This window comes from Adiantum capillus-veneris, chromosome 26 (assembly GCF_014529385.1).
Source record: "Adiantum capillus-veneris isolate H3 chromosome 26, ASM1452938v2, whole genome shotgun sequence".
NCBI lineage: Eukaryota > Viridiplantae > Streptophyta > Polypodiopsida > Polypodiales > Pteridaceae > Adiantum > Adiantum capillus-veneris.
In genome coordinates this window covers 138,141,145-138,285,323 of record NC_140956.1, presented here as the reverse complement: position 1 = coordinate 138,285,323, position 144,179 = coordinate 138,141,145, and the positions used below count along the sequence as shown (strand labels likewise).

The window sequence follows — 144,179 nt, the reverse complement described above, 5'->3', positions numbered from 1 at the left end:
AAGGCCAAAGAGGCTAAGAAGAAAGAGGGTGGTTCCACTGCAAATGCTGGTTCCACTACAAATGCAGCCATTGTTGAGTCTTCTGTGAATGGAGACTGTAATGCTGATGTTGATGCAGAATGGGCTTTTAGCGTAGAGTGCACTTACAATCCTGCTGTCCATGATGCATGCTTGCCAATCGGTGCTGCAGATTCACATGTGTGGTATTTCGACAGTGGTGCTACAAAGCACATTACCTCACATCGTGAATTGTTTACCTCTCTTGAGTCTGTCCCTCATGGGAATTCAGTCACTTGTGCCAACAACGCCTCTTATCTAGTTCAAGGAGTTGGAAAGATTGTGCTCACTGCTGCTAATTGCAGTTCCTTCACACTTGTTGATGCACTTTATGTACCTGGGATCAAGAACAATCTCTTGTCTGTATCCGCACTTGCTAGACTTGGACTTGTAGTCAAATTTATTGATGACAGATGTACAGTTCATGATCTCAGTGTTGGTGATGAATTTGTTGCTTCTGGCCTTTTGTGTCGTGGGCTGTATAAGCTCACTTTGTATGAAAAGTGTGGAAATTTTTTTGCAAATGCTATTGTAGATTCAAGGGCTATTTCAAATGCAAAACTTTGGCATGCACGTTTTGGTCATCTGAATTTTGCCAGTTTGCTGCGTTTGCAGAAATCTGATATGGTTGCTTCTTTACCGCCTCTTGAACCACCTGTCAAACATGTTTATGAAGGCTGTATTTTGGGTAAGATACAACGTTCTTAATTTCCAAAGGATGGTTCAGTTCGGGCCACATGCAGGTTGCAGCTTGTGCATAGTGATGTTTGTGGGCCCATGGAAACTCCGTCCTTCGGCAATTACCTGTACTTCGTGACTTTCATTGATGATTACTCCAGGCATGCATGGGTATTTCTGATTAAAGCGAAGTCTGAAGTTTTTATGTGCTTCAAAATTTTTTTGGCTATGGCTGAAAATGTCTCGAAATGTACTATGGGCACCCTCCGTTCCGATCGAGGGGGGCTGTATATGTCTCATGAATTTAATGCATTTCTGGCTAGGCGTTGGATAAAACACCAATGTACAGTGCCTTATACACCTCAGTAAAATGCTGTTGCTGAGAGGAAAACAGGTCATTGACGGAAATGGCACGATGTATGGTCAAGAGTCAAGCTTTGCCGCATTCTTTTTGGCTTGAGGCCATTATGTGTGCCACTTATGTACTTCACAGGTGTCCTACGAAAGCTTTGCAGTCTATTACTCCATATGAAGCATGGCATGATAGAAAACCTTCTATTGAGCACATGCGTGTTTTTGGCTGTTTGGCATATGCTTTGGTGCCACAAGTGCAGCGCAGAAAATTGGATGATAAGGCTGTCAAATGTATTTTTGTTGGTTATAGTGCTGAAAGCAAAGGTTACAGGTTGTATCATCTGCAAACAAAACGTATTCTGGTTTTTCGGGATGTAGTGTTTGTGGAAGATTCTGTTCAGCCCTTGCTGTCATGTACTAGAGACAGTAATGTAAGCTCACAGGACATTTATGACACTTTGTTGCCTCTTTTCCGTGGTGGAAATACGAATGTAAGTTCCAATTAAGCAAATGTACAGCCTATGGGGGTTTCTGAAAATGTTCTAGATCAGCCTATTACTGATGCAAATGTACATAATGTACTTGATGAAGAAAGGGCTGAAAATGAGCAGGCTAGAGGTATGCAAAATGGCTGGTGCACACTTTGCGTGACAGTAAATTGGATGCACCTTTGTCTAGTCGTACTCGTTCAGGCTCTCGCCATGCATCTTATGCATCAGATTGTTATGCTTTGGCTGTGTCTAGCTTACATGATGTTGAGGAGCCTCTGACTTTTGAGAAGCACAAAATTCAGAAAATTGGATGGCTGCCATGCAATTAGAATATGATGCACTTATAGAAAATGACACATGGACTTTATGTGATTTGCCTCCTGGCAAAAAGGCCATTGGTACGAAGTGGGTCTACAAGTTGAAACGGAGGCCGAATGGTGAGATCGATCGCCATAAGGCTCGACTTGTTGCAAAGGGTTATGCACAGCAAAAAGGCATAGATTATGAAGAGACTTTTTCTCCCACTTGTCGTATGACTACTGTGTGTTTTCTATGTGCATTGGCAGCTCATTTTGGTTGGGATGTACATCAATCAGACATTGTTACTGCTTTCTTGAATGGTGACATATTTGAGGAAGTTTATGTAACGCAGCCTCGCAGTTTTGTCATAAAAGGACAAGAGGACAAAGTGTACAAATGTAACAAGGCTTTGTATGGGTTGAAGCAATCTCCCCGTGCTTGGTATGAGAAAGCTGACACTCATTTGTTCAAACAAGGCTTTCGTAACTGTCCAACAGAAAGCACATTGTATGTAAAGCGTGAGGGTGATGTACTTCTCATTGTGGTTTTTTATGTTGATGATTTGCTGATCAATGGACCAAATGAGAGACATATTGCTGAATTTAAGGCTAATTTGAATGCTACTTTCAAGATGAAAGATTTGGGGCTGTTGCATCATTATTTGGGTATACAGTTTAAGCAGTGTGATGGTGGTATTGCCTTGTGTCAGAAAAGTTACATAGAGACATTGCTATGTAAGTTTGGACTTGAGGATTGAAAACCTATTGCCACTCCCATGGAAACAGGTTTGAAGTTGAGTCTACATGATGCTGGTGATCCTCCTGATGTCACTCTTTACCAAACTGCTGTTGGCTGCCTCATTTATGTATGCAACACTAGGCCGGAAATTCAGTTTGCAGTCTCACAGGTTAGCAGATTTATGCATAGCCCAGGGTCTAAGCATTGGCAGGCTGTCAAGAGGATTTTTCGCTACCTTAGTGGCACTTTACATCTTGGCTTGTTTTATCCCAAGGGGGGATCATTGCCGCCATACTTACATGCTTTTTCAGACTCAGATTGGGCTGGTTGTTTTGACACGCGAGTGTCCACAAGTGGTTTTTGTTTCATGCTTGGCAGTTCATGTGTATCATGGTTGAGCAAGAAGCAACCTACTGTGGCCACTTCGAGTTGTGAGGCTGAGTACAGGGCAGTCTTCACATCTACGGTTGAGTGTGTATGGCTCAGACGCCTTATGGATGATTTGGGCGTTTGATAGGACACTGCCAACACTATCTACACTGACAGTCAGAGCGCATTGGCAGTTGCGAGGAACCCAGTTTTTCATGCTCGCACAAAGCACATTGAGGTGCATTACCACTATGTCAGGGAGAGGCTCTCAGCAGGAGAGATCAGTTTGGCTTATATGCCAACACAGGACAACCTTGCAGATCTTTTCACAAAGGCATTGTCTCGTGAGAAGCTTGAAGCTTTCTGCAAAGCTTTGGGCTTACTCCCCTTTGTGGACTGATTTTGTCCTCAGGGCATGGAACTTCCCTTTACTCATGTGCCAGCTCTCGTTCACCGCATCACTCCAGGGGGGATTTGTTACCATATATATGTGGTATTGATGTGTGTGAACACACTAGGACCGCCGGGGCATTTTTTCCCTCTTTAGGAGGTTTTTTCCCCCGTGCATTGTATATACGCCCATCACTCTAGGGCTATCTATCTTTCCATTGCACACTAAGTAACACACTCTCTATTGAGTGCCTTGAGCTTCCTTCGTCTTCTCCAAGCTGTGTGTGTGTTTCTCTGCAACCCTAATTCCAACAAGAAATTCTTGTTGTAGCACATAGCACTTAGTTAAATACAACAAGCTATTGTTGTGTCATAGAACACTTAGATATCTAAGTGCTCTTTGCCACAACAAGAAGTGCACAATATAAGTGCTCTATGCCACAACAACAACTTGTTGTATTTATTTAAGTTCTTTGTGCCACAACAATAACTTGTTGTATTTATTAAGTGCTCGGTGACACAACAAGAAGTGCCTTATGCTTAAATAAGATCTCTATGCCACAACAATTACTTGATGTATTTATCTAAGTGCTTTCTGCCACAACAAGAAGTGACTCATGCAAGAACCGACGCCTAAATGTTTGTTAGACTATTAGCCTCATAGGCGTGCTTACTTGGTGAACCGATGCATAATTGACGTTTACCAAGTCAATACGCCTATGAGGCTGACAGTCTAATGGATAGTTACAAACCAATACTTTACTTTGATGCACTTCTTGTTGTGGCACGAGACACTTAGATAAATGCGGCACGTCTCAGTTGATGAGGCATATTTGTTACCATATACATGTGGTAGTGATGTGTGTGAACACACTAGGACCCCCGGGGCATTTTTTCCCTCTTTAGGAGGTTTTTTCCCCCGAGCATTGTATATACGCCCATCACTCTAGGGCTATCTATCTTTCCATTGCACACTAAGTAACACACTCTCTATTGTGTGCCTTGAGCTTCCTTCGTCTTCTCCAAGTTGTGTGTGTTTCTCTGCAACCCTAATTCCAACAATTGGTATCAGAGCAGGTCACGTCCTCTCTGGCTTAGTCGTCAGTTGCTCCAGCACACGCCTGCTCACTTTCTCCAATTTCAGTGAGCTTTGGCGAGCGATCGCAGGTCGACAAATATTTTGGGATACCTCGAAGAGCTAGGTCTGCTCAGAATTTTGATTTGGGCTCATTTCGGCATCCGTTTCCACTACAAGCAGTACTGCACATCCTATTTTGTCATTTTGTGCAGAATTTCTGTCAGTGCCGTTTTTTTCATAACAGGTGCCTTATAGTCTTCTACGGTTTGTGCTATATAGCACAGGTTGTTCCCGCTCCGTTTCTCCTATTTTCGGGCAGTTTTCACATCAGGTGCAGCATTTACCATGGCTGACAACAACAACACAGATGTGTTCAAGATGTTTGCTGTTGAGGATAGGTTGGATGGGGACAACTACCCTATGTGGGCTTATATGATGCAACATGTTCTTGTGTCAAAGGGTGTCTGGAACATTGTGCAGGGCATTGATGTACGTCCTGGTTCTGAGGATGTAGGCGATGTTGAGGATGTTGCAGGTCTTGCTGCAAGGATTGCAACTGTTAGAGTTGGTTTGCCTACGGCAGAACAAGCTCGTTGGGATGTTAAGGATGCGCAGGCTCATGCATTGATTGCGTTGTCTGTGAAGCGCACCATTGTTCCTCACATCTGTTCAGCAAAATCTGCAAAACAGGCTTGGGATATTTTAGCAGGTCTTTATGCAAGCCACAATGAGGCTAAAATTGCTTTGCTTCGTAAAGAGCTGGAGTCGAAGATTATGCATGAGGAAGATGATATGGACACTTTCCTTGCTAGTGTCAAGGATATCAATGAGCAGCTTATTTCTGCAGGTGAAGTCATTTCAGACAGTTCCCTTGTGCAGACTGTTCTTGATGCCTTACCAGATTCCTACCATACTTTTGCTAGTACTTGGAGACTGATGACCCAAGGAAATCCTGAAGTTGTCAAGTTTGATGCATTATGCACATTGCTGTTGCAAGAGTCACTTTCCAGAAAAAACAGGACTAGGCAGCGTGCAGTTGAACAGGCTTTTATTGCTTCTCAAAGAAATTTTGGTAACAGCAATGCAGCCACTTCTTATGGTTCTGCTGCGAGTGGCAAAAATTATGTTCCTAATGCTTCAGTTTGCAGTACTTCGTCTGGCAATTCTGGTGATAAGGGCAAAAAGAAGATGCATTGCCATTATTGTAAAGCCAATGATCACTTGATCAAGTCGTGTCCTAAATTGAAGGCCAAAGAGGCTAAGAAGAAAGAGGGTGGTTCCACTGCAAATGCTGGTTCCACTACAAATTCAGCCATTGTTGAGTCTTCTGTGAAAGGAGACTGTGTTGCTGATGTTGATGCAGAATGGGCTTTTAGCACAGAGTGCACTTACAATCCTGCTGTCCATGATGCATGCTTGTCAGTCGTTGCTGCAGATTCACATGTGTGGTATTTCGACAGTGGTGCTACAAAGCACATTACCTCACATCGTGAATTGTTTACCTCTCTTGAGTCTGTCCCTCATGGGAATTCAGTCACTTGTGCCAACAACGCCTCTTATCTAGTTCAGGGAGTTGGAAAGATTGTGCTCACTGCTGCTAATGGCAGTTCCTTCACACTTGTTGATGCACTTTATGTACCTGGGATCAAGAACAATCTATATCTGTGTCCGCACTTGCTAGACTTGGACTTGTAGTCAAATTTGTGGATGACAGATGTACAGTTCATGATCTCAGTTTTGGTGATGAAATTGTTGCATCTGGGCTTTTGTGCCGTGGGCTGTATAAGCTCACTTTGTATGACAAGTGTGGACAAAACTTTGCAAATGCTGTTGCAGATTCAAGGGCTATTTCAAATGCAAAACTTTGGCATGCACGTTTTGGTCATCTGAATTTTGCCAGTTTGTTGCGTTTGCAAAAATCTAATATGGTTGCTTCTTTGCCACCTCTTGAAGCACCTGTCAAACATGTTTGTGAAGGCTGTATTTTGGGTAAGATGCAGCGTTCTAAATTTCCAAAGGATGGTTCAGTTCGGGCCACATGCAGGTTGCACAGGTGTCTTGCATTGGCCAATACCCATCAGGAGGCTACCAGAAAGGTTTTTGTTTAAGACGTCAAGCCATGAGAAGGGGTCACAATGGAGGAAGATATTGGAGGAGAGAGTGCCAAAGAAGCTATTGTGCAAAAGGCACGGTAAAGAAGCCAGAGACATCGAGCGGTAGTGGTCTATCTTTGGAATTACGATAAAGGTTAAGGTGGGTAAGGGCCTTGCAATAAAGAAAGGAACTAAACCTGGGTAAGTTTCCAGAAAGGTTGTTGAGGGAGAGGTGAAGGGTAGAGAGCGGGGTGCTACAGGCAAAAGCAATGACCTAATTCTTAACAACACTAAAGAAGGCATGCCAGCAAGGTGCAACTCGTGTAGCTAGTCCAAAGCAACGAGCTCTGTGAGCGGGAAGAGGCACTACTCCACCAAGATGGAACAAAGAGTTATTCTCAAAGATGTGGAAAGGCAACGATTTAAGTTAGAAGCCAAATAAAAACAATGTTTGAGTGACCGATTATTGTCTAAGTTATTGACATTTATTTACGCCTACTCGTTGATGTGCCAAATTCCCATTAACATTTCATTTTTTAGAAATTGAAGGCACATAATACAATCAAAGAAAAAAATCAAAATATTTTGGTGGCTGCTTATTTGGGATGGTAAACTAAACTTGAAAGTACCTTTTAGTGAATCAAATTCAATCCTTAATATTGTGCAAACAATCTCTTGCTTTTTCATTGGTTAGCCTCTCCTTCTGCTTTGTAATACTAAGCAAAATGCTTGCACTAAAAAGATTATGAGATTTGGGGGACCTTGTCTCCTGAACCTTGTTAATATCTAAATTAAATTGCGTGACCACTAATCTTATTAATCTCGTGTCGGACTTGGCTCTTAGTGTTGCCTGGAGATTTTGGCTTATCCAATCTCTCTATTTTTGGCTTGCCCAAAGGGCTAGGCTGAGTGTTGCCTTGCGTTTTTGGCTTAGAGAGTTCTAAGGTTTATTTTCTTGTCCTAGCTAATATTTAGTTATTTGCTATTGGTAAAAAATGAGATGTTCTTGACATTATTGCAGAAACTCATCAAATACCCAATGGTGTGAGATTGATAGAGATGAGTGTGTAACCCGTCGTCCAGATGGAGAGAGAGAGAGAGAAAGAGGGACAGAGAGCCAGACATGTGGTGAATGGTGAGCTCTCAACCATTTTTTGGTAGCTCATTGTCGTTTAGTATATAAAGAGAAGTGTCCTTAACATCATTGCACACACTTATCAAATACTCAATGGTATGATGACCCCTTGTGAGTGCTCCAAGAGCAACTCGTTAATTTGTTTTAGTTGATTTGCAAGATCGTGAGCAATCAACTCCTCTTGCCACTTTCTACACGCTTCTCTAGATCTATTTTGGACTTCTCCTATTTGGATCCACTCCACTCCTCTCACCACTTTCTACACGTTTCTCTAGATCTATTTTGGACTTCTCTCCTATTTGGATACACTCCGCTCCTCTCACCACTTTCTACATGATTCTCTATATCTATTTTGGACTTCTCTCCTATTTGGATCCACTCCGCTGATACGACATACACACACCCACAATCTTTACCAAGGCTAATACCTAAGTGCAGCATACACCACTATTAGGGCATCCTGTTTAATTTTAATGTTGTCTTCTCCACTCTCTCTAAGCGATTGGAGTAAAAGAGTCAATAAGGGCCATAATAGGGGTTTTATTCTACTCACATATGTCAACTTGCATGTATCCATCTCAATTGGGCTTGTTTTATCGTAATCGTCGCACTCCAACTTTTGATTACACAAGAAGGGTGTGAAACTTGACAGCAATATTGGCAGCGAGGATTTCCCTTACATTTCATACTTGGGTGGCTCAGTGGTATCATAGAGCTAGATGACTCAGTGTCCTGGAAAAATCCCACTCTCTGTATTCTTGAAGCCACTCTATGTTAGCCTCTCTGAGCATGCTTTATAGGTTTCCTCACTTTTAGAGAAGCCACTCAGTCATAGATCTATCCTATCACTCTAGAATATCGTTATGCTCCTTTATCATGAAAGGGTCTAACTCTAGTGGAACTCCGCTCCCTGATGCTAGGTATTTCCTAAAGACACTAAATGCTAGTGGTGTTTATGCTCCTTTATCATGAAAGGGTCTAACTCTAGTGGAACTCTACTCCCTAATGCTAGGTATTTCCTAAAGGTACTAAATGCTAGCAGTCTTTCTATCGGGGTAGCGAATCTCTGGCAATGATACCCCTAGAGGAGTCAAATTTGATCGTCTTATTGTATATTACATCTACTAACTTCCATTGGGAAATCAATTGAATTGTTGTGTATGTATCAAGGTGGGTCAAAGGTTTAGGCTTTGGGTCACTGGGTGTGTGTTACAATCTCAAACGTTTCTATTTTGTAGGCATCTATGCAAAGAACCCTCTCATCTTTAGTGTACTCATCTATATAAGTCCCCTCCTCTGTTGAGGTGCTACACAACCACCCTATACACAATCCTCAATGATTATAATCGATGGAAGTTGTGGTGTGGAGGAGTTTTCCCAATATCTTCCACTTAACAAGGTCAGGCAGTTTGTTGACCCATTCGAGCGACATAAATTCTAGACCTCAATCATCTTAAACATCCAAATAATAGGCACTATGCTAGAGAGACTTATCTATTCCTGATTTCTAGCAACTAACAAACCCTAGGTACCATCATGCAAATTATATGCATCGGGGTGCCCCATAGCCAAACTAGCTGGCTCCTGATGGACGCATAAGAAATGATTGCCTTCCAAGCTTCGTAGTCCAACAAGCACATGTGGCCCCCCTAACAGGTATTGTCATGTCCTTATAGGAGCAAGACTTTCAAGGAAAACACTTTAATGATGCTCTTTTGAGGCATGTGATATTAAGAAAGGATTGGAAAATTTTGCATCAATTGTGAAAGATGACAAGCATAAATGCTTCCTAAACGCAACATATGGCTGAAAATTATGGCACCAAAGAGAGCACCCATTTTGGTAGTTGGTTGCTACATTGCTCATCATGATCCCCTCTTTTATGCTTGCATGGATAGAGATCATCCATTTTTTGATTTAGAGGAGGACATTGCTTATTTTAAAGGCAAAGGTGATGTTATTGTCTTTGGAGATATAAATGCTCACACAAAAACATTGCAACATGATACTCAACAATTTGATATGCCATACATTTGAAGGGAGTTGGCAAAAGCTCATTGGTATGATCATACTTCAATGGATGAGAAAGAGCCGGATCATTGTGAAAAGTTACTTTTACACTTGTGCAATAGCACGAGTATGCTCATTGCCAATGGTGTATCTTTGTGGAGTGGAGCCAATGGATTTACATGTAGAAAACATAATGGGGATAGTGTGATTGACTATATGATACTCTCTGAAGCCATCGTGTATTGCATAAAGAGTTTTATGCTTTGCCAATGGACCGCGAAATCAGACCATCCAACCTTATGTATTGAACTTGCATGGGGAGAAGCAACTAACCATGATAATCTCAGCCAAAGGGAAGAGAAGTTATCACTATGTATGAATTTCAAACGGACACCAATGTAGATTGAAATGGTTGAGAAAAAGTGATGGATGACAAAGCTTCAACATGATGCACCGTTAGAAACTAAATGGGAAGCATTCAAGAAAGTTATTTGTCGTGTGCCAAAGAATCCTTTAACATAAAGCATGTCCATGGTATCAACAAAGAGATCACGCAAAAGGTGGTGCAATAAAGAATGTCAAGATGCTCAAAAGTCCTTGATAAAGCTTGATGCAACTATGGACAAAGACAACTATCAAAGTCATTTGAAACCATACAAGGCATTGATTTAAAAGAAGAGAAGAAGATCGGAAGTAAAGCATCATTTTTTTCAAGTCCAAGAAAAGCCACATGCATGTGGAAGATTTTGCAAAAACATAAGGAGCAAGTGGGTTGAGAGTTTTGGTAACTTGAATCTTATGGATATGTACACACTTTGTAGGCAATTATATAAGCAACCAAATGATGGAGAGATGCCATTTTATGGTTCACTCCCATGTATGCCCTCTTTCTTTACTATTGAGAATGTGTGCACTGGGATTGAAAAATTGGCCACTCGCAGAGCAGGAGACCTTCAAGGTATCAAGTCAAAAATGATTAAATGGACGGAACATTTTACACACGAGTGGATGTGTGATATGTTCAACCTTGCACTTCAACATGGTATGCCTTGTGATTGGAGTACTAATTGGGTCAAGCCTTTGTATAAAGGGGGGATGTAATGAATGTAAATAACTACCGAACTTTGATGATTGGGTCTCTTATGGCAAAGTTGTTTGGGTGCATAATGGAGATAAAATTGAGTGATTGGATTGAAGAGAATGGAAAGCGTGCGAAAGGATAGCGGGTTTTGTCGGCGCCCCAGCGCCATTGATCATCTTGTTACTCTTAGTGTTCTCATGAAAGGAAAGTAGGTTGAAAGACAAGCGATTTTATTGTTGCTTTGTGGACTTTAAGAAAGCCTTTGATAAGATTCCACTTAATAATTTGTGGAGAAAGGATGAAAGAACTCCAAGTGCCAGTGAGAGCAAGAAAGAAAGAGAGAGATAGATCATTTGTAGGCATATGCTAAGTATGGGTGTGTGCTTGCGACAATTTATGTGTGTGTGTTGTGCTTGTGTGTGTATGAGCAATAGAGAGAGAAAGAGTATTCCCATGTAATGCAGCATAGAGAGAGAAAGAGAATGCTACCAGTTTGCTTACGAGCAGGAGAGATGGTTGATTGCATGGAGTTCTCATACTTGTGATATTGCATGTGTGTGGAATTGAATCTCTGTGTAACAAGGGGGGGGGAGAGAGAGAGAGAGAGAGAGTGAGTGAGAGAGAACCTGCATTATTGTCTTGAAGATACAAGAGAGAGCAAGAAGGAAATCGCTAAGGCTCGAACTCAAGAAATAGTGAGAGAGAACCAAATGTAGGAGGTTAGAACATGTATTTGAAAGTATGTGTATGTGTCTTTGCTTTTGATGTACATGTTCTTGGAAATGAGAGTGTGTGTGTTTCATTAGAAATAGAGAAAAATAAGTGACTTGTTTTACCTTAACGTTATGCATTTGAGAGTAAAAGATCAAGGGAAAATTGAAATCGATTCAATAATGTTTGTATATTTATTTTATGCAATCCACTGAGTATGTGTGTGATGGGCAATATGCTTAAGTGTGTGTATGAGAGTAATAATCAGAGAAAGAGACAGCCGAATTTCCTGCTAAAGTGCAAGATTTGAGAGCATGAATGAGATAGAGAGAGAAATACTGAAATAGCAAAGTGTTCTTTATCAATGATGATGCTTTAAACATGGCATATGCATATATAGAGTGAGCATTGCTCGGTACTGAGAATTAAAGTGATTTTCAATACAAAATTCCATTTTTGATATCTTTGTGGTATTGTCAAACAAGTTACAAACATGTTGGACTTATAAAAATTATTTGAACTCCTTTTAAATCAAACTAATTACTTTGCAAATCAAAGCATAAATAGAGAAAATAAAGATTGTCTTCTTAAATATGTCAAATGAACTTGGAAATAGTATTTGCAACGACATTTAGAGCAGGCACGATAATGGGGAAAGAAGTAGAGTAGCAGGACATGCCGAATACGCGGCATGCCTTGCTATTAGTCTTTTAAATTGCGCCATTTATTATCGCAGATATTACTGCGTATGTCACCACAGGTATTATCATGAGCATTACCGGGGTAATTACTACGTACCATAAAAGGGATGTTTCTAGGTATCTGATGTTGCAGATTCCTCTTTTTTCCAATCTCCAATCCCTTCAACGTCCCTTTTGTCACAAATTCATTTCACTATTGAAAATTTAGGGGTTAGAGTCTCTACAAACTTTTTATTTGTACGACTCATAAATAATTAATTTTTTTAAATATTTATTTAGTGTTGTCACTATTGCAAATTTAGGTGTTAGAGAACCTGGTAACTATTGATTTGGAGGTCCTATAATTTTTTTATGAAGATTCTACAAATCTAACACCATTTCACGCATGTGCAGGACGATTGGGATGATGGTGTCCCTCCGCACGGTCCAGACCGTGATCGTTGGCTCAAGGACAAACTATCATGCCCTTGCATTAACTGCAAAAGGACAATCCCTTGCTTGGGACACATTAACCTAGAGCATGTGGAGAAGGAGGGGCTTTGAATCCCTTGGCAAAGTGCTCGAGCCGTTGATGGGAGCATCACCCCCCCTCGCATGATGATGCTCCCCATCGTCGGTGTTCGGCGATGATGCAATGGCACGAAATCCCAAAAGATAATGAAAAGAGATCCTCACCGACCACATGACGCACGACGGGGGCTCTACCTTGACAAATCATCAAAACACACTTGAGGGGCACTCTGAGTTTGAGAATGAGCACATGTTCAATATGGTTGAGGAGTTGTTGGCACACGAGGCGAACGTGTGCAAACAGAACTGTAGACCATGCTCTACTTGGGCACAAAAAACGTAGGACAGGTTTCTATTGAGCGCTCGAACACCCCTCTACGATGTTGCAAAATACTTGGTGCTTTGTAGACCATGCTCTACTTGGGCACAAAAAATGGAGGACAAGTTGCTATCGAGTGCCTGAACACCCCTCTATGATGTTGCACAGTACTTGGTGCTTTGAACATCATTGGAAGTCCTTAACTTGCAAGGAAAATTCGGTTGGAGCAATGCACGTGTTGATGCACTCCTCGGGTAAATGAATTTTGTATTAATTCATTCTTTAGCCCCCCCTAACATTTGTATTAATTAATTAATCATTTTTTTTGTAGTTTGATGGGCAAGATGCTTCCCAAAAATCACCACATGCCTTTGGACCATCGAGGAGCGAGGTCATATATCATTACACTTGCTATGTAGTACGAGCGTATCCATGTTTGCATCAATGATTGCATACTCTACCGCAACGAGCATGCAATCTCTACTTCCTGTCTTGTTTGTGGAGAAGCACACTACAAGAGCGGTGTGAGCGGGGCTCCCTTACCCCGCAAGGTATTGAGACATTTTTCACTTATCCCTTGGATTTAGCATATGTTCAAAAGCAGGTTTACGGTGGAGCTTTTCATATGGCACGCCAACCATTGCTCAATAATGGAACTATGGGTGTCCGAGCGGATTCACGTGCATGGAGGTATATCAAACCTTAGTGGCCAGAGTTTGGGTTCGAGCCTTGACACTTGAGGCTTGGGTTAGCAAGTGATGGTGTCAACCCCTTTGGCACTAAGTCTACGTCATGGAGCACTTTGCCTGTGGTGATCGTCAACTACAATATTCCACCATGGGAAACAACGAAGAAAGGCAATATACTTCTCTCTTTGCTTGTGCTAGGGAAGTATAAAGTGTCAAATATTGATCTCTACCTTGAGCCCCTCATCGAGTTGTAGAAGGGTATCCTCGTTGTCGATGTTTCACTCCCAAGGGAGAGGAGAGAGGCTATTGTGAAAGGTATCGTTATGTGGACTATGCACAACTACCCTAGCCTTGGAGAGATTTCTCGTATGTTTTGCTCATTCTCTCTCTCTCTCTCTCTCTCTCTCTCTCTCTCTCTCTCTCTCTCTCTCTCTCTCTCTCTCTCTCTCTCTCTCTCTCTCTACCATTAGAAGTTTGTACCCTCCCTCTAACAATTTTATATGAGCGTATACCACTTGTGGCCCATCGTTGGTGACGGAGCAACCGGATCCCTTGCACAAGGTGACCTATCCAAACAACCACATTTCCTGCTCCAAATTCATAGCAAATACAAGGCTCCAACCAATGGAAAGACACCTCTAAAGCTTACAATGGCAGATTGGGCAACCATTTGGAAAGAGCATTACAACAAAGATCCACTCCCATCTACTCCGCCAAGAGGTATGTCAAGGTACTCCATATTTTTTAGGCTTCCGAATTGGAAGGACTTAAAGATACAAAACCTCTTGGATCCCATGCACATATTCAAAAATGTTTCTCACACACTATGGGACTACGTTACGAGCAAAAGAGACTCTTTGGAGGCTAGGGAGGATTTGAGGACCTTGAGGCATCTCCCCGCCTCCACCACTCCACGTACATCCCCCAATGGGAAGATTGTGCTCTCTAAAGCACCATGGGTTCTAGCCAAAGATGATCTAGATCGAGTGAAGAGCTCCATTGCATCTATTTGCACACCAACGGGGTACATGAGGTCACTAAAGGGAGCTTTCACGAACGCAAAGAAATGTGAAAGTGTTCCATTGTATGTGTTGAAGTATCATGACTGGCACAAGATGCTACATGTAATTCTTTCGTTCAATTTTAGTACTCTCATTCATTTTTTAGATATTGAATTTTGTGCATGCCTACTATCATGTGGTATTCTAATCTTTTGACACTGTAGTTCGCTTTACCGGTGAGTATGTGCATATGCCCTGAAAATAAAGCGAGAAAGTTAATTTCAAATCGGGGAGTTAGCAAGGTATCTCATATTTCTATTCAACTAAACTTCTCTATATAAATTGTATCTTCTTGTGTGCTCTCTTAGTGTACTCTTGTCTGTTAACTTGTAGATTTGTAAGCTCCAAAGAAATTGAAATATATGCCATCCCTGCTGCTCAAACGCTTATCGTGGAAACAGTGTGTGCCATTGAGGATGCATTTCCTCGATCCGTTCTTCTAGTCCACCTCTTGGTTCATTTGGTTGAGGAGATCGCTATATGTGGAGTAGTGCATGCACGATGGATGTTCTTTCTAGAGAGGTTTTTTAAGACTCTCAAAGATTTTGTGCGACTATGGGCCCAACCAGAGACATGCATGACCGAAGGATGGATTGTGCAAGAGGAATTTGTTTACATTTCAGAGTATTTGGCACAAGTTGATCCTTCAATGCCTCACATGTGGTCAGATGAGGAGGATGCAAGGATGAATTCACACTTGCCAAGTGGGAGGGCAAAATTGATTAACATGGATATGGATCTAGTGGAGTTGTTGAAAAGTTTTGCATCCTCAATGCAAAGGTTATGACCAAGTGGGTGGACTTGTGGACAATGGCAAAGGCATTGCATATGCAGGACAGGGAAGCATGGAAGCAAGCCCATGGAGGTTGGGGGGCACCCCCAGTTCCTTGACACCTTGCATGTTTGCTAGATCTCATTAGTGCCGAGTGGATCCTTGAAAGAATGACCAAAGAAAAGGCACGCAGAGAGGACATCACCGACAAAGAAGAAGAAGAAGATTGTTTTAACATTGTAGGAAACTATCCCAAGATACCTTAAAGATCTATCCGATGAGGAGAGTTGAACTCAAGACCTACTATCCAAGAGGGAAATGGCATAACCAATCTACCACACTTGGGTGATATAAAGGTTATACCATTTTCCTCTTTTTATTAGCACACACACACACACACACCCACACACCCACACCCGAGAAGAAGATTGTTTTAAAGTCATAGGAAACTATCATAAGAGACCTTGAAAATCTATCCGACAAGGAGAGTTGAACTCAAGACCTGTTATCCAAGAGGGAAATGGCATAACCAATATACCACACTTGGGTGATAGAAAGGTTATACCATTTTCCTCTTTATATTAGCACGCGTGCACACACACACACACACACACACACACACCCTCGAGAAGAAGATTGTTTTAACTCATAGGAAACTATCCCAAGATATCTTAAAGATCTATCTAGCGAGGACAATTGAACTCAAGGCCTGTTGTCCAAGAAGGAAATGGCATAGCCAATCTACCACACTTGGGTGATAGAAAGGGAATAGCATTTTCCTCTTCTTATTAGTACACACACAACACAACTGAGAAGAAGACTGTTTTAACATCGTAGGAAACTATCCGAAGAGACCTTAAAGATCTATCCAATGAGGAGAGTTGAACTCAAGACCTATTATCCAAGAGGGAAATGGCATAACCAATCTACCACACTTGGGTGATAGAAAGGTTATACCATTTTCCTCTTTTTATTAGCGCCTGTGCACACACACACACACACACACACACACACTCAAGAAGAAGATTGTTTTAATGTCGTAGGAAACTATCTCAAGAGACCTTAAAGATCTATCCGATGAGGAGAGTTGAACTCAAGACCTGTTATCTGGCATAACCAATCTACCATTTTCCTCTTTTTATTAGCACACACACACAACCAAGAAGAAGATTGTTTTAACATCATAGGAAACTATCTTTAGAGACCTCAAAGATCTATCTGACAAGGAGAGTTGAACTTAAGACCTGTTATCTAAGAGGGAAATGGCATAACCAATCTACCACACTTGGGTGATAGCGGGGGTGATAGAAAGGTTATACCATTTTCCTCTTTTTATTAGCACACACACATGCACACCTGAGAAGAAGCTTGTTTTAAAGTCGTATGAAACTATCCCAAGTTTCGGAAAAGAATGTTGTCCATGTTTGGCTTCTCATCTCTGGCGGTGCTTCTGGCATGGATCTTTTTCTTCGTAGTTTCATATTTAATCACATAGCCGTCCTTTCATAATTTGATTTTTTTCATTAAAATAAATTAAATCATGTTTTTAAAAATTAGATCATTAACAAAACTATTTAGATAGAGGGACACTCAAATTTGAATGTCATAGAGTCAAAGTTCTACCGATGGTAATATCCCCATTAATATTAGCAACAATAAACACGATAATAACCGTGGTAATATTAGCAGTTCATAAAATACTCCCTCGACCCTCCTCTCTCTACTTTGATGAACCATTTTGGACTCTCTCTCTCTCTCTCTCTCTCTCTCTCTCTCTCTCTCTCTCTCTCTCTCTCTCTCTCTCTCTCTCTCTCTCTACAAACTGCGGTAAAGATCCGGGTTATACATTTACAAATTTTCATAGTGCAAGTTGAAGCAACTAATAGCATCTACATGCATAAGAAAACAAAGTACTTAGCTGATGCTTGCAAAAACCTTTAGTTTTTGAAGTGTAGTCTTGGCTTTGATACCACTACTACAGGTGGAGCGTGGAAGGCACTGTAAACTGATGAGAATAACATAACACACGCCATAAAATGACAGATCTTCATACTTGGCAAATCCCACAAGCGGGTAGTCAAAGCTACACACAAACACACACACACACACACACACACACACACACACACACACACACACACACACACAGAGAGCAGGTGCAAATGCACCTCTTAGAGTGGAGTGCTACACCGTCATGATGAGAGAGAAGAGAGGAGGTGAGAGAAGAAGAACACAGACATTGGGTGCAATCTCCCCACGTGCAAGAGTGAGCATTTTCCTCTTGCACGTATTTATTTACAATTTTTTTGAATGCTTAAAATGAATACATACTGGTCGGCTTGACATGATAATTTCATAGTCATAAAGAGCACTTGAATAATTAAATATACATAAATGTGATGTCCTTTCACATAGCCCATAGCTCATTCATGCTTTTCTACCTGTCAGTTGTAGTAAGCCGAATGGCTATGATAGTGCATATCTTTAACAAGGGGATAGGTTCAAGTGAAGAACATGCTTTTGTAGTTGGGGGCAATATGGCTGGTGTAATGTATGAAGCGTGATGCAGATGGTTTTGTGAAAAGTTGTTGGAAGTGGGATGCTTATTGCATACGTCTTTTGTTCAATGCGTGGCTGATTTGTTCAAGGATTATCAACATACATAAACATAAATTTACATGTGGCTTGTGAAGGAAAAAAATGCGTTATATGTTTATTTTGAGCAGATCTATGGTTGATAATGCATCTTGTGGTTTTGCACTTGCATATGGGCATTGTTGATTACTTTGATGCACGGTCTTGTGGATATTGCTTATGTGCATATTTGTGGAGCCATCTTGGCTAGTTTGGTAATCCTAGCCATTTCTGAGACTTGGTTTGGAAGATAGTCATTTTGGAGACTTAACTATAGTTGCACCATTGCTTAGCCTTTTGTGAGGGTCGTGCGTGAGGATTTTTGAAGCCAAAAAATGGGGACTAGGTTACTCAATGCAAGGTGGATAAGGTTGCTAGAGTTTTCCTTATTGTAGCCTCACCATAGAACATGTATGATAGTGGACATAGGTACTCAACATATGTGTTCATGTTATGTATGCATTGAGAGTTGTGGTGACTCTTGACTCTTGTTGTTGAGATACTAGCAGACACTGCCATATTCTGGTGATTTATGACTTTTCAGATTTGAGATTCAATTCCTTGTACAAGAAAAATTATGCCAAAAACTTTTGCATAAATTTAATGGTGTGATTGCTTGAACATCTCTTTATCTTGCCATTCATTCTCTTGGATTTTATTGGGTTTGTTAATTGAGATTTTGATCAATTTATAGTTGATAGGATTATTCTTGTCATTTAGTGTCATTATGGAGCTAGATGAGCTAGCTAAGTCTACATGCTAACATTATCTATTGCTATGTACTACAATGTGGAAGATGTCGAAGGAGGTCTTATGCATTATGGAAGCATTTTCTATCCATGGAACCCTTTGGGCATACCGTACTTCCTTCAAAGCGACGACCACTCACACCTCTTTTCAACTTGCCTTTGGCTTGGAAGCCATAGCTCCTTTTGAATTCAATTCAGGCTCCCCTCGAGTAGGCAGTCTTCGTGTTGATTGGGGTATCAACTCTGCCTACATTTCTTGTCTCTCCCAACTAGAAGAGAGTAGATTGTTAGCTTCCAATACACTCCAAGAGAAATAGCTCCGTTGGATTGTCATCTTTGCCAACCAAAATTCAATCCTAGATTATTAGTGCTACTCTATCAGGCTCGCTATCAAAGGAAATCCAAAAAGCTCATCCCTGCTTGACAAGGACCTTACAGAGTGCAGGAGATTCTACCCCAAGGAGCCGTACAATTATCCATGCTAGAAGAAGTGCCATTACCCCTTACCCCTCGTTAATGTGTCTCACATCAAGTGTTATCATTCTGCAAGCTGACTGTCAATACTTCTCGAATCAAGTACTATCATTGTGTACATTGATCATCTTACTAGCCCGACTCTTCTTCAGCTTTGATAGCCCTTAACTATTCATGCTATCAATCCACTCTCTGATATATCCTCTCCTGCTCTAATAGACCTACTTTGTGTGTTGGGTCTAGTTGTTCTAGTAGTCTCTTTGGTCCCTTGTGTGGTTTCTACAAAAGTTGTATTCTGTTGCTTCAAAACTTATCTCTTCTCGTGGAGTTTTGTGCTACCCTTATGCTTGAGTACTCATCCATCTCACTTTTCTCTGAGCTATTCTATAACCAATCCCAAAGCTAACCGTCCTCACATGGTACTACGTTTCTTGTTTCTCTTGGCTCTCACTAAGTTTGTGTAACTGATGGTTTTGCTTTTCAAAATGTCCTTGAAGGTCGAGAATACCAAAGTTATCATCACATACAAAAAAATGTATTAAGTGCCTCAAGATTACTTGTGAGCAACGTTTGCCGGGTAGTCTGGATTATCCTCCCGGTGTGTTGTTTCCTCCTCCTTGATTATCTTGTGTGTTGGGTAATTGTCCTTGGTCCTCTCCTTCTTCTCACCTTGTCGCTTGTTGGTCCTTCGTCTCTCATACTATTTTGCCCCTAGAATTGTGTCTTGTTTCTCTTGCTCGCCAAATGCTTGCCATTTGGAGTCCCTCACCATTAGCCTCGCCCTTCACCTTTGCTCTTGCCCTCACCATTAGCCTCGCCCTTGTCTTTGCCAATATGCTTGCCCTCCCCTCTAGCCTCGCCCTTCACCTTCACTCTCGCCCTCGACCTGGCCTCGCCATTCGCCCTCGCTCTCACCCTCGTCTTGACCTGCCTTGCCATTATCCCTTTGTCCTCTCCTCGCCATTCTTTGGCGTTCGCCCTTTGTCCTTGCCCTCGTACACTTTTACTCGCCATTCGGCATTCGCCTCTTTTGTGAGGCTACCTTAGCATAATTTATCTTATGTGGCTTTTGAAATTTTTTTAAAAACCATCTGGCAAAACGAAAACCCAACTTCCCTGCTAACTTCACGGCATCATTTTACAGTGCCCTTGTAGGTGGAAACCTTCTCCCATATCTACCCTCTTTTCCCAACTCCTATCTCAACTCCATCGCTGGTGACTCCTTGGCGAGGCAAATTGGCCGTTCCACCCTTAGATAGTGACTCCCTGGCGAATTGGTGAATCGACACTCAAACAAAGAAACACTCTGGAACTGGCATCAACGCAACATTCAAATCCTCTTGTGCAGGTCTACTATGCTCTATGCTCATTGTGTTATTGCGTTCCATGTATCTCAATGTATCTGGTGTGGATTGAGGAAGTGCAAAATCGAGGAAGTATCTGGTCTCTTAGCTTGAATTTCTCTAAACCAGTCATTCCCTCGCAATTGGATCACCAACAAAATGGTTTGCACTCAAAATCGAGAACAAAGCCTCCACTCTAAGCAAGAGTCAGCCTCCTCATCTAGGGACAATAGTGAAAGCAAGCTAGACTATGCACCAAATTTAGAGCAATTGTCTGTGGAATCCTCCGATGAAGATTCATCCCAATCTATAGGTATTACAGCAGGCAAGGTGACCAATCTCTAGGTGCCCCGCCCCTTTTATTCCCTTTCCATAATACCACTGCTTATGATCTATCACGTTCACGTACCAAGCTCACCGGCAATTTTCCATCTTGGTCTACACAATTTGGCATAGGTTGATCTTTCTTGCACGATTCCCAATGCTAAATTGAGAGCTCTTTTAGTCACTTTTTTGAAGCTCGATGGTGTTAGTCTTACGATGGAAAATGTCGGGCGGGCTATGGGGATAATGATTGCGCCTGTACCTTTATCTCCCACAAAAAAAATCTCCATCTCTCCCTTGAAGACAGTGCTAGTGCGTGCCAAGGGTTATTGACACACTCTCATACAGAGTATACAAAGAATCAACAACTCTACTCCATTTTACAGTATTACTTTTTATTGTGTGCATCTGACAAATCAGCAGTTCCTTCATCTCTAGTAGTGTTTGATGCATTCATTTGTCTTTGCCATTGTTTGCCCTATCCCTTTCACCATCTTCTCTTTAAGGCACTACATGATAGGGAAAAGCAATTTCGAACACTGAGAAAGGGGAAGGCAGAGAAAATTAATTACTATGTTGTCCCCATCATGTATTGGGTAGTGCAAAATATGCAGCAAAACAACAGATGCTACTACTATATCTACTTTGCAGGATTATGCCACGGAGTAGCAAGGTCCATCTAGACATCCCAAAGGGAAAGGCAATCTATGCAAAAGGGCTAAGGTACATAAAGACTCAATCGAAGACTTGGCAACATTACCTTTGTTGATATATAAAGCCCAATGTGGTCGCCCAGGTAAGTGGGCGGGCCGCCAGGTATGTACATATATTCTTTTGTAAAAACCTAATAAGAACTCACTATGCTCTACACATTACAGTAGAGCGAGTTCACCATATCGTCGTGCTCTTCTTCTCGCACTCTCTCTTGCGTCGCACTTTCGCTCGTACTCCTTCAACTGGTATCAGAGCTCAGATCGAGGCTCAGGGAAGCACTGCAGGAGGCTAGAATCACCAGCTCAGATTGGAGTGAAATTCAATAGGCAAAGACACGGCCCCAAATCTTGTGGGTAAGCCCGTAGGGCTTGGTGTGCTCAGAATTTCATTCTGAGGTCATCTCGGTCACCGTTCAGCTTCGACAAAGTTCTGCGCATGCCATTTTCGACTACGTGGTCTCAGCGGGTGCAGATCCGACTCTGCAAATTTGGGCTTTTCGGCCTACGACTGCAAGTGCTGAGGATATCGACACTCCCAGAGTGTTGATTTGTGGTTGTCTACACATCGAAGGACGGCTCACAGTTCTTGGAGGCGTGTCACATACGACACGAGCGCATCTACACACAGACTGTAGGCGACATCCACTAGTTCATCAGGTAGATTGTGTTTGCTGCTTGATATTCCAGATTTCATCCTGACATTGCAGGTACTTCCACATGGGATGTATTGTCAGAGATGATGTATGTCTGTTGAGGGTTTACTGGCTGTGAGTCACGCAGCAAACAACTGTCGCAGCGGTTACAGCATACAGTGGAAAATTTGTGGATGTATGACTTTGTGGGAAGTCTATGTACTATCAGATTTACTGCAGCCTTTGTTGAGGGTCGAGTGAGGTTTTATTGAGCTGGGGGATTCTCGAATGTTGAGATCCTTTCGGTGATACAGGTCTTGGAGCGATCCCTCGAGCACCCTTAGATAGGCAGCTAGGATGTATTGACTGTGAGTTAGACAGTTGGGATTGCATCTTTGCTTTACTGCCGTTGAGGCATTGTCGCAGCCTATGCTTACAGGACAGTGACAGGACAGTCAGAGACAGTACAGGTGCAGGACAGGTTTACCCATAGCTTACAGTGTTAGAGAGACAATGGTTTTTTGAGCTGTTTTTTGGTCTGTTTTTAGTACACCAGAGCCATTTTACAAAGGAGACTCTGCCGAAATTTCTGCAGAATGTGAAGCTTTCTTGGTTCATTTGACAGGTTGATATTGGTTCAGAGGTCAGTTTACAGGGGAAACTCTGCCGAATTTTTCCCAAGAAAGTAAACTATTGTGAAGCGTAGCTATGGCTGGATCACAGGACACTGCTCTTTACAATATCAAGAAGCTGGATGGAACCAATTTCCCATTGTGGAAGAAGCAGATTTGGCACGTGTTGGTACAAAAGAAGCAGATAAAACCTATAAAGCTCAAGGGGATAAAACCAGAAGATATGGACGAAGATGAATGGAGCGAAATGGATGAATTGGCACATTCTACCATTATGCTGACTTTGGCAGAAAGCGTTTACTTCAATGTACCAGACGAGATGTCGGCTTATCAAGCATGGTTAAAGTTGAGTGATCTTTATGAGAAGCAGAGTGCAGCTTCACAGGTATACTGGCTTAAGAAGCTTGTTGACTTGAAGATGCAAGAAGGGACACCTATGTCCAATCATCTAAATGAATTCAACACAATATATAGTCAGTTGTCAGCTCAAGGTGTCAAGTTTGATGAACCTGTTAGAGCTATGTTCCTGTTGATCACATTGCCGGAAAGTTGGGACACTTTTCGCACAGCTTTGAGTAATTCTGCACCTCCAGATGGTTTGAACATAGCAGGTGTAGAAGGAAGTCTGCTTACTGAAGAAACCAATAGAAAGACAATGGACAAAGGCAAAGGAACAGCCTTAGTTGTCAGGGGAAGGACCAAAGAAAAGTACAAAGGTGGAAAGAGGAATCAATCTCGTAGCAAGTCCCGCAGTGCTAAAGGCAAGAGTGACATAGAATGCTACCATTGTGGCAAGAAGGGTCACATGAAAAGAGACTGCAGAGAATGGAAAGCAGAAAAAGGCAAAGAGAAAGCTGAAGACCATGGTGAGAAGAACAAGTCCTCAGTGAAGATTCAAGAAATAAATGTGACAAACACTGTTGCAGAGGATGACAGTCTAGTGTCAGGAGACATCTACTTCTTGAAGAATACAATGGACTCAGCTCTTCTTACAGCATCTGATGGAAATGCAATGAGTGACTGGATTATAGACTCAGGGGCATCACTTCATGTGTCTCCAAACAAGGAGTGGTTTACCTCTTATGTGACCACTAAAGATCATGTTCGGCTAGGCAATGGGTAGACATGTGAGATCTTAGGTGTTGGAGATGTTCAGTTGAAGTTTCAGAATGGCTCTTCTTTCACGCTGAAGAATGTGAGACATGTTCCCGCAATTACAAAGAGCTTGATCAGCACAAGTTTACTTGATGATGCTGGCTACGTCACCACTTTTGGACAGAACATGTGGAAGATATCCAAGGGTTCTATGATAGTAGCACATGGAGTAAAGTGTGGAGGACTTTACATGATTTATGTATCAAATGTCTCTAAAAATGTAATCAATGTAACCGAGCAGCCGAACGTTTCTTTGTGGCATAGACGGTTAGGACATATGTCCAAGAAGGGAATGGAAATCTTGTCTCGTTCTGGTTATTTTCCTGGCTTTTCATTTAATGATTTTGAATTCTGTGAACATTGTTTGTATGGTAAGCAAACACAGCAGCCACATAAGCATAGAAGCAGTAGAAGAGATACACAGTTGGCACTTGTTCATAGTGATTTGTGTGGACCTATGCGTAACCTATCTCTAGGGGGAGCTTCTTACTTTATGACATTTATAGATGATTACTCGAGGAAAGTATGGGTTTACTTTCTCAAGCACAAGGATGAAGCATTTAGTGTTTTCAAAACGTTTGTGACACTTGTGGAGAATCAGAGTGGCAAGAAGCTTAAATGCTTACACACTGACAATGGTGGAGAGTATGTTTCAAAGGCCTTTCAAGACTTTTGTGAGTCAAAAGGTATAAAACGTGAACTTACTGCTCCTTACAATCCTCCTCAAAATGGTGTTGCTGAGAGGATGAATAGGACCATACAAGAGAAGGTCAGAAGTATGTTGTCTAATGCACAGCTGCCAAATGGGTTTTGGGCTGAAGATGTATCAACAACTGTTCATCTTGTAAATAGATCTCCTAGCAAGGTTTTGCAGAAGGATTCAGTGCCAGAGATGGTATGGTCAGGCAAAATGCCCTCATACAAGCATCTCAGAGTCTTTGGCTGTGAGGCATATACTCACGTTCCAAAGGAATTTAGGAACAAACTTGAGTCAAACAGTAGAAAGTGCATCTTTCTAGGCTATGGTAATTCTGGTGAGATGGGGTACAGACTTTGGGATCCCGAATCCAGAAAGGTTGTCCGCAACAATGATGTTCACTTTAATGAATCCATATATCATTCTAAACCAGAGAGGGTTGAGGAGATTAGAAGAGTTGTCTTCCAAGAAGATGGACCTGCATGTGCAAGACAAAACGTCAGGGCTCAAGAGGAGCAAGGACAGGATAGAGTGGAACCACAGGTTGTGGCTGAGCCTGAGCCACCTATTGTGCGTAGATCTGGACGTGTCACGCGACCTCCTGATAGGTTTGTTCCATCTATGAACTATGTCATGTTGACTGATTGCAATGAGCCTTCATGTTACAAGGAAGCAGTGCAAATGAAGGACTCCGGGAATTGGCAATTGGCCATGCAGTCAGAGATGACAGCTCTGTATAAAACAAGACATGGAAGCTAGTTAAATTACCACAGGGCAAAAAGGCTCTACCTTGTAAATGGGTTTACAGGTATAAGATCACCGCTCATGATAGTCAGCCAAAGTACAAAGCAAGGCTTGTTGCCAAGGGCTTTAAGCAAGAACAAGGCATTGACTTTGATGAAGTCTTCTCTCCGGTGGTCAAGATGACTACATTGAGATGCTTTCTTGCATTGGTTGCCATATTAGATTTGGTGTTGCACCAAATGGATGTCAAAACAGCGTTCTTGCATGGTGATTTAGATGTGGAAATTTACATGCAGCAGCCAGAAGGGTTTGTTGAGAAAGGCAAGGAAGATTGGGTATGCCAGTTGTTAAAGAGTCTTTATGGCTTAAAACAATCACCGAGGGCATGGTACCATAAATTCCACAAGTTTATGCTTTCTCAAGGCTACAAATGTAGTGAGTTCGATCACTATCTATATACAAAGAAGGCTAAGGATGGTAGTTGGCTGATCCTTATTTTGTATGTGGATGACATGTTGATTGTTGGCAAGCACTTGGAAGAAATTTCAGCTTTGAAGTCAAAGATGGCAAAATCGTTTGACATGAAAGACATGGGTGAGGCAAGTCATATACTTGGTATGCGCATTGAGAGAGACAGATCAAAGAAGTTGATTTGGTTATCTCAAACAGAGTATATTGACAAGGTTTTGCAACATTTCAATATGGAGAAGGGAAAGGCACTGAGTGTTCCATTGCCACCATATGTGAAACTTAGCAAACAAGATTGTCCTGTGTCTGAGGAAGAACAGGCTGAAATGGATAAGATTCCATATGCGTTTGCAGTGGGTAGTTTGATGTATGCAATGATTGCTACTCGCCCAGACATTGCATTTGCAGTGGGAGTAGTAAGTCGATACATGTCATACCCAGGCAAGAAACATTGGGAGGCAGTGAAAGGAATATTGAGATACCTGAAAGCTACAAAGAGTATGCGTATATGCTATGGGAGTCAAGAGCTAAGTGTAAAGGGTTTTACAGACTCAGATTATGCAGGCGACTTAGACAATCGAAGGTCTACGACAGGGTATGTCTTTACATTGGCTGGTGGAGCAGTATCATGGCGTTCTAGATTACAAGATTGTGTTACTCAGTCTACTACAGAGGCTGAATATGTTGCAGCATCAGAGGCATGCAAAGAATCAATTTGGCTTAATCGACTAGTAACAGATTTGGGAATCAAAGAAGAGATGCCTGTGTTATATTGTGATAGTCAAAGTGCTATACAATTGGCTCGCAATCCAGTTTATCACTGAAAGACAAAGCATGTGGATGTGAAGTATCATTTCATCAGGGAAATGCTCGAGGATAAGCAACTTCAGCTTGTCAAAGTTCACACCACAGAAAATCCTGCTGATCTACTTACAAAAGGACTTCCCTCAGAGAGCTTTGTGCATTTTCGCAAGCAGTTAGGTGTAGGGTAGTACATCACTTCTCTACATCTCTTGTAGATTAGCTTGTATAGTAGCTTCTCTCACACTTAAAGTACCACATTGGACTTTAAGTGGGAGGTTGTTGGGATATAAAGCCCAATGTGGTCGCCCAGGTAAGTGGGCGGGCCGCCAGGTATGTACACATATTCTTTTGTAAAAACCTAATAAGAACTCACTATGCTCTACACATTACAGTAGAGTGAGTTCACCATATCGTCGTGCTCTTCTTCTCGCACTCTCTCTCGTGTCGCACTTCCGCTCGTACTCCTTCAACCTTTCTCAGAGTCCCAAGTTAAAGTCTCTGAAGTCTGGGCCGTAACTTCAATGAATGTGATCAAAGCCACTTCCGTGGCCACCTCTACCTTTACTCCACCCATTGTTAGTGTTGCAAGCGCCAAGTTACACGCTCCAGTTGTGTCGGCAGTGCCACCTACTCCTAGTGCAGGGACACCTAGCTTTGAGCAAGGTGACCCATTTGTCAACTTTTTGCCACAAGCCGACAAACTTCTAGATGCAGACAAAAAGGAAATTCACACTATTATTGGTGCAGCAATCTCTTTGCAAGGCACTCACAGCCTGCATCAAGCCGTATATGGCAGTATGCAAAGAGAAGTTGCAACCACCTTTAGATATTGATGGACAGGGATGTGTTAGTTGCTCAAGGCCAAGATCACATGAGAATTCTCACTAGAGGTGTAGGATCTCAAACACACAGTCCGCACTTTACACATGCGGCCAAAAGAAGCAAATGATATGGCTGTAGCACAGTAAATTCCCTTCGTGGTTAGTCAAGTGTGTATCTCTTGCGCCCAAGCTCATTTTATAGACGTTTCATAACCAGCTCCATCCCTGACAACTACCACTCCAAGTTCTACTAACGTTGCTCTTGTGGCACTCCAAGAGCATGCTTCAAAGGATCATTCGATGGATTCTCAAAGACCTGAACAGCCACCACCGACTATGGAGTCTCGGCACCCAGGGTCAAATTCATCACAGTTTGGAGGACCCTTAGTGGCCTCACTCTCTCACCCTCCCTCATCCCATCATGCTCCTTTTTACAACGGCTTTCCCGACTTTCTAACATTAGCTGCTCCCCTACCTAGTGTACTGCTCATGGGGCTGGTGCTCCATATCCAGTGTGTCCACTACCCTCCACCATATGCTTGGCCTCCATCTCCTTACCCGCCATTCTATCCGCCCCCACCTCCATCATCCCGACCACCGGTAGCTCTTGGGAATTTCACCATCCAGTGTACATATCATAGTAGAGCTTCTTGTAGCTTTTCCAGTACATCACTCTCTGAAACGGTGAGTGTTCTTGTGGTGGGCAACCTGTAGCTCGGCTACAATTTCACTCTACACGGAAGACATGACCGTTACAATTGGTCATGGGTTAACACTCGATGCATTTGATAGGTGGCAGAAGTGGTGGTTTAGAGGACACTGTGACTAGTTCTTCTACGGTTTGGGATAGGTTTAATTGGGTAGTTAGAGATATTTGAGTTGTCTGTTGGTTGCCCCTTTTGGGTTGTATATATACTCACATTTGCTTTAGTCTGGTTACACAATTTTAGATGGTTTTATGAGTCTTGAGTCTAGCCTCATGTCGAGTCTACGTCATAGACCTACACCCTCCCTGCACATCTGAAGCCTCGATACCCCCATTGTACCCGTGAGTTCTGGGCTTGGAGCAATGTGTGTTGACATGCCAGATTCTTTAATGGTTATCTGAGTTAGTCGAGTCCCATGATGTTCAGGTTCTATTGTTGAGTTGCTTGTTTGCTTTGTTGTTCATTGTCTATAGTGTTTTCATTCTGTTGGAGTGAGTTTTTACGCACATTGCACTGAGGAGTACCCACAATAGAGAGCACGACACTTTATTCCCGCTCCAATAATTTTTCCTCATTACGACCTACATACAAGCCAAGTAGAATGTCCCAAGCGAGTTTTGTTGTTTTCGCTAAAGAAATGTGAAGAGTAATAGTGACAATAGCAGTAGGAGCAGAACTGCTAGAACCTAAAACATCCTCCATAGAACCAAAATAGAGAAAACCTAGGCGTACATCATAACCTATAACAATGTTCCAGACACCCTTGGAACAATCACATGCTACATCATGTAAGTTCGCAATGGATAGTTGTCTCCATCCAATTTGTCATCAATAAATAATAAAAACATCATTGCTCTCAGCCATAATGAAAGATTGACCCAATGTAGAAAATGCCCAAACTCAGTAGAAACTAAAGGAAAATTGTACGTTCTATATAGCACAAACCATAGTAGACTCTCAAAGGACTATTGTGCAAAAAATTTGCGGTGGAATAAATTTTGCACAAACGGGCAAATTTGCCTGTGTAGTACTTGTAGTAGTGGAAACGGAGACCAAAATGACCCGAATCAAACTTTTGAGCACACTTTTGCAACCTTCTTATCCCCTTCTTGGTAAAATAAGATTTTAGCCTTCTACCTTTATGCTCAGAACGTACTCCAATGATTCCTTAACTAAACATTCCAAATCATTTCACTTCTCCTTTGCTACATGAAACTTCTCCCTTAATTTCTCTTTAGGACAATGCTTCATAAGTTTGCAAACTTAGTGCACAAATCAACCATAGAATACTTGCAAACATCTCCCATATTGCAATCTTTACACAAATCAAGACAATCACCCATGACATGGTCATACTTCACACAAATTTCACACTTCTTCTTCTTCTTCTAACTCATTTTAGAAACTAGACATCAAATAACAATGATAGACCACACTAAATGGAAACTACATGCAAGCCGAAAGTGGAAAGCATAGAATGTTGTACCTAGATCTAGTCCAATCTTGACATATAGAATCTCAATTATGATATAAGGCTTCTAAAATAAAAAAAATTAAATAAACTTTATGAAAAAACTGCAACAAGGCTTACTCGAAACACTATGAACTCCTGAAATCTTCAAAAAATAATTCTAGCTGATCAGTTTTGAAATCGTCCAAGATTTCATATCATCACAATTCCCCTTATCTAATTTGGATGTCTGTCTTTGAAGACACTTTTCTCATTTATGACCAATCTCCTCACAAAAATACAAGGTTGCTTGTGCTTCTTATTACCCATGCCTTAAAACCAAAATGATTGTGCCTCATCATGTACCATATGCATTCTCCATGTGTTCCTCTCCATGCATATGCATACAATTCCTTCATCATATATCATGAAAATGGGAAACATGCCTTATGAGCTCAATTTTTCAAAATGGCTTTAACGTTGTAGTTTGGGATATGTGTGATCACAAATATGGAATTCAAGAGGAAAGTCAATCCCTCTCAAATTTTATAAGTGTCGTACACAATTGCATGTGAATCACCCTTTATGTAATGGAACCTATGAACATTGAGGATAGCGAATTTAAGAGAACTATAGTGAGCATTTTTATGAGACTACTTTGAGAACATAGAGGGTGAACTTAACTAGCAGTAGCAACATAACCATTATACTTAATTAGCTTGGCATGAACAATACTTTTGTAAGAGAGAGAATAAGAGAACTTGACAACACTTGAGGATCGGATTTATGTGGAGTTGGTCCCCCTCCAAAAGGCTTTTGTATTATAATTTCTCCCATAAGAGAGACTTGATACAATACAAGCTTTGTGTTCCTTAAGACCTTGATGGTGCAACAAAGAGCTTCATGCACCACAATTATAATCTAGTTAATTGAAAGCATTAACTTGTCCCCGGCCTCAGCCCCAAGACCTCAAACACCTTCAAAGGTTGAGAGAGCTAGCAGGGAATGAGGGTAGGGAAGAGGAAGAAGAAATGTCATATGAGAAAGATATAGTTCCTCACTTATCATCACTCTTCTTGCTTAGCATAATAGCATAGTAATGAAGATGTAGAAGATGACAAGCTTAAGCATTGAAACATGGCTCTTGGTTGGATTTGCATTCCATAGCCAAGAGTGTTGGTGTAGGCTCTCAACTTCTCAACAAGCTTGGAGAAGGAGATGGAGTTCTTGCATTTTCACCAAGTGAGAATGAGCATGTGAGTGTGTGTGTGAGAGAGTATACCCCCCAAGCACACCCCCAACTTGCTTTGGTCTACCCCTCCTTGTAGCTCATGCTTGCACCCCTACAAGCCTAGCCAATCACATGCATAGTGCATATCAAGCAACCATGCTAGCATTAGGACAAGTTAATTTAATTAGCTAAATTATCATTGGACCCCTCTAGGGATCAACCAATAGGCTTTAGGCACACTATGAGGGAAACCTAGCTAGGGGCTTGACATGTGTCCCATTTTCCTCTTTGAGCAAGGGGTGTCCTTTGGGTGGAAGAAGGAGCCATTCAACCCCCCCCCCCCCCCCCCCCCCCCCCCCCCCCAACTCTTGCCAGCTCGCCCCCCCCCCCTTTGTAGGCATATGCTTGAATTTTTGGAACACCTTAATCCCCTGTAGCACCTTAGTCATGAAGCACCTTAAGCATCTTAGTCAGCAAGCACGAGAAGCACCTCAAGCACCTTAGTCAACAAGCACGACAAGCACCTCAAGCTTGGGTTGGGTTCCCACCTCAAGCATAGCCCTAGCTTGCCTACGGTCTTGCCTACGGTCCTAGGTCAAGGACTTTTAACACTAACCTTTGGAGGTCTTTAATGAAGCTAACCCTAAGGTCTTTCAAGCTCCATTAGCTAGCATTGCTCTTTGACAGACCATCTCTCATTTGGACCCATTGACTTTGGTCCCATGTCAAGATAGATCCATAAGCACATGTCTATATTCTAACTCTTGTTCTCGTTTATTCTCCCATATTACATGATCAGTTTAATATGAGAAAATCATTTGCGTTAGTTAGATATTATATTTTATGACACTTTAACAAGCTAGAAAGTTGCATTTAAACGATTGTTTTCAAAATGAATAGACAAATGCTTGTAGCCTATTGGGTAGAGTACATCTTCTTCCACATCCCATGTGGGTTCAAATCGTACTTATGTAAGTGCTTCTATTTTAGAGGAAATGATAGATAACTTATAAATTTGTAGCCCACATGAATATGCAGCAATGGCTCTTACTATAGTGGCTAGAATCCATCTCTCCAAGAAGGTGTGAGCGAGTTCAAATATTGAAGAATATGTCTCAATGACTTATTTTGTGAGTGTTCTTTGCCTATAGTGGCTACTCTCCTTTCCAAAAAGCAAGTGTCATGTGTGCTTAAAGATTTGAGGTTTAAATAGTTGATGGAACGCCTTTATCACAATCTCCTATAACCACCACACCATCATCTCCATACAAGATTTAACTTTTTTTTGCTATGAATGTTTTCGATGATCAAGCAATGACAAATAAATGGATATTAGCATCTTTTGCATTTGAGCAAGTTGTTTATGCAAATCTTGAGCACACCTTCTAGCATTTGCACCCACATTGCTTGAATTGTGAACTATTATTACTTTTAGTTTTAATTCATGTGGTGGGGATCTCTCAAATGAGAGGTTAAGTATGAGGTGATTGGATGCAATTAAGCGTCCTATGAGTGGGCAACCTTATTATAGAATGAAGCATCTCTACACCTTTCCACAGAAGCATGGCCATCATTACACGACTTTTTTTTTTCATGTGGTGTATTCATATCTTGTTTTATCCTAGCAAACACCTATTATTTAGCAAGGGCATGTGCAAGCCATTGCTTATCCATATCGATTGCCACAGTAAAATAAAATAAAGAAAATTGTTTTAGATTTTATTGAAAGAAAAATCATTGTTTGACTTGACTAATGATGAAGGTTGGAGGAATCTGTTACTTTGGATATGTGGGAAGGGAACTACCCTTGTGAAACCGTAGCAATTATGTTGAATTTTTGTACATGACCATGGTGAGAAAAAGTTCATCATGATCTTAGCTACATATGACTAAGATAGTGACATTCTTTAAACTAAAGTTTTTCCAACCACTCCTTGAAACAACTAGTATACATTTTTCTAATCCTTGTTTCTTTAGGGAAAAGTAATTTAACAACCGAGTATACAAAAATTTAAAGCATTCACTAAGATTTTGTTAGGTTTTGTGCTTAGCTCACACCATGGAGCACCACCCCTAGCACAACTTGACCAGATACATTGCACTTGGACTAGAGATACCTTGCATTTTTGGTTGATTCTTGCACATTGGAAACATCATCAATGATGTCAACAGAAGATCACTTGCTAAGCCTATATGAAGACCCTTGTACTTGTTTCAGTTTAAACTCTTAACCAAATCAAGCCTACTTTGTGTGCAATTATCTTTCCATTGTCTCTCTCTAATTAACATTGGCTTATTCTGATTAACTACATGATTAATCATGAATGCTAGCCTAGTCTACCCACCATAATTCCGCAATCCTATCATGCGGTGGCAAAGCTTAAAACTAGATTGCTCTTATTTTAGCACTAGATCCTAGCAGGTTCGCATTTGCATCAATCCATTTCTATGCTAGACCATTCAAGCTTACTTTCCCTTGCTTGAAATGTTTGCTAATCATACATTTCATGCATTGCATTTAATTTAGGCAATAAAATTTGCACACCGGCCTCTACCATTGATCACCTCTCTCTACGAACCCCTTGCCAGGTGCTATCCATAGACTATTTACAAGCTCAAAGTGACTTCTATAGGAGTATTTAATTGCTCAATTTATATCACAAGATTGGTGCATTTTCTAGTCTCTAGAATCCGTGCAAGTTTGAGCCTCAAAAGGTGTGTGTGTGTGGCTTTGAGCCTTTAATGCCCACCTAATATTCTTGAAGTCACACCATCTCTTTGTGGGAGCTTGCTAGTGGATATTATGGTGGAAATCTCCTATTATTATTTAGGAGGCACTCACATTGCCCAACACGACGACCGCTCGGACTTGGTGCTCCATCTGTTGCGCTTTATAGATTGTCACATCCAGATCCAACCATCGATCAATCGATCGATGGCCATCTGTTGCCTTTTAATGACCATTTTGTGGCCTTCTTTGCGCCTATGTCGATCAGTGGACAACAGCCCTGTGGCAAGCTACATTGAATACATTTTTCGGCTCCACCCTTAAAGGGCCTCCTTACACGTGCATTGCAAGGAAGTTCTTCCTTTGGAAATTCGGACTTGAGCAATCGACTTCCATATGAGTATTCAATTTCTCAGTTAATATTGCAAGATTGTGCATTTTCTAGTCTGTAGAATCCCTACAGGTTTGAGCCTTGAAAGGTGTGTGTGTGGCTTTGAGCCTTTAATGCCCACCTAATATTCTTGAAGTCACACTGTCCCTTTGTGGGAGCTTGCTAGTGGATCTTGTGGTGGGAATCTCCTATTATTAGGAGGCAAGGAAATCAAAGCCTAAAAGGAGAGGGCGCTCACATTGCCCAACATGGTGGCCGCTCGGATTTGGGCCTCCATCCATGGCACCGTATAGTTGGTCATGTTAGGATCCAATCGCCGATTGATTAGCCGATGGCCATTTGCTACCCGTCGACGACGATTCAGTGGCCTTCCCCACACCTGTGCACATCGATCGGCTAGTTCCCTTCAACATCTCCAATGCGCGGACTTGGCCAAATAATTGCACTTGGACTAGAGATACCTTTGCCACTTTTGGTTGATTTTTGCACATTGGAAATATCAGCGGTGATGTCAGTAAATCCCAAGGCCACAAATCTTCAAGAGGAAATCTTGAGCTTCAAATTTCCTAAGCCTCTTGTGAAGAGGTGCTTCACATTAATGAAGAGTTACTTCACACTTGGCAAGTATATGTTTCCTCTTTGTTGACAATTTGGTGTATAAAGTTCACAAGGAGACTACACACTACCCTACACTAAGGGTAAGACCTTCTCCTCACAAAACATAGAGGATCTTCAGAGGAGCTTTTGTTGCTGCACACAATTTGTCCACATGTGCACAATGAAGATAAACAAATGCCTTTTGTAAAAGGATCAAACCGTGCCCTACCACTAGTAAGACCAACAACTTTGATATGCATGCTATGGCACCATCGACATCCACTTTGACGACAAACTTTGAAGCGAGGAAAGACATCAACTACAAGCATCGACAACAAAACAACGATGACAAAAATGAAGACAAAGATGACAATAGCAAAGGATTTGTAGATTTGAAAAAATGTATCACTCATATTTGACTCTGCAACACGGGAGACACACCTTTGACCTTTGGAGACACCGATTTTTGACTTTGTTCCTATACCCTCTTTGCCTACTACTGTCAAGGGGAGGAATTTGGTCCTACACCCTTGTTGCCTACTACTTTCAATAATGGGAGGAGTTTTGGCCTACACCTACTGTCACAATCCTTTAGGGGAGGCAGACATTTTGTATACCTATCTAGATTGGAGACTAGGACCCCACTTGAAGGATTTTGACCTTTGGTGATAAAAAGGGGAGGATTGTTGGGTTTTGTACTTAGCTCACACCATGGAGCACCACCCCTAACACAACTTGACCATATACATTGCACTTGAATTAGAGATACCTTTGCCACTTTTGGTTGATTCTTGCACATTGGAGTGATGTGATGTCTCTAGAAGCTCACCTCTTAGGGCTATATAAAGGCCCTTGTACTTGTTTTATTTTCAACTCTTATTCAAACCAAGCCTACTTTGTGTGCATTTATCTTTCCGTTGTCTCTCTCTAATCATCATTATCTTATTCTAATTAACTCCATGGTTAATCATGAATGCCAGCTTAGTCTACCCACCACAATTTCATAATTTTATTGGATTTACATTAAAACACCCAAAATTTGATCTTGAATAATGAGACCACAACTGAGAGATTTACACTACAAACTGGGGATGTGCATATTGTTGCTAACCTCCCACTGTGAGATTAGGTACCACATGAGATTAGGTACCATGTGGTAATTGAATTGCATGGTTTAAAGAGAAGCGGTCTATTAAAAAAGGTACCATTGTGCACCACTCCAAAAAAAACACTTTTTCCATTGTAGGTTTTGTAGGGAAAACTAATTAAACAAGGTCTCTGCTTGTACAAACTATGGCATGGGCTTTCAATGTGGATGTGTGTGTGTGTGTGTGTGTGTGTGTGAGAGAGAGAGAGAGAGAGAGAGAGAGAGAGCTCTTTTCCACCCAAACGGCATGGTTTGAGAAAAGCATGATCTTTTTATATGGGCTCCAAAAACCTCCACATCAACACTTCCTTCCCCTCGCAAGGCAGTGCCAACAACTGGGGTTTAGACAAAAGTATTTATTAGTATACACTATGGCATATTAACTAAAATGCCCAGCATTTGATATTGAGATTTTTTTCATTTCCGACCACCATGATATGTGAGCAATGAGCATGGCGGCTCCTCGATAAAGAAGCCGCTTTTGAAACATGCAAGCATTTGTATACGTGAACGCCAAAGCTTTGATGATGGAAGCTTGCAAGCTTCTTACCCTTCCCTCTCTTACCTTCTGTAGGTCACGTAGGAACCTCTCTTGCTGGTGCAGCACTCCAGGTTCATCTCTTTTTCCCACTTCAATGCAGCTTAGTAAAGAAATTTGACGTCTTCCCTCTGTGTGTGTGTGTGTGTGTGTGAGAGAGAGAGAGAGAGAGAGAGAGAGAGAGAGAGAGAGATCCCCAAAAAGAGAGAGATGTAATGACAAAGCAAGAACTAAAGCTAAGACTGGAAGAGATGGTCGACTGAAGTATACAAGCTAGGAGAGGTGAAATGTGGATGATGATGGAGCTCTACGATCAGGGGCTCATAATCCAAATTTATATGTGTCGGGTGTACAAGCATAATATGGCTAGCTTCTTCAAGTCTCACAATGGGGTTGAAGAACCGTGCCATAACTAAAAGAGGGAGGGAGTAAAGGGCTCCTTAAAGAGTGTGTTTGTATCCAAGGGGAGCCGAGCCGATCCCTCCTTTGTCTCTTCAAGGTGTTTGGGCTTTCATCTCCTTCATCTCTCTATTATAGAGCTTGGGTAGCCAGAAGCGTGGTTGTCACGAGATTGTGACAACCACTATATGTATTTGTTGGTTTCTTTCTATTGATTTTTATTTAATTTTTGGGACCCTCTTGTTACAATCACAAATGCCCGGACATTGCATGGTCAGTGTGAAACGGCTATTGGCTGAGAGTTTCACCCGTAGGAGTGAAGGTCATGGTTGCCATGAGATGGTTGGGCCTGGATTCCGACTAGTAAAGAAGTGGCTAGGCTCAGTTAAAGTCATTTAGGCCCCTTGGCAAGACTTCATAAGTTGGTGGATACTAGGAATTAAACCAAAAGGAGCAAATTGGACACATGGCAGTAGGAGGGTATCATCCCAAGAGGGGGTGTCCATTTTTGAGGTTGAGGGTTGAGTTTTATGTGTGCGCTTCTCAGTGTGTGTGTGTGAGAGTAGTGGGTGCAGGTGATTACAACTTTAATGGAAAGCTTGCTTTCTCCCTTGTCTCATGTAGCGCGATGATTTGCTCTCGCGCATCTCTCTCTCCCTTTTGCACATATGGTAATGCCCCACTAGTTGGGCTTCCCAGATGACCATGTACAATTCTTGGGGTTTTATGCGCGTTTGCAAGGCAAGAGCCTTGTGTACAGGAACCAGATTAGCTAATTGTTAATCCCCTTCAGGTACGCATAGTTTCATCGCGAAGGTGCGAAAACGGAGAGTTTTCTTGCGTGAAAACTCGTCCGATTCGAAGGGGAGTTGTCCCATTGCGTGCGAGAGCTTATAAGATACGCGTAGACATGTTTGCTCCGCTCAAAATGATGCGAAACAGAAAATTACAACCTACTATGTTTTTTTGCAGGTTCAGGGTTTTGCACCTAAACTGCAAGATATTGCTAGAGGAGCCTCGTGAAAGCCTTAGGTGCTTGTACATGACAATTTAGAGAGGTTTCCCGCAAGGAATCTCGTCTAATTCAAAGGGCAAGTGACCATATAGGTGCGGGAGCTCAAGGGCTACCCATATAACATAAATGATCGACACGCAAAATAGGGAATTACAACTTGCTGTAATTTCGCGCCAGGTTTAGGGTTTTGGCCAGTTTTGATGCCTACAAGTTCCAAGAGCTTCCGGGAAGCTAGGAAACCACCGAATAGTTGTTTTGGTGCAAATTGGAGGCCAAACACAGAGATTTTAGCGTGCTGTAATTTCTCGTCAGGTTTTGTAAAGTGCTCTAAAGTGCGTGGAGACTTCTACTATGGTTATGTTGCCGAAATCGGGCTAGAGTAGGGGAATTTAAGTCCTATAAAAGTGAAACAACTTGTAGAAGTTTACAGGTTTTTCTCAAGCGTAATAAGGATAAAGAAATATCGGAAGGGGCGTCAGTCTTTAGGACCAACAGGGTATTCTATCTGCTTGGTAGCACTCTAGCTGCCAAGTCGTGGTTTGTGTGAAGAGTTAATTTCAGTCACATGTTTACTCGTGAAGTTTTCCTTAGTGTCGTAAAGTCAAGTAAAGTTTATTTAGTAAAGATTCGGGTGAAAGCTAAAGTCTACTGCCCTACGGGCCGGTTTCATGGTTCAGTTGCCGGGACAGAATCGCTTTTTCCTTAACGAGTGAGCCTTGGTTGGTTTGTAGCGAAGACACATAGCAGAGGAACTTGGAATTACACTATGGCGGCTGACAGGACAAATGACGCCAAGGAAGAGTGTGTCACAACTCGGTGACGTGGCTGCCCAGTACTTACTCACACCCTTTGACCCCTTGCAAAAATGCTGACGTGGCAAATTGTACGGCAGTCCCCAGAGATTGACACGTGACAGGTTGTACGGACGCCCAGGTTTTGCGGCGGATTTCAGCCAGCTTTTGGCTACGCAATTTGGGGGGGGGGGGAGAGAGAGAGAGAGAGAGAGAGAGAGAGAGAGAGAGAGAGAGAGAGAGAGAGAAGCTTTTGCTTTATTCTCTCAAAGAGGCTTGTGAGAGAATATGCTTTATTAAGAGATTTTGATTTTCAGCTTTTGGGCTCTACTTTTAGCATCCCTCGTAAACATTTAAGTAGGTGGGCAGGGCCTCACAACTCAGAGCATTTGGACACAGAGTCTGAGAGTGAGTGCTTGCCTACTCTCTTGTACTTTGAACACAGATTAATATAAAAAGAAATACCGAAAGGGGCGCTAGTCTTTGGGGCCAATATCTCTAGGCACGGAACTCTACTGGGCCAGTTCGAATCAATTGTGAACTGTGAACTGTTTTGAAGTGAACTTTTGTGGTGTCGCGGTAGAATCTCGACTTGGAATGTCCAAGTCTGTTAGAGTGGTATCAGAGCACGGGCGATTTGTCTTCTACGGGAAATCTGATCCTTTTTACGCAACACCTATGGGTTCAAGAAGAGATCAATCGACTTCCTCTGCATCCGGAGATGCGGGAAGAGAGCACAACAAAGATTCACGCGAGGAGTACGGCCCGCCTCGGCCTACTCAGGTGGAGATCGAAGAGATGGAGCGTCGGCGATTGATCGGCGATACAACAAAGATGATGCTAAATTTTGCGAGGGACCCGAAATTTACAAAATTTATGAGCCAGACCTCCTTCGACGAGGTGCACTCACAGTGGCGACAGACCACAAAGCCACCCCTCAAACCGGCTCTCAAGAAACCTCCTACTCCGAGGATGTACACAGAGCAAGAATTAGAAGAGGTGGTTGATGTACGAATTGCTCAACTTTTTGACGCGCAGAACAAAGCAGAAAAGCACGATAAAAAGCAAAAGAAAGGCGCTGACTTCCTGGGTTATTTGGGTCGTCAGTCTACATTTGAATCGGCAAGAAAGCAGAAGAAGCATGTTCGATTTGAAGGAGTACCCAATTCTTCTTCTTCTTCTTCTTTTGAGAGTTCTTCTAGCTCCTATAACTCGAGCGAAGAAGACAGAAAAGGCAAAAAGAGAAGCAAAAAGCAAAGCTTCGGAAAGGGCAAGAAAAAGGCAAAGAAGCCTAAATCTTGCCCCGTGGTTGACAATTCTACAGAGGACTCGTCTTCAGATAGTTCGGACTCTGATGACAGTAGCTTTTACGCAAAGAAGAAGAATTTTTATAAAGCCAACCATTATGACTTTTTGGAAGATAAAAGCAAGAAAGTCTGAGAGTTTAAGAAAGGTGGACAGTCAATAAAATTTGACACATTTTCAGGTTATAGAGATGCTTCGAAGGCTGTCTTTTATACAGCAGTTTGACATAGCTATCTCTGGAGGGCGTTACTGAGAGCACTCCAAGATTCAGAGAGCTGCCTCTTACTTCAAGGGAAACGCTCGAACTTGGTTCCACGCTTCTATTAAACAAGACAACGCCAGTTAAATGGCTTAAATTCAAGTCTTTTTATTTCTTCTTGGCTGACTCGAGAGTATGAACGGGACATACGAACTGCTTGGAACCATCTTCAGATGACCAAGAAGGATATAGTGGATGCTTATTGCGAGAGATTTTTGAGCTCTTTTTTACCCGCCTCTTCATTTAAGAAGATCTCGTTCAAAGAGCAGATTGAGCGGTGTACCTCGGGTCTTCCTACAGAGTTCTGAGATCACTGCTTACAACAAAATTCGGGTTTTGGCATTCACTCAAGCAGTTTGACCTACCCCACAAATGAGATCATGATGCAAAGGGCCGAACAGACTTCGACAAATGAAAGTAGAAAGAGGAAGAGCAATCCAAAAAAGAAAGAAAAGAATGCACGCCCCAAACTCACTCCTCAAGAGAGAGCTCTCTACATCAAGGAGGGGAAGTGCTTTGGATGCGGGGAAACTGGGCATATCTCCGCGAAGTGCCCTAAAAAGGCACCGAAAGAACAGAACGACAAGGACATTGAAAGGCATGAGAGTTCGAGAGCAGCTGAAGAACGTGGAAGAAAAGGCAAGATGAAAACAGAACTGGTTCCAGATTGCATGGGTACCGACCCCAACACGATGGACGAGAGTACGGAACTTTGCCGAGCTTGGGGCAAAGTGAAAGACCAAGAAGCCCTGATCTTCTTTAATGGAGGAGCCAAGGCCAACTTCATTTCACCAGAATTGGCGGTGTGGCTCGAGATCACTCCCAATCGGTTGGGACGACTTGCATAGGCAGTTCTAGTGGCACCCGACAGGGACGTAGCCATTACACCTGTCATTGGCAAACTTCGGTTGCATTGTCAGGGGTATTTGGGGCATGAGAACTTTTACAGAATGCCTTTGGAAGGTTGTGAAGTGCTCTTGGGAATTCTCTGGTACCACAAGAACAACGTCGTGGTCAATTATCGAGCGAGGAAGGCGACTTTGACCACAGAGAAGGGCAGAACCATTGTACTCGATGTAAAACTTAAGGGCGAGTCTGTCCCTATTGTATTGGCTTCGGCCATTTCAAAATTAATGAAATCCAGTCTGTTTGTTTACTCGATCTTTTTGAAAGAGTCGAGTGATGAGAATAGGACAAATATGTCTGAACTTGATAAAGAACGCCAAGATTTTCTCCACACTCATGTTGATTGAACCGGGCACCTTACCGTGTGAGCCGAGCCCAGAACGAAGAGATTATGAACCAAGTGAAGGACCGCTTGGAAAAGGGTCTTATCGGCCTAGTACTTCACCGTACTGCTCTCCCGTGTTGTTGGTTTTGAAGAAAGACGGATCTTGGAGAATGTGCATCGATTATAGAGCTCTCAACAAAATCACCATCAAGAACAAATTTTCGATTCCTAGAATCGATGATATACATGACCGATTTCAAGTATCCTCGTGCTTTAGCAGGATCGACTTGAAAAGTGGATATCATCAGATCCGAATCGCACCGGGAGATGTCTACAAGATAGCCTTTCGGATGACTTTTGGGTTATTTGAGTTTTTGGTGATGCCTTTTGGCTTAACCAATGCTCCTGCGACATTTAACCGGATGATGGACATGATTTTTCAAGAGTACAGACTATTTGTTGGCACTTTCTTTGACGACATCATTGTTTTCTCCAAGGATGAGGCAGAACATAGAGAACATCAGCTTCAGGTCTTTCAGGCATTACGAGATCACAAGTTGGTGATTAATGCAAAGAAAAGTGAATTTTTTCCTACCAGAGGTACACTTTTTGGGACACATTGTCTCAACAGTAGGAGTGCAGATGGATCTGGCCAAGATAGATACTATCTCTGATTGGCCGATTTGAAGAATGTCCATGAAGTTAGAAGCTTCTTGTCACGTGACACATCCAGCCCTATGTGTCCGTGGACAAGCTACAACATGATCAGGGTTCAGTCAGTCTAGATTTAGAAGTGATCTGGCACTTTTGTGAGTCTATTCGTAGACCGTGCATGCCCAGTCACTTAGCATAGATGCATATCCTCTGGTTGCACACAGCATGATCATCAATATTCCCTTCAGAATCCATTAGAATCAGTTAGGGGAATTTTCCAGTGCATTTAGCCTATTTTTCCTATTTTTGGTATTTTTCACTTATTATTTTTAAGTGACTTCCCAACAAAAGTAGGTAGGGCAATTTTGCTAAGTTTGTATATAAGCAAACCCAAGTTAGCACTAAATGGCAGAAGAGGCAGCAGGAGCACCGCTCAACAGGCACCTTCTCAACAGTGTTGGGGTTAAGGCCTATGTGCCTTGACCGACCGCCCAGGTCATGGGCGTCCGCCCACTGTTACCCTATACTTATAGTGAGTATACTGTATAGGGGGAGCTGCCACTTCACAGTCTCCCCACCCACATTGTGTGTGTGTCTCCTTCTCTCTCTCTCACTCTCCGTCTGTGGTGCTCCCCGATCCCCTTCAATTGGTATCAGAGCTGGTTTGGCGGCGGAGCAGGTGCCCGGAGCTCGGAGCTCGGCTATGGCAGAGGGAGCTCGTTAGAGAAGTGCTCGGTGAGAGAGAGCTTACACAGGCATGAAGCAAGGAGCTTGGATTGGAGAGCTCAAAGAGCTTGGAGCTTTGGAGATCTTGAAGTGCAAGAGTCGGTGTAGATCTGAGCATTCTAGAGAGGTCGTGGGCTATTTTGCCTCAAGCTTGCAGAGCTAGCTTCATTGCCTACTACAGGTGCCACATCTGCTGTAGATTTATTGCAAAACAGCAGGCTTTTGTGACAGTGTCAAAATTAGGTGATCAAAGACTTGATTTTACCCAAATCGGCCGCCCAAAATAAAGAAGGTACTTTGTATCCGGGTCTGCGCTCATTTTGGCTGTCAAATTTACATTTCAAAGTAGGAGGCAGCAGCACAGCTAGTGAGCAACAATAGCAAAACTTGAGCTTTGAGGGCCTTTCAGAGCGGATTCAATTTGCTTGTGTGGGTTGGCATGTGCTCAAGACCATGTATGGGCATTGAGGTCTGATACATTGAGAGCCAGGCGGTGAGCTCTTGCAGGTGGGTAGTAAGCCCTTGTGTCAGGAGGTGCTTAGCTTGATGGTGTATGCCTTGCACATTGCTGTTTTGCAATCACATGGATGCCATGAGCTCATAGGTGTTTGAACTTTGATCTAGTTTGCTGGAGAGGGAGCCATGTATGTGCATTGAGGATTCTGCACATGTTTGCTCTCAGAAGTGAGAGTGGTTGCTCATAGTGCCGTGCTTTGGCCTAGAGTGTTATATGCATACAAGTACACTGATCAGAGGGATGATGCACATGTCTTGTGCGGATTGATTGCTAAGTATGGCAATTCTAGATACATGTTGAGCCTGTCAAGCTCGTAGGTGACAGATTCACGTGCGTACAGGTGGACAGTTTGTCCAGCAAGCCACTTAGTTAGGAGTGAGCTCAGGTACCATATGTTTGGCAAGTGATGTATGCAGGATGTGGATTGCCAGTTATGGCTAAGTTTTGTGTGTGATTTTTGATCACTCTGCGGGGAAACTTTGGCAGCTTTTTTCAGGCTGTAGCTATCAGGACAGCAGGTCTGTAGACAGGAACAGGTGTCTACAACAGCAACAGGGGAAGATTTGGGGTGGTGTCAGATTTTTTTAACGATCTGATACTCTATCTAACCAAAATCAGCAAGTGGATCTATGGAGGAAGCTGTCCTCGCTGCAAGAGAGCCAGTCATCCCTCTGAAGGGAGGGGAGTGTGCAGGCGATTGACGACGCTCCTCCAGATTCAAGCCAAGAGACGAAGTATAGGTACAGGGTTTGCACTACAGATTGCTCTAGGTGCCGGGTTGGCATAGAGCGTGTTTTGTGCTTTGCTAGGCTATGTATGACATTGTGGAGAGCTGCTACGCTCTAGTCTCCTGGATTTCAGTTCCAGAGGTGTTGCAGTGTCCTGTTTACTGGCTTTGGTACCTTGCTTTGCCAGAGGTGTACAGGTGACTTCTCTTCAGATGGCAGATGTACTACAGTGACTCGATTTCATGCATGGCAGTGTCTTGTTAGCCGGTTTGTGCTCATGTATGTACACTGCGGGAGCTCTTTGTATGCTCAGTGATCTGGCTGAGCTACTCCCAGATTGTTTGCCATAGGATTTGGCATCTTATTTCCTTTGTTGTTTCGGGTGTGACTTAGTCCCCATACAAATAAGACTGTCCGATTTGTGCCAAGAGTTTTATGCATGTTGTGACAGTGTTCGTAAGGTATTAGTCATGCATTGACTTGTTGCTTGCGGATAGGTTTTCCGCTTATGCGCTCACAGGTGGTCACTCTGATTGCATTGCTGGCTGGTTTTATGACAGAGGTTTGTAGCACAGGTTTTGTGCAGGCAATTTAATGCACAGATTTGCAGGGATTTGATCATGCATGTTGAGTGATGATTGATTGCGCATTGGCTCTCGTTGAGCGGTTGATCGACTTATGGTTATTTTGGGTTAGATAGCCATTTTACGTCGAAATTTTGGCAAAATTTTCCCAGTATTTTGTGACATAATGTGCATGTTTCTTGCTTAGCTTGGCTTGATTTTGGCACTCAGTTTTTTGGCTTTGAGAGTGTTGGTTACACTCAGAGTTTGCGTGCGGTATTCTTTGCAGGTGGGAGATTTGTGCATGTGTATGCATTGATACCGCACAATGTGGGCTTGGTGATTAGCTCACAGATTGCAGTGTGATACTAGAGCAAGCGAGGCTTGTACTGACATTGCGGGAGCTCTATTTTGGAGTGTGTCTCGTGCATGTGTATGCATCGATACCGCACAATGTGGGCTTGGTGATTAGCTCACAGATTGCAGTGTGATACTAGAGCAAGCGAGGCTTGTACTGACATTGCGGGAGCTCTATTTTGGAGTGTGTCTCACAGGTTTTACATTGTGTTTCTGGCCATATTTGTAGACAGTTTTTAGGTGTTGTTGGTGAGGTGGTTTTGCTTTCTAGTTTGCTACATTCTGCTCATGGTAGAGACAGATGATCGCTCAGATTATGATCTCTCCGAAATGTGTATGTTTGATGGGTCAGACTTTGCAGCATGGAGAGAGTGTATGCTTGATGCATTGACACAGCGAGGGTTGCATCGACCATTGAGTGGTGATGCAGGTAGACCTTCAAACATGTTTGACGATCAGTGGCAGGAGCTAGAGGAGATGGCACTATCTACGCTCTCTTTGCACCTTGCGGAATCTGTATATGCTCTTGTTATGTATGAGACTACTTCGAGAGCACTTTGGCGCAGATTACATGATATGTATGATAGATCTGAGTCATCAAGGACTCGTGTGAGACATGTACATTCACGAGTACGCCGACAGGTGATATGTTGGTATTGTGGTCATTCTGGACACGTTAGACGGCGCTGTTTTCGTCGTATGCGACATCATAGGAGACATGGCAGTCTCAGAGATGTATGTAGTGATGCCATGGACTCAGTTGCTTTGACAGTTGAGGCAGATGTAGTGTCGGAGTATACTAGTGACGGGGATGTCACTTTTACCTCGAGCTATGCACGAGATGCTATACATGTGGATAGTGCACTCCCTTCGCAGTGGTTGATAGACGCAGATGCTATGTTTCATGTCACGCCGCATCGTGAATGGTTTTGTAGCTATTCTAGCGGGATGCTTGGTAGTGTCCGTTTGACCGATGGATCGGTGCATGCGATAGCAGGTGCAGGAGATGTGAGACTGTCATTACCGAGTGGTACATCTTACTTGTTACGACATGTACGCTATGTACCAGATTTGACAGTGAGTTTGATCTCGAGTGGTCAGCTTAGAGATTGTGGATGTCAGATTTCGCTACGAGAGCGAGATTTTGTGATGCATTTGGGTTCGTTAGTGATTGCGAGAGGTGCCAGGAGTGGTACAGGTTACCCATTGCATGTGGATCACGTGAGAGACGGTGTTGTCTTTGTGATCATGCAGCCAGGTAGACAGCGAGAGAGCAGGCGAGTCTCTTTTGCTTGTGGGTTGCAGGATGCTTTGCATGGAGTGCAGAGCAGTGACCTTGTTGTGCAGGTTGCGTCTACGGATGCACAGGTAGAGCGGGACAGCTCTAGTGAGTCACAACAAGATGAGTCATCAGAGGTGATGACAGAGATGACTCACATGGATGCTGAGATGTCGGCTATTGTGGAGTCCTTTCTTGATATGCTTATGCCAGAGCTTGATGCAGATTCAGGACAGATGGATACTCTTGGTACACATGTGATATGTGGTGGGCACGAGGAGTCACTCCAGAGCTCGGAGTCAGAGTGCCATGGTCTCTATGATAGGGGACAGGATTGCCATGAGTTGAGTTCTGAGTTGGAGGTGACAGAGGTTGCCAGGGTTGCATCAACGTTCGGTGTCCTCATGTACGAGATGCTGATCTCGAGGCCCGACATAGCAGCTACAGTGGGAGCATTTGCAGCAGGGTTGATTAGTTGTTCGACGACTAATCTCGGCATAGAGCATAGGGGAGGTTTGCAGGTATTGGACCGATACTTGTAGGAGTGTATGAGCTCTTGTAGACTACTTGCAGAGCTTGGAGCTAGCTCTGTGTGGCTTTCGCAACGGGATGTTTGTCTATCAGTAGAGCCGGATGCACTAGCTCATCGAGAGTCAGTGGGCATAGGTTGAGAGAATCTCTCACCTTCTATTAGTTGTACACTAGTAGATCTTGCTTAAAGGCACATTGGCCTTTAAGTGGGAGGTTGTTGGGGTTAAGGCCTATGTGCCTTGACCGGTCGCCCAGGTCATGGGCGCCCGCCCACTGTTACCCTATACTTATAGTGAGTATACTGTATAGGGGGAGCTGCCACTTCACAGTCTCCCCACCCACATCGTGTGTGTGTCTCCTCTCTCTCTCACTCTCCGTCTGTGGTGCTCCCCGATCCCCTTCAAACAGGACCCCAAGAACTTCTAGCGTTTTTGCTCCACAGCAACTTGGCTAGCGTTTTTGGACAAGACATCACAGATCAGTCAGCGTTTTGCCCTTGCAGATCCCTGGCGACAAGACCACAGCAGATCAGCCTAGCGTTTTTGCATCTGCAGAACCTTGGCGACAGAAACACCATTTTCAGCCCTAGCGTTTTTGCATCTGCCAGCAACCTCAGTGTTTTGCAGATCTATCGCGACAGAATCAGCCCTAGGACCAGCGTTTTCAGTTTTCAGCAGTTAGACTTCGCAGATCAAGTCCCAAACCTCGCAGATCTCACCTTTCCGCAGTAGTTCCTCGCCGCACGGTCAGTTTCCGCAAGGTTTACAGTTTCAGCCCGGAAAATGCAGATTTCAGCATCTGCGTTTTCAGTGCGTCATCGTCGCATCGTCGTCATCGACATAGAGTCAGAATTCAGCAGATACAAGATTAGCTGATTTCAGCCCATAGCGTTTTTGGGCAGCAGTAGAAAGATTGCAGATTTCAGCCCTTTGGTCGGCTTCGTCATCACCGTCGTCATCGTCGTCATAGCCTAGACTTGCATCAGTCACTTGCATTCATTTGTACCAGATTGTGCAATCATAAGTAGACTACTCTCGCCGACGAGAGTGGGGCCTTTGGAGGAGGGTTTTACAACGTCTCTGGTGTCGTATCTCTCTTCTCTCTCTATCTCTCAGTCTCATACACTTGCACGCACAGTGTCCATTCACTTTGTTTGTGATCAAAGCATTCTCTCATATTGAACGGAAGGCTCTACCTGCCATAAGAAACAAAGGAACCTTGAGCACAGTTCGGAGTACTCATCTTGAGCAAAGCGCAAACAATCATTCCGCTGCACCTAACATTGGTATTAGAGCTTTGGCAGTGTTCTTTATCACTCAAGGAAAGAACCACAAGAATCACAAGATTTTTTTTTTTTTGCTTGTTGAGGTCGCACGAACCCAAGTTCGCTTGGGCGTGTCGATTCCTAATCGTGTTTTGTTGAAGAGTGACAGGAATCCCAAGAAAGAAGGGCTTGTCCAGCCTCCCCTTGTGTCTCTTTTCACTCATTGAGAGCGGACCGTGCACTTAGCGGCCGGCCAATCGACGTAAGGTGGGAAAAAGCAACCTTGGTGTGAGCGCAAGGCCGCCAAGGGGTGCGCCCGCGGAAAGGAGTAGAACTCGGGTGAAGAGAAGATCCTTCTCAAACACAGTTTGCAAGCGAAAGAAAACCTCAAGAACCTCAAGAACCAAGACCCCCAAGAACCCAAGTTCCTCGTGAACTTTGGAACCCAAGACCCCCAAGAACCCAAGTTCCTCGTGAACTTAAGAACCCACAAGAACCCACGACTTCAGAATGATCATCACTCAAAGCGGAATGGATACTTCGCTTGGAGGTGATGAGCATGAGAGAGGCGAAGAAGAATTCTCCCCACCAAGAGGTTTTTCCGACCCTCCCCCTTTTCCATCTACGACAAGGATTGCACTAACTCCTATGGAGGCTTTCGACAAGAGGATGATGGACAGGAAGTTAGAAAGCAAAGAAAGAATCGCAGCCATCGAGTGTAAGTACCAAGAAAGAATGGCAGCCATAGCGCGTGAGAGCGAGCAAGCACGCTTGGAAGCCAAAGCAAGAGAAGCGGAATTTGATCGAGAGAACAAAGCAAGAGAAGCAAAATTTGATCGCGCGACCAAAGAAAGAGAAGCAAGATTTTATCGCGAGAACAAAGCACGAATGCAAGAGATGTTGCGACTCTTTTCTCAAGTTCAGGCACCGATGCAAGAGATTCGGGAAAAGAAACTCTCTCAGTCTCTTCTTCTGCAAAGCATGATACACAGGATTTGCATGATTGTGTGAAGCCTGATGATTTGAATAATGATGATAAGCATGATGATTTGAATGACAATGATTTGCATGATGATTTGAATGATATTGCTTAGTATGATGATTTGCATGATCAAGTTGTGATTTCTCACAAGCATGATGAGGTGCATGAAGAAGATGTGATTGTTCACTAGGATGATGTGTTAGTGGATGCTAACCTCGTTGCAGATTTGATCAATCACGAAGGATCGATCTTGGCTCTCGAGCCTAGGTTCAAAGAACCCTTACAGAGAGTATTATGTGTTCGCATGATTGATACGCACTCATGGTTCGAATGTTTCATTCGTGATTGTTTCCTGTATTTTAGTTAGCATCGTTATGTGATCCCTTTTCCTAGGCATGACATATTGTATGTTGAGCACGTTTCTCTCGTGGATGAGCACGAATGTATGCGGATTTTTCATGAAAAGCTGAAAAGTATGTATGTAAGGAAGTCACATTCCATGTCTCTTCCTTGGCATGACACAGTTTCCGAACGAGCACATGAAAGTATGAGCACCAAGTATGGGCATTTCCGTGGTGGATTGCCACAGTTGATTGCTCTAGATCCTAAGTGAACGATTCGATCTCATTGTTTGCATGTGTTTGATGAACGGTTTGTCACTCCGTCTCTATGTTCATCTACATTGCATACATAGTCTTTAGCGAAGACAAGATTTTTTCCACTCACTTTACATGGAATGGGTATGTTCATGTTTTTGTGTTGGAGATGGTTTCAGGAATTTTCAGCCTCGGAGATTCTTGAAGAAGAAAGAAGCATGACTCTATACGAAGTTGAAGCAAGGAAGGAGCCACAGAAGACTTTGTGTCGCTTTCGGCGCAGCCCAAAGAAGCAAGCGTTGCAGACTTTATGAAGTTCAAGTACCGCACGACCCACACATCAGAGTGGGCCGGCGAAGAGTCCCTTCCAGGATTCCGGATGCTATTGGCGATCTCCCTCGACGCCGTACAATTCGGTACCAGTACCTCACTTTGAAAAGGAGGGGATGTCACGTGACACATCCAGCCCTATGTGTCCGTGGACAAGCTACAGCATGATTAGGGTTCAGTCAGTCTAGATTAGCAGTGATCTGGCACTTTTGTGAGTCTATTCGTAGACCGTGCATGCCCAGTCACTTAGCATAAATGCATATCCTCTGTTTGCACACAACATGATCATAAGTATTCCCTTCAGAATCCATTAGAATCAGTCAAGGGAATTTTCCAGTGCATTTAGCCTATTTTCCCTATTTTGGTATTTTTCACTTATTATTTTTAAGTGACTTCCCAACAAAAGTAGGTAGGGCAATTTTGCTAAGTTTGTATATAAGCAAACCCAAGTTAGCACTAAATGGCAGAAGAGGCAGCAGGAGCACCGCTCAACAGGCACCTTCTCAGTAGGACCACAAGAACTTCTAGCGTTTTTGCTCCACAGCAACTTGGCTAGCGTTTTTGGACAAGACATCACAGATCAGCCAGCGTTTTGCCCTTGCAGATCCCTGGCGACAAGACCACAGCAGATCAGCCTAGCGTTTTTGCATCTGTAGAACCTCGGCGACGACAGAAACACCATTTTCAGCCCTAGCGTTTTTGCATCTGCCAGCAACCTCAGTGTTTTGCAGATCTATCGCGACAGAATCATCCCTAGGACCAACGTTTTCAGTTTTCAGCAGTTAGACTTCGCAGATCAAGTCCCGAACCTCGCAGATCTCACCTTTCCGCAACAATTCCTCGCCGCACGGTCAGTTTCCGCAAGGTTTACAGTTTCAGCCCGGAAAATGCAGATTTCAGCATCTGCGTTTTCAGCACGTTGTCGTCGCATCGTCGTCATCGACATCGTCATCGACATAGAGTCAGAATTCAGCAGATACAAGATTAGCAGATTTCAGCCCATAGCGTTTTTGGACAGCAGTAGAAAGATTGCAGATTTCAGCCCTTTGGTCGGCTTCGTCATCACCGTCGTCATCGTCGACATAGCCTAGACTTGCATCAATCACTTGCATTCATTTGTACCAGATTGTGCAATCATAAGTAGACCACTCTCGCCGATGAGAGTGGGGCCTTCGGAGGAGGGTTTTACAACGTCTCTGGTGTCGTATCTCTCTTCTCTCTCGATCTCTCAGTCTCATACACTTGCACGCACAGTGTCCATTCACTTTGTTTGTGATCAAAGCATTCTCTCATATTGAACGGAAGGCTCTACCTGCCATAAGAAACAAAGGAACCTTGAGCACAGTTCGGAGCACTCATCTTGAGCAAAGCGCAAACAATCATTCCGTTGCACCTAACACTTCTTGGGATTGTGTTCGTAAGAACCTCAAGACCCTCAAGAACCTCAAGAACCTCAAGACTCAAGACCCCCAAGACCCGCAAGAACCCAAGCTCCTCGTGAACTTAAGAATCCAAGACCACAAGAACCCACGACTTTAGTGGATGGTCATCAATCGAAGCGGAATGGATACTTCGCGTGGAGGTGATGAGCATCAAAGAGGTGAAGAAGAATTTTCCCAACGAGGAGGTTTTTTTGTCACGTGACACATCCAACCCTATGTGTCCGTGGACAAGCTACAGCATGATCAGGGTTCAGTCAGTCCGGTCAGTCTAGATTAGAAGTGGTCTAGCACTTTTGTGAGTCTATTCGTAGACCGTGCATGCCCAGTCACGTAGCATAGATGCATATCCTCCGGTTGCACACAGCATGATTATCAATATTCCCATCAGAATCCATTAGAATCAGTTAGGGGATTTTTTCAGTGCATTTAGCCTATTTTCCCTATTTTTGATATTTTTCACTTATTATTTTTAAGTGACTTCCCAACAAAAGTAGGTAGGGAAATTTTGCTAAGTTTGTATATAAGCAAACTAGAGTTAGCACTAAATGGCAGAAGAGGCAGCAGGAGCACCTTGCTCAACAGGCAACTTCTCAGCAGAACCTTGGTGGATTCCCTCCAAGCAAGATTCCAAGCCTTGGCGTTTTCTCCAAGCAGCAGATTCATATCCCTAGCGTTTTCAATAGCCTTCATCGCCGGCAAGCCAAGCCCTTGGCGTTTTTGCATCAGATCGTCGCCGGAAAGACCATCACATGCCTGGCGTTTTTGGTCAACCTCAGCTTGCTAGCGTTTTTGGTTCTCTGCACACCTAGCGTTTTTAGAATTCAGCCCTAGCCTTCCAGAGTTTCCATTACCACCAGAAGGCTGCAATTTCAGCAGCGTTTTCAGCAATAGAAGACTTGCAGATTCAGCCCACAAGAAATAGCAAATTCAGCGGGTAAAGACATTAGTTTTCAGCATTTAGGAACCTCAGTTTTCCGCCCTAAACCTGCAGATTTTCAGCATTAAGGAACCACCGACAACAGCCCCAAAATCAGCGTTTTTGGCTCAGTCGCAGATTTCAGCCCATAGCGTTTTTGGACAGCAGTAGAACGATTGCAGATTTCAGCCCTTAGGTCGACTTCGTCATCACCGTCATCATCGTCGACATAGCCTAGACTTGCATCAGTCTCATGCATACCACTTGTACCAGATTGTGCAATCATAAGTAGACCACTCTCGCCGACGAGAGTGGGTGTTAGGTGTAGCGGAATGATTGTTTGCGCTTTGCTCAAGATGAGTGCTCCGAACTGTGCTCAAGGTTCCTTTTAGTTCTTATGGAAGGGAGAGCCTTTCGTTCTTAATGGAAAGTGCTATGATCACGAATAAAGTGAATGGACACTGTGCGTGTAAGTGTATGAGACTGAGAGATAGAGAGAGAAGAGAGATACGACAACAGAGACGTAAAACCCTCCTCCGAAGGCCCCACTCTCGTCGGCGAGAGTGGTCTACTTATTATTGCACAAAGTGGTACAATGCGTATGCAATGGACTAATGCAACTTGAACTATGCCGATGACGACGACGACTTTAGGGCTGAAATCTGTGGTCTTCTAATTGCTGAAAATGTGCAAATCTTGAGCTGTTTTGGGTGGCTGAAAATGACTGTTTTGGCTGCGTTCTTATGGCTGAAAATGGGGGATCTTCTGCCAACCAATGGGGCTGAATTTGCTACCTCCTATGCATGCTGAAAACGCTGAGTCTTCTGCTGCAAAACAGGCTGAAAATGAAAACACTGCAGCTTCTCTAGCGTTAGTAGAAAACGCTGCCTTGTTCTGCTATACTGATGGCGATCATGGGAAAAAACGCCAGGCTGAGTATGGCGATGATGCAAGGGATGCAAAACGCTGGGGATCTGGAGTTGATGATGATGCAAGGGATGCAAAACGCTGGGGATCTGGAGTTGATGATGATGCAGGAACTGCTAGAAACAGAAAACGCTAGGGTGCTTGAGGGTGTCGCGAGAATGGGGGAATCTGCAAACGCCAAGGGTTCTTGCTGGGTTCTGCTGAGAAGGTGCCTGTTGAGCATGTGCTCCTGCTGCCTCTTCTGCCATTAAGAGCTAACTTGGGTTTGCTTATATGTTAACTTAGCAAAATTGCCCTACCTACTTTTGTTGGAAAGTCACTTAAAAATAATTAGTGAAAAATACAAAAAATAGGCTAAATGCACTGGAAAATTCCCCTAACTGAATCTGATGGATTTTGAAGGAAATACTGATGATCATGCTGTGTGCAACCAGAGGATATACATCTATGCTGGGTGACTGGGCATGCACGGTCTACGAATAGACTCACAAAAGTGCCAGATCACTGCTAATCTAGACTGACTGGACTGATTGAACCCTGGTCATGCTGTAGCTTGTCCACGGACACATAGGGTTGGATGTGTCACGTGACATCCCCTCCTTTTCAAAGTGAGGTACTGGTACCGAACTGTATGGCGTTGAGGGAGATCGCCAATACCATCCGGAATCCTTGAAGGGACTCTTCGCCGGCCCACTCTGATGTGTGGGTCGTGCGGTACTTGAACTTCATAAAGGTCTGCAACGCTTGCTTCTTTGGGCCGCGCCGAAAGCGACGCAAAGTCTTCTGTAGCTCCTTCGATGCTTCAATTTCATTGATAGCCATGGTTCCTTCTTCTTCAAGAATCTCGATGGCTGAAAAATTCGTGAAACCATTTCCAACCCAAAACCATGAACATACCCATTCCATGTAAAGTGAGTGGAAAAAATCTCGTCTTCCTCAATGACTGTGCATGCAATGTAGATGAATGAAGAGACGGAGTGCTAAACCGTTCACCACACACATGCAAACAATGAGATTGAATCTTTCTCTTATGATCTAGAGCAATCAACTGTGGCAAAACACAATGGAAATGCGCATGCTTGGTGCTCATACTTTCATGTGCTCTTTCATGTACTGTGTCATGCCAAGGAAGAGACATGGAATGCGACTTCCTTACATACATACTTTTTAGCTTTTCACGACAAATCCGCATACATTCGTGCTCATCCATGAGAGAAACTTGCTCAACATACAATATGTCATGCCTAGGAAAAGAGATCACATAACGATGCTGACTAAAATACAGGAAACGATCACAAATGAAACACTCGAACAATGCGTTTTATCAATCATGCGAACACATAATACTTCCTGTAATGGTTCTTGGGACCTAGGCTCGAGAGCCAAGATTGCTACTTCTTCGTGATTGATCGAATTTACAACGAGGTTAGCTGTAAGGTGCAGCCGAATGAATGTTGTATTTTCTCAAGATTAGTGATCTTTATTGCTCAAGGTTCCTTTTAGTTCTTAGGGAAGGAGAGAGCCTTCCGTCTTATGGAGAGTGCTATGATCACGAACAAAGTGAGTGGATATTGTGCGTGCAAGTGAATGAGACTGAGAGAAGGAGAGAGAAGAGATACGACACCCGAGAGGTTGTAAAACCCTCCTCCGAAGGCCCCACTCTCGTCGGCGAGAGTGGTCTAACTTTGATTGCACAAAGGTGTACAAAGACGATGCATGGACTGATGCAAATGGGGACTATGTCGGTGACGACGATGATGACTTTAGGGCTGAAATTGGTCTTCTTCTATCTGCTGTCCAAAAAGGGGAAACTGTTGAGGTTCTGGGTGATCTTGGGGGTGCTTCACATGGCTGAAAATCCCTGGTTTGGCGAGGGAATTTAGGGCTGACAGAAAACGCTGATCAAGCAAAGCTTTGGCCGCGTTTTTCTACTGTGATCGTCTGCTGCAAACGTTGAAGGACTGCAAGTTAAGGCTGCGTTTTATGGGCTGAAAACCTGCTGTAAAAACGCTACCATAGTCTGCGTTTTTCAAGGCCTGAAGGCTGATGTAAATGCTGGGTTCTGCTGCTGGTTGCGATCCCAAAAACGCTGGGCTTTGGGGCTGTCTGTAGGGGAAACAAACGCCAGGCAATAGGCTTTATGGCGATGGCTTGCTGTGGGGGAAAAACGCCAAAGGGAAGGAGTGGATGGCGAGGCTAAGTGCTTGAAAACGCTAGGGGTGCTGAGGGGGGGTACTGCTTAGAAGTTGCTTGTTGAGCGGGAAGCTCCTGTTGCCTCTTGTGCCAGAAAGTGCTAACTTGGGTTTGCTTATATATTAACTTAGCAAAATTACCTTACCTACTTTTGTTGGAAAGTCACTTAAAAATAATAAGTGAAAATAACCAAAAATAGGAAAATAGGCTAAATGCACTGGAAAATTACCCCGACTGAATCTGATGGATTCTGAAGGGAATACTGATGATCATGCTGTGTGCAACCAGAGGATATGCATCTACACTCAGTGACTGGGCATGCACGGTCTACGAATAGACTCACAAAAGTGCCAGATCACTACTAATCTAGAATGACTGGACTGACTGAACCCTGCTGTGGTGTAGCTTGTCCACGGACACATAGGGTTGGGATGTGTCATGTGACATCCCCCCCTTTTCAAAGTGAGGTACTGGTACCGAACTGTATGGCGTCGAGGGAGATGGCCAATAGCATCCGGAATCCTGGAAGGGACTCTTCGCCGGCCCACTCTGAGGTGTGGGTCGTGCGGTACTTGAACTTCATAAAGGTCTGCAACGCTTGCTTCTTTGGGCCGCGCCAAAAGCGACACAAAGTCTGCTGTGGCTTCTTCGATGCTTCAACTTGGTATAGAATCCTGCTTCTTTCGTCTTCAAGAATCTCCATGTCTGAAAATTCCTGAAACCATCTCCAACACAAAACCATGAACATACCCATTCCATATAAAGTGAAGGAAAAAAATCTTGTCTTCTCTAAAGACTATATATGCAATGTAGATGAACATAGAGACGGAGTGACAACTCGTTCATCAAACATATGCAAACAATGAGGTCGAATCTTTTCTGTCTGATCAAAATCAATCAACCTGTGGCAAATCACAATGGAAATGCCCATTCTTGGTGCTCATACTATCATGTGCTCTTTCGGAAACTGTGTCATGCCAAGGAAGAGACATGGAATGTGACTTCCTGACATACAAACTTTTCAGCTTTTCATGAACAATCTGCATACATTCGTGCTCATCCATGAGAGAAACGTGCTCAACATACAATATGTCATGCCTAGGAAAAGGGATCACATAACGATGTTGACTAAAATACAGAAAACCGTCACGAATGAAACACTCGAACAATGCGTGCGTATCGATCATGCGAACACATAATACTTCTTGTGAGGGTTCTTTGGACCAAGGTGCGAGAGCCAAGATCGCTTCTTCAGGATCTATCGAATCTTCTTGTGGGGGATCTGTGGACCTCGACTCGAAAGCCAAGATCGATTCTTGGTGATTGATCGAATCTACAACGAGGTTAGCTTCGCTAGAAAAAGCATCAACTAACACATCATCCTTGTGAACAATCACATCTTCTTCATGCAACTCATCATGTTTGTGAGAAATCACATCTTGATCATGCTAATCATCATGCTTGTCATTGTCATCCAAACCATCATGCAAATCATTATCATTCAAACCATCATGCTTCTCATAATCATGCAAGTTTTGTGTGTCATGCTGTGGAGAAAAAGAGACTGAGAGAGTCTCCTTCTCCTGAATCCTTTCAATCTTGTCCTGCATATTAGTAATGAGAGATGGAGAATGAGAAATGTCCTCTCTATGAAAGACAGTAGGAGAATCACTTTGGGCATTGAGAGTTAAAGTGTTAGCCTCAAAATCAATGAGAGCGTTAGTCTCACGAAACCATCGAATACCCAAAATCATCACATCCTGAGAGAGGAGAAACAACAAATCTTCTAGTGAAGGCAGTTTGTTGAATTGCAAACAACACATCAAGGCACTCCTCCTCGATGAGAGCGTCCATACCGGGACGAAAGCCAGAGACTCGATAGGAGATCTTGGACTAACTTCGAGGCGGGCTCTCTCAACAAAAGAGGAACTGATCACATCATGCATACTAGCTGGGTCAAACAATATGATAAAACGGTGCCCCGACGTACGACCAGGACATTTAATGAGAGATTCATCAATGGGAGGAAGTGGGTGCTGCGGGTTCTTTAGATTCATTCGATTCAAGCTTAGGACATGTTCTTTTTATGTGACCCTTAATGTGACAATGAAAACAACGACCTTCCTTAGAATAAGTGCTTTGTTCTTCCGACGTGATGTAACCTTCTACAATTCCTTGTGCTACCTTTTCATCTGGAGTAAGCTTAGGTTTAGCAATTGTGTTAGCCTTACCCTTAGATTCATTGGAAGAATTCTTTAATGAGAGACTGTTGGAAGATTGGTTAGAAGAGTTATCATTCTTACCATTCTTACCGTTTTGAGGGTTCTCAGAAGTCTGCGAGATACTTGTGGAAGTCTTGTTCTCCTTAGGCTTTCCCTTGTTGTGCTTCATCTCCTGTGCGTGAGCAATCGCTACCGCCTTGTTGAGATCGATTGGATCGAGTATCTCGACATCGTACTTGATATACTCGTCCAATCCAAATAGAAAAGCCTCTTTGCGCTCATCATCCGATTTCCGTAATTGAGTGCATAGCTGCAAAACACGATTAGAAAAAGACATAACTGGCATACCATTTTGCTTGAGAGAGCGCCAATCGTCTTTCAATCATGCGAGGTACTGAGGTGGCATAAACCGCGCCTTGAGCTTGTCTTGGAAATCAGCCCAATCGAAGGAAAGGGGCGTGAATCCGTCGGCTTTCTCTAGGTGCGCGGCTAGCTATGCCTCTTGCCATGCGTGGTACCAATTGATGGCATCACCGGCAAGATACATAGCTGCCGTCAAAACATTGCTATTTCCTGTCTTCTTAGTTGTTGCAAAATAAGCATTAAATTGATGCAACCAAGAATGAATAACTGTAGCATCCATCTTATCGTTATACTTACTGAAAGTCAACTTCTCTGTGACTGGATGGTTGGAATCTGCATCGTGGCTTGCGCCACTTGATGAACTCCCACGATCTTTGGGTTGGTTGGTCTTCAAGGCTAGGACTTGGGCAAGCAATTCTTGAGTGCGTAGCTCTCAACGAGCTTCACGCTCGGCCTCCAAGGCCGCGGCTCGTGTTGCCGCTTCCTCCTTCCTTAGTTCTTTTCTTTCTTTTCTTGCGTCGCGCTCGCGTTCTAAAGCAAGGCGCTTGTCTTCCTGTTGTGCAGCATGTCTGGCGTTTCTTTCGTCGCGCTCGTGGTCCTTGGCTTCTTGGTCTGCGGCAATTCTTGCAATTCTGTCGTCGCTCTCACGGTCCCTAGCTTCTTGTTGTTCTGCTTTGCTGGCGAGTGTGCCAATGCAACTCAATTCGTTTCTTGTTGTTGTGCGATCATGTCCAACATTGACTTGACCATCATCTCCATAGGAGTGAGTGCAACTCGTGGCGTAGATGGCGAAGGGGGAGGGTCGAAAAACTCTCCTGGTGGGGAAAAATCTTCGCCGCCTCTCTCATGCTCATCACCTGTATGCGAAGTATCCATTCCGCTTCGGGTGACGACCATGCACTATGATCTTTGGTTCTTAAGTTCATGAGGAACTTGGGTTCTTGAGGGTCTTGGGTTCTTGGGTTCTTGAGGTTCTTGAGGTGTTGTTTCACTTGCAAATCACGTTGGAGAAGGATCTTCTCTTCACCCGAGTTCTACTCTTTTCCACGGGCGCACCCCTTCGCGGCCTTGCGCTCACACCAAGGTTGCTTTTTCCCACCTCACGTCGATTGGCCGGCCGCTAAGTGCACGGTCCGCTCTCAGTGAGTGAAAAGAGATACAAGGGGAGGCTGGACAAGCCCTTCTTTCTTGGGATTCCTGTCACTCTTCAACAAAACACGATTAGGAATCGCCACGTCCAAGTAAACTTGGGTTCGTGTGACCGCAACAAGCAAAAAAATTCTTGTGGTTCTCTCCTTGAGTAATGCAGAACACTTCCAAAGCTCTGATACCAATGTAAGGTGCAGCGGAATGAATGTTGTATTTTCTCAAGATTAGTGATCTTTATTGCTCAAGGTTCCTTTTAGTTCTTAGGGAAGGAGAGAGCATTCCATATTATGGAGAGTGCTATGATCACGAACAAAGTGAGTGGATATTGTGCGTGCAAGTGAATGAGACTGAGAGAAGGAGAGAGAAGAGATACGACACCCGAGAGGTTGTAAAACCCTCCTCCGAAGGCCCCACTCTTGTCGGCGAGAGTGGTCTAGCGCTGATTGCACAAAGGTGTACAAAGACGATGCATGGACTGATGCAAATGGGGACTATGTGGGTGACGACGACGATGACTTTAGGGCTGAAATTGGTCTTCTTCTATCTGCTGTCCAAAAAGGGGAAACTGCTGAGGTTCTGGGTGATCTTGGGGGTGCTTCACATGGCTGAAAATCCCTGGTTTGGCGAGGGAATTTAGGGCTGACAGAAAACGCTGATCAAGCAAAGCTTTGGCTGCGTTTTTCTACTGTGATCTTCTGCTGAAAACGCTGAAGGACTGCAAGTTAAGGCTGCGTTTTATGGGCTGAAAACCTGCTGTAAAAACGCTACCATAGGCTGCGTTTTTCAAGGCCTGAAGGCTGATGTAAACGCTGGGTTCTGCTGCTGGTTGCGATCCCAAAAACGCTGGGCTTTGGGGCTGCCTGTAGGGGAAACAAACGCCAGGCAAGAGGCATTATGGCGATGGCTTGCTGTGGGGGAAAAACGCCAATGGGAAGGAGTGGATGGCGAGGCTAAGTGCTTGAAAACACTAGGGGTGCTGAGGGGGGGGTACTGCTTAGAAGTTGCCTGTTGAGCGGGAAGCTCCTGTTGCCTCTTCTGCCAGAAAGTGCTAACTTGGGTTTGCTTATATATTAACTTAGCAAACTTGCCCTACCTACTTTTGTTGGAAAGTCACTTAAAAATAATAAGTGAAAATAACCAAAAATAGGAAAATAGGCTAAATGCACTGGAAAATTCCCCTGACTGAATCTGATGGATTCCGAAGGGAATACTGAGGATCATGCTGAGTGCAACCAGAGGATATGCATCTACTCTCAGTGACTGGGCATGCACGGTCTACGAATAGACTCACAAAAGTGCCAGATCACTGCTAATCTAGACTGATTGGACTGACTGAACCCTGCTGTGGTGTAGCTTGTCCATGGACACATAGGGTTGGGATGTGTCACGTGACCTTAGCTTTGCTAGAAAAAGCATCCACTAACACATCATCCTTGTGTACAATCACATTATCTTCTTGCAACTCATCATGCTTGTGAAAAATCACATCTTGATCATGCAAATCATCATGCTTGTCTTCATCATCCAAACCATCATTCAAATCATCATGCTTCTCATAATCATGCAAATCATGTGTATCATGTTGTGGAGAAAAAGAGATTGAGAGAGTCTCCTTTTCCTGAATGCTTTCAATCTTGTCGTGGATATTAGCAATGAGAGATGGAGAAGGAGCAATGTCCTCTCCATGAATGACAATAAGAGAACCACTTGTGGCATTGAGAGTTATAGTGTTAGTCATAAAATCCATAAGAGCGTCATTATCACGAAACCATCGAATGCCCAAAATCATCACATCCTGAGAGAGGAGAAACAACAAATCTTCTAGTGAAGGCAGTCTGTTGAATTGCAAACAACACATCAAGCACTCCTCCGTGATGAGAGCATCCATACCGGGACGAAAGCCAGAGACCTCGATAGGAGATCTCGGACTAACTTCGAGGCGGGGTCTCTCAACAAGAGAGGAACTGATCACATCATGCATACTACCTAGGTCAAACAATATGACAAAACGGTGCCCCGACGTACGACCATAACGTTTAATCAGAGGGGACATACTCGTGTTATCATTCATTGCATTGATAGAGGAAGTGGGTTCTGTGGATTCTTTAGATTCATTCGATTCAAGCTTAGGACATGTTCTTTTTATGTGACCCTTAATGTGACAATGAAAACAACGACCTTCCTTAGAATAAGTGCTTTGCTCTTCCGACGTGATGTGTCCTCCTACAATTCCTTGTGCTACCTTTTCATCTTGAGTAAGCTTAGGTTTAGCAATTGTGTTAGCCTTACCCTTAGATTCATTGGAAGAATTCTTTGCTGAGAGACTGTTGGAAGATTGGTTAGAAAAGTTATCATTCTTACCATTCTTATCGTTCTTACCGTTCTGAGGGTTTTGAGAAGTCTGCGAGGTACTTGTGGAAGTTTTGTTCTCCTTAGGCTTTTCCTTGTTGTGCTTCATCTCCTGTGCGAGAGCAATCGCTACCGCCTTGTTGAGATCGTCTGGGTGGAAGACTTCTACATCAAACTTGATATAGTCGTCTAACCCAAAAAGGAATGCCTCTTTCCGTTCATTATTCGACCTGCGTAATTGGGTACCTAGCTGCAAAACACGATTAGAAAAAGACATAACGGGTATACCATTTTGCTTGAGAGAGCGCCAATCGTCCTTCAATCGTGCGAGGTACTGAGGTGGCATAAACCACGCCTTGAGCTTGTCTTGGAAATCCGCCCAATTGAAGGAAAGGGGCATGAATCCATCGGCTTCCTCTAGGTGCGCGGCTAGCTGTGCCTCTTGCCATGCGTGGTACCAATTGATGGCATCACCGGCAAGGTACATAGCTGCCGTCAAGACTTTGCTATTTCCTGTCTTCTTAGTTCTCGCAAAATAAGCATTAAATTGACGCAACCAAGAATGAATAACTGTAGCATCCATCTTACCGTCATACTTACTGAAGTCAACTTCTCTGTGACTGGATGGTTGGAATCCGCGTCGTGGCTTGTGCCACTTGATGAACTCCCACGATCTTTGGGTGGTTCGGTTTTCGAGGCAAGTACCTGTCGAACCAATTCTTGAGTTCGTAGTTCTCTTTGAGCCTCTCGCTCGATCTCCAAGGCTGCGCTTCGTGCTGCCGCTTCCTCCTTTCTTTGTTCTTTTTGTTCTTTGCGTTCGTTGAGCTCGCGTTCTAAAGCAAGGCGATTGTCTTCTTGTTGTGCGGAAAATCTTGCGTTTCTTTCGTCGCGACCCGGTCCTTAGGTCCTTGCTCACGGTCCTTAGCTTCTTGTTGTTCTGCTTTGCTTGCGAATTGTGCCAACGCAACTCGATTCGTTTCTTGTTGTTGTGCCATCATGTCCAACATCGACTTGACCATCATCTCCATAGGAGTGAGTACAACTCGTGGCGTAGATGGCGAAGGGGGAGGGTCGAAAAAGTCTCTTGGTGGGGAAAAATCTTCGCCGCCTCTCTCATGCTCATCACCTGTATGCGAAGTATCCATTCCGCTTCGGGTGGCGACCATGCACTATGATATTTGGTTTTTAAGTTCACGAGGAACTTGGGTTCTTGAGGGTCTTGGTTCTTGGGTTCTTGCGTTCTTGAGGATCTTAAGGTTTTCTTTCGCTTGCAAATCGCGTTTGAGAAGGATCTTTTTCTTCACCCGAGTTCTACTCTTTTCCGCGGACACACCCCTTGGCGGCCTTGCGCTCACACCAAGGTTGCTTTTTCCCACCTCACGTCGATTGGCCGGCCGCTAAGTGCACGGTCCGCTCTCAATGAGGGAAAAGAGACACAAGGGGAGGTTGGACAAGCCCTTCTTTCTTGGGATTCCTGTCACTCTTCAACAAAACACGATTAGGAATCGACACGCCCAAGCGAACTTGGGTTTGTGCGACCTCAACAAGCAAAAAAATTCTTGTGGTTCTTTCGGAGGAGGGTTTTACGTCTCTGGTGTCGTATCTCTCTTCTCTCTCTATCTCTCAGTCTCATTCACTTGCACGCACAATGTCCATTCACTTTGTTTGTGATCATAGCATTCTCTCATTAAGAACGGAAGGCTCTCCCTTCCATAAGAACAAAAGGAACCTTGAGCACAGTTCGGAGCACTCATCTTGAGCAAAGCGCAAACAATCATTCCGCTACACGTAACATTGGTATCAGAGCTTTGGCAGTGTTCTGTATTACTCAAGGAAAGAACCACAAGAACCACTAGAAATTTTTTTGCTTGTTGCGGTCGCACGAACCCAAGTTCGCTTGGGTGTGTCGATTCCTAATCGTGTTTTGTTGAAGAGTGACAGGAATCCCAAGAAAGAAGGGCTTGTCCAGCCTCCCCTTGTGTCTCTTTTCACTCATTGAGAGCGGACCGTGCACTTAGCGGCCGGCCAATCGACGTGAGGTGGGAAAAAGCAACCTTGGTGTCAGCGCAAGGCCGCCAAGGGGTGCACCTGCGGAAAAGAGTAGAACTCGGGTGAAGAGAAGATCCTTCTCAAACGCGATTTGCAAGCAAAAAGAAAACCTCAAGAACCTCAAGACCCTCAAGAACTCAAGAACCCCAAGAACCAAGACTCCCAAGAACCCAAGTTTCTCGTGAACTTAAGAACCCAAGACCCCCAAGAACTCAAGTTTCTCGTGAACTTAAGAACCCAAGACCCCAAGAACCACAAGAACCCGCGACTTCAGAATGGTCGTCACTCGAAGCGAAATAGATACTTCGCTTGGAGGTGATGAGCGTGAGAGAGGCGAAGAAGAATTTTCCCCACCAGGAGGTTTTTCAGATCCTCCCCCTTCCCCATCTACGTCAAGGATTGCACTAACTCCTGTGGAGGAGTTGAAAGTTAGAACGCGAAGAAAGAAAAGCAGAAAGAGAAGCAGAAAGAAAGGCCTACGAAGAACAAAGGGCAGTCATAGATTGTGAATACAAAGAAGGAATGGCAGCCATACAGCGTCAGTACGACTTGGAAGAAAAAGAAAGTCAAGCCAAATTTGATCGCGAGAACAAAGAAAGACAAGCAGAGAACAAAGCAATACAAGAACAGAGCGACCTACAAAACAAAGAGTTCTAGCGACTCGATTCTCAAGTTCAGGCACAGATGCAAGAGATTTGGGGAAAGGAGACTCTCTCAGTCTCTTCTTCTCCCAAGCATGACACACAGGATTTGCATGATTATGTGAAGCATGATGATGAATTGAATGACAATGATTTGCATGATGATTTGAATGATATTGCTAAGCATGATGATTTGGATGCCAATGACAAGCATGATGTTTTGCAGGATCAAGATGTGATTTCTCACAAGCATGATGAGTTGCATGAAGATGATGTGATTGTTCAGCAGGATGATGTGTTAGTGGATGCTTTTTCTAGCGAAGCTAACCTCGTTGTAGATTCGATCAATCACGAAGAACCGATCTTGGCTTTCGAGTCGAGGTTCAAAGAACTCCCACAGGACGATTCGATCCCTCAGAGAAGAACCGATTTTGGCTCTCGAGCCTAGGTCCAAAGAACCCTCACAGGAAGTATTATGTGTTCGCATGATTGATACACACGCATTGTTCGAGTGTTTCATTCGTGATCGTTGCCTTTATTTTAGTCAACATCGTTATGTGATTCCTTTTCCTAGGCATGCCATATTGTATGTTGAGCACGTTTCTCTCATGGATGAGCACGAATGTATGCGGATTTTTCATGAAAAGCTAAAAAGTATGTATGTAAGGAAGCCACATTCCATGTCTCTTCCTTGGCATGACACAATACCCGAAAGAGCACATGAAAGTATGAGCACCAAGCATGGGCATTCCCGTTGTGAATTGCCACAGTTGATTGATATAGATCAGAACGACAAGATTCGATCTCATTGTTTGCGTGTATGTGGTGAACGGTTTAACACTCCGTTTCTTTGTTCATCCACATTGCATGCACAGTCTTTGAGGAAGACAAGATTTTTTCCATTCACTTTACATGGAATGGGTATGTTCATGTTTTTGTGTTGGAAGTGGTTTCAAGAATTTTCAGCTATAGAGATTCTTGAAGAAGAAAGAAGCATGACTCTAGACGAAGTTGAAGCATCGAAGGAGCCACAGAAGACTCTGTGTCGCTTTTGGCGCGGCCCAAAGAAGCAAGCGTTGCAGACCTTTATGAAGTTCAAGTACGGCACGACCCACATGTCAGAGTGGGCCGGCGAAGAGTCCATTCTAGGGTTCCGGATGCTATTGGCGATCTCCCTCGACGCCATACAATTCGGTACCAGTACCTCACTTTGAAAAGGAGGGGATGTCACTTGACACATCCAACCCTTTGTGTCCGTGGACAAGCTACAACATGATCAGGGTTCAGTCAGTCCAGTCAGTCTAGATTAGAAGTGGTCTGGCACTTTTGTGAGTCTATTCGTAGACCATGCATGCCCAGTCACTTAGCATAGATGCATATCCTCTGGTTGCACACAGCATGATTATCAATATTCCCATCAGAATCCATTAGAATCAGTTAGGGGATTTTTCCAATGCATTTAGCCTATTTTTCCTATTTTTGACATTTTTTACTTATTATTTTTAGACTTCCCAACAAAAGTAGGTAGGGAAATTTTGCTAAGTTTGTATATAAGCAAACTAGAGTTAGCACTAAATGGCAGAAGAGGCAGCAGGAGCACCTTGCTCAACAGGCAACTTCTCAGTAGAACCTTGGTGGATTCCCTCCAAGCAAGATTCCAAGCCTTGGCGTTTTCTCCAAGCAGCAGATTCATATCCCTAGCGTTTTCAACAGCCTTCATGGCCGGCGGTTGGCGTTTTTGCATCAGATCGTCGCCGGAAAGACCATCACATGCCTGGCGTTTTTGGTCAACCTCAGCTTGCTAGCGTTTTTGGTCCTCAGCACACCTAGCGTTTTTGGAATTCAGCCCCAGCCATTACCACCAGAAGGCTGCAATTTCAGCAGCGTTTTCAGCAATAGAAGACTTGCAGATTCAGCCCACAAGAAGTAGCAGATTCAGCCGGTAAAGATATCAGTTTTCAGCATTTAGGAACCTTAGTTTTCTGTCCTAAACCTGCAGATTTTGAGCGTTAAGGAACCACCGACAACAACCCCAAAATCAACGTTTTTGGCTCAGTCGCAGATTTCAGCCCATAGCGTTTTTGGACAGCAGTAGAAAGATTGCAGATTTCAGTCCTTAGGTCGACTTCGTCATCACCGTCGTCATCGTCGACATAGCCTAGACTTGCATCAGTCTCATGCATACCATTTGTACCAGATTGTGTAATCATAAGTAGACCACTCTCGCCGACGAGAGTGGGGCCTTCGGAGGAGGGTTTTACAACGTCTCTGGTGTCGTATCTCTCTTCTCTCTCTATCTCTCAGTCTCATTCACTTGCACGCACAGTGTCCATTCACTTTGTTTGTGATCATAGCATTCTCTCATTAAGAACGGAAGGCTCTCTGTTCCATAAGAACAAAAAGAACCTTGAGCACAGTTTGAAGCACTCATCTTGAGCAAAGCGCAAACAATCATTCCGCTGCACCTAACATTTTTCGACCCTCCCCTTCCGCATCTACGAGAAGGATTGCCCTAACTTCTATGGAGACTTTCGACAAGAGGATGATGGACAGGGAGTTAGAACGCAAAGCAAGAAATGTAGAAAGAATGACAGCCATAGATCGTGAATCCGCAGAAAGAAGGGCAGCCATAGATCGTGACTACGAAGCAAGAATGGAAGCCATAGAGCGTGAGCACGAGCAAGCATGCCTGGAAAGACAAGCAGAATTTGATTGCGAGAACAAAACAAGAAAAGAAAAGAGCGACCAACACATGAAAGAGTTCTTGCGACTCTTTTCTATTGTGCAGGCGCAGTTTGCACAGAATCAAGAAAAGGAGACTCTCTCAGTCTTCTTCTCCCAAGCATGACATACAAGATTTGCATGATGATAAGCATGATGATTTGAATGATAATGATGAGCAGGATGATTTGGATGACAATGACAATCATGATGATTCACATGATGATTAAGATGTGATTTCTCACACGCATGATGATTTGCAAGATAAAGATGATGTGATTGTTCACAAGGATGATGTGTTAGTTGATACTTTTTCTAGTGAAGCTAACCTCATTGCAGATTCGATCAATCACGAAGAACCGATCTTGGCTCTCGAGTCGAAGTTCACAGAACCCCCACAGGAAGATTCGATCAAACACGAAGAACCGATTTTGGCTCTCGGGCCTAGGTCCAAAGAACCCCCCCAGGAAGTATTATGTGTTCGCATGATTAGTCAGCACACATTGATCGAGTGTTTTATTCATGATCGTTTCCTGTATTTTAGTCAGTGTCTTTATATGATCCCTTTTCATAGGCATGCCATATTGTACGATGAGCACGATTCACTCATGAATGAGGACGGATGTATACGGATTATTCATGAAAAGCAGAAATGTTTGCATTCAAGGAATTCACATTGCATGTCTCTTCCTTGGCATGAGCATCAAGCATGTCTTGGATGAACGGTTTGGCACTCCGTCTATTTGTTCATCTACATTGCATGCACAGTCTTTTAGGAAGACAAGATTTTTTCCAGTTACTTTACATGGAATAGGTATGTTCATGTTTTTGTGTTGGAAGTGGTTTCAGGAATTTTCAGCCATGACGATTCTTGAAGAAGGAAGAAGCATGACTCTAGACGAAGTTGAAGCATAGAAGGAGCCACAGATGACCTTGTGTCGCTTTCAGCGCGGCCCAAAGAAGCAAGCGTTGCAGACCTTTATGAAGTTCAAGTATTGCACAACCCACACATCAGAGTGGGCCGACGGAGTCCTTTCGAGGATTCCGAATGTGGTTGGCGATCTCCTTCGACGCCATACAGTTTGGTACTAGTACCTCACTTTGAAAAGGAGGGGATGTCATGTGACACATCCAACCCTATGTGTCCATGGACAAGCTACAACATGACCAGGGTTCAATTCAGTCAAGTCAGTCTAGAATAGGAAGTGATTTGGCACTTTTGTGAGTGTGTTCGCAGACCGTGCATGACCAGTCACTTAGATTAGATGCATATCCTCCGGTTGCACACAACATGATCATCAGCATTCCCATCAGAATCCATCAGGGGAATTTTCCAGTGCATTAAACCTATCTTTAATATTTTTGACATTTTTCACTTATTTATTAAGTGACTTTTGTTGGGAACTAGGTAGGGCAATTTTGCTAAGATAATATATAAGCAAACTAGAGCTAGCACTTTCTGGCAGAAGAAGAAGAACAGCATCAGGCACTCAGTGCAGCAGGCCTCTGGAGACCCTTCTCAGCAAGACGACCACCGCCTTCAACCTGGCGTTTTTGGAGCCTAACAGCCAGCGTTTTCAGCCCCTGCAATCTGCGTTTTCAGCCAGCCCCATCAGTGTTTTTCCCAGCCTGCCCAACAGGCGATTCTGCTCCAGCAAGATCAGCGTTTTTGCAGCAGCTTGGCAGCGTTTTGCATCAGCAATTCCAGCGCTTAAAAGATTCAGCATATCAGCGTTTTTGCATCAGCCATTGACTCTCCGAAGCTTGCAGATTCAGCCTTAAGAAGAAGACTATTTGGTCCTTTTGCTGCAGATCTCTGCCGCATCGTTCCAATTGCGAAGAAGAACCTCAAAAAGCTCTAGCGTTTTGCATCATCTGCAATCGGCCAGCATTTTCAATATTCAGCCCATTAGCCTCGACGTACGGTCCATTTCCGTAGCAGAGCTAGTGATTCCAAGCAAGAAAGAACAGTACGACAAGAACCAATTCAAGCATTCAGTTTTCAGCCATAGTCTCGTCATCGTCGGCACCACCGTCGGCCTCGACATAGCCCCATTAGATTTGCATCAGCATCTTGTACCAGATTGTGCAATCAATAGTAGACCACTCTCGCCATCGAGACTGGGGCCCTTTGGAGGAGGGTTTGACAACTTTCCAGTGTCGTATTCTCTTCTCTCTCTATCTCTTAGTTTCAGCACCTTCATTCACAGTGTTTATCCACTTTGTTTGTGTCCAATGCACTCTCTCACTAAAGGAACGGAAGGCTCTCCCTTCCGTAAGTAAAAGGAACCTTGAGCACAGTTCGGAGCACTCATCTTGAGCAAAGTTCAACATTCACTTCCGCTGCACCTTACAACGTCTGCCTACTCTCTTGTACTTTGAACACAGATTAATATAAAAAGAAATACCGAAAGGGGCGCTAGTCTTTGGGGCCAATATCTCTAGGCACGGAACTCCACCAGGCGAGTGTCGAATCAATTGTGAACTGTGAACTGTTTTGAAGTGAACTTTTGTGGTGTCGCGGTAGAATCTCTACTTGGAGTGTCCAAGTCTGTTATAGAGGGTTCCTCTTCACAGGACAGACAGGCTGTTCCTCCTCCAGTGTTCGAGGTTGGCGAGAGTTCACAGCAACCACTGTCTGTACCTTTTGTTGATGTGAATGCTCCACAAGTTGAAGGGTTTATGATTGGGCAACTAGACGAGGATGCGTTCAGGACATAGTTGGTTTTTGCTATGAATGTGTTTTCTCGGCTGGTGCAGAATCCTAGGTTGGAATTTCTGCAAGCGCCACTAGTGTCACAGCAGAGAGAGCAACTTTCTCATGTAGGAGCGCCCGTTGAGGCTCAAGCCTAGGTCCCTTATGTGTCCCAATAGGGCAGGGAGCACTCACATGTTGCGGAGTTAGTTGGGGCTCCAAGGCAAATTCCTTTGGTCCTCGAACAGGTGGTTAGGACGCCAGTTCCACTTGCTTTACCAGTTCAGCCAGCCACCTTTCGGAGTCCAATTGTAGGTTTAAATAGAAAGGGAACTAATTTCCAGGCTATGCATTAAGTTTTTCCACTACCCACGGTTCATCTTAGGTATTTCGGGGGTGGATCCGAGTTTCAAAGCATGGCTGGTTATGCGCCTAGAAACTAGTAGTACATGCTAGGAACAAGTCTTTGGGGGTATGCAGGGCATGATGCCAAATCCCGTGTATGGTAATATTGGCATGCAACAAGGGTTTCAATGCCATCAAGGTCAGTTTGAAGAGCCATAGGGCAATTTTGACATGGCTGGTTTTTTCGACCAGCAGACAAATATGGCACCAATGGCTCAGAATGTCAATGGCCAAGGGACACCAATGATCCCTATTACAACCCATGTTGCAGACACTTCCCTATGATAATTTGGGAACATTGGAAAAGCCAAAAGCATACAAAGAAGATGGTGCAGCTGTCAAGACTTTCAACGGCTTTGAGGATAAGACAAAGGCTCTTACTTTCCTCCAGCAGTTTGATATAGCTTATGCAGGGGAGAACTTTACAGAAGCCTCAAGGTTAGGAAAGCTGCCACTTTCTTTAAGGCAATGCACATACATGGTGGACGACACTGTTGATGCAAGGACAGGCACCTGCCACGTGGGTATACTTCAAGCAAATGTTTGCATCTGCATGGTTGTCAAATGAATTTGAAGCCGATGTCATGACGGATTGGCACCAACTCATTGTGGCTACTTGCAAGGGCCTACAGGAGTACAATCGAAGCTCTTGTAAAGCGTTGCTCTCAGTAACCTCCTACAGGTTTGAGCCACTGAGAGAGAAGATTGAGAAGTATTGTTGTGGGCTGCTTAAAGGACTTCGAGACTACTGTGCAAAAAATAGAGTGGCCACCCTTACTCGGCTTATGGAAGTTGCCAACACTGGTCATGCCTTGTTGAAGGGATAGGACAGTGGGTTTCAAGGCAACGTGAAAGGGGTTCGGTCAAAGAAAAATTCAGCAAAGAGGTCCTTTGCAACAGTGACTCTTGAAGCTTCCCAGGGGTCAGGAATTACAGAGAAGGCTAAAGACTCAGCCGAGTCTTCTGGAGGACAAGCCAAAAGAAAGAAAAGTTAAGGGAAAAGTTGCAAGACGATATTTAGTGAAGTTCAAAAGCTATCCACCTATGGATGCAAAGTGGATGGAAGAAAGTGAACTGATAGAATCACCAAGTGTAGCAATTTGACTTGAAGCCTTTTGGTTTACAATCAACGTATTCTCCAACTCAAATCACTTCAGTCAAAGGGCTTGACACGTGCTCAAAAGAGGGGTGATGATAGAGCTAGCACTTCATATGTACATAAGGATTTAGTGCAATAGCAGTGTACATTGTTTGACAAAAGTATGAAGGTCTCATTTAGTCATTTGTACACATGTTTGACAGTCTTTCTTGTGGATACATGCGATGATAAAAGGGTGCTTACCACACTAAATCATCTATAACATGTATAAATCAAGGACGTTTGCGATTTTAAGAGGGGGGTATGTCACAAGACTATGACAACCACTATATATATGTGCTAGTTTCTTTCCCTTGATTTTCATTTAATTTTTGGACCCTCTGTTAAAATCACTAATGCACGGACATTGCATGGCTAGTGTGAAACGGCCGTTGGCCAAGAGTCTCACATGCACGAGTCAAGGCCAGACAGCCACAAGAAGGTTGGGCCAATTGGCACTGGAATCCAACTAGTGAAGAAGTGGCTAGGCTCAGTTAAAGTTATTTAGGCCCCTCGGCAAGACTTCATAAGTTGGTGGGTACTAGATGTCACAAATTGATGACGTGGCAAAGCAACCCGAACACACACTCACAAAGTGATGACGTGGCTGATTGTATGAACGCCCGCAATTCACGTTGACTGGCTGACGTGGCAGTTGTACGGTATCTCGTAATTCACGTTGGCCTGCTGACGTGGCAGAATGTACGGAACTCCGCGTTTTACGTTGGTGCTGACGTGGCCTGGCTGTATGGATTTTCGCAGATTACGCTGGTGCTTTTGTCTGGCAACTTTTGGCCAAATTGTTTTTTTAGGACTCGTTGCTTTTGAGGCTTTGCTTTTAGCATCCCTTGTAACCTTTATAAGTGACCCAAGGGGCTCACTTCTCAGAGCATTTGGACGCAGAGTCTGAGAGCAAGTACCCGCGGACAGTTGTACTTTGCTCAAAGAATAATATAAAAGAAATATTGAAAGGGGCGCCAGTCTTTGGGGCCTATCTCTCTTCGCATGGAACTACGCCGGGCTGTGTCGACTCTTAAATTTGTGAAGTGTTTTGAAGTGAATCTTTGCTGCATCACGATAGAATCTTGACTTGGGGTGTCCAAGTTTGTTACAGTGGTATCAAAGCATGGCGGATTTCTCTTCTACTGGGAAATCCGATCCCTTTTCTCACGAGACTTATGGATTCCGAAAAGAACCAATCAACCTCTTCTACAACTGCTGAGGCGGGAGGAGGCAACTCAGAAAATTCAAACGACTTAACAGAAGATGAGTACGCGCCACCTCGATCTACACAGTATGAACTTTTGGAGATGCAACGTCTACAACAAGTTGACGAGTGCACAAAGCAGACGCTTCAGTTTGCTAAAGATCCCCAGTTTGCAAAATTTTTGACTCAGCAGTCTAGGACTAAAGTGCATACTCAGTGGCAGAAAGCCACCGAACCACCAATCAAACCGGCAATCAAGAAACCTCCTACTCCGAGGATGTTTACAAAAGAAGAACTACAAGAGGTGGTTCAGACCCAAATCAGTCACTCGAAAAAGCAATTGAAGAAGCGCAAGAGGGGGACTAACTACCCTGGGTTCTTGGGACGTCAATCTTCTTTTGCATATGCAAGAAAGCAGAAGAAGCGTGTGCGTTTTGAAGGACTACCCAGTTCTTCTTTCTCTTCTTCTGATAGTTCTTCTAGCTCTTCCGACTCAAGTGAGGAGGACAGAAAGGGCAAGAATGGAAGAATAAAGCAAAGCTTTGGAAAGAACAAGAAAAAGGCAAAGAAACTCAGATTCCGACTAGTTTTTGATAGCTCTACGGAGGAGTCATCCTCTGACAGTTCGGACTCCGACAACCACATGTTTTATGCAAAGAAGAAGCACTTTTACAGAGCCAACCAATACGACTTCCTCGAAGATAAGAACAAGAAGACTAAGGAATTTAAAGAAGGTGGACAATCAATAAATTTTGAATCCTTTTCTGGATTCCGAGATGCTTTGAGGGCTTTCGCCTTCATCTTGCAGTTTGACATAGCCTTCTCTGGAGGGCATTACTCAAGGCACTCCAAGATCAGGAGGTCTGCATCTTTTCTTAAAGGAAATGCTCGAACATAGTGGTCCACTCTTCTTCTAAGGAAAGAAGACCCAGTCAAGTGGTTGAAATTCAAACGGCTCTTTATTTCTTCTTTGTTGACCCGAAAGGACGAACAAGATGTAAGATCCGCTTGGAACCATCTTCGGATGACCAAGGGAGATTCTTTGGATGCATATTGCGAGAGGTTTTGGGATTCTTTTCTACCGACCTCTTCGTTTAAGAAGGTCACCTTTAAGGAACAGATTGAGCGGTTTTGCTGCGGACTCCCTACAGAGATCCGAGATTACTGCCTTAAACAAAAGTCGGACTCTATTCAAGAATTAATGGGTCATGCGAAACGGGGGTTCTCGGTACATTCGGGGAATTTGACTCGTCCCGCTGATGAAATCTTGACTCAAAGGACCAGATAGACTTCGAACAATAATAATAGAAAGAAAAAGAGTCCCCAAGAAAAGAAAGATACACAACCCCCAAGTGATTCTTAGAGAAAGGGCTAACTATCTCAAAGAGGGGAAGTGTTATGGTTGCGGTGAACTGTCAAAGGAAGATGCAATGAGGACAAGACCTGGGTCGTGATCCGGTGGGTACCTCGACTCCGATTTAGAACACCTGCAATGCCAAACACATGAATAAGGCACACCTGTGTAGAAGAGAGATCACATAGGTAGAATGAGACATGACATCTAAGAATGAGAGAGAGAGAGAGAGAGAGAGAGAGAGAGAGAGAGAGAGAGATCTGGGAAAGGCCCTCCATGCTGATAACAATCTGCTCATACAAGTGACCAAGGGTGGTCCAGCATAGAACTAACATGCCAATGGATAGACAAAGGACACACACAACTGCGACTGCTACTGACACTGCCAATTGCTCCTCCACACGAGACCACTGATGTGGTGCTCTGCAACATGGCGCTCACATCATCTCCATGTAGATGCTCTAAGGGGAAAAACGCTAGGGAACCAACTTGCTGCCCAAGAGAAAAACGTTGGGGCTAAAGTGTTGTGCATGACAAACGCTGGCTGATCCATGCATAAACGCTGGCTGATCTGTAGGGAAAACACCACGCTGCTAGGATGTATAAAAACGCCAGGCTGCCCCCTGGGGTGCCCAGGAAAGGCGCCCGTAAAACTGGGGTTGATCTGCACCAAAACCCCTCTGGGACACCCAAGGGAGGGCGCCCCCCTCTGGGCATTGCATGCATGAGAAAAGAAGTGATCCTTTGGTGCCTATATATAGAGGATACATGGGGAAAAATATGGGGAGCCTAGGATAAAATATCCCAGGCCTCTAGGAGCCTATGTGACCATGGAACAAAGCCAAAACCAGAGCTAAACATGGCTCGACATGACCCGACATGAGAGAACAACCTCACACTAGCCGGGCACAGCCACAAAACAGCCCCCACTCCGTAATCTGCTCCTGGGAGATACCGGAGCTACCACCGAACGGGAATATGAACTCTAACACCCCCTCTCAGATCCTGGACAAGAAATGGATCCAAGGAGCTGAAGTGAGCAATCTGCAACTGTAGAGAGAGGGTTTCGGGGACGAGGATATCTGCTACAGAACTCCGAGGTTGAATAGTACCTAGCTGGTATACCATCGAACCGCTACTCCCGAACGACGTCCGTGAAGTATAATGTTGTCTGTTGAGAGTAAATCCAGCTCTATGAAGAATCTCCTCAAGCCAACAGACTCACAAGTCGCACAACCAGCATCTGCAGAAAATTATGCTGCTGACCACTCCAAGAGTATACATCCGAACTGAGGGTAAAAGGCATAAAAGACTGGTATTCAAATCATTTCCCAACTCTAAAGTACTCCACCCTCGAGGAAAGAGTCAGAAATTTGCACCTCCGGTCATATATCACATGCCAAAAAAAACTCCAAGCTGCGACGGAAGTCCAAGGGAAGGGACAACCGAGGCTGCTATGGAACTATATATCTGATGATGAGGAACCAAAGAACTGCACCAACCACCATATAGAATGATGATCTGCATCTATATCTGAAGGAACTTCATCGGAACTGAGAGTGAAACTGTAACTCCATCTGTCTGGAACACCACCCGAGATAATATCACCCCACTCTCAGAGTGAATCAGGAAAAAAAAACATCCAGCAGAATGAAACACACATCAATACTAAAGACTGCAGCTAACACGGCAAGATCAAAGAAAGATCCTGCTCCCAAGCACTGCAAGAGAAAAACAAGGCGCTGTAGAATATCACCCCACTCTCAGAGTGAATCGGGAAAAAAAAACATTTAGCAGAATGGAACACACATCAATACTAAAGACTGCAGCTAACACGGCAAGATCTGTCACGTGACACATCCCAACCCTATGTGTCCGTGGACAAGCTACACCACAGCTGGGTTCAGTCAATCCAGTCAAGTCTAGATTAACAGTGATCTGGCACTTTTGTGAGTCTATTCGTAGACCGTGCATGCCGAGTCACTTAGCATAGATGCATATCCTCCAGTTGCACACAACATGATCATCGGAATTCCCATCAGAATCCACTAGCATCAGTTAGGGGAATTTTATAGTGCACTTAGCCTATTTTCCTATTTATTGGTTATTTTCACTTATTATTTTTAAGTGACTTTCCAACAAAAGTAGGTAGGGCAATTTTGCTAAGTTAATATATAAGCAAACCCAAGTTAGCACTTTCTGGCAGAAGAGGCAGCAAGAGCTTCCCGCTCAACAGGCAACTTCTCAGGAGTACCCCCCCTCAGCACTTAGCCTCGCCATCTCCATTCCCTTGGCGTTTTTCCCTAGAGAATGGAGATGGCGAGGCTAAGTGCTGAGGGGGGGTACTCCTGAGAAGTTGCCTGTTCCCTTGGCAACCGTCACACCACGAATCCGAAATACAGGGCAACCACCGAAATGGCTAAGGGAAAACATCCGCCAAGACAATAATTGCAATGTGGACTCAAGCACACCATCCAAAGCCGTAAGAAATGAGCAAGGGAAACCTAGGATTGAGAGACACCATGCGTGGTATTCCGTTGAATGGAGCACCGGTAGTTGACTGAAGATAATAACCTGGAAGTCCCCTCTGAAAGAGAAGTATCCTTAAAAGTACGCTCTGAGGTAGCAAGTGACTCAACCCACGTCGGAATAGAGCAAACACTGTCACTGAAAGCTCAAGAGCTAAAGCTGAGAACTCCCCCTAAGATAGGAAGTCCCCCTCCCGCTCAATCCTGGGAAAAGAGAATAAGTACCACCAGAAAGAAATTTGAGACAACGTGGAGTAAAATTGCTTCCTTTGAAAATGAATAGCAAAGCCTGAATCTCATGAAGCTCAAGACTCAAAGAGAATCACACCACCGGTAAACTCGGATTGGGAAGAATAGGAAGACCTGAAAGGTTGTTGCCTGAGGATCATGTTTGCCAAAGAAGCAGTCGGGGTCCAATTAGACCTAGCTACTCAAGCAAACTCCCTGAGATCAAACGAAATGTCTGCCATATTTCTGCATTTGCCAAGATCAAACCAGTCGGTACAATCCAATACAATATGCCAAACTGCGTACAGACTCGGAATAGCACATATACTGCCACTGTTGTAACTTGCTTCCTTAAAATCTTCATTAGAAAATTGTCCTGAAAAGAACATACCCACAACTGAACTGTGCAATCAACATCCGATACACAACATAACTCCAATACTCAGAAGAGAGAGGAAAGGAACCGGCTTGGGGAACTAGCCCGTGAAGAACGTTGGGGCTGATTTGTAACATGCCAAAAAACTGCAAGGAAAAACCTGCTATACTAGCCAGCCGTGGACAAATCTGCACACTTGAAGAAGGGCTGCCCCCAAGGTGGAGCTCTCCAAAGAGATGTATTGGAATGGGCATCCAAATGTTGCTGACTGCGGGAGTAGGAACTAGATGTCCCCACTAACTACAGACACTACGTGCAAACCTGTCATCCAAAGGATCTCGACAAATCTGCTGTCGATCATCAAGAAAAACTGCCCATCAAGGGTTGTAAACCTGTCCAAAACTTGTGTAGACTAGCTGACAAGGATCGTAAATTGTTCCACAATTGATATTGACAAGCTCACAAGAGGGCAAGGAAGTGACCAACTCTATAGGGCCACATTACCACTGGGGAAAGGAGAAAACATGGAGAAGGAAGGGTCCATTCTCCAACATAACCTCCTCGTACCGTTGTCATTGTTGGCCAAGGGTCTGGCACCAAATGCTCCACCTCTAAACCTCATCCAAGGGAAGTCGGATGATCAAATACTAAGTGGTTCTGGAGATAGAAGTATCCCCCTCTGCTTGTCAAAGCCAACTTTGACACATGCACTGTAACATGCACCGGAACTGCTGCATACGAGATAACCGTGAGTCACTTGAAGCCGGAACTGGGACTTCCATCCTTAGATGGAAAATGAAAAGTCATGGAACATCCCCTGCTTCAATAAGGTAAGAGATTATCCTCTATCCGCAATCTGGTACAAATGTGCAACTGAATCATCAACCTGCTACCTTTTTTGAGGTATGCAAATGCTTCAGCCTCAGGTTTTGACCATTGGAAGGGTACAGTAGCACTAGTGAGTCGGGTCAATGGTTGAGCCACTTGTGCATACATTCGTAACCTGCGATGATAACCTGTGTGGCCTACAAAGCTCTGAACACCTATCGGGTTGATGGGAGGTGGTAACTTCAAGATGGCCACGATCTTCTCTGGGTCAGGCGCTAAACCTTTGGCAGACACCACATGGCCTAGAAGTGTGCCCTCAGTGACCAAAAAATGACATTTGTTAGGATTGAGCTTTAGGCGTGCCTCTCTGCATCTGAGGAAGACAGCAGCGAGCTGAGCGAGGTGCTCCTCTTGATTTTCCGCTGGGGTTTGAGCACCTGAGAAGGTCGAAAAATCTTCCATGAAGATGCGAAGATGATCCGTAAGTAAAGGGTAGAGTATGAGATATACTGCTCGATTGAAGGAAGGTGGAGCGTTTTTCAACCCAAACGACATTCTAGTGTAGATAAAGATACTCCAGTGAGTCACGAAGGCCGTTTTAATCTGATCACCTGGATGGATGCCCAACTGATTGTATCCACTGAACCCATCCATGAAACTGTACAATACATGCCCTGCTACATCTTCGAGCACACGCTCAGTAAAAGGTGTGGAAAAACCATCTGAATAGTTACCTTGTTCAGAGCGCGGTAATCTACGCACACGGATTTTATTGGACTGCTTCTTAGGCGCTATCACCATGGGTGATAACCACTCGGAGTGCTCCACAGGTACAATGATCCCTGCCTCTTGCATTTTTTCGAGCTCTGACTTAATAGCCTCTGCATACTTTGGGTTGAGCTTGTAAGCTCGGCCTCTGATGACAGGCTTAGCCCCTTCAACCAAAGGGATAGTGTCGACAATTCTGGTGGGATCCCTTCCAAATCCTTGTAGGACCAAACAAAAACATCTTTAAAAGAGTGTATAAAAGAAACTACCTGATCAAGTAATGCGGGATGCTCCCGTAGCCAAGTTGCTAAGAGGACGTGTGCTGAGGGTTGTCAGGATCACCCAGGTTGACTTTTTTGAACGGGTCAGGAGGTGTAACTGTGGAGGGTACTTCGGAAATTGAGAATTGAGCTGCCTCTTGGAGCTTCGAGACATCATGGGCTGGTGTTTGATCAATTGGAAACTCTGCATACTCTTCTTGTAACCATCCTGGTGGAAGCTCCTCGAAGGGTAAATCTTTACACACACACATAGCAGAGTGCTTTTGAGGGGGCGAAGCGTCCGACTTGGGAGATGTTAGAGGAAGGGGGGATCATTGGCGAGCTCATGCAGAGGAGATTTCTTCCGTCACAAGACGGGCACCATGTGCCAATAGAAAAGAACAGACTGAACAGACGTTTAGCACTTCAATAACAACTGAACTAAAAGAGAGAGACGACACGCGAGACGGAGTGGCGGAATTCCACCCCAGAGAGTATTGGCCCCAAACCTTGGTGCCCCTTTTGGTATTTCTTTATATTGCATCATCAAAGTACAAGCCGGTACTCCAGACTCTGCACCCTCTCCAGGAAGCATGCCAAAGAATGAGCCCTAGCCTCATATTTAAAGGCCCTTGGCCTAAAAAGCAATTACGGTGAAAAGCCTTCAAACTCAAAAGCATCTGGTCCAAAAGCAAAGCCAAAAGCTGCCAGCGTAAATCACGGAAATCGTACAGCTTGCCACATCATCAACCAGCGCAAAACGCGGAAATCTGCCCTTAGGGTTAGGGTAAGGGTTTTTGCAGTTTTAGGGTTTTTGGCAGAAGAATTAGGGTTTGTAGGATTAGGTTTTAGGGTTAGGGTTTCTAGAATTAGGGTTTCAGCAGTTAGGAGTTTTGGCAGAAATTAGGGTCAGGGTTTCTGCTCTCGGGCAACCATGTCATCACTGTGTGACACTTCTTCTGTTACTTGTTCTTCTTAGGGTTTAGACCCCTCGGCCGGTAGCTCCGTTCTTCAGTAGGTCGACACGTCAACAGTTTGTTACATCTTCCCCCTTCGGTGATGTGTTATAGGTTCAGCAAGGCCGACGGCTTCCATTAGAGGAACACTTGAATCATGGGCATCAGGGACTAACACATTTACTTCTTCGACTGGCACACTTTCTGCTGTAGGACTTGGGACAAGGAAAGGTTGTTTCCGAAGCTCAACATGCGCTACTATGGGCCTTTTCAAGTACTTGAGAGGATCAACAATGTTGCGTATAGGCTTAAATTGCCTGACACTTGGAAGATTTATAATGCGTTTCACGTGAGTCTTCTAAGACTCTTTGTGGATGATGTGCCAGAAGATATGCCAGATGAGGATCAACAACCAGAAGTTGAAGAACTTGATGAGATCTTGGTACCTGAGTAGGTTTTGTTACATAAGGAAAGAAAAGCTAAGGAAAAAGTTGCACGACGGTATTGGGTGAAGTTCAAGAACTATCCACCTATGGATGCAAAGTGGATGGAGGAGTGTGACATTTTGGAGTCACCAAAAGTACTGCAGCTTTACCTTGAGGCCTTTGGGTTACATCCTACGTATGTCCCAATTCAGCATGCTCAAAGGAGGGGTAATGATGGAGCTAGCACATCAAATGTACATACGGATTCAGTGCAATAGAAGTGGACACTGTGCTACAAATGCTAAAGGTATTATGCCCACTTCTATCGTAGATGAAATGACAAAAGATGAAGGTCTCATTAAGTCATTTTGTATCAAATGTACATACGGATTCAGTGCAATAGAAGTGGACACTGTGCTACAAATGCTAAAGGTATTATGCCCACTTCTATCGTAGATGAAATGACAAAAGTATGAAGGTCTCATTAAGTCATTTTGTATCTATGTTTCATGACCTTTCCTGCGGATACATGCGATGATAAAAAGGTGCTAATCACACTAAATCATCTATGGCATGTATGTTTGGCATGCAATGAGGACGTTTGCGGTTTCAAGAGGGGGGTATGTCACGAGGGTGTGGCAACCACTATTGATTCCCTTGATTTTTATTTAATGTTTGGGACCCTCTTTTTGAAGTCACAAATGGCCGGACATTGTGTGGCCAGCGTGAAACGGCCAATGGCCGAGTGTTTCATCCACAGTTGGCAAGTCACCACGAGATGGTCGGGCCAGTCGGCATTGGAATCCGAGCAGTAAAAGGGTGTCTAGGCTGAATTCAAAGTCGTTTAGGCCCTTCGCGACACTTATAAGTTGGTGGGTACTAGGAATTTAACTCAAAAGAGGCAAAGTGGACACTTGGGCGGCTCCTGGTTAATCTGCAAGTACACCTCAGCTGGGGGTGCCCAAATTTGAGAGTGGAGGCTGATTTTGGCTTCATTAAGTGACTACAATGTGTGGGTGAGTAGTGGGTGCATGTTTTATAGCTTTAATGGAAAGCTTGCCTTCTCCCTTGTCTTATGTAGCGTGATGATTTCAGTCTCTCGCCCCTCTATCTGCCTTTGAATATAGAAACGTGATGCCCGGCTCGAGGGCTTTTCATCTGTATGTACAGTTGTGTGGGTTCATGTGCGATTGCCGAGGCAAGAGCCTCTTGCAGAGGTACTGGATTAGCTAGTTGCTAATCCCTCGTAGGTACAAGTGAATTTGGAGAGATTTCACGCGAGAAATCTCGTCTAAAATTCAAACGGCAAGTAGCCCTACAGTTGTGGGAGCTCGAGGGCTTGCTATGGATGCGAACGGCACGCGAAACGGAGTCCAAAACAGTAAATTACAGCCTGCTGTGTATTTTTGCAAGTTTAGGGTTTTGACCCTAATTGATCCCTAATACCCCCACGAGCTTCGGGGAAGCGTTGGGATCATTGTACAGGTGATCCGGTGCATTTTCAGGGCAGAAAACAGAGAATTCAGTGTGTTGCAGATTCTCACCAGGTTTGGGGAAGTGTCTGTATGCGCCAGGAAAGTCACCTTTGGCATGGGGATTTTGTCTGTGAAGCCTCCTACTGCGGTTATGTTGCCGAAATCAGGCTAGAGTAGGCCATTTCAGCCCGATAAAAGTGGGACAGCTCGCAGGAACTTGTAGGTTTTTCTCCCAAGTTTCATAATAATAAAGAAATACCAAAAGGCGCGCCAGTCTTTGGGGCCTACAGGGTGTCACTATCTGCTTGGTAGCACTCTAGCTTCCAACCCGTGGTTTGTTTGAAGTGTTTATTCCAGTCTGGTTTATTCGTGAAGTTTTCCTCTGTGTCCTAAAGTGAAGTAAAGGTTCTCAAGTAAAGATTCGGGTGAGAGCTAAAGTCTGCCGCCCTTTGGGCCGGTTTCAGCTTCCCTTTCACAGCGTGCGCACACCCTCTTCGGTGTGCCACCGCGTGTGGTGTGTGCTTGTGCCTATTCGGCGGGCGGCGGTACGCGCTAGGACCTTGACTGGGAGGAGATCCATCATGATAGATACGAGATCTATTGGCTGCTTGGTACAGAGAGGTGGTTTGCTCGCGGTTGCAGACAAGTTCATCACTCGATTCACCCTTTTCCGTTGCACCTTTGACAGGTTGTACCCATATGGTTGGACCATGTTCCTGAAAACTCCCCCAATTGGTGTAGGTTGTTGTCGAGAGGAGGCCCTTGCACTTTCTGGTGCCGAAGGAGAAAAAGCATGAGGCAGCAAAGGTGGCAACATATAGTTTAGAAACTGTTGAAGCTTTGCAAAATCGGGAGGTTTTGCGGAGGATGCTTCGAGAGTATGTCACGGAGTCCGTCAAGGAGGGACTATAGGTACTTTGTAGAATCAAGAAGTGCCATCTTGTCCTGTCTATTCTGGAAGGGATCCGTGTGCTCTTAGAAGAGTAGATGTCTGATACCACTGTAAGGGGAGGGCACCACGTGCCAAATGAAAAGAATAGACTGGAACAGACATTTAGCACTTTAAAACAATTTTGGAGAGAGAGAGAGAGAGAGAGAGAGAGAGAGAGAGAGAGAGAGAGAGAGAGAGAGAGAGAGAGAGAGAAATGAAATGAAATGATATATTAACGTCTACAAAAGGCCAAAATGACCTATGAGACCAACTGATTACAATGATGAGTCTAGTACCAAGTCTGGATACAAACAAAGAAAACTATAAACAAAGAACTGAGATACGAGTGCTACCGACTCCTATGGGTGTCTGGTAGGCTGAGCAATGGTATCATGCCACAAAGGTACAAAGTGGGGATAATTGCCACCATGATATAATATAGCAGTGGCATGAGGCCTATCCTTATCGACACTCTGGGTGTCGTGCTAGAATCCTATGGATCCTCTGCCGCAATCTCTGCCGATGCTGCGTGGCTCCCCTCCTCAGTCGCGGTCGTCTCGATCTCCCCAACTCTATAGCTCGGTCCATGAGAGTACCGCTGGTGTGTGTATGGGTGGGAACCGAGCTCTGTGATGGTGGTGTCCCCTCTGCCTTTGTGGTACTCAAACTAAAGAAATCTGAGATGCGTCTCTGGAGCTGTCTCTGTCTTTGCCCTCTCAGTAGAGCATCTATGTCTCTGTATCTCAAGTAGAAATAATCCAAGACATATTTGATCTTGATATCTCATGACTCTATCTAACGAGTCAAAACCATCTCTGAATAAACAATGAAAGCGTCCTCGTATCTCATAGTAGACTGTGCAGTGACATATGTAGTGAAACTCTGTCTCTGACTCTGCATGGCATAACTGACATATCCTACTGTCTGCTGGTATGCCTCTGAATCTACCTGTCTCAATCCCAAGCTGGTGTGAAGATGTACGAATCTGGCCTATGGCACATCGTAACCCATGAGATAGAGATGTGTACATGTAGCTGGGCCGTGTGACAAATCCTTCTGTCGTGAGTTGGAGAGGATGCTCTCTATAGAAAGCCCTCTTCGTACCCAACTCCCATGATGGCTCTATCCATGTCCTCTTGCTATCAAGCTGGATAAGATCCTGCCGAATGAGTCTAGTAGTCTCCATCTGTGTGAGAGCCAAAGATGGTGCATCAAGAGAATACTGGAAAGGGGGCAGCCTGTCCATGTTGAAACCATGCCTTTGAAACCATGAGCTCATTTGTGCATACCAACATGATGTATCTCTATGTAATGCCAGATGTCTGGATGACTCAAGAGCAAGCCTAGCATACCTGTCCCTGGTGGTGTCCCATAAGTTGTGTACAAATGATACTGATCTGGTGAGTGCCTCAACCTCCATGGGTGGGGCAGCCAGCTCCGCACGTATTTTGTCATGTGGAACTGAGGCCTTGGCTCTAATCAGCCTAGAAATCATAGATATCAAGGGTCTCTCCATATTACTCCATCCAGCACTGTCAACAGACAGTCCCCAAACCTGAACCCCGTAGTGCATAACTGAAGCAACCAAAGTGTCGAAAAGCCAGAGCTTTGTTCGAGGTTCTTGGAACTGAACCTGCGAACAAATCCTCTCTAAACCGCCTAGGGCTGCATAGGCATGAGTCAATCTAGTGTCTGCTGCCACTTTCAGTGTGAACCTCGGTCCACTAAAGACCACCCCAAGATATGTGTATGCATCAGTGTACTCCATACTGTCCTGCCCATACGTGAATGTAGGTGCTGATCTCCTAACCCACTGTGGCGTGGTATTAAATTCCATGACCTTGGTTTTACCAAGGTTGACAGACAATCCACTATCCCCTGCAAAACTATACAATGCGTCCAAATGTCTCTGCATACCCTCTGGTGAGTCTGATATCAACACGATATCGTCAGCATGCAATAAAAGAGGGATCCATGTCCCCGCAAGCTGAGCACCTCTATCTCCTCCTCTGTCAATATAATCAGAGACCTCATCAACATACATACCAAATAAAGTAGAGGACAATGGGCATCCCTGTTTCACTCCGATAGTGGAGTGAACTATGTCAGATATCCCCTATGATGTGCGTACATGACCCATCACTGAACTGTACAATGCCATAATCCCCCATATCAGCTCTGTGGGTACCCCCAATTCCATAAGTCGGCGCATCAATCTGGCCCTCGGTACTGTGTCAAAAGCTTTGCGGAAGTCCACAAAGCTGCAATATATCCGTCTACCATGTGCTCGACCCTCCTCAATGATAGCTCTGAGTGCAAAGACATGATCTAGTGTGGAGAAACCCCTCCTGAAACCAGCCTGCCCAGGTGCTCGTATGCCCATAATCTCTGCCCAACTGCTCAGCCTATGCTCAAGGATGGATGCATACAACCATGCCAATGTGTGTCCTACCATGATAGTATGGTAATTCCCCGGCACTGTGGGGTCTCTTGTCTTGAAGATAGGTACAATAGTAGATAATCTCCAAGACTCAGGAAAGCCCTCACACATGACACGGTTGAATAACCGTGCAAGCATCTCTGCCAACAGATCCCTAGCATGTATAATGTGCTCTGCTACCAAACCCTCATGATCCTGTGCCCGTTTGGTCTTCATCCTGTCAATGGCCTCCTTTACCATCTCAGTGGTAAAGAAGGTGCTTGTAGCCGGACATGGCTGTGGTGGATCTGGTATTGGTGGTTGTCCAGGTACAGTGTATAAAGATGCTGCATACTGCCCCCATATCTCTGTAGAACTAATCACTGGTGGGGGAGACTGCTCGTGGAATAGATGCCAAGCCTCTCCTGAATCTCTACTAAGGAAGAGCGGATATAAATCTTGCTCCATCTGGACCAAGAAAGCTCGCTTCTTCCGTCGCACTAGTCGTCGTGTAGCAATACGAGACTGTCTATTGGTGATCACCCCCAATGCAAGCTCCCGTTGTATTTAAGCTCTCCTCTGTCGACACTCCTCATCATACCAGCTGTTCTGAGGCATGTGCCCAGAACGACGTCTCTGACCAGGCTGAGTGTGTGAGTATGCCTCTATCGCTGCCCCATGTAATGTCACTGTCAGCATAGATGTGATCTCCTCCACTGTGTATACTGGCTCTGATGTGCATAAAAGCCTATGTATCTCCTCTGCATAGATTGAGTTAGTCTCTGGTGTAAAAGTATAGCGTGGATATCTACCACCCCGTGAGGCTTGAGATGTATAGTACTCAAAGGAGACTGATAATGTCAAAAGTGCATGATCTACTGCTATCCCAACAGGCCTGGGCGCCACTGTGAAATCCTTAATGTGAGAGATAAAGCTCGGATGTGTCAAAACATAGTCTACAGTACTTGACCCATGTCTGTGTGGAAAACAAGTAAAAGTTGTAGATGATGGGAAAGTCGGTAAGCCATTCAGTATGGCTAAACTGTGAGTAGTCGTCATCTCCCTTAGGTATCTTCCATACTCTGTATGCTCTCTGTCGTGTGAGCATCTCTCAAGCCCCATCTCCTCTGGCTCTAGCTCTCTGAGCATCTCCTCTGAGGTGTCATAGAAGATTGTCTGTGAGCTACCTGTACGGGCATTGAAATCCCCCAAAAGTATGATGTCTCCATCCCTGGAGAACTCCCAGATATCATCATCAAGTACAGAGTAAGGAGACTGTCCTCTGGGTGAAGCATATACTAAAGTGCTGAGAGGAAAATAGCATATGGCGATGTACAAGAAACGTCCGGTCTCTGCCCTCAGCCTCACCCACAAGTATCTGGCCTGATCATCTCTCCGAACTATGTGCAGTAGTGGTTGGAGCTCCTCTCTGAAAGAACTGCTACACCTTCTGATCCTCTAGTCCCATGTGTAGATTTGGTGCATGTCCGGCAAGTTGTCAACTGTCTGTATCCTGATATATGCGGCATCAACTGACCTGGAGCCTGATGAGTCTCTGAGTAGAAAACAATGTCTCTGTCTCTGAAGCTGTCCTCAAAGGCCCCCACATCAAGTCTATACGAACCATTACAGTTCCAAACCGCCATCCTGAGAGTGGTCCCATAGGTCTCGCACCGTCATGTAGAGCGGTGCTCTGTAATCACTACTCGTCCATTTCTGTAGAAGGCTAACTTTCCCTTCTCCCTTGCTGCTATAATCTCCGGCATGACCTCTCTCATATGTGCAAGCTGTGAGAGCGTAAGATCATCTCCTAAAAAGATACTTGTTTTCTTGAGGGTTGGCCTCTTCTTTAAAAAGTCTTTCTTTTCTTCCATGGAGGGAAAGTGCAAAATGAGAGCCCGTTCTTTTGAACTCTCCCCATTACCTTCACTCTTCTTGCCCACTCTCCAAGCATGTGTGTGCGAGGGCTTCTCCACCCCCATCATTGACATGAGGCTCTTCACCTCTTGGTCTAGAGAGAGAGAGAGAGAGAGAGAGAGAGAGAGAGAGAGAGAGAGAGAGAGAGAGAGAGAATCGATGCGCTAGACACGGAGTGGTGGGGTTAAACTCCTAAAAGCACCGGCCCCAAAATCCTAGGGCCCCTTTCGGTATTTCTTTTGTATTATTTCAACAAAGTACAATTGTCGGGGCTTTGCTTTGCTTCCACTAAACTTGGAATGCCCGAGTGGGACCCCCAAGTACATATTTAAAAGCCCCCTGGCCTCGGAAAGCATCTACATGAACAGCATTGCTTCTCAAAAGCACTCAGGTCCATACTCTATCGTTGACCTCGACTCCTGCAATTCGTGGACGTTTGTACAGTGCCACGTCAGCAGGGCTTCGCTTCTTTAGGGCTTTTCATATAGTCAGCCACGTCAGCAACATTCTGATCTTTAGGGCTGTTGTCCGCATAGTTTATCCACATCAGCCTGTCTTTAGGGTTTGTGTCCCCTTGAGCCGGTTGTCAAAAGTTATGGTCTTTTTATTGGCTCTAACCACCTAGGGGTGCCACGTCACTTATCTTGTGGAAAAACCATATGTGCTTTGAAGACTCTCTCTACATAGAATTGCCTGCTGGCTACCTTATGCTGCACACTACAAGACATAGACCATATCTTGTGCATCGTAGCTTGAAATTGGAACACTTCAAGCTTGAGAGAAAACGCAGAGTATCTTAACATGCTCAAAATTACATCCTCACAAAACTATGTGCAAAAATACCACAAAGAGGGAGCTGCTGTCCTGGCACCAGAACGGGTAGAGGAAGCAAGACAAATGCCAAACTATTATCCAAGAAGTAGAGTCCAAGAAGTAGAGGGAGACCAAATGACCAAAACTTGCAAAATGTTGATAACAAGCTGTTACAAACTTTGGCACCCCAAGTTGGAAATCTGGCACGACACACAAGAGAATCACTTGAAATACTTCACAACTTTATCACACTTCAATAATTGGAGTCGACACAGCCTGGCGTAGTTCTGTGCCCAGAGGTATTGGCCCCAAAATCTGGCGCCCCTTTCGGTATTCTATTTATAATAACTCTTGAGCAAAGTTACAACTCCCGAGGGACCTCTGCTCTCAGACTCTGTGTCGAGATGCTCTGCAGAGTGAGGCCCCAAGGGTCTTATTTATTCTTACAAGAGATGCCCCCAAAAGCAGTAAACTCAAAAGCTTCTAGTCCAAAAATCTGTCCCCAAAAGCAGCCAGCGTATATGGTGGAAATCTGTAAAGTTCACCATGCCAGCAGCTGTCAGCGCAAAACACCGAACCTAGTACCTTCTGCCATGTCAGCATGTCATCGCAAATTCCGGGGCTTCCGTACAACAGTCCAGGTCATCAGTTCCGGTGTCGAGTGGTCATGCCATGTCAGCACTTTGTGACACAAGCTGCCCCCTTACTTGCTTATGACTCAATTTGACTTATATATCAATTGTGCCTTAAGTTGCAACAAAAAAGACATCTACTGCTAGCTGTTATTACATAGGCGATTTGCCTTGTATGTACGTGTGATTACTAAAGCAAGAAAATGTTGGCAAAATCAAAGCTTAAAGCCTTCTTTATCGCTCCAAATCTGACTCATATGTACAAATTTGCAAAATTGGGTTGTTCAAAATGTGTGCAATGTCTCATGTCCTATGCTTGGCCAATCCCCCATGTTCATCAAATGCTGTTGCACTTGCTTCTGAATCTTTCATTGCATCTATCTTTGACTAATTGCTGAATTGCATCTCTTCTTGTTGCTGGAAGTCTTTGCTTTTACCTTCATGTTGGTCTTTGACCTTGGATTGACCAATCCTTTCCACTGCCGAAAAACTGTGTCATATCGAGTATCTTGTGAATAATGAAGGAAGTGCTCCATGAGATATTGGAGCTCCTCTTACCTTGCTCTGCAAGGAACTTTTGGAGAATTAAGTTGTGGCTCGGGCTCTGCTGTGGGACTGTCCTCGTCACGTTCCTGTTTAGGTGCTGACTCCTCACCTTAGACTTCCTAATCTTTCTCAATTTCAACTTCAACTTCCTCTTCCTCTTCCACATACTTGTACTGTTCCTCAAAATCATGAGGTGCTGCTGTGTCCATGGTCTGTTGCTGCAAAAGTAGGATCAGACTCTTCATAGAAGAAGAATTAGTTGTTGCACATATACCATTGTACCTAAAAAATGATTGATAGGGCGGTTAAATAGAATAACACCATGAATTGAATTGAAACAACAGAATACTTGAACTTGAAAGAGAACTGAACACTTGAGACAAGACAAATTCCCCACTCAGTTCCATTGGCCCCTAAGGTAGGCGCCCCTTGTGGTGCTTCTTTATTGATTCAATGTTCGGTCACAACTGCCCAGGAGAGCCTCTGTTCAACTGCACAACTAAAAGTTCTGCAGAGCCTCCCCAAGGCCTCATATTTAAAGGCATTGTGGCCCAGCTTTTACAAGTCACCCCCAAAAGCAACTGCCAGAAATAATTGGCCCCCAAAAGCTTGAAGTCAATTGCTCTCGTAACCGTGCCTAACAACACCAGCATCCAACTATCACGCCCGTACAGCTGCCACATCAGCACCCTGCAAATCACGCCATGTTTCACGTGACTCGACTCAAGTTTTGATCTCCTTCCCCAGTCGCAACTTGACTCTTGCTCCTCTCTTCTGATCTGGTCAGGTCATGCCACACTATCACTTTGTGACACAAACCCAGATTAATAGCCTTAGAAAGCCAAGAATTCTTCCCTGGTCCAGCTTAAATAGGTGATAGAAGATTTTTCGTTTGCTAAAATTGTTGAAATGCATTAAAGATCAGATATGGTGCTTAATGCAGATTTCAGAAAAGTACTTGAGGACTAAGAGCTTCAAGTATTGTGCACTTGTCATGAGAATTGTTTAATATACGATGATAGTGCTCATGTAGGTAGCGCATAGAGGAAGGCCATTCATTTGTTCTTTTTGATTTCCATCTGTATATATCATGCAGGAAATAGTCAAAAGAATCTGTCATGGCAGAAAATCAACAGGAGAACTTTTACAAACAATCTTGTTACTCTTATCTCACTAGCAGCTGGGCAAGATTTAAGTGTTTCAAGTGCCTATGCAGAGGACCAACCGAGGTTTGTTTTCTTCCATGTACATCCCCCCCCCCCCCCCCCCTCCCCTCCTTTTGTAGATTTGGAGGGAGCGATTTTGCATCTCAAGGACAGGTGAGATTATTACTTTGGGTGACATGAATTCATGCATGGAAACTTTTTCAACACAACATGCAGACATGCTGTATTGCTTAAGAAGAATAGAGATGTATTCATGTGCAACCGAGCGTCTATGGGTGAAAAGAACTATATGCTTCTTTTACAAAACATCTTGCATAGTTTTATATTTGGAGGATGGAATGTTATTAGTCCTTTTGAATGTTCTCTTTCTTCCCTCTTGTGCCTTTCCTTTGAAAGATCAGGTAGATTTGTTATGGATGCCTTAAGCCAGTTATGATGGCTGACCTTACTGGAGAAGCTTTAATAGTTTTGAGGAGTTTGTAGGGGATCAGTTCTTTTACTTTCCTGTGTTGTATGATTAGGTCAACTCAAGAAGAAGGACTGGAGACTATCCAGATGGAATTGAGAAAGGTGTTGAAGAGACCAAAAGCCGCTGGGATTCTACGTTTAGTGTTTCATGATGCTGGTACCTTCAATTGTATAAAACATACAGGTAGTTTAGATTTCAAACACCTCTTAAAGGCTGGTAAGTGCTCCTTAAACTGACACTATTTGTTTTGGTGTTTGAAACAACAGGGGGTATGAATGGCTCTATACAATTTGAACTTGGCCGACCAGAGAATAGTGGCTTGGACAGAAGTATTAAGGTAGTTTTTGTGAAGATTTTTGATGCCGCCATGCATTAACTTTATAAAAATTGTGAGATGTAGAAAATAGTTCTTGGGGTAAGCGCAATGTTTTTTCTTTCTTCTTTGGCCATATTAACTTGTACATTTTAAAGTAGCTGCGGGTGCTAAAAGGTTTCTTATTGCCAATGACAAGGCTTGTAGGTTCTATGTTCGCAAGGAAAGCAGGATTTATAAGAAAATTAACACATGTTTGTGATTTAACGAGGAAAATGACCTGAAGGCTGACAAATATCATTGCAAAGAAGTTTGGAACAATAGTGCCAATGTCACATGGGGCCTACAGAGTAGAGCTACAAGAGGTAGGATAGTCTTAACAGCCAAAACTGAGAAAAATAGATAGATAGATACTCATTCAGAAATGTAGGAGTGCCCCCCCCCCCCCCCCCACCCAACTAAAAAATTCAGAACCTTTGGAGATGTGTCATCGCCAGATGGTGGCATTCTAGGTTGCACAACCCGGTTGTATGGTGACAATGGCCCTACGTATGCATTTTAGCCCATTTTTACCCATTTATTAGCTTTTTAGCTGATGTGGCATATTTTTTGTTGAGGTGGCTAATTTATGCCACTTGTCAATTTTTTGATGATGTGGTATATTTATTAGAGCTACGTTAGCCCTAAATAGGGTGTCCCCTGTTGCCAAGTCTTTATGTCATCTTTATTGGCACAAAGGTGACCCTTTACTCCTCATTATCATTATCGAGGGCTGAGGCTGAATGCGGGCTGGGGTAGGCGGGAGGCTGAAGGCGGGGGCTGAGGGCTGAGGTGGGCTGCACGCTGGCTGCTGCGCAGAGTGCAGGAGGGCAGGGGCAGTGGCGAGCAGGGGGGGGGGGGGGGGGGGGGGGGGGGGGGGGGGGGGGGGCGAGGGAGATGGAGAGAGCGATGGCGAAGATGATGGGGTGCAGAAATGGGAGGGGGTGGGGGTGGAGGCAGCGGCAGCGAGCTGAAATGTTCGTAATTAAAAACCTTAGATCTTTGTATATTTATCGACAGCGCCAGTTAAATGGCTGAAATTTAAAAGGCTTTTTATTTCTTCTTGGCTGACTCGAGAGTATGAATGCGACATACGAACTGCTTGGAACCATCTTCGGATGACCAAGAAGGATACAGTGGACGCTTATTGCGAGAGATTCTGGAGCTCTTTTCTACCTGCCTCTTCATTTAAGAAGATCTTGTTGAAAGAACAGATTGAACGGTTTACCTTGGGTCTTCCTACAGAGATCCGAGATCACTGCTTAGAACAAAAGTCAGCTTCCATTCAGGAGTTAACGAGTCATGCGAAACGGGGTTTCGCCATTCATTCAAGCAGTTTGACCTATTCCACATATGAAATCATGACCCAAAGGGCCGAACAGACTACGAAAAATGAAAGTAGAAAGAGGAGGAGCAATCCAAAAAAGAAAGAAAAGGATGCACGACCCAAACTCACCTCCTCGAGAGAGAGCTCTCTACATCAAGGAGTGTAGCAAGCTACAGTGTCACTTTCACAGGACACGGGTCTGGTGCACACTGGACGGACTCTCTGGGCTGGGCAGTGACACGTGGTAGGGATACGGACAGTGGTCTAGTGGACATCGTGGCCAGGTCACCACCTCCACTCAGTCTAGAGATAGACTTAGATGGCTGACATTTATGAGCCATTGGTGGCTCTTTATGATGGTACATGTGAGTAGTATCTATGGTGGGGTTAGGATTGTCATCTTCTTGATATATGGTCCAGTGTTGTCGTCTGGAGTAGCGAGTCTATACACACAGCACGTTTGCACCATCCCTGCACATCTGAGCCTTGACACCCCCATTGTGCCCGTGAGTTCTGGGCTAGAGCTGAGTGTGCTGCCACGCCAGAGTCTGTATCGGTTTTTTGAGATAGTCGAATCCATATGTTTGTTGTGTCTCTGTGTTGATCAGCTGTTGTTTCCTTTGTTTTCATTCTGTTTCGAGTGAGACGTCACACACATTGCAATGAGGAGCACCCACTGTAGAGAGCATGACACACTATTCGCGCTACAGGTGCTCTCATTTTTGGCACGCCCAGTGGGACCTCAACTGAAGTCTCACTCTCTGTTGAGGTGCAAATCCAGGAGCTAGCTGGGTTTGACCTAGCTTCGCCTACTTTGCCTGGCACTGTGCAACTTGTTGGTCTGGTCCTCTCGCTCCCTGGTCCAACCAGCTCTCGTCCTGGTCTAGGCCTTCCTCGTCCCTGGTCTAGTCTCTCCTCGTCCCGGGTCCAGCCTGGTGGTCTAGTCACTTGCCCTGGTCTAGTAGAGTCTAGACCTATGTTCAGCCAGTTAAAGGTCTTCTTGCCCAAAGCTTGGTTGGGTTTGTGGTCGTTGCATGACACATACAAGGCCGTCATTAGAGCGTCAAAGCGCACTACTGAGTCCTCTGAAGTACTACAACAGAAGACGACCCTTGGTACCTAGTAGAAGTCCACCAACCTCATCACCCATACCTCCACATACGGCATCACTCATTCCTCCATCCGATTCCACATCTTCCAGGTCACCTTCCTCAATAAAGCTCTCTCCTATTTTGTTACAGCAGGCTATTGAGCAACGGGCTCCTGAGCAAGAGGTGATGAAGGCGTTGACTAGTGTTTTGGCCAAGGTAAACATCAAGTTTCCTACCTTCAAGGGACTCTCCTCAGAAGATGCAGACGACCATGCAAAGAGGTTTGTATCTCTCTGTAGGGGTCGTGGTCTTAATAGAAAAGATGCTTATTTGGTACTCTTTCCATCTACCTTGGATGGCTTAGCAGATAAATGGTACAGTCAGTTTGCAGAGAACCAAAACTTCCCAGCAAAAACTCCGAGAGAGTCTCCGACGTGACGCCACTCTGGAGGAGTTTGTCGCGGCTGCTACTAGGATAGAGGGAGCTAGGAATCTGTTAACCAACTCTAATTAGGTAGAAACCCCCTTAGTGTTTTCGGAAAGTCCTTTTGATCCGTTAACTTCTTTACGCAGGGAATTGGAAGCCCTAAAGTTACAGCGAGCTCTTCAAGAGGAGAGATCCTTCTATCTTCGACAGGAGAAGCCTCCACATCACGAGGCATTGGAATAGATCAAGCGCGAGCTAGAAGAGCTCGAGTCTCAGCAGGAGACTAAGGCTATGGTTTGGTGTAGCTCATGCCGCTCTCCAGGGCACCCTCCATAGGAATGCCCCCTTCGGGTTTACTGCCACTTCTGTGAAAAGTCTGGACATGAAGACAAGGACTGCTACTACCTAAAGGGATTGCGACAAATATAGCAAAGTCTTGGTCCTACTCTTCAACAAGAGCCAGCACCTGCATCCAACATGGTTTCTCCTTGTGGCCATCCACACCATATGCCACCTTTGCTGACAACCCCTCCTATGCAAGGTATGCAGAGCACTTTTCCCTGTCAAAGCTTTTATCATACCCATGCTCCCTCATCACCTCAAAGCTTCTATGCCTCCACCTCCAACTCCATGCACCAGGAGCAAGGACCACCTCGCCTTTCGACTCGCCCTTTGAATCGGCCCATTTTGTGCTACAGATGCGGGGAATATGGGCATTACCAAAGCAAATGCTCCCTGCCAGAAGGGTCCCCTCCTTGCCGTCATTGCCTTGAAACGAAGGATCACTACAGTAAAGATTGCCCTAAATTTCGTGCATCCACGGCTGCGAACCCAAGTCAAAGCCAAAATGAGTTTACCTTTCCCAAGCTCAATTTGATAGCAGTGAGCCCCACTCCTCAACCACCCCCTTCCGCCCATGTGGTTACCACTCAAGAGAAGTTGCAATTGGTAGAGAAGCCAGCGTTCGTCCTCACCCGGGCCCAGAGAGCCGCTCTTGGTCTTAGCATTCCAACAAATTCAACTCCCCCACACATTCTCACACCAGTGGATACCTTGTCTTCAGCTGTTAACAAGCCATCCCCCAGTGCCATGAAAGAATCCAAATCTTTGCTCTCCGATATTGATGAAGCTTTTTTGGAAGCAGTTTTCGATCTACAGAAGATCAAGGTACTAGAGAAACCACTGGTAGAACAGGAAAAGCTTATAGCAGAGACAGTCTTGAAGAAGACCTTCCAACAAGTGTCCCTCTATGATATGCTGCGGCTAGATGCGAGTTTTAGAAGTGACATCCTTGCTGTTATTCAGTCACTTTACCCTGGAGCAAGTCTTAGTGGCGGGCACCTCCCAGTGCGACCATCAGAGTCCTATATGATATCCAATCCCGCTACTCCCCTCACAGATTATAGAAGCCCTCGCCTGACAGTGTCCGTCTTGGGGCAGGAGTAATTGTGGATGGTGGATCTGGCATCAATATGATGCCTGAGTTCACTATGATGGCTTTAGGCCTGCAGCCTACTCAACCTGCCCCTTCACAAAAACATTGGCCGACCAGAGGACAGTATACCCGGTGGGCATAGTGGAAAAGGTGCCTCTGCAGGTACAAGATTTCACTTTTAGTTTGGATTTCATTGTGATTCGTCTTCCACAGGTGGAGGGCGGATTTCCCTTGCTCATCGGTAGACCATGGCTGCGACACACTAAAGCACTTCATGATTGGGGAAACGATGCCATGTGGATACATACTCCTGGCTCTCCAATGCAACCCATTCGCCTAGAAGGAGGCATGGATCCCGTTGTGCAACATAGTTCTTTGTCCCTAGCAACCAGCCTTGAATTGGAACAGCCTACTCCACCTGACGAGTCAAACGAGGATCTGTTGGAGTGGTTGGATGCTACCAAATCTATGCCCTGTTATGGAGTCTCTATTCACTCTTTGCCTGAAGATACACCCTCTTCCAATGTTTCCATAGTAACTAAACCTAATAGGCCACCTAAGCCAGCACAAAGGTTGAAGGTCAAAGAAGCTACTCCCCGTACGCCCTTGGTGGTAGCCTTTGGTCTGGTGAGCCTATGAAGAATCATAGAAGCGGAAAGAAAGAGAAGGTCAACAACCTTCAACATCAGCCCCATCGGTGTCTACTTCTCCGACCAAAACAAAGCTCTCCTCTGTGTCTAGCGAACTCCCTTCACAAAGCTTCCTCAAGACGGGATACAACCAAAACCATGTTCATTTCAAGCTTGATATATTCCCTAATCATGATATCTCTCTGCTCCATCTCCACTCACTACCCCTCTCTCCCCCTCGCCCCTACCCACCAACCCTCCCCCTACCTAGGCCTCGCCCCCTACCTACCCCTCGCACCCCTACCTAGGCCTCGCCCCCTACCTACCCCTCGCACCCCTACCTAGGCCTCGCCCCCTACCTACCTCCTACCTACCCCTCGCCCTCGCCCTTCCCCTCCCTCTACCTAGGCCTCGTCCCCTACCTACTACCTACCCACCCCAACCATTTACTACCCTCGCCCCTACTACCCACTCCCCCCTCGCCCCAATCTAGCCCCCCCTCACCCCTACCCACCCACTCTCCCCCTCTCGCCCCTATCTAGCCCCCCTAGTCCCCTCGCCACTGTCTAGCCCTACCCACCCCTTCCCCTCTAGAAAAAAATGTAGAAAAAAGAAAGCAATCTGTACACTGTGCTCTGCCAAGGCTGCTAGCTTTTGGAGTTTCTGAAGCAGGTCTTTTGGTGTTTCACAACAGACGAGCAAGATGAAGAGCCTTTTGGCTGTTTCCTTGTGGCTTTCAAGCATTCACCTGGTTGCCATCCCGTTGCTGTTAATGCGTCTCGTTCTGCCCATCACGATGGAGCTTAACCTTATTTGCTGTGTTACTCCACCTTATGGTCATCCCTCTTTTCGAGAAGAGTGTTGCGCAGAAAGTGTTGCAAGGTTCCTCTCACTATGGTTATGGAAGATAAAGATGCGCTGGATTCAAACCGAGCATATCTCTTTGTCGTGGAGCCTCATTCTGTTTTCCCAATTGGGATTCTTGGACTATGCAATCATACTGGGTTCCTGCCTATTCAAAGGCTTAAGGCGTTTGCAAGCAGTGCAATGTTTTTAACTCCACTTTTTGAGGCATGTAAGGTCATGGTTGGGCCTAGCACCTGCTTCACGAAAGACGTACGGATGCAGTACCTAGTGGTTTTCTTTCACAGTTTCTTCAGTATTCTTCTCACCGAGACGGTGAGCGGTCTTGTGGCGGGCAACCTGTAGCAGGCTACAATGTCACTTTCACAAGACACACAGTTAGTACAGTTGGTCTGGTTTGGTTTTCATTGGACGGATTCTCTGGGCTGGGCAGTGACACGTGGCATGGATACGGACGGTGGTCTAGTGGACATCGTGGCCAGGTCACCACCTCCACTCCGTCTGGAGATAGACTTAGATGGTTGACATTTATGAGCCGTTGGTGGCTCTTTATGGTGGTACATGTGAGTAGTATCTGTGGGGTCAGGATTGTCATCTTCTTGATATATGGTCCAACGTCGTCGTCTGGAGTAGCGAGTCTATACACACAGCACGTCTGCACCATCCCTGCACATCTGAGCCTTGACACCCCCATTGTACCCGTGAGTTCCGAGCTGGAGTTGAGTGTACTGCCATGCCAGAGTCTGTATCGGTTCTTTGAGATAGTCAAGTCCATATGTTTGTTGTGTCTTTGTGTCACGTGACACATCCAACCCTATTTGTCCGTGGACAAGCTACAACACGACAAGGGTTCAGTCAGTCTAGACTTAGAAGTGATCTGGCACTTTTGTGAGTCTGTTCGCAGACCGTGCATGTCCAGACACTTAGATTAGATGCATATCCTTTGGTTGCACACAACATGACCATCAGATTCCCATCAGATCCCATCAAGAGTATTTTTAGAGTGCATAGACCTTTTTTTCCTATTTTTGACATTTTTCACTTATTATTTTTAAGTGACTTTTGTTGGAAAGTAGGTAGGGCAATTTTGCTAAGTTTGTATATAAGCAAACCTAGCGCTAGCAGGAGCACTCGCTCACCAGGCAACTTCTCAGCAGAACCCAAGAGACCTAGCGTTTTCTGCATCAGCAGGACAACCCTAGCGTTTTTCATCTACAAGACCAGCCTTGGCGATTTGTGCACCGCAGATCAGCCCGGCGTCATCACGACACAGCAGATCAGCCTAGCGTTTTGCATTTGCAGGACATCCGGCGACAGCAGAGCAGATTTTCAGCCCGAGCGTTTTTGCATCTGTAAGACACTTCAGCGTTTTGCAGATTCACCGCGATGGAACATCAGATAGCATCTGCGTTTTCAGTTTTCAGCGCGTCGTCGTCGCATCGTCGCCATCGACATCATCACCGACATAGAGTCATAATTCAGCAGATAAAGTGTAGCAGGGCTACAGTGTCACTTCACAGGACAGGCAGACAGTTGGACAGTTAGTACAGTTGGTCTAGGCTGTTTCACACTGGACGGACCCTCTGGGCTGGGAGTGACACGTGGCAGTGGCAGGGTACCGACGGTGGTCTAGTGGACATCGTGGCCAGATCACCACATGGCTGACATTTATGAGCCGTTGGTGGCCCTTTATGGTGGTACATATGAGTAGTAGCGGTTGGTCATCGGGATTATCAGCTTCACCTCTGGTCTAGCGACGCAGTTGTCTAGAGCGAGTCTTACACAGAGCACTGCTTCACCATCCCTGCACATCTGAGCCTCGACACCCATTTGTACCTGTGAGTCCTGGGCTGGAGCTGAGTGTGCTGCCACTCCAGAGTCTGTACATGGTTCTTTGAGCTAGTCGAGTCCACATGTTCTGGTCCACTGTTGTGTCTCTGTTGTTATCCATTGTTTCTGTGTTTCATTCTGTTTGAGAGAGTTTCCATTCGTTTGAGTGAGATTGTCACGCACATTGCACTGAGGGGCACCCACATTGTAGAGAGCACGACACATTATCCGCGCTGCAGGTGCTCTCATTTTGGCGACCACGATGGGATCTCAACTGAAATCTCACTCTGTGAGGTGCAAATCTTGAAGCTAGTTAGGTTTATCTAGCTTCGCCTACCTTCGCCAACCTTGCCTTGCACTGTTCTCCTCTCGCCTAGTCCAACTGGTCTAGTCCCCTCTCGCCTGGTCCAACTGGTCTAGTCCTCTCTCGCCTTGGTCCAACCTGTCCTCGTCCCTGGTCTAGACCTCCTCGACCCTGGTCTAGTCCTCCTCGTCCCTGGTCCAGCCGGGTCTAGTCACTTACCTGGTCTGGTCTGGTGGAGTCTAGACCTGTCAGAAGTTTTCTTGCCCCAAGCTTGGTTGGACTGGTGGTCACTGCATGACACATACAAGGAGGTCAGTCGAGCGTCAAAGCGCACTACTGAGCCCTCTGAAGTACTATCACAGAAGACGACCTTTGACACCTTGTAGAAATCCTTCAACCTCATCACCTATACCTCCACATACCACATCACCCATTCCTTCATCAGGTTCCCCATCTTCCCGATCACCTTCTCCAGTAAAGCTCTCTCCTATTCTGATACAGCAAGCTATAGAGCAACAGGCTCAGCAAGGAATCATGGAGCCACTAGCTAGTGTTTTGGCCAAGGTAAACATCAAGTTCCCTACCTTCAAAGGGCTTTCTTCAGAAGATGCTGACGACCATGCAAGAAGATTTGTATCTCTCTGTAGGGGACGTGGTCTGAACAGAGAAGATGCTTATTTGGTACTATTTCCATCCACCCTGGATGGCCTAGCAGATAAATGGTACAGTCAATTTGCAGAGAACCATTTTGCAACTTGGGCAGCCTTAAGACAGCAGTTCTGTGCAGCTTTCAGGCCGGGTGACTACCAGGAGAAGGTGTTGGATGAGTTGGCCAACATGGTGCTCAAGCCTGAGGAGACTTTTGCAGAGCTTATGACTAAAACTAAGTCGCTGGTAGCCAAGCTCCCCCAACAACCCGGTGAATTCATGGTTAAAAAGTGGATGGAGAAGGCGCTTCCCAAAACTTCTCAACAAAAACTCCGAGAGAGTCTCCGACCCGACGCCACTCTTGAGGAGTTCATCACAACTGCTACTAGGATAGAGGGGGCTAGGAAGCTGTTCAACAACTCTCCTCACATAGATACTCCCTCTGTGTTCTCGGAAGGTAGTCCTGCTGATCCTTTAACTTCTTTACGCAGGGAACTGGAAGCCCTAAAGTTACAGCGAGCTCTTCAAGAGGAGAGGTCCTTCTCTCTTAGACAAGAGAAGCCTCCAAATCATGAAGCATTGGAACAGATTAAGCGCGAGCTAGAAGAGCTCAAGTGTCAGCAAGAGACTAAGGCTACGGTTTGGTGTAGCTCATGCCGCTCTCCAGGGCACCCTCCGCAAGAATGCCCCCTTCGGGTTTACTGCCACTTCTGTGAAAAATCTGGACATGAGGACAAGGATTGTTATTACCTAAAGGGATTGCACAAAATACAGCAAAGTCTTGGTCCTTCTCTCCAACAAGGGTTAGCACCATCATCCAATATGGTTTCCCACTACGGCCATCCCAACTACATGCCACCTTTGCTCAATACCCCTGTTGTCCAAGGTATGTCAAGTACTTTCCTGACTCAAAGTTTTTATAATGCTAATGCCACCTCCACCCCTCAGAGCTTCTACACTTCAGCCTCCAACTCCATGCAGCAACCACCTCGTTTCCCGTTCCTTCCTTCCAATCGGCCCATACTCTGCTACAGATGCGGAGAATATGGGCATTATCAGAGCAAATGCCCGCTGCCAGAAGGCTCTTCTCCGTGCCAACTTTGCCCTGAGGCTCAAGATCACTACACTAAGGATTGTCCAAAACAATGCGCCTCTACCTCTGCGAGCCTAAGTCAGAGCCAACCTGAATTCACCTTTCCCAAGATCAATTTGATAGCAGTTAGTACCAACCCCAAGCCACCACTTTCTGCCCATATGATTGCCTCTCAAGACAAGTTGTAGCTGGTAGAGGAGCCAGCTGGTGTCCTCACATGAGCTCAGAGGGCAGCCCTCGGCCTCAATCTTCCAGCAGATACAGCCCTTTCCTCCCCAATGCCTACACCTCCTCCAGCAGCTGACATGCCATCCCCTCGTGCTAAGAAAGGATCTTCTACTATGCTCTCCGATATTGATGGGGCTTTCTTAGAAGCAATTGTTGACTTACAAAAGATCAAGGAAACTGAGAAGACACTGATCCCAAGAGAAAAACCTACAACAGAGACTATATTGAAGAATACCTTTCACCAAGTGTCATTGTATGACATGCTTCGACTAGATGCGAGTTTCAGAAGTGACACCCTTGTAGTTATTCAGTCACTTTACCCTGGAGCAGGTCCTAGTGGCAGGCACCTCCCAGTGCGACAGTCAGAGTCCTATATGATATCCAATCCTGCTGCTCCACTCACTGATTATAGAAGCCCTCGCCTGACAGTGTCCGTTTTAGGTCGGCAATTCTCAGGAGTGATAGTGGACGGTGGATCTGGCATCAACCTAATGCCCGAGTTCACTATGTTAGCTCTAGGTCTACAGCCTACTCGCCCTACTCCCTTCACAGTTACATTGGCCGACCAGCGGACAGTCTACCCAGTGGGCATAGTGGATAATGTGCCTTTGCAGGTACAAGACTTTACTTTTAACTTGGATTTTGTGGTGGTTCGTCTTCCCCAGGTTGAGGGCGGATTTCCCTTGCTTATTGGAAGACCATGGCTGCGACACACTAAAGCACTCTACGATTGGGGAAATGATGCAATGTGGATACATAATTCTGGCTCCTCGATGCAACCCATTCTCTTAGAAGGTGGTATGGATCCCGTGGTGCAACATAGTTCTTTGTCCTTAGCAACCAGCCTCGAATTGGAACAGCCTACTCCACCTGACGGGTCAGATGAGGATCTGTTGGAGTGGTTGGATGCTAGCAAATCTATGCCCTGTTTTGGAGTTTCGATTCACTCTTTGACTGAAGGTACACCCTCTTCCAATGAGCCACCTGAGCCAGCTCAAAGGTCGAAGGTCACAGAAGCTACTCTTGATGTGCCCTTGGTGGAAGCCTTTGAAGTTGGTGAGCCTATGGAGGAAAATAGAAGTGGGAAGAAATCTCCTCGACAGAAGTTCACCCAACATAAAAAATCAGCCCCATTGGTGTCTGCTTCTACCAGAATAAAACTCCCTTCACAGAGCTCGTCCTGCCTGATGAATTCCATTCTCTTTATAGTTATCCTACTCATGGTGACTGCGCTCTGTAGCATCTCCTCTTTCAACCAGGGGACCATGGATTTCATCTACTGCCCTAGCCCCCCTCCCCCTACCCACCCCCTCTCTTACCCTCGCCCCTACCCACCCCCTTCACCCTCGCCCCTACCCTCCCCCTCACTCGCCCCTACCCACCCCCTTCACCCTCACCCCTACCCTCCCCCTCACTCGCCCCTACCCACCCCCTTCACCCTCACCCCTACCCTCCCCCTCACTCGCCCCTACCCACCCCCTTCACCCTCGCCCCTACCCTCCCCCTCCCCCCACTCGCCCCTACCCACCCCTCACACACACTCGCCCCTACCCAGCCCCCCCTCGCCCCTACCCACCCCCTTCACCCTCTCCCCTACCCTCCCCCTCCCCCCCTCGCCCCTACCCTCACCCTCACTCGCCTCTACCCACCCCTCACACACACTCGCCCCTACCCAGCCCCCCCTCACCCCTATCCACCCCCTCCCTTCCACTCGCCCCTAACCAGCCCCCTATCTATGCTTCCCCACCCCTCTCAGCCTCTGCATGTTTCCCCCCCCACTCCGCATCATAGCTAACTCTCAACTTTCACTTGGTTGCCATACTGGAGCAAGTTTTTCCTCACCCCACCCTGCATGATAAGATCCCTCGATGGTTGCCATCCTGTTGCTGTGAAGGCCTTTCTGTTATGCTATCATGATGGAGCTTAACCCTATAGCTTAACCCTATTTGCGGTGTTACTGGGGCTTATGGTCATCCCACCTTTCGAGAAGAGTGTTGTTGCAAAAAGTGTGGCAAGGTTCATCTGCAACTGCAAGCATAGACAGGGACATTTTCCTATCACTATGGTTAGGGCGGATAAAGATGCACTAGAATCAAGCTGAGCTTATCTCTTTGCTCGAGAGCATCATTTTTTTGCCAATTGGGATTCTTGGATTATGCAATCATATTGAGTCCCGCCTATTCAAAGCTTAAAACGTTTGCAAGCAGTGCAGTGTGTTTAAACTCCACTTTTGGGCCTAGAACCTGCTTAAAGAAAGATGTATAGATGCAGTACCTAATGGTTTTCTTTCACAGTTTTTTCAGTATTCCTCTCACCGGGACGGTGAGCGGTCTTGTGGCGGGCAACCTGTAGCAGGGCTACAGTGTCACTTCACAGGACAGGCAGACAGTTGGACACTTAGTACAGTTAGTCTAGGCTGTTTCACACTGGACGGACCCTCTGGGTTGGGAGTGACGGACCCTCTGGGCTGGGAGTGACACGTGGCAGTGGCAGGGTACCGACGGTGGTCTAGTGGACATCGTGGCCAGATCACCACATGGCTGACATTTATGAGCCGTTGGTGGCCCTTTATGGTGGTACATATGAGTAGTAGCGGTTGGTCATCGGGATTATCAGCTTCACCTCTGGTCCAGCGACGCAGTTGTCTAGAGCGAGTCTTACACAGAGCACTGCTTCACCATCCCTGCACATTTGAGCCTCGACACCCATTTGTACCTATGAGTCCTGGGCTGGAGCTGAGTGTGCTACCACGCCAGAGTCTGTACATGGTTCTTTGAGCTAGTCGAGGCCACATGTTCTGGTCCACTGTTGTGTCTTTGTTGTTATCCATTGTTTCTGTGTTTCATTCTGTTTGAGAGAGTTTCCATTCGTTTGAGTGAGATTGTCACGCACATTGCACTGAGGGGCACCCACATTGTAGAGAGCACGACACATTATCCGCGCTACATAAAGATTTGCAGATTTCAACCCTTAGCGTTTCCAGATTTCAGCCCGTCTCGTCGTCATCCTCATCGTCGGCAAGTCCAAGCGTTGTAGAGATTTGTGCAACCATAAGTAGACCGCTCTCGCCATTGAGAGTGGGGCCTTCGGAGGAGGGTTTTACGTCTCTGGTGTCGTATTCTCTACTCTATCTCTCAGTCTCATGCACTTCCATTCACAATGTCCATTCACTTTGTTGGTGTCCATTGCACTCTCTCATTAAGAACAAAAGGAACCTTGAGCACAGTTCGGAGCACTCATCCTGAGCAAAGTTCAAACATTCATTCTGCTGCACCTTACATTGGTATTAGAGCTTTGACAGTGTTCTGTATCACTCAAGGAAAGAACCACAAGAATCACAAGAATTTTTTTTGCTTGTTGAGATCGCACGAACCCAAGTTCGCTTGGGCGTGTCGATTCCTAATCGTGTTTTTGAAGAGTGACAGGAATCCCAAGAAAGAAGGGCTCGTCCAGCCTCCCCTTGTGCCTCTTTTCACTCATCGAGAGCAGACCGTGCAGTTAGCAACTGGCCAATCGACGTGAGGTGGGAAAAAGCAACCTTGGTGTGAGCGCAAGACCGCCAAGGGGTGCGCCCGTGGAAAAGAGCAGAACTCGGGTGAAGAGAAGATCCTTCTCTAAGACAGACTGCAAGCGAAAGAAGAACCTCAAGAACTCAAGACCCCCAAGAACCCAAGAACCCAAGTTCCTCGTGAACTTAAGAACCCAAGAACCCCAAGAACCCAAGTTCCTCGTGAACTTAAGAACCCAAGAACCCCAAGAATCCAAGTTCCTTGTGAACTTACGAACCCCAGACCACACGAACCCACAAGAACCCACGACTTCAGTGGATGGTCATCACTCGAAGCGGAATGGATACTTCGCTTGGAGGTGATGAGCATGAGAGAGGCGAAGAAGAACTTTCCCCACCAGGAGGTTTTTCCGACCCTCCCCCTTCCCCATCTACGCCAAGGATTGCACTAACTCCTATGGAGGAGTTGGAGCAATTGTTTATGGAAAGACAGTTAGAACACGAAGAAAGAAAAGCAAAAAGAGAAGCATAAAGAACGGCCTACGAAGAACGAAGGGCAGCCATAGATCGTGAATACAAAGAAAGAATGGCAGCCATAGAGCGTGAAGCACGATTGGAAGCCAAAGAAAGACAAGCAGAATTTGATCGCGAGAACAAAGCAAGAAAAGAAAAGAGTGACCAACACATGAAAGAATTCTTGCGACTCTTTTCTATTGTGCAGGCGCAGTTTGCAAAGAATCAGGAAAAGGAGACTTTCTCACTCCCTTCTTCTCCCAAGTATGACACACAGGATTAGCATGATTATGAGAAGCATGATGAATTGAATGATAATGATGAGCATGATGATTTGAATGCCAATGATTCGCATGATGATAAGCACGATGATTTGGATGACAATGACAAGCATGATGATTTGCATGATGATCAAGATGTGATTTCTCACAAGCATGATGAATTGCATGAAGATGATGTGATTGTTCACAAGGATGATGTGTTAGTTGATACTTTCTCTAGTGAAGCTAACCTCGTTGCAGATTCGATCAAACACGAAGAACTGATCTTGGCTCTCAAGTCGAGGTCCACAAAACCCCACAGGCAGATTCGATCCAACACGAAGAACTGATCTTGACTCTCGAGCTTAGGTCCAAAGAACCCTCACAGGAAGTATTATATGTTTGCATGATTAGTACGCACTCATTGTACAAGTGTTTCATCGTGATCGGTTCCTATATTTTTGTCAACGTCTTTATGTGATCCCTTTTCCTAGGCATGACATATTGTACGTTGAGCACGTTTCACTCGTGAATGAGCACGAATGTATGCGGATTGTTTAATGAAGTCACATTCCATGTCTCTTCCTTGGCATGACACAGTTGTAGAAAGAGCACATGAAAGTATGAGCACCGAGCATGGGCATTTCCATTGTGAATTGCCACAGTTGATTGCTTTAGATCAGAAGAGAAAGATTCGATCTCATTGTTTGCATGTGTGAGGTGAACGGTTTGGCACTCCGTCTCTTTGTTCATCTACATTGCAAGCACAGTCTTTTAGGAAGACAAGATTTTTTTCACTCACTTTGAATGGAATGGGTATATTCATGGTTTTGTGTTGGAAATGGTTTCAGGAATTTTCAGCCATGGAGATTCTTGAAGAAGAAAGAAGCATGACTCCCGACGAAGTTGAAGCATTGAAGGAGCTCAGAAGACTTTGTGTCGCTTTCGGCGCGGCCCAAAGAAGCAAACTTTGCAGACCTTTATGAAGTTCAAGTATCGCACAACCCACACCTCAGAGTGGGCCGGCGAAGAGTCCTTTCGAGGATTCCGGATGTTGTTGGCGATCTCCCTTGACGCCATACAGTTCGGTACCAGTACCTCACTTTGAAAAGGAGGGAATGTCACGTGACACATCCAACCCAATGTGTCCGTGGACAAGCTACAACATGACAAGGGTTCAGTCAGTCCAGTCAGTTTAGATTTAGAAGTGATCTGGCACACCAATACCTCACTTTGAAAAGGAGGGAATGTCACGTGGCACATCCAACCCTATGTGTCCGTGGACAAGCTACAACATGACAAGGGTTCAGTCAGTCCAATCAGTCTAGATTTAGAAGTGATATGACACTTTTGTGAGTCTGTTCGCAGACCATGCATGTCCAGACACTTGAATTAGATGCATATCCTCTGGTTGCACACAACATGACCATCAGATTCCCATCAGATCCCATCAAGAGCATTTTTATAGTGCATAGACCTATTTTCTCTATATTTGATATTTTTCACTTATTATTTTTAAGTGACTTTTGTTGGAAAGTAGGTAGGGCAATTTTGCTAAGTTTGTATATAAGCAAACCTAGCGCTAGCATTTTGTGGCAGAAGAGGCAGCAGGAGCACTCGCTCAACAGGCAACTTCTCAGCAGAACCCAAGAGGCCTAGCGTTTTCTGCGTCAGCAGGACAACCCTAGCGTTTTTCATCTACAAGACCAGCCTTGGCGATTTGTGCACCGCAGATCAGCCCAGCGTCATCACGACACAGCAGATCAGCCTAGCGTTTTGCATTTGCAGGACATCCGGCGACAGCAGAGCAGATTTTCAGCCTGAGCGTTTTTGCATCTGTAAGACACTTCAGCGTTTTGCAGATTCACCGCGATGGAACATCAGATAGCATCTGCATTTTCAGTTTTCAGCGCGTCGTCGTCGCATCGTCGCCATCGACATCGTCATCGACATATAGTCAGAATTCAGCGGATAAAGATTTGCAGATTTCAGCCCGTCTCGTCGTCGTCGACATCGTCGGCAAGTCCAAGCATTGTAGAGATTTGTGCAATCATAAGTAGACCGCTCTCGCCATAGAGAGTGGGGCCTTCGGAGGAGGGTTTTACAACGTCTCTGGTGTCGTATTCTCTTCTCTTTCTCTCAATCTCATGCACTTCCATTCACAGTGTCCATTCACTTTGTTGGTGTCCATTGCACTTTCTCATTAAGAACAGAAGGCTCTCCCTTCCATAAGAACAAAAGGAACCTTGAGCACAGTTCGGAGCACTCATCTTGAGCAAAGTTCAAACATTCATTCCGCTGCACCTTACACTTTGTGTTGATCAGCTATTGTTTCCTTTGTTTTCAGTCTGTTTCGAGTGAGACATCACGCACATCGCATTGAGGAGCACCCACTGTAGAGAGCACGACACACTATTCGCGCTACAAGGAGAGGAAGTGCTTTGGATGCGGGAAACTAGGCATATCTCCGCGAAGTGCCCTAAAAAGGCACCGAAAGAACAGAACGACAAGGACGAAGAAAGGCTTGAGAGTTCAAGAGCAGCTGAGGAACGTGGAAGAAAAGGCAAGATGAAAACAGGACTTGTTCCAGATTGCATGGGTACTGACCCCAACATGATGGACGAGAGTACAGAACTTTGCCGAGCTTGGGGCAAAGTGAAAGACCAAGAAGCCCTGATCTTCTTTGATGGAGGAGCCAAGGCCAACTTCATTTCACCGGAATTGGCGGCGCGGCTCTAGATCACACCCAATCGGATGGGACCACTTGCAGAGGCAATTCTAGCGGCACCCGGCAAGGACGTAGCAATTACACCTGTCATTGGCAAACATCGATTGCATTGTCAGGGGTATTTGGGGCATGAGGTGGGGGGGGGGGGGGGGGGGGGGGGGGGGGGGGGGGGGGGGGGGGGGTGTTTGTGGGTTCAGATGAAATCTCTCATCGGTCGCCGTCGGATCTCATCGACCTCATCCGTGGTCAGTACTTTGGTGGGATGCCTTGCAGAGAGAGAGAGAGAAACATGCTGAACCAACCAACCTTGGCAATGAATTGATACAAGAGAGTGAGGGAGGGAGAGTGTCTTGGTGTATTTGTGTGTGTGTTCGAGCAGAGTGAGCAAGTTTTGGTTGCAGGTGGGAAGTGAATCAAGTGGATTTGGGTATTGTGCATATCTTGAGCTATAGAGAGGCATTTTTGTGTGTGTTGGGTTGTTTTCTTCCCCCTCTCCAATGTGAGAAATTTTCAGTTATGATGTTTTTTGGGGATAATAGCTCAAGACTTGCTCCGATTGTTTCTGGAGTTTCTTTTTGCAACACGTCTTATAAGTAAGAGGGCATAGTGCCAGTTGTATACAAATTTGAGAGTGGTCTCTCCAAGCAGAGGACCTTGCAACTTAGCTTGATTAATACAAATAAAGAAATACCGCAAGGGATTTGGGGGGAGCTCGCCTCTCATGTGTCTCTTGCAGAACCTATTGCGTGCATTGTTTATCAACTTTCGGTCGTGTTTTAAGCTCATTTTCAATTCTTCACCACTTGACACATGATGCCAGTTGGTTACAGCTCCTTCGTGAATTTATCCATGTGAACCATACCTGTGCCTACTAGCTAACTAGCCCTTGAACCCCTGTATCTGTATTACTAGATACAGGAACAGTCCAGCTCACTTGGTGTTTTCCACATTGTCGCTCTAATTGCTTTAAGAACTCATTGTGGCTTCAAACTGCCAGTTTGTATCTATTCTCTCTGTCAATTTCTATTTGTAGGTTCTAGCTTCCAGCTGTATGTCGTATGTATTTCTTAATTCTCAGGCTTTGGAATTAGTTCAAGTCCCTAGTGAATGACCTTGCATGAGCAGTCTGACACCGTACGCTATCTGCGTTCTCTTTTCCTAGCTTGCAAAACTCAATCCATTCAGCCTTGTTTATGTCCAATCTACAGCTACTATGGCAGAATGAGGGGCTGATTTGGAGACTTCTCATTACCATTGGGGTAATCTGTTCTCTGCTGATGTAAGCTAGCATATCCACTTGCTGCTGGCGTCTTGTGTGAATGCTTGAGCAAGGCGGGTGTAGAGAATAGGGTAGAGTTACAAGGGTTTGCCAAAGAGGACCGCCGGATACTGATTATGATTTTTGATCACTTTCGAGGGTGGAATCGATTATTTCAAGAGAAGTTTGTGTTGAAACAGGAACTGTTTGAATTCTGTCAACAGTTTTGACATGTTCTGTTCATATGATGCTTGTGTACAGATTCTTGACTTAGTAAAGACTTCTCTGGATACAACACTACAAGGTCTGAACAGTCTTTTCATTATCTCTAGATGATCCACTTTTACAGAGGTCCATTGATTCTGTTGTTGTGCTGCTAGTCAGTTTCCTGGGCAGATCTTATTGCAGTAGCTGGCGCAGAAGCTGTATCAATCTGTGGTGGCCCCAAAATTCCTGTCAAGCTGGGGCGATTGGATGCGTCGTAATGTTGCTTCTTGTTGTGGCTGAATGTTGAGGCTCTCTTGAGATATGTTTTGGACTAATTGGTCATTGTTCATCTTCCAGGATTGCTGATCCTGAGGGCGAGCTTCCTGAAGAATCTTTCAATGCATCGAGCTTGAAAGGAAATTTTTCAAAGAAAGGGTTTATGTAAGAAGATAATTATGTTGAGTAAGTATTACTTCTTATGTCTTATGGGCGGTGTGTTTAAGGAGTAAAAGAGCCTTATAATTTGACAGGACAAGGGAGATGGTTGTGTTGTCTGGGGCTCATACTCTCGGAAGCAAAGGTTTCGGTAACCCGTTGGTTTTTGACAATGCATATTTCAAAGTTCTTTTGCAGAAACCATGGACTCAAATAGGTGGAGGATCTTATTTCTTCCTTTCATTTATTTCTTTCTCCTTGCTTTGGTCAAGAGAGAGGGAATGTTGAGCAGCATGGAGACTCAAATGTATGTACTGACCTGCAGGGAATGAAATGGGCTCGATGACTGGACTTCCTTCTGACAGGAGCCTACTAGATGACGATGAATGTTTAAGGTCTATTAGGATTAACATGCATAATTTTGAATTGTTGTGACTGTTTATGTTGTTTTCTACATTATTCAAGGTTTTTATAATCCTTTTAGCAACTGCCAAAAGACACGGTAACCACTTATGCTGTCGATTCTAAAGATTGCCAATCCACTTGGGTAGAATTTTGAGTGCTATGGATAGGATCTATATGAAGTAGGAAGGGGCTCCACAAAGCCTGATTTTTATTTGGAAAAATTACCAAAATACCCCTGTAATTTGTGGAAATTTTCAAAACACCCCTCAAATTTCAAACATTCCTGATAAAAGCAAGAAAGTCCGAGAGTGCATCACTTACAGATTAATAATAAGTGAAGCAGAAACATCATCACCTGCGCTCACTGTTGCTGCCCGCTCCCTCCCCCTCGCCATCGCTGCCCCCCACCCCAGCCCTCCGTAACCTCCTGCGCGCAAGCCCCTGGCCACCCCTGCTGCACTCAATCCAGCCCGCTGCCCCTCCCCGTCTCCTGCACACACACATACCCCCCCCCCCCGGGCCCAGCGCCCTGTCCTCCCTCCGCTGCTCGCTCAGCTTGCCCGCCCAGTCACCCCCACCCCCGCCGTTGCCCTGTCCGTCCACCATCCTTTCGCCCGCCTACCCGCAGTTTTTGTTATTTTTGGCCCTTCGTCTCGCCTTTCCAGCTTGTCGAGCCTCGCCAATTACCTTGGCGTGTTTGGTCCAGCAGGAGCTTCCCCCTTCGTCTTCAATTTTTCGCCTCTTCTCCGCAGCAACAGACACAAATGGAGGCTCAAGCTCCACCACAGAGGGACTCGCCTGAAGCCCCCTCGCCCGACCCCGCTGAGCCCACCATTCGACTTGCTCTTTCGCCGACAGAGCAAGCGAGCCTTGCCGCCGCAGAGGTAGAGCGTTTGCAGAGGCGACTTCGGTCATCTGCAAGGTACCCGACCTAGCAGAGGAGAGCTGCGATACCTTCTCCAGGCCCGCCTTCTCGCAGAGGTGGGCAAGATCTTGGATGTCCAGATTCTCGGACGGGGGTACTACCAGATCGAGTTCGAGACTTCCGAGATGGCCTCCAAGGTCATAGCTATGAGTCCACTGGCCATCTGAGCATCACGCGCCCACTTTCGACAGTGGCGACATGGTTTTGACCCGACTTCGGATGTGCTAGTAGAGGAGGCAGACATCCCCATCTGTCTGCTTTCCGGGTTTACGGAGGGAGTACCTTCCACTTCTCTCCAGGATTGGCTCCGCCATCGGGACTGTCCTGGAGACACCTCGTACGGCAGCATCAGTAGCTGCCAAGGCGGCTGGCATCCCTTCAGTTCGAGTTTTGGTTAGAGATACCCACACGCTCCCGAAGGTCATCCTTCTGTCTCGGGTGAGTGGGGTTGGTTTAGACAGAGTGTGGAGTACTCGGGTCTCCCGAACCAGTGCTTCATTTGCAGACAGATGGGCCACCTAGCGAAGGCTTGTCCACGGAGGAGGCCACGACTTGCACCTCAGCCTCAGCCCCAGCCTGCCAAGGCTGGGCCGCAGCCACAGCCAACCGCACAGCGCACAGATTCAGAGCCACCCTCCGAGCCTGGGGCTCCAGCGGAGGAGGGGTGGCAGCAGGCCCGTGGCTGTCGACGCCAGAGGCCACAGCGACAGCCTGGCACTCAGAGTGGCCCTCAGGTGCCTACTCAGCAGCAGTGGGTTCCCACGGGGAACCGCTTTGGTCCTCTTGAGCAGGAGGAGCCCCCTACACCAGCCTCCACCTCCGTTCACCCTCGCCAGCCGCCCCACCTTCAGAGTTCCCCTCCTCCTCCTCATCCCCCCCCCCGCCCTCTGCTCCCGTCCACTCCCCAACTCGCTCCCCTGCCTCTGTCGCCCCACCCCGCTTCTCTTCTCCTCCGCCCCCCCCCCCCCCCCCAGCTCCTTCTCCCCCTCCTCCTACTTCAGTACCACAGTCGACTCAGGAGACTGGTCCCTCGCCGACGGCTAGGAGATCTCTTGGCAGCGCCTTTGCCACGAGTCGCCTAGCGAGAGAGGGTCAGCCCTTCTTGCGGCCCCCTCTGTAGATTCATACATCTTCCCTTGCAGCTATCCCTCGGGGTCTGACGAGCATTGACCTCCGACGCCGCTGGGATTTCTTCGATTACGGGTTCACTCGCTTTCTCGGCGATTCGGCAACAGACCACGAGGCAGCCTGCTTCAGTGTCCATGCTTTATTCCTCGCCGCTAGGGGGACAGAGGCCTTGGACTCAGCAATTGGTTTCTCCTTCCCCCTTTGTGGTAGGACCGAGACAGAGTGGTCCCTCGACTCAATGGTGGGATGGTTGCATACACAGGTTCTCGAGTTCTCTCACCACATGGGAGAACTTGGAGTTACAGATTTGCTGCAGACTTTGTGGCCACTAGCCAAGTTTGCGGTGACACCCCCAGAGTTAGCAGGATGTAGGCACCTTGTGGTGTACTTTTTTGCTGATACGCAGTGTTTGCCTTGCTATGTATACATTCATGAGGACTCCTGGACAGAGGAGGTTGCTTTACGCACGGCTCGCTCTGCTTGGGCTTGGGCCAGGCACTCACTGCAGTCTCGCCTATCTAGAGGACGCTCGGATGCGGATTACTCCCCCTCCAAGCCAGTCTCGAAGATAGCCCGTCTTGCTGCTGCGGCAGCATCTGTTCTCTCTCGCTCCCCATGAGGATCGTCTCGTGGAACGTGCAGGGACTAGGTGGGCCCCAGTTTCAATGACAGCAGGGCCGATTGCGCCAGGAGCTTCAGCGTTGCCTTGTGGGAGGAGAGATTGATCTCCTTATGCTTCAAGAGCACCATTTGTCTGAGAGCCGCATTCTGCGATGTGGTTAGATTTTGCGTGGACGTTATGATACCTTTTGGTCAGCTGCTTTTGGACCTGGAGGCATCCAGGGAGGGGTATGTATGACTATTGCGGACTCATTGCAACAGGCCATTGTGGGCAGAGGGATTATTGTGCCAGGCAGGGCTCAGTGGATTACTATGCAGGTTCAGGGTGGCCTTGTGGGCTTCCTGAACATCTATGCGCCCAATGTGGCGAGTGCTCGTGCAGAGTTTTGGTCACAGATTGACCATTGGTGTGTAGGAGGGGACTTCAACATGTTGGAGGACCCTTCTGACAGGATCGGAGGCAGCCATGCTACTGTGCATGGAGTCGAGTTAGCAGCCTGGGAGAGGTTGTGTGTGACTTTGAGGGTCTCGGATACATGGCAGCATTTTGGCTTTGTGAGGCCTCCAGAGAGTCTTGCCTTCTCTAGATCGGACCGCAGAATGGGAGGTGTGAATCTATCGCGGATAGATCGCTTCTACACTAGTGACCACTTCAGTGACTTGGGGGGATCAGTGGGCATCCTGGCAGGGACATCCTTCTCGGACCATGCACCAGTGATCCTCACAGTGGCAGACAGGCAGAGGAGTGGGAGCACGATGCTTCGCATCCCAAAGCGGGTCTTGTTGGACTCAGCACTCAGAGAGAGGGTAGAGGCTCTCTAGACAGAGGGCATGGACAGCCAGGCTCTACCTGCAGAAAGAGTGGCCTTAGGCCTAGCTCAGCTTAGCCACTTTTTCCTCCAGGAGTTTCTGGCTCGACGGGCTGCAGCGAGAGAGGAGGAGCAGCGTCTCAGATGAGGCATTGCTTCACTACAGAGGATGCAGGAGCAGCATCCAGACAATCCATGGTTGGAGGAGCAGTTACAGCAGGCTCGACAGGAGCTTGCTTGCACAGAGGAGAGGCGCCATGAGTTTGCCTTTCACCGACAGGCATCTCAGTGGACTCAAGTGGGTGACAGAGTTAGAGGTGCTTTTTTTGAGACAGTGGGACCTCGGCACTCGCATGCCAAGGTCAATCAGTTGAGGAGACCCGATGGGTCAGTTGTTTGTGAGCCCGAGGATATGCGTGGAGTTGCTACTGACCTTTATCTTGAGTTACTGTCGGCTGAGCCCCAGTCAGAGCGACAGGATGCATGCAGGGAGCAGGTTTTGGCACAGATGCCTTGTCTTGTGACTGAGGAGATGCGCCAGAGGCTAGAGATGCCTCTTCAGCTTGAGGAGCTGCACACGACTCTTAGGGCCCTCCCTCGTGGTAGCTGTCCCGATGAGGATGGGCCGACTCCCAGCTTCTTCTTGGAGTACTGGGACCTGCTTGGCCCAGATCTTTGTAGTGCCTTTCAGTACATTCTTCACACAGGAGTGATGCCGGATAGCATGAGTGAGGGCCTGATTTACCTTATTCCAAAGGAGGGTGGCTCCTTGGATGAGATTCGACAGTGGCGCCCCATCACCATCCTCAACTCAGCCTACAAAATTCTTGCCAAGGCTCTGAGTTTGAGGATTCAACCACTTTTGGAGAGCCTTATACATGGGACTCAGACAGGTTTTGTCAAGGAACGCAGTATCCTTGACAACATCTTCACTTTCTGGGAGGCTTCTGCCCTGGCACGGCTCCGTGGGGAGGACCTTGTGATTCTTCTTCTCGATTTTGAGAAGGCATACGACAGAGTTGACTGGGACTTTCTAGAGGGCACGCTACGCAGGATGGGCTTCTCAGATGCTTGGATCAGAGGGGTGTCAGCTTTGTACAGACAGGCTCACAGTCAGGTGCTTTTGGCAGGAGGTAGAGGTGAGCGCTTCATGCTCACACGATCGGTCAGACAGGGTTGACCTCTTGCAAATTTTTTCTTTCTGTTCTATGCGGAGGCGATGAGCAGATTTTTGGTGTCACAACAGGTTGGTCTGAGGGGCTTAGCACTCCCTATACGGGGAGATGAGCTTATGGACGCTGAGTTTGCCGACGACTCAGCCTTGTACTTAAGAGGGCCAGGAGGCCAATCTACACCGATGTGAGCAGGCTTTGGAGACCTTCTGCTGTGCATCGGGCGCATTGATCAACTGGAGAAAGACAGTGGCTTTCTCGGTTGGCAGTGCTCCTGTGCCCGATTGGATGCCAGGAGAGGGTTTCAGGTGGATTCCTCCAGGGACTGCAGTTCGGTACTTGGGTTGTCAGGTTGGTCTGGACTTGTCCCCCGAGCAGCAGATTGCTCCTCTTCTCCTGTCCATCAGGAGAAAGCTGTTACATTGGAGCTCAGCACGACTTTCGCTGGCTGGTAGAGTAGTAGTTGCCAACCAGGTGTTGTTGGCGACTATGTGGTACATCACTTCTTGCTGGATCTTCTCGAGTTCTTGTATCAGCCAGGTAGAGAGGCTGATGAGGAACTTCCTTTGGTCAGGTCGTGACACTCAGATTGCCCGAGCCAAGGTGGCTTGGTCGGTCATCACACTTCCTTGTTCTCAGGGAGGGCTTGGGATCATTGATCCTGCACAACAGAGCAGAGCCCTTCTTGGGAAGTTTGTCGTCAGAGGACTTCTTCCAGGCGAGGAGCCTTGGAAGGAGTTCTTGCCGCAGAGGCTTCGTGCCAGGGTGCCTCAGTCAGGAGGCCCTTGGCAACCTTCGACCAGATGGATCTTTACAGAGTTGCGGCGAGTTGGTTTGAGCAGGAGACTGGAGGACCGATTCGCTGTGAGTTTGCTTCGATCTTGGGAGCTCTTACGGCGTGGCCTAGAGCAGAGACAGCCGACGGCACGGAGGAGCGCCTACGGCAGCCCCTCGTCTGGAACCCCATGGTTAGCACTCAGAGAGGCCACTTGGTTGGGAGTCGGCCTCGTGTTTCTTGGGGTCCCATGGCAGCAGGTCCAGCGCGCTCTCTAGGTGACTGGCTAGAGTTCACAGGTTTGTCAGAGGAGGTGCAGGCTGTCCAACTACAGGGCATGAGAGGGGCGCAGAGCATGTGTCAGGACATCTCAGAGTCAGTTCCAGCTGAGTGGCTCACGCCTCTCGAGCCAGTAGCACCCCGGTGGATGGGAGCCTTCACACGACTGGAGGTTCTCATTTCAGTCAGGGCTTGCTTAGAGACTGTCCCAGCCCTATTCTTCGAGCTTCAGGGTGGGGGACGATTACAGCGAGTTGCAGTAGAGGCCCCGCAGGTAGCAGAGTGTTGTTTCCAGAGGATCCGAGTTGTGGGCATCTGTGGGAGAACTTGCGTCATAGACCCTGACCCAACAGCTCTTGAGACTGGACACTGGAGGCTATGGGCTTGGGAGTGTTGTCCACTAGCACGAGTACAGTGAGATCGTGGTGAGTGGCTATGGAGGGACCCTTCTCTTCTGCAGACCGCCCAGGAGTCCCCTTCTTTCAGTACACTGTTCGGCTTGGACGTCATACACTTGCAGCACAAAGAGAGGCCCACCCCACTACAGCACGTCATTGGCAGGAGGAGGGCCTCACAGTAGAGTTCTTGGTAGCTTTTTGGCAGAGGCTGTGGGACTCCAGACAGCCGAGGCGCGTCACTTTGTTCCAGTTGCTGGTTGCACATAGAGCCGCAGCAGTAGGGAGCTGGCTTGTGCATAGTGGTCTCTCGGCCGCATGTGCAGCCTGTGACCAGTTGGTGGAGAGTCAGCGTCACTGTCTTTGGGACTGTCCCTCGGCCCAGCAGGTGTGGCTACGAGTTCTTCGGCTGATGCCTGCCCTCTCCACGGCTCAACAGTACACTTGGGGAGCAGCGGCTTGGTCCACCCTCACGGGCCCGGCACTTCAGTTTGAGCTATCTTCCACCAGCAGGATGATAGTGATGCAGGGGGGGCGACCTACACTCCAGCCTGCTATACAGAGCTTACTCCACAGGAGTGGTGCAGTGAGAGAGAGGAGTGTTGGGAGCTCATCAGCGGCCTAGCTCTCTGGTTCATCTGGCGGGCCCACTGTTTCCGCATCTTTGAGGCTCGCCCTGTGCCACCAGCAGAGACTGTTCGTGACTTTTGGCTAGAGCTGATCCATACTCTCAGAGGACAGCTTGAGGGACTACAGGGCAGCTCCGACCGCATGCAAGAGCGCCGCGAGGCTTTCCTTCGACTCTGGCGCCTTGGGCCTTTCTACACTATAGTCCAGGGGGTGCTCAGATGGCACTATTGTCCACCTGTGTGGCTCTTCCCTCCTCCCATCTCTTGATTTAGCCTCATTGTATATATGCTGTTTTTTCATTGGGAGAGTCTCCCCATCATGCTTGTTGTAGCCCTCTCTCGCAGAGGTGGATGTAGCCCTATGGGCAGTTTTCATTAACTAATAGAAGGATCTTTTTCTCGGAAAAAAAAAAAAATATTCAAACATTCCTAACATACCCCTCATATTTGACCAAAAATTCCCAATATGCTTTTTAACATCTCCATAATTCTCAAATTACCCCTGATTAACCTCACAAACATCTCTAAAGACACATTTTTTTGTGACTTTTCATAGGAAGATTGGTTCTCCCTCAATAGAAGATGATAGAACTAGGGTTTCAGAGGGTATTGTGGGCTCTTAAGATGAAATCGTTCTTCATTTTTAGACACAGATACCTCTATTTGTGAGCTCATTGGTAAATAAATTTGTCTAAGACACTCAAAGATAGATCTCCATTATCATAAAGATTAAACTAAGCATCCCAAAATGAGACAAGGGCATATTGGGAATTTTTGAAATTTGAGGGGTGTTTCAGGAATTTCCACAGATTTCAGGGGTATTTTGGTAGTTTCCATTCTCATTTACAACAAAGAGGTTGAGTTCATCAAAATGGTCATCCTACTATGGGGCTGCAAATAAACCAGCTCTTGACTGTCTTAGAATCATTTACTGATATGACACAAGCTAGAATTATGCACGTAGCACACTTGCAGCAACACCGTGTTTGCATGCATTATGTGCAATTTAAGGATTGTCATAGTAAATTCTGCAATGAATTCTGTCCCTATGCGAAGCCTGAAAGGCCGAAGGAAGAGCACTGTTTGATGTTGAGATGCTTAAAAATTTGTTATCTTGTCAATTGCGTCATGTCAGCAGTTGAATTTTATCAGGAATGAGATGAGAAAACTAAGGAATAAGATTTTATTTTTATTTTTTTTGTTTTTTCCCCCCTCTGCAGGTGGATAAATTATTATGCCAATGATCAAGCCAAATTTTTCGAGGACTTCAGCTCTGCATATGTAAAGCTAGTAAATTCTGGTGTCAAGTGGAGAACAGAAGTTGCTTGACAACTGTGCTTGTAATCCAGCAATTGTTAAGCATGTTAAAGATTGATCAGAGGCATCCACATAGGTGTATAGTTTATAGATTGCATGCAGAGGCATGCTGTCCATTTGTTCTATTTTTTTGTGTTCTTTTCTTTACATTAAACATATACTTGCAAAATTAATCCCTATGCATTGTTTGTTAAGGGGTTTTTCATACACATGTTAATTTCCTTATGATCTCTGCTGCAGACCTCTACATAAGTATGAGAGATGGTGCCTGCCATGCAGTCTTAAAAGAATGTCTCACTTCTTTTTCATTTTCACCGCACTACTGTAGAGAACCTTTCGCTGCCATCTTTGAATTTTTCCAAGCTATACATCAATGTTGGAGTTGGCTTAGTTTGAAAGACAGGTTTTAGACTCCTGCCAAGACTTTGTAGAAAGACCACTCTAAATGTGCATAGGTGGTTGTCTTTGAGGAAATCTAGCAGCTCGAGAAATCTTTTCGACTCTTTTAGATAACTCCAGGCAGAAAGTTTTTGCTAAATTATTGTTACAATTGAAGCACTTTCTGTGTGTCCTAACAAAGCATGATGGCCAAAACTACTTTGAGATTTCGCAAGCTGTAAGCTTTCTATGGCTCTATATCCACTTTGTTTTGGCCTTGGACAATCTCAAAGAATGGGAGTTTATCCTCAAGTAGCATGTGTGCCTAAGTTTTTTTACACGAGCAGCAGCATTTTGGCAAACTTGTCAAGATTACAACCCTAAGCCAACAAGGGTGCTTTCCCGCCTTGCAAGAGGATGATGTCTACGCAAACCTCCACCCGCAAGACTTTTCTTGTAGTGGCAGTTGAGCCAAGGAAAGACCCTATTGCCTGTCAAGATGCGAGCCTTGCAACCCTAGAGGCCTAGATTGAAGATCTCATCGAGGAAAACACTCGACTCAAGTAACACTTGTGCAAGCTTGAGGAAGCGAAAAAAGAAGAATACTTGCGAAAGCAAACGAGGTCAAAACCTTGCTCACTGAAACAGTCAAAGCAACCCAAAAAGAAGTCAAGAGACAACACATAAAAAGATTACAACAAAATTTGGGCAGCATTATAAGAAAATTGGCTATAGGAATTACTCAGCCTCAAGGTCATATGCCTGATTGGGGGGGCTTGACTCACCATGGTGCACAAATAAGGACACTCTTGAAGAAGCAATCACTAAGCTCAAAGATATTCTTCAACCAGTAAATATCAAGCCAAAGACAGTCTCTTGGATCAATGACACGCATAGAAAGGTACCACTCAAGCATTGTATCCTCACTCTCAAGGACAAGGAAGAGCGGTGGAAGCTACTATGCCAGTCTCATCTCCTCAAGGGAGAAAGGTTTTGTATTGTTGAAATATTGACTCCGAATCAATTCAAGGCCAAAGCAAGTGAGCTCAAGAAGGTGCACGAAGTCCACAAACAAGGTAAATGGGCAGTCTACCGAGGTGGTAAAGCCGTCATCCAAGAGTTCCGAACTCCCAAACTAGCTCCATCTCCACCTCCACCTAAACCCCTTTAGATTGTGTCCCCTTTTTTCTTCCATTACCTTCTTGATGGACCCTCAGTCCTTGATTGATATATACATATGCTTCTTTTGAAAGCAACCGTGTAATGTTTTGTCTTCGGTCCTATGGGTCATATCTGATCCTTGTGGACGATAGTTCAATCTCTCTCTCTCTCACAGTCTCAGTTTGATTATATTGCCTTGGGAATTAGTTGGTAGCTTTCTATAGGGATGCATTTTGTTTCAAGCTTTATTGGTTAGGTTTCTTTGGTAAAAAACTCTTCTCACATCGGTTTTGCAACCATATGGCATTAGCTTTTGTTCCTTGTGTGTGTGTGTGTTAGTAAGTATGGTTTGTAGGTAACTTAGCAACTAAGAACAATTGCTTTCTGTTAGCTACTCAACTAACAAAACCCTTATTTTTCATCCTTATTGATTGTATCAAAACCTCATTATTAATGAGAAATCTCGTAAAAGCTCGAAGTTGTATTATTATTGATTATCAAAGAGTGTAAAGGGTCGAGGGCTTCCAAAGTTGTAATTAAATGCAATTCCTAAGCCTTATCATTGAGTCCAATTAGCTAGGAATACATTTCTTAAACCTTGGCTAAGATATAAAAGCCAATTTTTGTAACTTTGATCTAAGCTTTTGGATAATGAAAGTTGAGCATATGTTGCAGTACAGTATTGTGAATTCTTTGTTTTTTCAATTGTTCGTCTCTCTTGTGCGATGTTGCATTGTGATTCTGAGCTTACCAACATGCTTGCATGTGAAAGCTCTTCTTTTCTATGTAAATTTTACGCGATGAAGCAGTGTTTTTAGTCGTGTCTATCTACGAGTTATTTTCATTTCCTACGCACAATACACGTATCCAAACTAATTTTCAACCATAGGAATAGATAGAGCACGTCTTAAGGAAGCTATAGAGTGCTTCAAAGGCTGAAATCGACCTTCCCAAAATAGGCTTTTTATCTTTGGCGTGATTTTGTTCGAGTGGCAGAAATAAATTTTGAGCACATGGAGATGTCGAGGATACTTTGCATATTTTAAGTAGCAAGTTTCGTTATATTCAGAGCATCATAGCTATACAAATTCATTGGGTTACGCTTGTGGTAAGAAAAGTGGTTTTTGACGTTTGACACACATCTGAGATTGATCTAGGCAAGAGCAAATTGGACTTGGTTTCTCAAGAGATTAGCTATTTCTTGAAGTCTCGATACACTAGTAGGGTAGCTACTTCTCACTAATTGATCTTTTATGTCCGTGGTTCTCGCTTGTTAGCATTGATATGGTGAGGCTTGACAGCCAACGGACATTTTGACGTCGTTGTCGGGGACGAGGCAACCTAGACTAGAGAAAACTCCAAAGGAACGAAAAACACACAAAAAAACACACACACAAGGAACAATAGACCAAAGGAACATTAAAATATAGAAGATGACAGATAATGTTGTAAAGTTGTTGCATGTTTATCTTGACACAAATTTAGTTAGTATGCTTGCCTTTGAATTTTAAACGTCATCACAAGGTAAAGCCATTGATATTCCAAATCTGCAATGAGACTCGTCCCTAATGGTTCGGGAGACTTTATCTACAATAGACTCCACTCGCAAAAAATTGTATGCACAACTATTTATTGGATTGTCAAATATAAAGATATTTCAAGAAAGCAAATGAATCTACATGTATGTATACGGTATTCACTTCATACACATGTATGTTTGTTTGTTAGCATATTCTATGATGTTTGATGTTTTGTATTGATCATATAAAATTGCAGGTTGGATTGGATTGTCAAATAAGAAATTTCAAGCAAGCAAATGACATGTACAGTATGTATTGTATTTACTTCTAACACACACACACACTTACACACACATGTATGTATGTATGTTTGTTTGTTAGCATATATATGGTGTTTGATGTATTTTTATTGGTCCTAAAGGTGGATAAAGCAATAATGAAGCAGAGTATGTAGCTCTTTACTGTACATTACATGTGTTTGACATTGCACTCTATATGGTAGGTAAATCAACTAATACTCTATGTACTTTCTCAAAAACCTCTTCATTTTTGGGGTTGAAGTTGTGGATTCAAAATTATAAACATAGACATATATTTCCTATCATAGATAAAATTTTTCCATTGATTATCACTCCTTAGAAGATGGAAAAATATGACTTATGTTGAGCTAAGTAGCACTTCTTAAGTTTCCACAAGCATCATGTCTTTTAGATACCATCCCTTGCTTTTTGCAATGATTAAGTTATCCACTATAGATGCTAATAAAGTCATTGACACAGATACTAATATAGAGAAAATATCCAGTTTTTGGTCTTTTGAAAAAACAGCAAAAAGGGATATGAAAAGGAACATCCCCTTTTTTCCATCATGACAATTTCCATTAGAACAAACTTAGAAAAAACATTGCATGCACTATAGCGCTCATAACTTTGAAGTAGCAAAATGTAGGACCTCTTAAAAAAATCTTGGGTTCTTTCTTTCAATGATTTGTTACTTTTAAAAAACCCTCCATCTTATATTAATTTTGGGCAATCACAACAATAGGTTTCACACAATTTGCACTATCCATGGAGTATACAAATCTCTCTTTCAAATGTCTATTAAGCCTTTTTGAATTTTGTTCGTGCTAATATTTGACCTTTGAGGACAATAATAAAATCTCTCTCTCTCTCTCTCTCTCTCTCTCTCTCTACACACACACACACAAAAGTAAACCACCATGTTTACTACTTTGTGTCTTCACATATTCCTTCCCAAATTGTTGACACATACTAGGGCATTTAAACTACTCAAATACTACTCGCTCAACTATAAAATCTACACAAGATACTCCACCCATTCTCCATTTCAAAGGCTACACAAAACCACTCGTAATTTCAAATTTCATTATTTGAACTCATCATGTTGAAATTATAAGGGTCAAGCTAAACCACTAGGCTACAAGCCTATGGTGGGTTTTGTGGTGGCCTTAAGCATTAAAAAAAAGGGCCTTCTTCCCCCTCACCCTTCCCTTTTACTTTAATGCCCCTCAAATTTCAAAATTTCCCAAAATACCCCCAACATTTTGTCATAAATTCTCCTTGAAATTTTCCAAAATTTCCAAAATACCCCTGGTTGTGAGATCAATTTCTACAAAGATTAAAAAAATTTGTACCTTTTCATAAGAAGATTGATTGTCTATCAATACAAGATGCTAAAACTAGAATTCGGTTGTACAGCCTTTGGAGATGAGTTGCTTCATTATTTTTAGGCATAATTGCCCTTTTTTGCGAGGTAATTGCGACAAAGTACATGTTAAGTACTCAAAAACATTGGGGCATGCAGGGGTCGGCTACTTTCCCCTCCCGATTTTAAGGTCAAAATTTGAAGCTTCTGTCGCCAATTACACTAAAACTTGTGTAAATTTCTCGGCTCTCTTAAAGGCAAGCTCAAACTTTAACCAAGATTTTACAATTTTAGTCGGTTAAAATACACTAGACCCCGACTTTTTCTAACACTGCCCTAGCGTGTCTCTACCTCTCCATACTTCATCCCATCCCCTTGCCCTTTTCTTTTCCCTTCCTTCCCCTCACCCTTCCCTTTTAATTTAATACCCCTCAAATTTCAAAAGTTCCCCAAATATCCCCAACATTTTGTCATAAATTCCCAAAACGTCCTTCAAATTTTCCAAAATTTCCAAAAAACCCTTGGTTGTGAGATCAATTTCTGCAAGGATTAAAAAAATTTGTAGCTTTTCATAAGAAGACTGATTGTCTATGCAGGCTTTGGAGATGAGTTGCTTCATTAGTTTTAGACATGATTGCCCCTTTTTGTGGGGTAATTTGCGACAAAGTACATGTTAAGCACTCAAAAACGGATCTCAATTGCCAAAAATGTTGGGGCATGTAGGGGTTGGCTACTTTCCCCTCTCGATTTTTAGGTCAAAATTTGAAGCTTCTATCGGCAGTTACACTAAAACTTGTGTAAATTTCTCGGCTCTCTTAAAGGAAAGCTCAAACTTTAACCGTGATTTTACAATTTCAGTCGGTTAAAATACACTAGACCCCGATTTCTAACACTGCCCTAGTCTGCCACCCCCCCCCCCCCCCCCCCCCCCCCCAATTCCCACCCGGACCCCCTCTCTTTGGCCTTTTCAAAGCAAAGTATGCCCTTTCCTTTTCCCTTTCTCCTAGGGCCAAGGGATCTTTCAAGATTCCCATTAAAAGAAAAGGGGGGGGGGGGGGGGGGGGGGGGGGGGGGGGGGGGGGGCACGTTAGTTCTTTTTTTGTTTTAATGCTTAAGGGCACCACAAAAGAGTCACCATAGGGCTATAACCCCGCCCCCCCCCCCCCCCCCCCCCCCCCCCCCCCCCCCCCCCCACCCCCACCCCCCTTTGCCCTTTTCTTTTCCTTTCTTTCCCCTCACCCTTCCCTTTTACTTTAATACCCCTCAAATTTCAAAAATTCCCAAAATACCCCCAACATTTTGTCTAAATTCTCAAAATGTCCTTCAAATTTTTCAAAATTCCAAAATACCCCTGGTTGTGAGATCAATTTCTGTAAAGATTTTAAAAAAAGTAGCTTTTCATAAGAAGACTGATTGTCTATCAATACAAGATGCTAAAACTAGCATTTAAGTTGGGTGTGCAGGCTTTAGAGATGAGTTGCTTCATTATTTTTAGACATAATTGCCCTTTTTGTGAGGTAATTGGCGACAAAGTACGTGTTAAGCACTCAAAAACGGATCTCAATTGCCAAAAACGTTGGGGCATGCAGGGGTTGGCTACTTTCCCCTCCCGGTTTTTAGGTCAAAATTTGAAGCCTCTACCGGCAATTACACTAAAACTTGTGTGAATTTCTCGGCTCTCTTAAAGGCAAGCTCAAACTTTAATTGGGATTTTACAATTTCAGTTGGTTAAAATACACTAGACCCCGATTTTTTTCTAACACTGCCCTAGTCTGCCTCCACCTTCTTCCCCCCCCCCGCCCCCCCCCCCCCCACCCAGACCCCCTCTCTTTGGCCTTTTCAAAGCAAAGTATGCCCTTTCCTTTTCTGGTGCAGCCCTACTGGTGCCTATGATTCTTGCCCACAAGGCTAAATTTCTTTGGCTCCGACTCTCTTTGGAGACCCTTTTATCCTTAAAAGGTAGGATAAGGTTGTGAACATTCTTAGAGTAACCCTTCTAATTTGAAGAGGTGTTAAAGCTTAGCGATGCTCGTTGTGCGGCGCTCAAAATTAGCGACGTCGCTATTTGTAAGCCCACATGCGTAAACAGGTCCTTGACAATGTTTTTGGTGAGCTTGCAAATAGTTTGCAAGTAGCTGTTGTAGAGTGCTTGAAAAGAGCTCATTTAGTGTGCTCCGGCTATTGCATCTCTTCATAGCAAAGGGGTTTTTCCCGCTACATGGATTATCATGTAGACGTGGGTGTGAAGATTTGTCGCACCTACAAATATAGGCATTGATCAATAAAGACAGTATTCTAACCCGGTGATCCTGATCTTCGTGCACCTCTAGACCGAGGTGTGCGGGGATCGGGCATGGCTAGAGAATGTGAGGTAGTTTACAATGTGATTTATGTTGCTTGATTACTAATATGGAGAGAGAGAGAGAGAGAGAGAGAGAGAGAGAGAGAGAGAGAGAGAGAACAGATAATATAGAAGTGCGAGTAAACTTTTATTTTTAATTTAGGTTTCACAATATTCACAGTCAATATGAGTAGTGACAATGATGTGGGACCGTCCTACCAAAACGTCTATCTCGCAAAAGGCTCTTATGTCCTTGTAATTAATTCCAACGTGATGTGTGATGGACAAGGCACGTTTCTTTGTAGCACGTTCGAGAGTTTGGCGAGTTTGACTCATCTATTATAGATCGAGTGGTTGCCAATTATAACTCATTCGACTCTGATGTTGGCCAACAAGCAGCGATCCTACAACCTAATAGATGTGTTTACAGGCACTTGACTCAAGCAGCATACATGAGTATGCAAAATGCAATCTCCTCAAGCTCGAAGGCTGACCATGCAGAGCACATTCCCAACGAAGCTATGTTTGAGTCCGAGATCGACAAAATGATTGAGACGATCATGGATTTGGAATTTGGAAAGGCTCATCTACCATGACATGAAACGTGAGGCCGACACGCCCTTGTATGATGGAGCACGAGTGTTTAGATTGAAGGCACTCTTGGTTCTTCTCAATATGCAGGAAGAGTTTGGATGGAGTGACATTAGCATCACAAAACTTTTCAGGTATGTGTCGACTTCGATAAAAAACTATACATGTATTTGAGCCAATTTAAGGGAGATGTTAATGTTTTTCTCTTTGTAGATTGCTGAAGGAGCACATATTGCCAGCGGACAATCTGATGCCAAATTCCAGAGAGGATACAAAAAAGATCTTGCGAACCTTGGGGATGGATTACAATTCCATTCACGCTTGTCATAATGATTGCATTCTATTTAGGGGGGAATGAATATGTGGACATGGAGAGGTGTCCAAAATGTTATTTTGAGAGATATCGAACGGATCTCCATTGACAATAAGTGTCGCAGAAGGTGCTATGACATTTTTCTTTGTTGCTTCGCATCAAGAATTTCTTTGAATGCAAGTCCATGGCCGCTCTAGCAACATGGCATGAGGAGAACAGATCTTCGAATGGTGTGTTGCGGATCCCTACAGATTGTGTGGTATGGAAACATATTGACAACACGTGGCCGGAGGGTTATAGTTTTCAAGTTACCTTGGCATCCGTGGATGAGACCAAAGAGGCAAATGAGCAAGAAGCCACAGTATGGCACCACAAAATCCCGTAATTGCGTCTGAAGGAGGGATGCATGTAGATGACCTCTTGGATGAAACTCTGAACATTTGCTTAGATGGAGAGCTTTACATAGACATAGGGAGTTATGTTGAGTTATGCGAGGATAAGAGAGAGACCTCTTGAAGTCAACCATTTTTGCCCCGATTTCACCCTTAGTTTACACCGAGTTCACCCTTAGTTCACCCTCGAGTTCACCCCTAGTTCACCAAAGATAGAACAATTGAGATCAAAGCCGCTTTGCACCCCCAAATTTGGGCCTTAGATTTCCCCTCATTGACCCCGTGTAAGATAGTGATGAGGGGTTGCAAGCCAGGTGAGGTATGGGGGTCCACACAATTTGAGGAGTCAAGAAGATGCCTGTAGGAGATGATGAGAAGCATGTCAATCGCGAGGGAGCTGAAAAAACCTATGGGCTGAGGAGGCAACAATTGGACGGGATGCTACTGCAAGTGCTTGGCGACGGGGATGGGATAAGGGACAACTAATAGGCTATAGTGGTGTGCAGCAAGAATTGAGATCAACCGGGTGCAGCAAGGAAGCTTTTGATGGTTACAGGTTTAAGAGTTTCTAAGCTGAAACTCGATAATTTTTGCAAGGGTATGCAGAGCAGAGAGAGAGGCTCACTAGGCAACAGGAGGATGAGGCTCGTATGGAGGAGCATTGATCAGCTGCAGTTGCGGGTGTGTTTTGAGAGTCATCTAGACTATGAGTAGCAGACAATGTCGGGTTTGTGGGGGTGCCTTTAGCACGTAGGAGATTTTTAGCAGCTTGTTGGCAAAGAGAGGCTACAAAGCCTGCAAGGCTTGGAACTTAGAAGTTGGAGCGCACAGATTATGAGGTCAATGATGATGGCGAGACTTGTGTGGAAAGCATAGCACAACAGCAAACAAGAGTTTGTGGGGCCGTCGATAGCAGCACGCTTCCTTTAAAAGGCCTTTTTCGTTGCTCCTAAGGATTGGAGGATTCCCACGCGCTTAAATGCAAATTTTGACTCTTGAGGACTATTTGAATCTCTTTTTTTCCTCTATCAACAACAATAAAGCTAAGGAGAAAGGAGTCTATAAAGGCAAGTATTGAGTTTCTCCCAAGGAGCTAGAGAGTTATCGCAAAGATAACCGATGCTTCAAGTGCGGGGAGCAAGGACGGGCCTGTCGTGCTTGCCCCCAAAGAAATATGTGCAATGAGCCGCCTAGAGCCTCTATGGTTGAAGCTCCAAAGGAGGATGCTTGTTGCAAGGATTTCTCCTTTCCTATGCTTTGGGAAAGATGAAAAGGCATGATGCCTTTATTTTGTTTGACCCTGGTTACTCACAACTTCATATCCACCGAGTTGACCACCAAGCTAGGCATACAAGCCCACGAGATGGGAGATACATTGAAAGCTGATGAAGCTATCAAGGGACAAGACATCTCAATTACTCCCTTAAATGGAAAATTGAGGCTTCATGTCCAAAGCTATGTGGACAAAGAGGATTTCTTCATCTCCCCTCTCAAACATGAGGATGTTATTGTTGGGGCACCATGGTTTAACCTCATGGCTTCCAACATGAAGTTCCCTGAAAGGAGAATCTACTTCACCTACAAGGAAAAGAGCATGTACATAGATGCTAATGAGTCAGGGAACACCATATCCCTGATAAATACGCTTACTTTTGATAAGTCCATGAAAAGCTCTACTTCTATTGTATATGATTTTTATGTAAATGATTCCAATGGTTTCAGAAGCAACAATAAAGGGAATCAAGAGGAATTAGAGTTGTCTAATTTCCTAAATGGATTCCACGAAGTTTTTATTGATGACATCCCTAGTGAGCTACCTCCAAAATGAGAGATGATGACCATGCAATAGAGATCCTACTAGGAAGCTCACCGCCTAATAAACCTCCTTATTGAGTTTCACAAGCTCAACAAGAGGAGATCATGAGGCAAGTGCATCAATTGGTGGAAAAAGGGATGGTGAGGCCTAGCTCCTCTCCATTCTGTTCACCAATACTTTTAGTGCAAAAGAAATATGTCACATATCACATGTGTGTCGACTATAAAGCACTAAATAAATTCACTATCAAAAACATATTTCATGTGCCACGGGCCACTCAAATTCTCTTGAGGAGTACAAGAGACACCTCCAGGTAATCTTTCAAGTTGTGAGAGAGAATAAGCTTTTCATTAATCAAAATAAAAGTGAATTTTTCCTACAAGAAATTCAATATTTAGGTCACATTATCTCTAAAGATGGCACCCGTACGGATCCAACAAAGTTAGAGGTAATAAAAGGATGGTTTAATCCAAGGAATCTACAAGAGGTACGAAGCTTTATAGGTATGTGTGCATACTATAGATGCTTCATAGAAAAATTCTCGCTAATAGCAGGTCCATTACATGACTTAACAAAAAAAAAACGTTAACTATTCATGGACTATAAACGTGCAAGAAGCTTATCTCTCAGCTGTGTTCACACTACTAGATCTCTCAAAGCCATTTGAGGCCCAATGTGATGCTTGTGGTGATTGCCTTGGATCGATTTTGCTTCAAGAAGGGCATGCCATAGCATATGAGAGTCAAAGACTCAACTCCAATAAGCGAGTATTGGGCAAATACAAAAAAGAGCTACTAGCTCTTCTATATGCCCTAGACACATGGAACCGCTATCTCTTGGGGACTCCATTCATCCTACGAATGGATCACAAAGCCTCAAGAACTTCATGACGCAAACCAAGTTCTCTGACAATGTGCACTTTGCCGCACGTGTCAAAGGCAGGGAGCTTGCCTGTGCACTGCGTGCGAGCTTCAAAAAGGCTGCAAGCATACAACTAGATAGTCTTAGCAACCTCAAAGAAACAATGGTGTGTCACTCACCGCTCAATGATTCTTTCATGAAGGATCTTGTGCTGCAAAGAAGAAGGAGCCGTCGCCAATGCCACACTCAATCACCTCGCCGTCGTCGATGCCTCCGCAACGCTCTCTCTCTCTCTCTCTCTCTCTCTCTCTCTCTCAAGAATACACACACACACACACATACACACACACCTATGAGCACACGAAGTAGAAGGAGACAAAGATGGAGCAAGAGAACTTCTTAGCTTACACCTTAGAGAATGAGGATTTTTAGGTCAAATGGACTTTTTATAAGAGTTTGACCCATTCACACACGGGCGCCCACAGTGGCCAATCGTTGCAAAACTACTGTAAAAATAAGACAAGTGGTGCGTCTCTCATCAGCAATTACCTACACGCCTATTGGACCGACAAGCTATGTCCATGACTCAATCAAAAAAATAATAAGGTGTCCGTCGAAGATGATAGGGTGTCCGTGAGGGTTAACATGCCCCCCTTCCTGATGTAGATTCCGTCCTTGGAAGCTATTGAGATGAAGTCCGTTCGTTGAGATGGAAAAGCATCTGAGATTGAGTGTTCTTAGCCTTCTTCAATCACTGCAAAAATCAACCAAAATTGGCACAGTAATTGCCTTCTCATATACAATTAAAAAGCATATGCAGTGGTAGGCACACAAATTGATTGGTATCAAAATATTAAACAATTTGTCAGCAGCAGCAGTAAACATTAAACTATGATATAATCAAACGCATAAGCAGTTGTAAAAGTCAAAAACTAAACAATTTTGGGTCGCTAATTTAACGATCGAAAGGAAACCATGGGCAAGCTTCTTAATGCTCTTTGTCAATTAAGCTGTTTAATCGCAAGAGCCAAGTATTTCATGTCCGAGGGCTGACTAGAGGCTATACTTAGAAGACCTTGTAGTTAAGCTACGATAAAAAGAATTGCTCATAAAATCATCGTGTGACTTATTCCCTTTTCTTTGACCCCCCAAAGTTTTTTCACCTTGATCAATTTTGATGTATGTGATTATTTTGTATGCCTTGGGCTTTTTGTTTTTCAAGGAAAAGCGCCCACACTGGGAACCTCTAGGGCTCTAGTACCATAGGCAATACATGTGAGTGAAGTACCAAATCAAGCTAGGATTTCTCTTCCAGGTTAAGATTTGACATTGTGGAACTTTTGATTTTTTTTGTTTGTTCTTTTTTAGCATTTCAATTTTATAACTTTGGGGGGTTGTATGACACTGTTAACCTCCCCAGGCTCATCACACTAATAAACTCCCTTTATAATACTTAAGATAAAGGTCAGTAGGGACTAAGCCCACTAGAAAGCCCTAGTATATTGCACACAATGCTACCTAAATACTTAAACTAAAGGTCAATAGGGACTAAGCCCAGTAGAAAGCCCTAGTATATTGCACACAATGCTACCTAAATTGGATTAAGAACCTAAAGTAACCATGGATTATTAGGAAGGCATTCCCCATGGTATTAAGACAAAATCTCTAACTCCTAACTTGGTCAAGTTAGCTTAATCAAACTACTGGATTTTTAAACCTAGACAAGGGATTATGACATAAAATTATATAGAATCTAATGTTTAATCTAAGCAAATGTGATGAATATTGTGCTACCAATCACATTTAAAGCAGACAAACATTTATTCTAAAAAGAAGACAAGAGGCAATGCTAATGGACAAAAAACACTTGTTCGTGTTGATGATCATGCTTGATTCGAAGAGTGAACGAGAGAAAGATTCCATGAATTTCAAAATCCTAACAATGGCAACGCATTCCTGTACACACTAGAAAACACAAGGAATACCTCTAGGAGGAACATCAATGGAAAGACGCACCATCCTTTATTGAACACATTCAAAGATCGTAAGGAACCCTAACCTAATAATTTGCACTCCCTAGAGAGTCAAGGGAACAAAATATTGAATAGATGGGCGGGTAGCCGTAGGTCGTCTAAACCCCTATTCTCGTCATCATCAATAAAAACAAAGTCATCATCCATGAGACCATACGTGCCATCTGTGTAATCATGTAACTCTTCCTCATCATTACAGGCACAAATGTTCACTAAGAACGTCACTAGGCGTCTATAGTCATCTTGGTCAAGAGAGTAAGGTTGTGCAATCGAAGAGACGTTCTCTACTAAGTATGGATCGGTCGTGGTCAAGAGACGTATCAGCCATTCTAACTCCTCGAAATTCCTCTCACACGCTAGCGTATCTACCAAATCCCATTCACATGTAAGCACCGAGTAGATTATGTGAAACACTTGTGAAAAGTAAAGAGGGTACCTCTCACCCAAGGTAGGAGTGGATGACACTAGCATACTAGCCATATCTGTAAACATAGTTAGATGATGGTTAGTGTGAAAATATTATAAGGGTCATGTCAAAAGGTCGTTTCTTGTGCATAATGTATTTTCATGATTTTGTGTACTAGAACTTGTAGGTTTCCTGCTCTTGTTTGGTGGCTCTTGCTCTTTTACTTTTTTCATTTTTGTTTTCTTGAGTATAGGGCTATATATATACATTCCCTAAGATTGGAAGATTGAGAGGTCAGGGAGGGAGGTTAAGAGGGGAGCAAGTGAATGATGGATGTCAACAAACACTCCCCCCTTCCTTGGGTAGATCATACCTTTTGAAATGATGTCCTCACCTTTTGAAACCAATTGTTCCAAGTTGTCATGGGTGAAGACTTTGACCAATAGTTTTCTACCGCCCTAGGCATTTCATATAGTTGCAAGAGTGGTAAGGTACTCTCCCATGATTTTATTTGCAACGTTGTTGTAGGTGGTGAACTTACAAGGGGAGGTGCAAATTCTTTCTTGTTTGTATGGATATGTACAATGGTAGGTGGAGGTTGTGTCGAAGATTCTATTTTCATATATGAACTACATAAAGAGCAAGAAGCTTCATTTGTTTATTCTATTTTTGAGCTGAGCGAAACAAGAATTTCACGCTTGGGTACCCATACTAGCTCCGGATCCCCGGTGTATAGTGTTCTGTGATCTTTTCCTTCCCACGATCTTCAATCGTCTTTATCGTTACAGGGGTTGTCTCACATGGGTTAGGTGACATGTAAGAATACAATCTACGTTTTGGCACCCAGATTTATTCATTTCCTTGATAGTAGCCTCAGGCTTCCAATAGTCATTTAGGAATCCAACCCAAGGTTTTCTTACATTTTCAGGAGCAAGTGGGGCGTCTCTTACAAAGCTCCTGTTTTTTAGTATCAACAATGGTCGCTAAAAAAGCTTTAGGGACCCATTTGTATGTTTTCTTAGTTATATTGCGATGGATCTTGTGTCTCTCATTTTTTGTTTCAACTACATAAGCTGAAGCTCTAGAGAGTTGGGCTATAGGGACATATGGTTCAACCTCCTGGACATGCAATGTTTTGGGTTTTATTTTCTCAGGAGGTGATATCTCAGGGACTATGGATTGATTGGAATAGCTAAGAGTTAGTTTGTGTGCTGTAACACTCCCAATCCCTCAATCAATAGTGCATTTGGTCGTTATCATCCACGTGTGTCCTAGGTTTGTACTGCCTTCCATAGTTGCAACAGGCATGACCAAAAAGTCTTGAGTACAACCCCGTTGTCATAACTGACAAAAGTGTGCCAGATTCCAAAAACCATAGATTTTTTCTCGTTGACACCCTTGACTTCGATAGTACTCTCAGATAGAGATGCCTTTTCTAACTGACACCACACCTCATATGACAGCAGATTATATTTATCACCCGTGTCCAATAAAGTATTATATAGCACTTTCTCATAGGTGCTATTTAGCTCAATAGGGAATCGTAGAGGTGTGTCAGAGTCCAACCAATCATCCTCTATTTCAACGTGAAATGCATGTGTAACTCCAAGGTTGGCCTCTCATTGGCATCTTATGCATTGTTGTTGCTCCTTAGCCTCAGCGTGAGCTTGTATCTTCTTCAATTTTGCTTGTGCCTTGGTTGCCTTTTTTTTATGGATGTCATGTAGCTCCTCTTGGTTTGAAGGACCATAGTATCTTTTAAATTTACTCCCATTGAGGAATCCAATGGTTTCAACTCCATCAAGAGTTTCCACATGAATGGTACCTTGTGGGGTGATTTCGCATACTCTATATGGTCCTTTTCCCGCATATTTCGACTTTTTTCTTCTCTTTACACACTCCATACATAAGGACTTTATCCCCAACTGTGATATCTTTGTTCTTTAGATGACGGTCAAACCATTTCATCCTCCTATCTTTTTCCACAAGTGCATTTTGCACAACCAATTGCCTTTCTTCATCTAACCTCTCAAGGATATATAAACGATCAACTAAAGGGTTACCATCCCAAACTTCTTGTGAAGCTACCCGTAGACTAGGAATTACAAACTCCCATGGAATCACTCCTTCTTGGCCATATACCATTTTGAATGGTGTACAACTAATAGTCACTTTGTAAGAAGTACGATAAGCCCATAGAGTTGATGTCAACTTCAAATCTCAATTTGTGCGATGGGCTTTCACTGGTCAAAATAGAAATTAAGGTCTTGTTAGTGCTCTCAACTTGCCCATTTGCTTGTGCATAATAAGGCGTGGGCTTATGGTGGACTATCATGAAGTTTGTCGTGAGTTCCTTTATCACTCCATTTATAAAATGAGTACCATTGTCACTCAAAATCTCAAAGGGACAACCAAATCGCGTAATAATGTTCTCAAAGAGAAACTTGGTCCTTGACGTTGCATCAGCCTTGCGTGTCACCCTCGCTTCCACCCACTTTGTCACATAGTCAGTGGCCACAATAATATATCGAGATTGAGTGTTACGAGCTGCCGGACTAATTGGGCCTACAAAGTCTAAACCCCATTTTTCAAATGGTTGATCACTTTAATAGGATGTAAGGCCATCTTATCCTTTCATTGTGTGATCTTGTAATGTTGGCATTCATCACACCCTTTTGCAAAATGTCATGCATCCTTGAATAAGGTAGGCCACCAATAGCTTGATTGCAACACCTTTCTAGCAGTTAGCTCCCCTGAAAAATGTCCTCCAGCTATACCCATGTGGGATTCTTGCAGTATGTATAAAGACTCATCCTCACAAGCACAACGTTTGAGAAATTTTCCTTTCCTAGCTTGTAGAGAGTTCCTGCAATCAGAGAATAAGGTTCACATTCTTTTACAGTTTTTGAGCTATATCCTTATGAAGCTCTTTGGGTGGAAAACCATTAACTAAGAAGTTCACAATCTTCTCTCTCCATCCAAGCATGGTCTCGACTAGGAACACAGAAGTATCGGAAAATTTATCATCAATTCCAGTAGGGGCTTTACCATTGGGTATGCGAGATAAATGATCCACCATGACATGTCTTTTACGAGGTCTCACCACAATGGTAAAATCAAACTCAAGAAGAATTAACAACCATCGTGTAATTCTTCCTGTGGAACAAGGCTTATTTACTAGATACAACAATGCTTGATGATCAACATAGAAAACAAACTTGTTGGCAAGAAGGTAGTAGAGAAATTTCTTTATTGCATAATTCATAGTTAAACCTTTCCGCTCTGTAGTGGTGTAGTTCCTCTCAGCATCATTTAATTGACGACTTGCACAGCTAATGGGGTAGTCCAATTTATGTTCTCCTGGTTGAGCTAGAAAACACCCAATAGCAAAGTTTGATGCATCAATATGCACATGGAAAATTACATTCCAATCGGGCACTTGCAAAAAGGGAGTGCTTGTCAAGATCTTTTTCAATGACTCATAAGCATGATCACACTCAGCGGTCCAGTGGAACTCAATAAGAAGTTTATACAATGGAGGAGCTATATTGGCAAGTTTTAAAATAAATCACCGGTAATAACCAACATGGCCCATGAACCTTTGAACTCCTTTATAATTTGTAGGTGGTGGCAAATCAGCAATGGCCTTAATTTTGCTCTCATCTCTGGAAATCCCATTTTTGGACACTATATTCCCTAAGATGACTCCATGTTTAACCCAAAATTGGCATTTGAAAGGGTTTAAGGAGATGCGATACAATCTGCACTTCTCAAACACTTTTCATAAACATGATAGATGTTCCTTCCAAGAGGAATAAACACAAAAGTCGTCTAAGAAAGCTTCGCAAAACTCCCTCAAATATTCTCTAAAAGCAGTGTTTATCAATCTTTGGAAGGTAGCAGAGGCATTGGTTAAGCCAAAAGCCATAACACGAAATCGAACACTCTAAATTCGGTTATAACATCCAGTTTACCTTGGTCCTCTAGTGCAATTGTGATTTGATTGTATCCAAAGTACCCATCTAAAAATTTATAAGGTTCCTTTCCTACAACTCTTTCAAGCATATGTTCTGAATATGGCAAGGGGTAATGGTCCCTCCTAGTGGGCAGCATTGACCTTCTTGAGATCCACGCACACTCTGAGTTTTCCATTCTTTTTCGGCTCAATAACTATTGGAGACACCCATTCTGAGTGCTCAATAGGGTATATGAATCCACATTTGACGAGCTTTTTTATATCTTCTTGAACAATCTTTGCATACTTAGGAATAATTGGGTAGGGTTGTTGCTGGACTGGTTTAGCCATACTATTCATGGGAATCGAGTGTTGTACCACAAAAGGTGGAACACCTTTCATATCATGATATGTCCAAGAAAATATATTCTTGAATTCCTTGAGAAGTTCTTTAAGTACATACTCCTCAGTCTCTGTCAGATCTTGGGCAATGAAAACAGGTTTGGACTCCTCCTCACCAGGGTCTGCTAACTCTATTTCCTTAACTATTTTTGGACCATCATAGACTCCATTACTTCCATCGATAGGTATCCTCTGTGCCTTTGTATACACACCTTACATTCCTCTGTGGTGTAGGAGTTGAAATGTTTAGGTGCACGGTGTAAGTCTGTAGGGTCTTGTTGTTCTGCGGACTGTGATTTCTCATCCACTTTCTTTTGTTGTTGAGCTAACTCTTGATTTTGTCGTCTTCTTGCGGTATGGCTCAACTTTGGCTTCTCTACAGCCTCTAGCAGTGCGATGTCAATGGTTGTGGACTACACCACATAACGCTTTGAAGGTATTCACCCCAGTTATCTACCAACTTTCGATGAGCATCACATGCCCCTATATAATTAAGCCATTCTGTGGTAGATTTCTTTTCATTTATTCTAGCACACATATTTTTTTGATATCTTTGCCTTTTATATCTCTTACTCTTCTTGTCTAATTTTTTATTGCGGTCGATCTCTAGTGAAGAGTTACTAGATGAATCGCTACTTGTGTCTTTTGTGCTCTCCTGGATAGATTGTCATCTAGGGTTCCACTGGGCCCTGAATAGTTTTTCCCCACATTTGCACCAAGATTTAACTTAGATTCTTTGTCTTCAGAGTCAATTTCAATTGATGATCCTGACTCCAAATCGTATAGGCTATAGTCTTGTGAGACGCTACTAGTTCTAATGTCAGTCAAGCCTTCATCTTGTAGTCATCAAAAGCTATATGCATTGCTCCTATCATACTTAAGGGTACGAATTGTGGCATTTCATCCCCCTAAAGCTGTTACCTAAGTCGTCCCCCTATTTTCCCAAGTGTCTATGGTTGCTGCTAGGTGGACCCAATCCACATTGTCAGACTCACTCATCCCAGGTAGAACATCCATATAAGGAGAATCTTTCCCATCAGTGTCCATTTTACACGTGTAACAATACTGCAATGGGGCCGAGTGAACTGTGGTGTCAGATCTATGATCAATTATAAATCTATTTCCTAGAGGATGTGCCCGACCAGTTACAAGATCAACTCAAATGACATAGTCTTGGAACTACAAGTAGACATGGTTTTTAGACCAGTCATGTACCATTTTTTCTTCCCTTGTGAAAGGACATCCTAAGATCATCTCAGATGACATAGTGTGCTTGGAAAAATCCATAACAATGAAGGTATTCCTTATTTTGTGTCCAAAGACCTTGATCTTGAGATCTTCTAGCATCCCAATAGGCTTAACAATAGTCTCATTGGCCATCTTTATCCCTATGTTTGTAGTCCCAAGGTGAGGTCTTCCCATAGTTTTCCAGCAATTTTTAGCCACAATGCTAACCCCAGTGCCACCATCAAGGATTCCCTTCACATTTAATCCCTTGGTAGTGATTGGTATAGCTGCATTGGATCCGTCGCCTTCAAAGTATTCTCCCAGCTTGCTAACAGGTATACGGGGTCGTCACCAGTCCCTATGTTGGTCTTTAAACTGTGGTCTGACTTCGCTGCTTTTTGTGATCTCTTCCTTCACATTTTCTTCTTCTTCTAAGATTGTGCAATTGATGCCGTGTCTCTGTCCTCAAGAATATAATTTTGTTTTTGGAGCATCGATCGTGTGAGTACATTTATTGGTACCACAGGTGTACTTTGTGATGGCTCCTCGATAACCTCAATCAAGTTTAATGGCGTGATCTTCGATGCATTTGGATTATTCGAACATTGGGCTATCAAATGATCTATGCCACATTGATTACACATGAGTATCGGCATTGTAGACATGCTCCCTTGATTGGTTTGCATTAGTGTAGCATTCTTTTGTAGCCTAATAGGACACTTGGCTACACGATGTGGACCTCCACACTCATAGCATTGAAGAGGTGGTCTCTTGGCAGTGTAACTGATATTTTGGCCTCTTGCAACAAGAGCAGCTACTTGATAGACATGTTTGACTTGTCCCCAATATTCCTCCATGTAGTATTGTGGACTTTCTTCAAGTGCATCAATCCCATAGGAAATATTAGGGTCTATATCTTCCTCACAGCCTTCCAATTAACAATAGATGACTCACGACCCACTTGATTCACAATAGTGATTCTCGGATGTGGTAGTTGCGGTCCTAGCCCTAGAGGTGACAAGGGTGTTCTTTGAACAACATTTTGGGTCCTAGGGACCATGTGTTGTGAGTTTTTTCAAGAGGTGGGGCCGGCATCAATGCAAGCACTCGAGGTGTATCTGTCCACGCTAAGGTTGGTCTATTGGCCATCGCGCACTTAAATACTATGCAATCCTTAGCTTGATGACCATACCTCCAACATGCATTGCAATTCCCATTAAATTTTACTCTAAAAGTAGGGCGTTCAATGGTACTATGCGGACCATAGCAAACTGAGCACCATTGTTGCTCCCTTCTTGGATACATATGGTTGTTTTGTGGAGCATGATTGTCTCTAAGACTCTCTTGAATGGCCTTGGTGAGATCTGCTAAAGTCATCTCATATATCTTTGGCTCCTTAGCAATAGGCTTTAGGGTCATTGGTTGATGCCTCGATGCTTGCGAGCTAGTAGATTTAAGCTCAACAGACACTCTTTCTCCTTGAATCATTAAATTATCCTCCAATTGGATCGCATTGGTGGTGACTGCTTCCCAAGTGGTGATACCTCTAATGACTAGGCCATTGTAGATATCCTCATGCCGTAATCCCCTAATGAATCTATCAAGCAATTGGTTATTATTGAAGTGTTCATTTGGATTACAACGAGAATTCAAATGCTACAATCGACTAATAAAGTCTCTCACCGACTCTCCTTCCTCCCTTAGGGTTCTATACCAATCCCCAGCCTTCCCACTTAAGGTCAACAGGCTTAAAGCATTACTCTTATGTAGGTCATCGTGTTCTCCTAGGGAATCACATATTTGTTCAAACACTTTGATATTGCTTTCTCACATCCCCATCTCCACCAAATTTTTGTGTCAGCCTGGCTATTTGTACTGCCTTACTTCTAGGATCTCTATCAGGCATGTTACGCATATTCTCAACAATAGATCGACCGATAGCTTGAGCAAATGTTTCCAAGTCACCTAAGTGAGCAGGCACCGTGGGTGAAGGCGCTACAAAGACTACATGTGGAGTAGGTATTGGCATTGGGCTTGGCGCATAGGAAGCCCTTGGGTTCCAAGTTTGGTATGGTGTTGTGCCATGTGGTGGCCCAAAGTTCATACGTGTGGCCCTAAGCATAGTAGACGTCGGATGTGACATGCTAATGCTAGCCGGTATGGTCCCATTGAAATAAGAGCTTGGATGTTGTGGTTGTGGAGCATAGATTGTTGAAACAATGGGAGGGATAGGAGCTACATGAGTACGAGGACCCATAGGTGCATATGATTGGTACACACTTGTAGGTACTGTTGCAGGTAGGGGTGTGTCACTCATTGCTCAAAGCTTCCGTCGTGAAGGATCTTGTGCTACAAAGAAGAAGGAGCCGCCGTCGATGCCGCGCTCAACCGCCTCGCCGCCGCCGCAATGCTTGATCACTTTCTCTCTCTCTCTCTCTCTCTCTCTCTCTCTCTCTCTCTCTCTCTCTCTCTCTCTCTCTTTCTCTCTCTCAAGAATACACACACACACACACACACACACACCTGTGAGCACACGAAGGAGAAGGAGATAGAGATGGACCAAGAGCACTTCTTAGCTTACACCTCAGAGAATGAGGATTTTTAGGTCAAATGGACCTTTTATAAGAGTTTGGCCCATTCACACATGGACGCCCACAGTGGGGCCGGTCTTTGCAAAACTACTGTAAAAATAAGATAAGTGGTGCACCTCTCATCGGCGATCACCTACACACCTATTGGGCCGACAAGCCCAGTCCATGACTCAATCGAATAAATAATATGCGTCCGTCGAAGGTGATAGGGTGTCCATGAGGGTTAACAGTTTGTCTTTTACAAGCTGACGAAAAGGTGGCGAGTCTAAAGGGGCGTAAAAAATGGAGGAGAGCCATGCTTGAGAGGTGTTGCTAGGGGAGCAAGCGGATGAAGGGGGCACCGCTGTTTGCAAACGAGTCCGAGCAGGAGGGAGGACAAGCTGCCTGAGTGAGAGGCTGCCGTGTAAGAGCTGAGGGGGTTTCTCCTCTAGAGAATCAAAGAGAGAGAGAGAGAGAGAGAGAGAGAGAGAGAGAGAGAGAGAGAGAGAGAGAGAGAGAGAGAGAGAGAGAGAGCTCCCCAGTGTTGAAATCAAAGGAGGGTGGTTGGAGACGAGAAGATGAAGGGACAGAGAGAGAACCTCCTCTTTGTAGTGTTGTAAAATGGGAGGAGAGGACTACCGAGGTGAGAGAAAGAGAAAGAGAAAGAGAGAGATAGAGTTTCTCTTGGGATAGTTTCCTACGATGTTAAAATACTTTTCTTCTTCTCCTCCTTCTTCTCGTTTAAACCTAGAAAAGAGAGAGAGCGAGAGAAACTTTTGTTGCCGAGAGGGTGACCCTTTTTGCATAAACTAGGAGATTGAGAGTGAGGTTCTCCTCTAGAGAATCGAAGAGAGAGAGAGAGAGAGAGAGAGAGAGAGAGAGAGAGAGAGAGAGAGAGAGAGAGAGAGAGAGAGAGAGAGAGAGAGAGATTTGCTCTCTAATAAAGAGGGAGAATCAAGGAGGAGGAGAGAGAGTCTCTTTGTATGGTTGAAAACCGAAGAGGGATTGAGAGAGAGATTGACTCTCAGCTGCAAAACTTGATAGAAAGGGAGATGTAGAGAGAGGTCTTGTGATAGGCCATATTTGATAGAGAGCGAGTATTTGGTGCTATCAAGCAAGAACAAAGTGCGTTGCCCCGTAGGGTGTAAGCCAAATTGAAGCGATGCCCTCTAGGGCGTAAGCCAAACTGCTTAGCCCTTCGAGATATGTCATTCAAAATTCTTTGAAACTTGGAGCCTACAAAGTTGCCTCGACAAAAAAATCTTGAAGACAAATAAAGATAAGTTTTGTTAAGCTTGCTGTAAAAACAATATTTTCAATATTCATAATTGCACTATAATTCACATAGTGTCTCGTGCTCTTCTCTCTCTTTTGAAATAAAGACAACATTCAATCTCTCTCTCTCTCTCTCTCTCTCTCTCTCTCTCTCTCTCTCTCTCTCTCTCTCTCTCTCTCTCGTTGAATGAGGAAGTGATCATTTTGTGGATATTTGTTCATGATCTAATATTGAGACTGCATACACATTCCTTGGCAGCAGATTTTAGTATCACACATTCCAACCGTAGTTCCTTGTTAATGGGCTTGGGTTGGGGGTTTGAGTATTATCCTTGCTTGGTTTTTCTGGTTTGGGTCTGCTCCATGGTCCAGGTCTAGAAAAATATCCATCAAATCTTCTTTTGGGAGTCTCATCAAGAGGCCTCCTAAGCTCTCCCTCTTCTTGGAGAGGGGAAATCCCATAAGCACGAAGTTGTTGAGTAACTTCGGCTTGCAAAGCAGAGTTGACCATAGCTTGTTGCAACCTAGTAACAAGGTAATTAACAAACATGGGGGGATCATCATTAGCACCTTCATGTGCAAAATCAAAGTTGTCAATATTCATTTTGCTCTCTTGATTATTGTCAACCATGCTAATTAAACTCATGTATAAATTGATTTGTGCTCTGGTACCCTCAAAAACCTTAGTGGCTACTCTTCTTAACCTTTGAAAATTAGTTCTCAAGTAGCCACACCCATGGTTTAGACACTGGAGAGGGTTTAACATTGCTCGGTTGATTATGGTTCTTGTTGAGCTTGCTAGTAGCTCAATAATGGTTAAGCCAAAGGCAAGCCTCGAGCGACTCCATTATTAAGACTATAGTTCTCAACGGTGTACCTCGAACTAAGTCCTCTTCAACCAAGATAATAGATCCCTGCCCCACTATTGCAATGAACATGTCTAACCTTTCATGAACAACTTAAGGGCCTCTCTTCTTAAGCAAGAAAAGAGAAACCAATAGCTCTGATACCAATGTAATGGAGATAGCCTATGAACTTTGAGAATAGCGGAATTAAGAGAAGTATAGTGAGCATTTTTATGAGACTTACTTTGAGAACATAGAGGGTGTACTTAATTAGCGGTAGAAGCACAACCATTATACTTAATTAACTTGGCATGAACAATACTTTTGCAAAAGATAGAATTATAGAAGATGAAAACAATTGAGGACTGGATTTATGTGGAGTCATTCCCCCCTCCAATAGGCTTTTGTATTATAGATTCTCCCATAAAGAGAGACTTGGTACAATACAATCTTTGTGTTCATGTGACCTAGATGATGCAATGAGGATGGAAAGCTTCATGCATCACGAGCATAACATAAACTTTGTAAAAGCATTAACCATCCTCGGCCTCAGTCCCAAGGCCTCAAACACCTTCGAAGGTGGAGAGAGCTAGTGGGGAATGAGGGTAGAGAAGAGGAAGAAGAAGTAACATGAAAGAAAGAGATAGTTTCTCACTTATCATCACTCTTCTTGCATAGCATACCATAATAGCATAATAATGATGATGAAGAAGATGACAAGCTTAAGCATTGGAGCATGGCTCTGGGTTGGATTTGCATTCCATAGCCAAGAGTGTTGGTGTAGACTCTCAACTTCTCAACAAGCTTGGAGAAGGAGATGGAGCGCTTGCATTGTGTGAGGGTGTGTGTGCTATTCTCATGCCCCTACAATTAGGGCTCGCCCCCCCATGAGTAGGGATCTACTTTAACTTTTGGAACACCTTAAGCTTCTCAAGCACCTTAGTCATGGAGCACCTTAGCATCTTAGTCATTAAGCACCTCAAGAACCTTAGTCAGCAAGCACGACAAGCACCTCAAGCACCTTAGTTAGCAAGCATGACAAGCACCTCAAACTTGGGCCGGGTTCCCACCTCAAGCACATCCCTAGCTTGCCTAAGGTCTAAGGACTTTTAACACTAACCTTTGGAGGTCTTTAAAGAAGCTAACCCTCAGGTCTTTAAGCTCCATTAGCTAGCCTTGCTCTGTGACAGACCATCTCTCATTTGGACCCCTTTAACCTTGGCCCCGTGTTGAGATAGATCCATAACACATGTCTATATTCTAACCCTTGTTCCAGTTTATTCTCCCGCATTAAATGATCAGTTTAATATGAGAATATCATTTGCATTTGGTTAGATACTAGATTTTATGACATGGGTGTATATCAATGCATGTAGAAAAAACCTCCTAGTGAGGGAAAAAATACCCCCAACGGTCCTAAGTGTATTCAGACACATCACTACCACATATACATATGGTAACATTTTGGACCTTAACCTTGCAGACATACTTCCACCTTATCATCATCAACTGTAACACCAATTAATGCAAGGGACTCACATATGGTAACGTTTTGGACCTTAACCTCGCGGACATACTTCCACCTTGTTACCATATACATGTGGTAGTGATGTGTGTGAACACACTAGGACCGCCGGGGCATTTTTTCCCTCTTTAGGAGGTTTTTTCCCCCGTGCATTGTATATACGCCCATCACTCTAGGGCTATCTATCTTTCCATTGCACACTAAGTAACACACTCTCTATTGTGTGCCTTGAGCTTCCTTCATCTTCTCCAAGCTGTGTGCGTTTCTCTGCAACCCTAATTCCAACAATTGGTATCAGAGCAGGTCACGTCCTCCCGGGCTTAGTCGCCAGCTGCTCCAACACATGCCTGCTCACTTTCTCCGATTTCAGTGAGCTTTGGCGAGCGTTCGCAGGTCGACAAAAATTTTGGGTAAGCTCGAGGAGCTTGGTCTGCTCAGAATTTTGATTTGGGCTCATTTCGGCCTCTGTTTCCACTACAGGCAGTACTGCACAGGCTATTTCGTCATTTTGTGCAGAATTTCTGTCAGTGCCGTTTTCAGCATAACAGGTGCCTTATAGTCTTCTACAGTTTGTGCTATATAGCACAGGTTGTTCCCACTCCGTTTCTCCTATTTTCGGGCAGTTTTCACATCAGGTGCATCATTTACCATGGCTGACAACAACAACACAGATGTGTTCAAGATGTTTGCTGCTGAGGACAGGTTGGATGGGGACAACTACCCTATGTGGGCTTATATGATGCAACATGTTCTTGTGTCA

The 144,179-nt window shown here is 44.6% G+C and overlaps 1 protein-coding gene across 1 annotated transcript; it reads left to right on the top strand.

Annotated features, from left to right (window-relative positions):
* The first annotated feature begins 36,368 nt into the window (after nucleotides 1-36,368).
* Nucleotides 36,369-118,316, top strand: APX6 (ascorbate peroxidase 6). The gene is made up of 10 exons (XM_086502213.1): nucleotides 36,369-36,590; nucleotides 90,013-90,145; nucleotides 90,604-90,734; nucleotides 90,818-90,888; nucleotides 109,308-109,350; nucleotides 109,431-109,527; nucleotides 109,611-109,694; nucleotides 109,784-109,905; nucleotides 110,014-110,083; nucleotides 118,047-118,316. The coding sequence occupies exons 1-10, from the start codon at nucleotides 36,467-36,469 to the stop codon at nucleotides 118,153-118,155; spliced, it is 984 nt and encodes a 327-aa protein (XP_086358339.1). The 5' UTR covers nucleotides 36,369-36,466; the 3' UTR covers nucleotides 118,156-118,316.
* The last annotated feature ends 25,863 nt before the right edge of the window (nucleotides 118,317-144,179 follow it).

Bases quoted from the DNA above. Each gene is read 5' to 3' on its own strand.
- APX6 (XM_086502213.1), top strand. From the start codon at position 36,467: ATGCAAGCATTTGTATACGTGAACGCCAAAGCTTTGATGATGGAAGCT. The intron at 109,351-109,430 runs GTCTGAACAGTC...GCTGCTAGTCAG, and splicing joins TCTGGATACAACACTACAAG to TTTCCTGGGCAGATCTTATT. The intron at 109,906-110,013 runs GTGGAGGATCTT...ACTGACCTGCAG, and splicing joins GAAACCATGGACTCAAATAG to GGAATGAAATGGGCTCGATG.